Source organism: Periplaneta americana, chromosome 13 (assembly GCF_040183065.1).
Source record: "Periplaneta americana isolate PAMFEO1 chromosome 13, P.americana_PAMFEO1_priV1, whole genome shotgun sequence".
Lineage (NCBI taxonomy): Eukaryota > Metazoa > Arthropoda > Insecta > Blattodea > Blattidae > Periplaneta > Periplaneta americana.
In genome coordinates this window covers 137,067,827-137,212,005 of record NC_091129.1, presented here as the reverse complement: position 1 = coordinate 137,212,005, position 144,179 = coordinate 137,067,827, and the positions used below count along the sequence as shown (strand labels likewise).

At 34.7% G+C, this 144,179-nt stretch overlaps 2 protein-coding genes across 2 annotated transcripts; both read left to right on the top strand.

Moving 5' to 3' along the window:
* Window positions 1-28,383: 28,383 nt before the first annotated feature.
* Window positions 28,384-84,025, top strand: grnd (grindelwald). The gene is made up of 4 exons (XM_069844329.1): window positions 28,384-28,722; window positions 71,539-71,595; window positions 72,724-72,863; window positions 77,707-84,025. The coding sequence occupies exons 1-4, from the start codon at window positions 28,464-28,466 to the stop codon at window positions 77,983-77,985; spliced, it is 735 nt and encodes a 244-aa protein (XP_069700430.1). The 5' UTR covers window positions 28,384-28,463; the 3' UTR covers window positions 77,986-84,025.
* A 7,769-nt stretch (window positions 84,026-91,794) lies between these two features.
* On the top strand, window positions 91,795-97,486 carry LOC138712474 (uncharacterized protein CG3556-like). The gene is made up of 3 exons (XM_069844328.1): window positions 91,795-92,097; window positions 92,796-92,950; window positions 97,190-97,486. The coding sequence occupies exons 1-3, from the start codon at window positions 91,799-91,801 to the stop codon at window positions 97,282-97,284; spliced, it is 549 nt and encodes a 182-aa protein (XP_069700429.1). The 5' UTR covers window positions 91,795-91,798; the 3' UTR covers window positions 97,285-97,486.
* The last annotated feature ends 46,693 nt before the right edge of the window (window positions 97,487-144,179 follow it).

The following is a 144,179-nucleotide window of genomic DNA, read 5'->3' as shown; positions in this document are numbered from 1 at the left end:
CCAAATCAGGCACCGGAGACGAATAAACCAATGATTTTAAATGGCCCCACAAGTAGAAATCGAGACTTGCAACGCTATCCTCCAGAATCTCCTCCTGTACTTCTGGAGTTGTAGATCTTGGTCATCCCCTTCCCAAACCAGGAGAGTTAAATTTTCCATACTCGCACAGACGGTAATGGAGACGTACAAATGTCTTCCGATCTGGACATTGTCGCTGTGGGTACCTCTCCTGGTACAAACGACGAGCCAGCGCAGCATTGCCGTCCGCCTTACCGTACATGAAGTGTATCTCTGCCAGCTCTTGATTTGAATACATTTCGCACAGTCTAACGCCTACACAACATTGAATGTAACCTTCGCCTCGGAATGAACTGTCAGAGTGCCCTCTTAATGTCTCTTTTGACGGCAACGACCTGCGGAAAGAAAAACGTTCCGGTGAATTTCAATGTTGTGAAGGCCATAACTCGGAAATAAAGCATTTCCGGACATATGTTGTAATGAACTATTTTGATTGTCTACATGTGGGAAATACATACCTGAAATTATGCCCCGTATTTTTTAAACAACCTGTATGTATATATATTTTTTCTTCATGAAGACAAGTAAAATACACTATTCTTTAAGGATGGTAGGTACGATATTCTAACTTTACTGATCTGGCAACCTTAGGTGCGCTGCAGTCAATATCTTCTCTCCGTTCTCACATCTACACTGTGTTCACTGAATGTTGACTTGGGCCGCTTGTGGACTCTTGTGGACACACTTTCTTTACTATATTTCTTTCACGTTTATTTTTTCCAATTTTTGCTACGACAATTTTTATTTTCATTTTCTTGTGGCACACCAGCAGATCTCTCACTGCAAACCGGTTCTGTACTATAACGGGCACGTCTATACATTTCTGTTTTAATTTATTTCGATGCCCGTTGCAGTTTACTTGGGTAGAAGTTAGAGCAGATATTGAACTGCAGCAGTGGGAATTTTTACGACTTTGCAAAAGAAATTGACTTACAAGTATATTGAGTATATTGAGTATCGTACAGTCAGTGAACACAAATTTGTGCAATTGATAAAGTCAAGTCTACTATACAGTAGAACCCCGATTATCCGTCACCCTATTAACCGATCGGCGGATTATCAGACTGTCTTCCTCACGTTTTTTTTTTTTTTTTTTTTTTTGCTGCGGAGAAAATACGAAGCTCTGTACACAGTATATAATGCTTCTGTCATTGTCGGCAACCATAAACAGTTACTTATGGGAAGGTGTGTTTTCCCAACTTGTGAAATAGTCACAATCAGCTTTCAGAAAAATGTCCCCAAGAACTTGCACACAACTGCAAACCCGTGCACCATTCAATATTGTCCTTCTGTTCGAGTGGCCGTACTCTATATCTTGTATGCAAAATATCTTCCACGAATGTCAAAAGAAAAATAAAAAAATGTACAAATAACTGAGCGGCTTTGGAAGAGAGGAACTGTGGTACATGTCGCATCAGAATTGGCGTTACAACTGTGAGCGATTTAATAGAAAGCAAGGATAAAGAGCTACATATTAAATAACTTAAATAGTGATACAGCAAACAATAAAATCTCCTATATGTAACCTGATCAGAAGGTAACGATTATGAATCAATATCTCTGGCCCACTCTTACTTATCCCTTACAGTGTGCTCCACTCTACCAAATCAAAACCAAATTTCTTAATGATTTAGATAAAGTTACCAGAGGAGCATGCAAAGAGCGTATTGGTCTTCCTCATGACTGCCCAGACGGAATGCTTTACTCCCCTAAAAAATATCGTGGTCTTTCGTTAATGAAAGCATCTTGGGAAGCTTACGTGCAACACATAAATATCTGTAATACTCTTCTTCGTGTTGATGACTCCCATCTCCACAATGTTAGGGACCTTGTAAGTGAAAAAGTTTCTGCTCTGTCAAAATTGAATATCACAGCTATTGATGCTATCAACTGGTCAGGTCGTAAAATTCGTAAACACTTAAGAAATGACGCATTCCAAACTTGGACAAACCATACCTTGCGTGGTAAAGGGGTTATTGTTTATAGTGATCTCCCCAAGGCTAACTCATAGGTAAGCAATCGAAAGGGCCTATCTTCCTCAGAATGGACCAATGCTTTAAAAATGTCAAGCAATATTTCGGCGGTTCGCGCAATACCGGGCAGAACTCTAAGCACAACCCGCTGCCGTCATCCAGACTGTAGCGAGCTTGAAACACTTGGACACGTGCTTGGACAATGCCCCAAAGGCGAGCTGCTGATCAATGCTAGACATCATCGTGTACGACATGCTTTGGCGATATCGTTAAAAACTTTAAATTGGGAAATTCATGAGGAAGTACATTGTGTATCATCAGATGGTTCTTTTAGACGGGCAGACATTATTGCTATCAACGGACGCTTAAAACGGGCTCTTGTTCTTGACCCTACTATCCGTTTCGAAAGAAACCTAAATCAGGCCACCGAGGTTGATATTGAGAAGAAGTCCATATATGAACCTTGTCTGCCGTATCTTTCTCAAAAGTACAACGTCCCTCTTAAACAATGGTCCGTCATTGGTTTGCTGTTTGGCAGTAGAGGTTCAATCACAAAATTCACGTGGAATTATCTTAAGGAACTTCACATTCCTTTCGATTCTGTAATGTCTATTCTTATAAATATTATCAAGGATTCTCTTCAAATATTACATCATCATCTCTATTTCAATTAATCAACTTATATTTGCCTTCAACAATTAACTTTCTTTTTTCTTTAATGTATCACATCACATTATTATACATGTTTATTGTATTCAGGACCCTTGTGGTCACTCAAAATTCTTTGAGCTGATGTCTATAATTTAGAAATTTATTATATTTCTTTGTTTAGAAAATGTGAGAATTCACAGTCTCCTATGTACGGCTGCCATAGGAAGAATAAATGTGTTTTCTCTACCTACTGAAAATTTTTATATTTTGCACATAGGAGTTATTGCAGGAACAACGACGATATACTAAATACTTTTGCATGGAAAATTGTTTCATAATATTAACTTTTTGGCACAAGTTATGTCCTCATATTAGAAGTCATACGTTTTAGTTGGCACGGTAATATTTTACGGCACTCATACAGTAAAGTGGCATATTGTGTACGATTTTGACTATCTATAAAGATTGTTTATAATGCTGTTATACAATATATATATATATATATATATATATATATATATATATATATATATATATAGCTTTAAAATGCCGAATTTTTTTAAATGAAAAGGTAAAGCTAGTAAAGCTTTATGTGCATTTGTGCAAAATTAATTATTATAAGTAGTCCAATTTATATTTGAAATCAATATCTTACTTATGATAATCGTACAAAAATTCCTTTTTGTGTATAATCCGAGAAATAAAAAAATAATTTTCTTATTTGTGTGCACAGTAAATTATGTACATCGTACGAATAATATTAAAAAAATAAAATATAAGCCCAAACGGTAATAGCCTAATATTTGTAATATGTTAAAAGAACTGAATAACAATTAAGAAAAAAAAAACAGTAACAGCCTGTCTGCCGTTATTCACAACATGTTACTGTAAAATAAATGAATCGTTATTAAATGCATAAAACGTATAGCGTAATGAGAAAGTATGTGTCGTCTTCGTAACACTCATTTTTACTTATGAGTTACAGTAGTTATTTTGAAGGGAGGCATTTCATAAATGTTTTCTTTAAATAATTATTTAAGATTTACTTTTTTACTGGCGTCTCCGAACAAATAAATAACCATAAATACGTATAATTGTATCGTATTGCAGGAACCAATTGTACATCTACTATGTATACTGCTAATGCTACCTGATGGATGTAGTGAAAATGTGTAAGGCAATGGGCTCTCCAATAAAACCTGGTTGTACCTGCAGTATATTGTCGAAGCGTGAGACAAGTCATTTAGATCCCTACAACAAAGCTGCTACGCGGGATGCGTGCGGTAGGGGCATTCTTGAGCTATGACATCACCTTGCAGTGAGCACCTGTACAACTAGTTCGCGAGGCCACCGCTATTAACCGTTCCAAAAACATTTCAACAAAGCTATTACCCTAGGTGCATCCATGTATTCAACGTTGTAACTTACGGCTGGGACAAGACGGAAATATATGTGAAGGAGAAATAGTCGAGGATGTTCGAGGAATAACGATTGCTACATGGTCTGTAATTAAGATATGCTTAGTGTTTAAGGAACATTTGAATTAATAATGAATAATTGATAGATTTTATTATAACCGTGCTCCACAATGTACAAAACGACAGATATCATCAAAATTTAGCGTTTGATATACTAAAAAGTAGCGTGTTGTTGTCTGCTGTAATGTAATATATGTGGCAATGTGTGAATACTCTGTCCCACGTGTCTAAACATTGCATAGTGCATAGTTAGCTAACTGTTAAGATATAATTTTAGTTCAATCAAACGTTTTACATAATAGAGTATTATGGTGTTCAAGTTTATACTTATGTCAATGTAATCATGATTGAGTAATATTGGAAATTTAATATAATATTCCTGTAATCCTGTTTATAAAGTGTACGCTTCATAACTGGACCTTATGGCAATGAACCAGGCATCACATGAATGTTACACAGAAATCACAGATTTCTTCCTTATTGAGAGAAGATCACTATACAAAATGTGTATACTAATAATAACTTCATAAGTACTGTAAAATAATTGAAGATAGAGTTTTATGAGAAGCATTAAAATAAACTTAACTTGTCATAGGTGTTACCATTTCTACAATTTCCACAATAAGTGAATGTGGAAATACAAGAAAGTAGTAGGTTTGACATCATGAAAAGGTGCTGCTCTAATCAGAGGAAAATGAGACTGGATATTTAGGGTTCCTTCATTTTGTCAGCAATTTGGGAATGAATGAATGAATGAATGAATGAATGAATGAATGAATGAATGAATGAATGAATGAATGAATGAATATGTGATGATTAATGAATATAAATAAAGAAATAAATAAATGAAAAAAATTAAAAATAAATACATAAAAGTTAAAAAATACATAAAATCTAATAAAAATATATACAGTAAAATATATACAGAATGTTAAAAAATACATAAATAAATAAAATACATAAGTAAATTAAAATGAATAAATAAATAATACATAATGAATAAAAATACATAATTAAATAAAAAATAGACAAACAAATAAGAATGAATAAATACGTCAATAAATGCATATATAAATAAAACAAATGCATAAATAAATTAACAAATAAATACATAGTGTTTTAATGACATGAATAAAATAATATAATAATGGTGATGATTATGATTATGAAAATAATATGATTGTTGTTGTTGTTTAGTCAAATGTTCGAAGACAGGTCTAAACCTCACAAGTGTTACCAAGGAGGAACCACTTATGATGAAAATATTATGATTATAGGATGATAATATTAGTGTTATGTTGACGAAAATTAACTTGATTTCGCATTTGCGTATATTCTCTAAATAATAAATTCGATAACGAAGATCCCATACAACAAAATAAAATTAAAAGAAATAAATTTGTAAGTCAATATAAACCTATAAACTTTTTCTCACCGTAACCCTAGTCGGATCAAACAAACAACGCGTATTTAACTTGCATGTATATACAGAAAATTTAAGAGAGTTTGCTACAAACTCTGGGGAATGATAGAAGGTGCCAAAAGAAATATATATTTTTTAATGGACTTGTAATCACGGCGCTTCTGTCTGACCCTCCCTACATGTTCATCGAGGAGCTGTATCTGAATGAATGTTATCCTAAAAGATAGATTTGAAAGGTAGGTCCTATTGCTTGGTTTCCACGCTCCCCAAACCTCGGAATTTTTTTTCGCTAGAAGCCTGTGAAATGTCTAACGTACGATATGTCACGAATATAATTTTATCCAGAATCTTTGTCACATTTGGTGCAATCGGAATGAAACCAAGCATTTTAACGAGATGGGAAGTCAATCATGCGACGTTCCAATGTATGCAATGAGTTATATATTTAAATATAAGCCCTAAATAACAATAAATAAGAAATTAAGTGTGTTGCCGTAAAAAAATTACCACCCAGTTCCACTCATTTAAATAAATAAGACAATGGTTAATGACCAGGAGTGAAATGACACTTCTAAGAACAAACAGCGTTGTACTATAGCTCCGTCGGTTTTGGGTTTATTAGCAAAACTTGTGCCTTTTGACACCTCATATACTTCTCAAAGTTTGCAACAAAATCCCCAACACTCTGAATAAAGGCTTGCTCCCACTTAACGTAATCGAATCGAACAGAATTTCTCTTTACAATGTATTTAAATGGAAGATAGCAGAAAGCAGCGCGTCGAATCGAATAGAATTTATGAGCTAGAATATTTATTCCACTGCCGGAACAGAATTTCTTGTTTCGGGTATGATCGTATGTTTTCGTGAAGCCTTCGTGAAAAAACAAATGACCCATATCCATTTTTCGTGGTTTAATTTTGTTTATTGAAAGTTATTACTGAAATAGTACATAATTACATAGAAAATTACAATTCAATAATATGAACAAAGAAAAATTGATAAGTCTCATTCAGAATTATCCGCTATTGTATGACAAAAGACAAAATTACTGCTGTAATAATTATACCCGTGATAATGCGTGAAGCGAAATAAGTAAATTACAGTAATGGAAGCATCGGGTAAAAATTAAAATCCAAAGAAGACAAAAGAACGGAATTTTGTTTCATCTCTCAGAAGACAGTGAAATAAAGTGGAAAATTGTCTGTATTTATATCTAGTTCAAAAAATCCCAGGAATCCAGTATTCCTTTTTCTTGTTTTGAATATTTGCTTATTCTTTTTCCGCCTCTTTATACGAGTATAATCGTGCTAAAGCTATTATGACAACCATTTTAAATTGTAACACTAAACGGTTCGATTCGATTCCACTAGATATGAACGAGAGCGGACTTTTCGTTTCGATTCGGTTCGATTCTGCTAAGTGGGAGCGGGCCTTTAGAGTTCCTGGTTTTAAAGCTATGGTTTATTTCGTGCCCCAAAATCGAACCAGGGACCCTTAGCTCAGCACGTCAACGCTCTACCGACTGAACTAAAAAAGAAAACAACACTATTCAACGTACAACACACGGACAAACAACTTCGTCTCATTGAGTGTTCGAAAAGAAAATTATATTATTTATTATAAAAATAAGTAACTAGCTATGTATGACGAAGCTGTAGGCTATCACTTTTATTGTTAGTTCATCTCTGCTGTAACATTACTTTTCCAGTTCTGTTCAAAGAATGTAAACAAAAATACATTTGAAGGAGGTAAGTGGTTCAGCAGAGATTTCTAACATATGATAGAGGTTCTTGCCTTAGGCGGGATGCCAACCTAGGAAATAGTAAGAAGGTCACCTCAGTCTGAGCAATAAAACTGGTTTCTGAAGTAACCTGTCTTAGTCACATGGTGTTTCACAGTTACTGGTCTGCGCAACTGTGACTTCTCTTCCTTGAAGGTATAAAATACATTTCGTGAATAACAAGAGATCGAAGCATTCATCAAATGATCAGACGTGAAACCGCTAAAAAAAAATCCTTAATTTTCTTATTTCCTTATTTTTTCAAATTAATATAGACGTATTTTTTTTTTATTAAGTGGCGAATTGCTCGTCTTCTTTTCCCCGGACTTCAGAATTCTACCATAGGCTATTGTTCTTCTATTTTAAATTATAACTATTTATTTGTCTTCATCTATTCCACTTCTCAGTAATATTAACTTTGTCCTCTTTTTAAATCTTGCTGTGTATACAATACACATTACATTTTCTAGTTTAAAACATGTAAAACGTGCTGGATTCGTAATACTGCAAGAAATCTTTTTCTTTATTTCCACGAAAATAAAGATTTTCAGTGTTCATGATAGAGGAAAAAGTGGTTTCTGTCCACTTGTCTGTATGCAGTGATTCTTCCTATATTTTTAGGTTTTTTTTTTTCACGAGTCAAGTGACCCCAAAAAATAAGAAGGAAATAACACGAAATGGCGATTTACTCAAAAAATCTCTAACGATTTTCTTCTTTAATATTTTTGCCACATAAAATGAAATAACTAACAAGTAAATTAACATAAGCATAGATCAATGTCTCCAAAATCGACTGTTAAATTATTGTCTACAAAATTATTTATTCCACCAAAATGAAACATTTGTTCGATAAAACTTTAGTGTTTAAAGTTTTCTGCTTGAATTACTTGCATTTCGAGAAATGAATACATCCTGTCCTCCGAGATAGAATGAGAAACAGAAGCGGCATAAGTACCAAGTGGATAAGAAGGAATGATGTAAGATGTGACATATGTGCCACAGATTGTGAATATTTGTCCGTATGGTTGTGAAACTTGGACTCTCACTTTGAGAGAGGAACAGAGATTAAGAATGTTGAGAATAAGGTTCTTAGGAAAATACTGGGGCTAAGAGGGATGAAGTTACAGGAGAATGGAGAAAGTTACACAACACAGAACTGCACGCATTGTATTCTTCACCTGACATAATTAGTAACATTAAATACAGACGTTTGAAATGGGCAGGGCATGTAGCACGTATGGGCGAATCCAGAAATGCATATAGAGTGTTAGTTGGGAGACCGGAGGGGAAAAAGATCTTTGGGAAGGCCGAGACGTAGATGGGAGGATAATATTAAAATGGATTTGAGGGAGGTGGGATATGATGATAGAGAGTGGATTAATCTTGCACAGGATAGGGACCAATGAAGGGCTTATGTGAGGGCGGCAATGAATCTCCGGGTTCCTTAAAAGCCATTTGTAAGTAAGTATATGATCTGTAAACTAAAATTATTACTTCGGAATATGTATGGTAAGACTTTCCTGTGTTAAATTTCAACGTACCTCGTTTACATGTTTCGACCTATTTATGGGTCATCTTCAGAACTCACCCTCACAGGAAACAGAACAAGTGGCGCCAAGACCAACAACGGCCAGTTCTGAAGATGACCCATAAATAGGTCGAAACGTAAACGAGGTACGTTGAAATTTAACACGGGAAAGTCTTACCATACATATTCGGAAGTGATACAATGTTAAAAGTTGTGTAATCAAGATGTATAAAATTCTTACTGTAGGTGTACTCTCGCTTAAACTAAAAAGTCGGAACTATGACAATTTTACAGCGGAATTTCCTGGACCAAATTAAACCCACTTCATCACGCGATAGAGCAACATGCTGTTTCTTGGGAGATTAGTGTCTCTATATTCTTTATCGGTTATCTTGTATTTTTCTTTCAGTTTGTTCAGGAAAATAACTGAAAAAAGTGTTACTTGTCTTATAAGCTGTCTCTTAAGCTCTCCCTTATCAAATATTCCCGGTAATGTTGAGTAGCTCTGGTATTATATTGCACAGTAAAATGATCATTAGAACTCCATTCCATGCTGATGCCAGTTGATGCGATGGCTGTTTCCGTTGCCATTTTCGACACGCAAATTTAAACTTACATAAAACGTGATGCAGAAAAAATATTATGTAAGTAGAAAAATGTTTGTCTCTTCAACAACTCTTGTCATATTTATTTTTATCATGCAAACATACGCAGGATTCGCCACTTCGGCAAGAAAGAAAAAGTTCTTATCTTAAAACTTGGGACATGACAAGCAATGTTGTAATTTCTGTAAACAAAAGAGACAATTTCATACGGCGTTTGAAAACATAATCTCTTCACTAAAGAGACGTTCCCAATAGAAGAAAAAATTGATGTATCTGGCAGTTAAGACCGTACAAGGTACAATAGAATAGTTAGGTGCAAATGAGCGAATAACTTTTAATGTCAGATATTCATCCATCCATCCATCCATCCATCCATCTATCCATCCGTCAATCCGTCCGTCTGTCCATCCATCCATCCATCCGTCCGTCCGTCCGTCCGTCCATCCATCCATCCATCCATCCATCCATCCGTCCGTCAATCCGTCCGTCTGTCCGTCCGTCTGTCCATCCATCCATCCATCCATCCATCCATCCATCCATCCGTCCGTCCGTCCGTCCATCCATCCATCCATCCGTTAATCCGTCCGTCTGTCCATCCATCCATCCATCCATCCATCCATCCATCCATCCATCCATCCATCCATCCATCCATCTATCCATCCAAAGTATTATTACAAAATCTGACTAATGGGGAAAAAGACCTGAATATTACATAATATGATTTTAAATTGTCACAGAGAATGAGTTCTGACGAAGGCTTTTTAGATTTTGCAATTGAGGGGCTGGATGCAAGAAGGGCATTTTAGAGGATGTGCCCTTTTTGAGTAAAACGCTTTATTGTGTTCCCTGATCTGTTATACATAAGAGCACCAAGTTGTAATTCAATACTGTGATCATAGAGGTCAGGAGTAACCAAAATGTAAAGGCGTGCATAGGTAATATCATTACAGTTTGAATTTTCAACATCAATTTTCTCAAAACTTGCATTTGAGAGAAGTGCCTTTCTTGCACCCAACCCCTCAGTTGTGATATGTAATTTCTCCAGATTTTCTGAACTGCCTATTAATTACTTAAGCATATAACGCCAATAGTGATAGTGATACGGTATTTGGCCAGATAAGGCTGAGACTTCGCCATGGTATTACCTGATATCCGCCTTACGATTGAGTAAAATGTCGGGAAAATCAAAATTAGATAATCAGCCCAAGAGGGCTCCCGATTAGTAAGCAAACGCGCCTAGCGTCTGACCTACGTCATTAGCTTCGGAGACGACTTACAGGTTTCATAATCAGAATAGTTTCGTTCGAGGCATGGGAAGGTAGCTATTTTGTTCGTTATGCTTCGTTACCCCACACAAACAGGATAAAATAATAACGATAATAAAATTACAATAACAGGAGAGAAAGGCGGATAGAAAAAGTATAAAAGGTAGTGTTACAAGGACAGTACAGACTCATGGAATATATATGTAAGCTCCAATCCTGTTGGCTATTTGTCTCACTCCGGAGAATGCCGTCCCACTGAGAAAACTTTTATTATTTAAATAAATTGAAAACAGAACGCAATCTATTAGATCATGCAAGAGAGACATTCCATTGCCAAGCATTTGTTCAAGTTCGACAGGTGGCATTCGTGAATCCGATGCTTATAGGTGGGACATTTTATCTCAGGCCTGACTAGGGTTGCCAACTTTTTTGAAGTAAATATGGGAGACTGAGAAATCGGCAGAATTTCACATAGAAAATTGACAAATTATTCAGTTCAATTATATAAAAAAACGTTATTCTACACTTTGACAGTTAAGCTTAAATTATGAGTATTTCGAGACAGGATTTGCCTCGCGTAATGGTTTCCAATGGTATATATATATATATATACAAATTGAAAAAGTTCTCTGTAATTGAAGTTGATTGCGATTTGCACTTCTCAGTTGATTAAATGTGTCGCGCTTCTGTTTCAAATATCTGTCCACTTATTTATTGTTCATTAGAGAAAACACCATCTCTCTCTCTCTCTCTCTCTCTCTCTCTCTCTCTCTCTCTCTCTCTGTAAGCATTACCCTAGATTATATAAATCCAGATTGCTCGGCGTTATAGGCTTTGACGGTAACAACTTTTGTCAGGTTTACTATGCTGCCATCTAGTTGTTACATAAGGAGTCACGTCATAACTCCCATTTGAATTGCATTAGCGACTGTACTGCCATCTCGTGTTCGTTTACGGCGGACGGATGGCGATTCTGGCGGTTGTTCTCTTCAATGTGCAACCGATTTTAACATAGGAATGAGCAATCTATATGAATCGGTCATTGCAAAAAGGTCATGAGTCAACTTTTTTACGAAAGTGAGTTATGCATTGAACATTATGCTGTAGGGGTAGCCCGACCAGTCTATGTAAGAAGATCATGAATATACTTTCAAACAGTGCTGAAATCGAAGCTTGAAATTTCCACTCCTTGCAGAAAGGTCATGAGTCTTTGACTCGTGACCTTTTTGCAATGACTGACTTTAAATCTGTAGTCTATATTCAAAATCTTCATTCACGGGAATTAATAGTGTTTCCTGTATCCTTTTCATTTCAACTTTCATACTCGTAGTTGAAGGTAAGATTTTATTGTGGAAAGATGTGAGAATCCGATTCTTGAAGTTTTACCAGCTAAAATACGCAGTTCCCATCTTGCAATCTGTCAAGCGAATTGCAATAGCAGCATTGATGGTTCAAAAAATTGTATGCCAATATTAATAAAATTTCTAAACTTAATCTAAAAGGGAATAATGTTTGTGGATTGACCTTTCATTTTATGACATTTTTTCCGCTGCCAAATATTCCTGCATAGAACATTTTTCATTTGAGACAGTTATGTGTTTGGCATACATAATCAAAAAACTAATCTCTCACGTTTTTATATATCATGAAGAAGAAGCACACAAAGGCGAAAATGACGTAAGTTCATTTCTGTTTCATTAGATCCAGAAGCATATTCCACAGAATGTAACTGAGCTGCATCTATTGTCTGACAGGTGCGCCGGTCAAAATAAAAACAACACAATGTTTATCCACTGTTACAACAAAGTGATTCCAAATTATATAACGTTACTCTTTCCAATAAGAGGTCACAGCTTCCTACCAAACGACAGGGAATCTGGGACTGTAAAGAAACTGATAGAAAGTTATCTTAGGGTCTATCTACCCAAGGAATTGTTATGGTTAAAAAGGTGTCGTGTAAGTCTAAGTAGAAACCAATGATGCTGTGCCTGTACTGGACTTTAAGCGATGTTGGTCTATTTATTACAAGAAGACTTTTCTCTCTGAATTAAGTATGGGAAAAATTCCCAAGGTACACAAAATATCTTTTTCTCCTTCTAAGAGGATGGCGTTTTAATATAACTCAAGCTGCCCTGGTCAAATAAAAACTTAACAGTTCATCGATGGTGCCGGCAAAGAGAAATTCAATCTCCTTCACAGTTACAACAAGAATCCTGTACTTCCTAGAGAGTTGGCTTATCTTTCAAAACAGATGCCTATCAATGAAAAAAATGGGAACATTCTTAAGGTGCAGAAGTACACACATTCCTGCTGAGTATACAGAGTTTCACGGTCAACTTCAGGAAGGACGAAAGACAAGGAGGAAAAGAAGTTGAAAATGATCAGGAGGACTAAAAGCAAACAAACAAAAAACTACTTTCTCAATCTATCTTCTATCCAAAGTGTGTAGATTTTCATTAGAGTTCATTCTTGTTCTAAATAAAATGTAGCTATACAGAGTGATTCACGAGGATTTACCGTCCTTTACGGAGCTTATTTTCGAAGACATTCTAAGCAAAAAATATCATATAAACATGGGTCTAATTCCCAATATTTACAGAGTTACGTTTCGTTATTGGAACGCATTGCTGTGAAGGCGTGATCTTGGTCAGCGTGCAGTCAGCAGCCAGCGCGAGCGCTACGGAAATCAAAGATAGCCGTATGCAGTTACGTAGCGCGACGAGTTCCGTTCACAAGCGTGCGGCCAAGTGTACTCAAGCGGACGGCGACATTTTTAAAAATTTGTTGTAAACTCTCCAAGACTTCTTCAGTAAAAAATCTTGGCATTCACATGGATAATAATCTCAACTGGGACATGCAAATCACAGAAACCTGCAGAAAAGTATATTCTATTATTCATGTGCTAAAAAGGATAAATGTTCATCTTCCCTCTTGCTTAAAAAAGTCACTTGTGCAGACACTTGTATTTCCCTATTTTGACTATGCTGACATTTTACTGACTGACCTTTCCAGCGACAACAAAACGAAACTTCAACGTGCTCATAATTTGTGTGTACGTTTTGTAAGCAATGTTCGTAAATATGATCACATTACCCCATCCCTGGAAGCAATAGGTTGGCTTAAACTAGATAAGAAAAGAAATTTACATTCACTTCTCCTTCTCTTCGAAATCTTGAACTCTTCAATTCCTTCGTCCTGTCGTCTCGCTTCACTTACCTTTCTTCCCACCATAATCTGAACACACGCTCTCGCCATGAAACAATACTAACAATACCATCCCATCGCACCTCCTCATACTCATCCTCTTTCACAATAGCCCTGCCAAGACTCTGGAATTCGTTACCTGCTAGCATCAGGGACTGTCGAAATAAAATTGAATTCAAATGCAAACTTACTAGGCACTTGGTCAGTAATTGAGACTCGTTCAGACATGGTTTCTTGTAAATAGTTCTCTTAATCTATCACAAAATATTTCAATATCCGGTAATTTCATCACTATAGAATTTTGTTATTGTAGATTTAATTTGTAATTTAGTAAATTCAAAAATATTCTTTGTTCTTAATTTCTATGATAAAATGTCTAGCTTTCATTAATCAGGTATTCTTGTCGTAGTTTAATTTTTATTGTAATTGTAATTGTAAATTTAATATTAATTGTAATCTTATTGTTCATGTTATAGTTGTAATCCCCTGGTAGAGGGGCAGAGAAGGCCTGGCGGCCTTATCTCTACCAGGTTAAATAAATAAATACTAATACTAAATACTAATACTGTAAATTAGGATGCAAAATTGAACTGCAAATAATTAAGTCGGTGGAAATGGTGTGATTTGTAATAACTGTTGTGATAAGTACGTAAGAATAATGTAATTTTCTAGTTAAAAATAGAAAAAGAGGTCCGTACGAAGCAACTAAGATCTTAACAGCACATTTTTAACTTCATAAAACTTATATTATTTCAATGTACCGAAGTACATATGATATTTCCATGCAAATATTCTGCGTCATCATACGATGAAAGAGTAATGGAACGGAGAAAAATTCTCTCCGGCGCTGGGACTTGAACCCGGGTTTTCAGCTCTACGTGCTGATGCTTTATCCACTAAGCCACACCGGATACAAACCCGGCGTCGAACAGAATTGTCTCTGATTGAGTTCCAACTCTTGGGTTCCCTCTACTGGCCGCCCTCTGCACTACGTCATAGATGAACATAGGACCGAAGTCCACACATGTGCTGAGGTGCACTCGTTATGAGTGACTAGTTGTATCCGGTGTAGCTTAGTGGATAAAGCATCAGCACGTAGAGCTGAAAACCCGGGTTCAAGTCCCGGCGCCGGAGAGAATTTTTCTCCGTTCCATTGCTCTTTCATCGTATGATGACGCAGAATATCTGCATGGAAATATCATATGTACTTCGGTACATTGAAATAATATATGATATGCGTAAATCACGAAGTGATTTAAGACGGCGCTTATTCCGTCGGATCCCGGCCAACTAGTCACTCACAACGAGTGCACCTCAGCACATGTGTGGACTTCGGTCCTATGTTCATAGACATCTATGACGTAGTACAGAGGGCGGCCACTAGAGGGAACCCAAGAGTTGGAACTCAATCAGAGACAATTCTGTTCGACGCCGGGGTTGCCCGGTGTGGCTTAGTGGATAAAGCATCAGCACGTAGAGCTGAAAACCCGGGTTCAAGTCCCGGCGCCCGAGAGAATTTTTCTCCGTTCCATTACTCTTTCTTCATAAAACTTGCCAATTAAATAACTGCCACTTCTGAATGGTTCATTCTCTATTTGTATTTTTCTTTTACCTTCAAACTAAAGAAAAAACGTATTTTACAAACAACTTTGAATTAGTGTAACTCTGAAAATATTGAGAATAGGAACTATGATTATATTACATTTTTTTGTTCAAAATGTCTTCAGAAATAACTCCGTAAAGGACGGCAAGTCCTTATGAATCACCATGTATAATATGAAAATATTACGCATAAGTTTTCTCATTCATTGTATATTGGTGCATTAAACAATTTATGTAATTAGAACATTATTTGCTAAAAATATATTTTATTAATTGGTAAAATGTGAACGTTCATTGCAAAAAGGTCATGAGTCATTGATTTTGAAAATGTGGTTTATGCCAAACAAAAAATTTTTGATTAAAAATATATCATGTAATATTTTCCTCGATAACGCTTTAATCATTGACAGTCGTATGAGAATTAGAAATTATGTAGTTTATGCTGTAGGTAGTTTTTTCTTTCTCCTGTAAAATTTCAGTTTCTTGACTCATGACCTTTTTGAAATGACCGATTCATATGTGATCTGGGGCATTACTATCTAGTAAGTTCAGAACAAAACCAGTTTTTGTTAAATTTCCAATATTAATTTTTTTCATTTTAACCTGTCCTGCACTAAAACCAATTTCTGCCAAGCATTTACCTTCTATAGAGACTGCACATTTTAATGCATCTCTGAAACAACAAAATTCATCATGTAAATCCTCTTCATTCGCGCCAAAATGAAATGTTTAAAATAAAGCTTCTACATTATGAAAAAATAAGGGAGAAAAATACTCGAATAGAAGAATAATACGGGAGCCGAGAGACTATTGAAAATTACTGTCAAATAATGGAGATCCCGGAAAATACGGGAGGGTTGGGAACCCTCACCTGACAGACATCCTATGAATACCAAACAATCCACAGGGTCTGACGTCCCACACCCTTCCTAAAGATATAGTAACATTATTTATAAGACTATATTTTAGCTGTGAAAGGAATGTGGCACTACAGCTTCTAAGTTTGTTACTATAACAACAGATATGCGACTCAAATATTCCAATACATTCACGCAATAATGAAGAGGATGGAATACTACCGGCTATGACTGGCTTTCCATCCCTCTATCGAACTATTTCAAGTTTTAAGATTAGAGTCTGATTAGATTTTTTAATCTTCACAACAAGAGCCATTCTGTTGGTGAATGTGTGCAGCATGCGTTGATGTTGTGAAACTAATTACTAAGCTTTCATATTGTGACGATCAGCGGTATAAAAGTGAAATGCTAACAACCTACCAGGGCCAAGGCTGCTTTGCAGGAAGCGCTCTGACTGTCGTCTCGCTTGTTTTCCTGACTGTACAGTGGAACGGGACTGAGGAAGGTACGAGTTGAAAAACCGCTTAACTCTGTCTGTGATCTTGCTTATCTTCTTGACACTAGAGAATGTGGAATTTTCAAGTAATCAATACCATTAATCTTAATATAACTATGATCGTAAAGTTGAAGCAGATTAATCAGAATTTTTTGGTGTTGAATCGTTTCTGAATTTAACTAGAAGTTAGACAACAGTAGTTAATAATTTTATTATGATGTTAGTCAATCGGAATCTTAAAAAAACTTGCTGTTAACATTATACTTATTTAGTTCAACATTAAAGAGAGAATACTGTGAAGCTGCTAAATGTTAATCCGTTTTCTGCATCCATCATACCCGAAAAACGGTTTGGGTCGTGCCGTCTATTTGTGTGCTGTGATTTCTCTTAATTATTGAACGAATTTCTTTCGTATTCAGTGCCTACGAGTTAATTTACTAAGGAATGATACATAATTTTAGCAAAAAGAAATGAATATCTATTTGAAATGAAAGACAAAACTAACAGTTATCCATTTCAACAAGGGGATATGATTTTATTTCTGATATTTTGTAGTACGCAGAATAAACTGATAAATAAGACGGTAAACTTAGTAGGTACCACTAAAAAGATATCTTGCTAAGAGTAATTATGTGTAGAATTATTTATATTTCTTGTTGTGAATTATGTCAAAGTTTTTATCCTCCAGGAAAGAATCATATAACAGAGGATAATGGAGAAGAGGACCTCAAAGATCAAATATTATCCAGGTACGAAACCAGTTATTATGTGTGAACCATTGAAGCAAAGTCCAATATATATACTATTTAAAAAATACACGGCAAAATTTTAGGGTTGAATTCCACACATATAGAGGATCAAAAAAGTTATGTAAACATGGGTCCGAAAATTCATAATTTTGTACAGCACTGTAATGGAGTTCCTGTACGATTTGCCACTGAACAAACGAATAAGAATTTTATTTCAACAAGATGGGGCCACGGCACATTATGCTCTACTCTCTACTCTCGGCTCCACAAGTAAAGAACCCTGGCCTCACACCACTTCTGCACAGATGACAGTGATTGACAGGCCAGTTAGGGGAAGCTGTTGCCACGTTTGCTCTTGGCTGGACTCTTTAAATGTATTTTCTTTTGCAACTGGTTGGATTCTTTCAAAAATGGAAAATTCACAACATAGCATTCTCAGCGGTCTCCTGGCGGTATCTTTGTCCACAGTTTCACTAATTGGGGGAGCGTGTCAGTCAGATTTATGGCTTCCTGAACCCAACCCTGCAACGAAGGTTCTTTACTTGTGAAACCAACAGTAACAGTTCCCCAGAAACTACATGAGATGTTTGGTGTGCACAGGGTTGGACGAAGTGGACCTCAGTCATGGCCTCCACGGTCACCAGACCTCACACCCCTTGATTTCTTTCTATGGGTATTTGTGAAATAGCACGTTTTCAGACAGAGCCTACATCTATAGATGACTTGAAACAAAGGATCACTCATGTTATCCAGCACATTCCACCTGCAACACTTTTAAGCGTGACAGAAGAATGTCAGGATCGAGTGAGGAACTCTCTTCAAGTAAATGGAGCACATTTTGAACATCTGCGGTAGTGAACATACTGTATATAATTGTATTTCCAATTAGAGTGATGTTTCCTATTTGTCAACTGACTTCTGTGCCACACGGTACAGTAGTGGCAAAAAAAACCGGACCGACCCTTGTAGCTGATTTCAGAACCTTGTTCACTCCAGAGCACGATAGACTGGTAACTGAGACTTTCGTGGTTCGAATCCTGCCTGTGAAGGAAACTTTTTTTTGTTCCTTATTCAAATTTATTCGCAATACTTTTCGATTGCTGGTAAAATTCATGTTCTGAGAATAATAAGTTAATTAAGTAATAAAATATCGCTGGTTTTTAAACATGCCGCATTCTATTATCTCGTTTTTATCCGGCTATTGGATATTATACTGCACTAGAAGGAGAAACGAGCACACTACGGCTTCTAAGTGCAATGGCCGTAGCTCTTTTTCAGCTGATAAGGTCTTGTAAAGTTTCTACAATCGAGTTTTAGAGTTTAGTGTTAAAGGTGCGTTATGTATGTTATTTTATGATGAAACGAAACAGGTTTTAAAATGTATTTATTAAGACTTACATTGTACATTTATCTAAAAGTATTTAATCAAATATATACCTACTTCCAGTATTCATAATGGATCTCGGTGATAAGATTCCCTTGTTGTATACACTAGATTGCGCTGTACTATTTACCAGAAACAGAAAGAAGTGCAATAGAAATAAAGACAGAGATAGTGAATTATATTTTTTATCTAAAAGAGAAGATCATGGAGTATAGAGTTCAGCCTTGAATAAAATTGGAATTGAAGCCAGATGAATATTTAAGAATGTAATCCGCATGACTCCCAGTGTCTTTTCACTATTTGCTTAATATGAACAGTCCTCAAATTTGTAAATAGGATATGACTGTCAGACGTCTTATTTACTATATCTGCAGAACAACAGAAACAGTACGACATCTAGTTTTCTGCTCATAATACCAAAGCCGAGGATATGAATGTTGATTCCGAAGCTTTGCCGCGACAATTGTGAGGCTTAATAAGATAAAATGAAGGCACGAGTATATTGCATCGTAAACATAATGTAAATTTATAATATGCTACATCAAATAGTTCTTTTGTAGACTGGGATACAGCACTATAAACATATCACTTTGATACGCTCACAATAGTTTGGCTTGGTTTTTCGAGGATTGACTCTGGACCGATCCTTTCACTTAGGATTACAATGGACCATTCAGTGTTACCAACTCCAAAAAAAAATAATTCCGGCTAGTTGCTACTAAAAATTCCGCCAGATATAGCACCAAAACAGCCAGATTTTAAAATCAAATTGCATAATCGTCATCTCCATTGAGAATAATGTCATCCCTGTCCAATTTGGTGGCACTGTTCTGTAATGGTGCCGATTTTATTTAGAATTGATGTGAAAACTTCCATAATCACAACACTCCACATGTTCTCTGATCTGCCTTAATTACTAAGATCATATTAATTATTAACATATTGCTACATGAACTTTTAACGAAGGTCAGCTGGCTATATGAACATTCGACCTCTGTGTGGACCGATCACAGTTCAATTGCCAGTGGAATTACAATTCCTTCAAAACTCTTAAAATATTTTTCAGGTGCAGGAACTGATATATTTTTTTAGAATTCTACGTTTTGTGATAAACGTTGCTGGAGTTAGTCACTAGATTAAGTAGAAAATAATATAACATTTTAAACTTTTAGGTTTAGCATATGAAGTCTGCGCAGTCGGTAGAGTGCTGGCCTTCTGTGCCCGAGGTTGCGGGTTCGATCATGACCCAGGTTGATGGCATTTGTGTGCTTAAATACGACAGGTTCATATCCGTAGATTTACTGGCATGTAATGGAACTCCTGTGGGACAAAATTTCGGCACACCGGCGACGCAGTTGCGAGCATTGATAAATAAACCTTTGTTTAGCATATGAAAGTACTAACACAATAAGTCAGAAAATATAAGCACAGAAAATTATACTCTATATTAAATATTTAATTTACTTTAACAATATATTTAATATGTTTAATTTATTTTGACTTTGTAGTTCGAAATGAAATTCATTACACTTCATGTATATGGGTATTTTCTTCTGTACCGTTTCACCTAAATTTAAAGGAAAGAGTTGGGAGAAATCTCCACTCACCGGCAAGAAATAAAGTAACATAGGCCTACTATTTAACTCCAAAAATGGAACATAGCACCTAAGAAAAAATTCAGATACCGCCCAACATTGAAACAAAACAGCTAAAAATCCCCTGACGGCTAGATTAAATTTCTTTCGGCTATCTGTGCTAAAAAAAAAGCTAGAATTAGCCTGAAAACGGCTATGTGTCCCGAATGCGGTGATTGTCCTAGTTCGACAGTTGGCCTGGGTGGAATTTGTGAATCCGATGCTGACAGGTGGATCATCACGCCTCAGCTCATGACTCCATCGGAAACCCGTACCACTGCAAAGAATTCATCCCAACCTGTTTTTAACTATTGCAGATGACAGATGAAATGAAGGGAGAGTGGAGAGTGTTGGTGGAATGATGGAAACGGGAATATCCTGAGAAAAAATACTTTGCTTTTTTTTTTGTCCATCACACATTCCATCACGATCAAGCCAGGGATAGAACCCGGCCGTCTGGATGGCAGGCCAGCGCGCTTATATCACAGATGCAGCTCACAGTAAGACCGAAAGATAAAAGAATAGAAAAGGTTAATCATAAATGATGTAATTTCTATGCGTGTATTAACGTACAAAAATTATTTGTCCGTATTCGTTTATTGGTCGCCTGCAAGGACGTATGCAAGGGGGGTGGAGTTATAGGATTTGAACTCCTCCCCTTGAACTTAAAAAAATGACATATTTAGGTTTGAGTTTTTTAACCATAATATCCATAATCTCTTCTCCAATTTTTTACTGTAAGAGTAACAAAATCTACATCGCCATAAGGCATAGTCCTCCTACTTTTCCTTCAATATATTCACAATACCAGTTTCAATCTTCATCCTTGGTGAGTTCCATGTTTCATTATTGAGTTTAATAATTAAATTTATTTCTATATATTTCGTTGTTTCCATGTATTTTCCTGTTATATAAAGTAAAATTCTTACCTACCATATACAAATAACTGTTGCCTAAATATATATTATTATTGTATAAGTGTAATAATGATACAAGCATTTTTTATTATACAAAATTAAACAGAAGTTAAAATTTGTTAAAAATTGGATGGCTGTGAAAAAATCACGTTTCAAAGGATTCATAAGGATGGATATTCATGAATATGTTCTATTAGAACATAGTGTAATATTAATAAATATACCATAAAATAATAATAATAATAATAATAATAATAATAATAATAATAAGTTACACAACATTTAAAATACCGATATTGTAAATTGTAAACAATTTTAATAATAATTCCCCTTGACAAAATTCTGAGTACGCCACAGATCGCCTGATTTTTGTTTGAATATGTTGAAAACAATTGTTTTAAACACTGTTCAAGTTCTTTAAATGTAAAGCAATTTAAGTTTAAAACGTGTTTATTGGAAAGAGTCCAATTCAGTGTAAACACACTTTAAGCAGACTTGCCCATCCTCACACTTCCGTGATTTAATCTGTGGAGACGCCGCACTTCCGCAACCGCCCGACGTTTTACCTGCAATTTTCGGATTCTCTCATTAGGGAGAAAACGAAGCAATTCCATCCTGTGCAAGTCTGGATGTGGAACCGGAAGTCATCATTAAAATTTTGTCGCCCTTATTCACAGAATCATACTCATTAATGATACATTCAACCTAACAGTTTCGTTGCAAAGGATATAATTTAAACATCACAACAACAACAACAACAACGTCATGAAAAAGTCTATGAAGAGACTAATTTTATTATCGATAATCCTCCGTATATAAAAATACAGTACGCTAACGTTATTTACAGCTGAGTTACAGAGTGTAAAAATAGTCAGTAGTTTATCGGAATTAGCTAGGCCTATATGTAATAATTTCTGGCTTATTATGATATTCTAAAAGTATTTTTCTCCGTCTCATGAAAACTGACATTACAAATAGTCTACTTAAAGAAACTTAATTTATTTTTCGACCTTCCAAATGTTGTTATGAGCAATCTCATCTGTGCTATCTTATTTCTTGCTCCCAACGAGTCCAAATGTTGTTGCCATATAGCAATATTCAAAATGATGTATTGCCTTAAATGTTGTTTTCATTTTTTAAATTTATTTTTGTTCCTACCTTCATTTGGGTTCGAAGTTGAATTTAAAGCGATTTATAATATTTGTAATAATGTAATTAGTATATTCCGAAAATAAATTTGTCTGTATTTTCCAAATAATTAAATAGGCCTACATCTGCAATTTTATATTTTACTGTCAATACTACTGTCTCGCTTCCTATGGCTTGATATCTTATGAAGAATTTTCAGTCGAAATGTTCACATTGGAACCTACGCATGTAAAAATATGAACATTTAACATCAAATTACATTTTCGTTGCTTTTGCAGTTGAACCTTTGGTCCGTGGTGTAGAGACGCTAAAGATCTACTGACCTAAATTGATACACGCCTACTGTCCCGTACCGGCGATCCTAGATGTATCAATTTCCTTCGTCAACGCATTGGAATAGCGATTCAGCAAGGGAATCCAGCCTCCATCCTGGGATCATTTCCTAATTCTATTTGGATGGATGAGATCTTTCTCATTTAATATAAATTATGTAAAGTGTTTAGTAAAAAAGAAAAAATTACCTAAGATACATACCTAAAAAAAAATATTGTGAACAACATAATAGATATGGTCCTAGTGTTGATTACTTTATGTAAAATTGTATACAGTTCCTGCATATAAATTCATTGTGTAATTTTCCATATACATTTGACTATTTAACGAAATTACATAGAAGATTCTATATTTGTAAATAAAGTAAGGAAATTTGTATTACTATTTAAGCTTATTATTATTATTATTATTATTATTATTATTATTATTATTATTATTATTATTATTATTATTATTATTATTATTAGGGCTAAGATTTTGATGACCTATAAATCATGATACAATGTCCTAAAAACAATGTATTTATGACCTAAAAATCTTTCAAAAATGCCCTTATAAATGCCCTAAAAATTGATCTTACATAACTGGCTTAGTAGGAAAAGAGGTTTCGTACTACTTAATATTTAGACTAGTAATTAAATTAAATTCTAGTACCAACATTTAAGCTTATTTAATTTTACATAATTTTTTCTAAGTGGTACACTTTAATCAATTATTTTACCTGATGTAGTTTCCACGTAGTCCACCACAAGGCCACTCTTATCCGGAACTAGCAGGTATAGAGGAGTCTATATTGATTGGAGTGTACTACGTTAAAAATGGCAATATTTGCGTAGAAAAACGATTAAAATATTATACAAAATAACGGTTGGTTAAGGCGCCTGCCTGCCGATCCGGAGTTGCGCTCAGGTGCGGGTTCGATTCCCGCTTGGGTTGATTATCTGGTTGGGTTTTTTTCCGAGTTTTTTTTCCCAACTGTGAGACAAATGTCAGATAATCTATGGCGAATCCTCAACCTCATCTCGCCAAATATATCGTTATCACCAATTCCATCGACGCTAAATAACCTCGTAGTTGATACAGCGTCGTTAAATAATCAAGTAAAAATAATGGAGAGTTATGGCCAAAATTAAATGAAAATGCCCCAAAAATGTCCGAAAAAAACAAAAGATGCTCTTATGAGTTGAAACAGCCAAAAAATGCAAAAAAAAATGCCCTAATAAATATATCTTAAAACACTCAGTTTATCACATAACATATAAATACTGAAGCAGCAATGTTTCTGGCTTACTAGAAAAAAGATACAATTTTATCAAAATCCTAGTCCTAATTATTATTATTATTATTATTATTATTATTATTATTATTATTATTATTATTACTAAATAATATACTTAATGTATTTAGTCTGGGAACAGTTGCTGGAGGTCTAATTCTTATTATCACGAACAAGAAGAAAAATAAGGTGCATTTTGTATCTTTGTGTAACTTACGCAGCTTTTTTGGCAACCCTTAAATTATTTATACAGCAATGGAGTGAACAAGCAATGACAGTTGCTAGTCGTCTAAGTCGTCATATTTCAGGCGACAAGGTGTGTAAATAATGATTCACAGTCACAGCCACTTGTTTGCGAAGTCGAAGGTCTGGCATGCTCTGTGTCATGTTCAAATTAACACTTCAATAGACATTCAGCTCTACAAGTGCCATTACAATCAGACACTGCAACAGTCAAATAGCTTAGGAGTTTGGGTTGGACTTTAGTTTAGAAGAAATCGCTATACACAGACAGGCTAAATCCTGAAATGCTAAAAGGGGCACTTCTATGAAAATGTAGAATTGGATTTTTGGTATCGCAATACTGTACTTTTTCTTTATATTGGAAAAAAAAAAGTAGTTTGGATCGAAAGTATACAAGAGAATTATTAAGAGCTTTAACTATCATGGCTGAAAATAAGATTATGTAGGTAAGACAAAGGAAGTAATTAAATATAACAATACACGGCACAAGTGGAATAAGAAGAGGAGTACGACAAGAATGTCCTTTGTCACCTACCCTGTTCAACATCTACTTCTGGGCTAGGCACCGGGAGCGAATCCAAACTCAAAACGGGGACGCTTAATATTCATCCTTCACTACATCAACGCTGCGCGGTGTTTGGCGCTGAAGAAAGGGGTTGAAGAGAAGTTATATGACTCCCCGTGAGAGAGTAGAATTCGCTCTTGGTGCCCAGTCCTGATCTACTTGGAGGATTTAGTGAAGAACTGTTTTCAGAACATGGGAGGGGTGATAGTGGGAAGAAGAAAAATCAAGAACATAAGATTTGCTAATGATATGGCGTCGTTAGCAGAAGAGGAGATGATACTAAGGGATATGCTACTTGGGGCTATATAACAGCTTTGAACAGTAGGGGTTGAAGATAATTACAACCAAGACGAAGACAATGGTTATCTAAAAAAAATAAATAAGGTAAACGACAGAATTCCAAATGATGCAGTAGAACAAGGGGACAGCTCCAAATACTTGGAGTGTACTAGACTAGACGGCATTTCGGAAGGCGGTCAGCTACTAGTTGCGCCGTAGCATTTCTGGTATGTGACGTCACAAACTTATACAGTAGAACCAATCAGAATCAGTGTATAACAAGTACTTCCAGAGTTCGTTTGTTCACGTGTGAGTGTTTCAATACATTGAATAAGTAAAACTAACATTTACTGTGAATGTGTAAAATAAATAAATAAATGGAAGAAGAGACTGTAAAAAGACAAGTATTGCACAGACAGGCGTGGAAAATAGTGTTTAAGGTATATAATTATTTTAAAAACGTTGACGAGCAGAACGCTGCCATCTTGATGTTGACTGCAACGTTGCCAACGCGCAAGAAACGACTGCAGAAGCATGTGGTGGGGGATTGAGAAACGTGCAAAGAATATTGTTAGTGAATGAAAGAGGGTTTGTTTGGTGCCATGCTTACAGTAATCAAAGGCTAAGGTCATTATTGTCTTCTGATAATTTAAATTCTCTCTGTGCTATTTGTATTGAACGTGCGCGTGAAGTACGATGTGGCAATGTTGTACGCTGCCTTGCTCTCTCTATCTGTCTCTCTCGACGCAAACGCTAGCAGACTACCGCCTTCCGAATTGCCGTCGACTCTAGAAGCAGTAACGAACTGCTGCCAGGAAGTCAAAAGGAGGATAGCAATGGCAAAGGAAGTTTTTAATAGAAAATGGAGCATTTTCTGCGGACCTCTGGAAAAAGAACTAAGGAAGAGACTAGTGAAGTCCTTCGTGGGATCTGATACTGACTGATACTGTTTCATTCATAGTGTTCTGCCCAAGGGAAGGTCTTTCACTGCAAACCCAGCATTCTCCAGTCTTTCCTATTTTCTGTCTTCCTCTTTCTCTGCACATATCTTAATTTCGTCTATCAACTGTTACTGTATAGGGTAGAAATAGGACATTACGACGAAGTGAAGAAATGTGGGTATGGTGAAGAATGGAACGTCTGGAATGGACAGACAGAATAAGAAATGAAGCTGTGTTGAAAATAGTGGATGAAGAAAGGGCATTCCTCGAACACTGGCTGGCGACGCACAGAGAGGGCTGGTCTATACTTGTTTTTTTGAAAGATGGGACATGACAGGAGCGTTGCGATCGGAAAAAAACTGAATGTCACATAGCGTGGTAGGCCTGTTGCTATAGTAACAACGGGTGAATTGCCAAACGTACCTTTCCCACGTGGCAAGTGCTTAATAGCTCTTTTGGCGACATTTATTGTGCACACAATGTTAGCATTGGTACGTTTCATGTTTGATTCTTTGTCGATTTTTGTATTGTTCGCGTCAATTGTCAATGAATGTTTTAACGTCAACCATCTTAACGTCAATTGCTAGCTTCCATCAGCTGGGAGCATGGTAGTCCATATCGGCAACATAGCACTGTAGTTCCAAGCTTGGCCGCTTAACTGTCATGTCCCATCTTTCAAAAAAACAAGTATAGGGAAAAGTGGGATTGCCTCCTCGGAACCTGGGTATGCAGCGAACCTTACTGTAGTCAGCCGGTGTGGGTTTGGGAATGCGTCTAGCTTGAGGGTTAGCGCAATAGATCATCACAGGTCGTAGTATTGGATCATAGTGCTCCCCTCCCGAAAATTCCATTCATATTCCATTATTATTATTATTATTATTATTATTATTATTATTATTATTATTATTATTATTAATTACTTACTTACTTATTTACTTACTTATTTACTTACTTACTTACTTACTTACTTACTGGCTTTTAAGGAACCCGGAGGTTCATTGCCACCCTCACATAAGCCCGCCATTGGTCCCTATCCTGAGCAAGATTAATCCATTCTCTATCATCATATCCCACCTCCCTCAAATCCATTTTAATATTATCTTCCCATCTACGTCTTGGCCTCCCTAAAGGTATTTTTCCCTCCGGCCTCCCAACTAATACTCTATATGCATTTCTGGACTCGCCCATACGTGCTACATGCCCTGCCCATCTCAAACGTCTGGATTTAATGTTCCTAATTATGTCAGGTGAAGAATACAATGCGTGCAGTTCTGTGTTGTGTAACTTTCTCCATTCTCCTGTAACTTCATCCCTCTTAGCCCCAAATATTTTCCTAAGTACCTTATTCTCAAACACCCTTAACTTATGCTCATCTCTCAAAGTGAGAGTCCAAGTTTCACAACCATACAAAACAACCGGTAATATAACTGTTTTATAAATTCTAACTTCCAGATTTTTTGACAGCAGACTGGATGATAAAAGCTTCTCAGCCGAATAATAACAGGCATTTCCCATATTTATTCTGTGTTTAATTTCCTCCCGAGTATCATTTATATTTCTTACTGTTGCTCCAAGATATTTGAACTTTCCACCTCTTCAAACGATAAATTTCCAATTTTTATATTTCCATTTCGTACAATATTCTCGTCATGAGACATAATCATATACTTTGTCTTTTCGGAATTTACTTCCAAACCTATCTCTTTACTTGCTTCCAGTAAAATTCCTGTGTTTTCCCTAATCTCCCATTCCGAGGCTTATTTGAAGGATTCGTAACAAGCTGTTTTTACGGTGATGGGTTATTATTATTATTATTCACACAAAGCCCTTACGATTGCAAACAAATTTTCACTCTGCTGTTGAGCAAGGCAACTTAGCTCGCATTATAGACCACCACGTGTTTCACCTATCTAGAACTGACACTTTCCGCCAAGGATCAAATTCTACTGCTTGAGCCCGTCTTGCTGGCATCGCGCGCCAGCAGGTGGACGGGCCGCACACAGGTAGCAGCTCGCTCGCGCTCGGATTGGATTGTCAGTATCATGAGAGACTCATGACGGAGCGGAACGACGACGGACAGATGACGGCGCTTACGCGTGGCGGGTTGTGTGCTCTCGGTCTGCTGGGGGTGGCGTTGGTGGTGGTGGTGGTGGAGGCGGACCTGCACACCGAGGGCATTCTTTGTGGACAGAAAAGATGTCAGGCCAACGAATACTGCAACAACCACTACAACATGTGCGAATCGTGCAGCGATGTGTGCGAGAAGACATCTCATAACTACCAGCAAGATACGTGCGATAAACAGTGCCAAGGTGTGTAGTGTGGCAGTTAGATCCTAGCCAATACTTCAGGATAGATTTGGATGACTTACAGTTATTGGACTTTCGATTACTTTCTTATTATTCATCTGTTTCGATTGAAATATTTTGTTTCTTTCTTTGGGACTTCACATATGAGGCGCTCAGCACAAAAATAGCCCAACCTACAAAATTACATTTCCAATTTACTTCTTTGTAATAGTGCGCGAAATGCGATACACAAACGAAACTTGTGCTGAAATCTCATTGAAAAATTGGCAACGATTATTAGGAGCTCTTTAAAGCCTGAACTCAATATGCAAATTCTGTGGGTTGGGCCATTTGTGCGCTGAGCACATCTAAATTTGTTCTTAAAGGCATACCGTGAGTATTTCACTTATGTGCATTTAAGCCTTCATATATTTCATCAAATTAAATAGTTTATTTTTATGAAAAGTTGTGCCTGCGTGTTAATTTTTGGGTTTTATTCCCAAGAATATATTAAAATCATGAACAAGAACCCATGTGGTCTATTACCTGTTGATCAGTGTCATTTTAAATTCAGTGATGCCAACTGAACAAACGAGAAGTTAAGAAATACGATATCCTATATTTCGTAAAAAGATGGCGTCTAATGTATAGTAGTACAGTATTTAGCTAAATAATTACTGAAGAAAAAAGAGGAACAGCGAAACAAAGAATTATGTTTATTTCCCCCGTTACTCTTTGGGATAAATTCTAGAACACGGATTCCTTCCTTTCCCTCTTACTTCAAAATTTAAACTTTGTGCACACAAAATAAATTATTGGCACTGAAAAGTACCTTTTCGTAAGCATGATGATGCGCATTCGACAAACACAGACAAATCTGCTCTTTTTTAGCATTTTAAGATTTAATTTATAACATCATGTTACATAACAAGCAAAATTCGATCCGAATTCAACAAATTCGCTCTGTGTGTTTTTCATTTCCAATAAAGACATATATTATTAAGTTACATCATTATTGCTATTAATAATATTATTATATTACCATTATGTTCATTATTATTTTGCATGACATCTGTCCGTACGTCAGCCTGTATGTCTTCTAAACTATTGGACGGATTTTGTATATGTTCAATGCACGTGTCAATTTACTACCTAATAATATAAAAGAAATGCAATCATTTTACTAAACTTAATGTGATTTAATTAAAAACGCGTTGTTTTTTGTTAATGAACAGAGTATAACGAGTTTATTATTACTTACTTACTGGCTTTTAAGGAACCCGGAGGTTCATTGCCGCCCTCACATAAGCCCGCCATTGGTCATATTGTATTGTATTGTATTTATTAACATTCCATGGTATTCATACATGCTTATAGCTAGAATATGGAACAAGTCAAAAAACTTAATATTATTATAAAATCTTAATTTATAGTCACAGTCTAGACGAAATATATATAGACGAGATTTACAATATAGTCTACTAGTACAACACAAAGTTTTAGTATCAATTTCATGAAGTGTTATTGAATGTCATGAATTCACCTACAGAATAGAAGGCGTGAGAAATTAGGTACTTCTTTAATTTGGCCCTAAATAATTTTATGTTTTGAGTTTAATTTTTTATATCGATAGGGAGGCTATTAAAATTTTTTACTGCCATACAACGCACTCCTTTTTGATAGCACGATAGACTTGCCGATGGAGTATGAAAGTCATTTTTTTGACGTGTATTTATGCTATGAACTGTTGAATTAGTTACAAAGTTTTCACGATTACATACGAGGAAGATTATTAATGAAAAGATATACTGACAAGCCATGGGCATTATTTGTAGTTTTTTTTAAATAGCCCTACACGATTCCCTAGATTTGGCACCTACTATTATTCTAATTACTCTTTTTTTGTAATAGAAATATATTGTTACTAGCTGTGGAATTTCCCCAGAATATTATTCCAAAACTCATTACCGAGTGGAAGTATGCAAAGTATATTGTTTTTAAGACATTGATATTTACTATCTTTTGCATAGATCTAATAGCAAAACAAGCTGAATTTAGTTTGGGGGTAATTTCTTTAATATGATTTTTCCAATTTAACACATTATCGATTTTTAAGCCAATAAATTTGGTTGTTGTTGTTGTTTCTAATAGGGATCTATTATTAATTATTGTGCTAGAAATTTGCGACGTTGAATTTGGACAGAATTTAAATTGAATTATGTTAGTTTTGTTACAATTTAACACTAATTTATTGACTGAGAACCAGTCACATATTTTAAAGAGAATTTCCTCTGTTGAGGATTGGAATGTGTTGGAGTTATTGGCTGTAATTACTATACTTGTGTCATCTGAAAATAATATGGAATGACCTACATCTTTTATTAGGGGGGCAAGATCATTTATAAAGACTAGATAAATTAGGGGACCTAATATTGATCCTTGAGGAATTCCATTATTAATAGTTCCCCATGTCGATGCATATTTCATAGTTGTATTGATTTCAACTTTCTGTTTCCTATCTATGAGATATGAGTGAAACCATTGGTGGTGGTCCTATCCTGTGCATGATTAATCCAGTCCCTACCAACATATCCCACCTCCCTCAAATCCATTTTAATATTATCCTCCCATCTACGTCTCGGCCTCCCCAAAGGTCTTTTTCCCTCCGGCCTCCCAACCAACACTATATTCATTTCTGGATTCGCCCATACGTGCTACATGCCCTGCCCATCTCAAACGTCTGGATTTAATGCTCCTAATTATGTCGGGTGAAGAATACAATGCTGCAGTTCTGTGTTGTGTAACTTTCTCCATTCTCCTGTAACTTCATCCCTCTTAGCCCCAAATATTTTCCTAAGCATCTTATTCTCAAACACCCTTAACCTATGTAACTCTCTCAAAATGAGAGTCCAAGTTTCATAACCATAAAGAACAACCGGTAATATAACTTTTTTTTATAAATTCTAACTTTCAGATTTTTTGACAGCAGACTGGATGATATAAGCTTCACAACCGAATAATAACAGGCATTTCTCATATTTATTCTGCGTTTAATTTCCTCTCGAGTATCATTTATATTTGTTACTGTTGCTCCCAGGTATTTGAATTTTTCCATCGCTTCAAAAGATAAATTTCCAATTTTTATATTTCCATTTCGTACAATATTCTCGTCACGAGACATAATCATATACTTTGCCTTTTCGGGATTTACTTCCAAACCTATCTCTTTACTTGCTTCAAGTAAAATTCCCGTGTTTTCCCTAATAGTTTGTGGATTTTCTCCTAACATATTCACGTCATCCGCATAGACAAGTAGCTGAAGTAACCCGTTCAATTCCAAACCCTCTCTGTTATCCTGGACTTCCCTATTATATTGAACCTCTTATATAAGAAGAAGTGGCATAGTCCATATATAAAAAAGGCGAATACATTTTAAATGCAACAAACCATAAAATAGCCTATTTCCTGTAAAGATTTTAGGAACTAAAATACATCCTTTGCAAAATTAATAACCTTAGCTATGAAGGAAAAAGCATAAAATACTTTTTTTATATAAAAAACTCTCTCTCTCTCTTTAAGTCACTAATGCATTCTCAGCATCTGTATAAATTTCTAGCCACAAGTGTCTTTAAAAGTCAGGAAGGAGCACTTAGCAGAGTGTTTGCCAGTAATGAAAGTAACCCAAAAGTAATTAATTTAAGCAACTGGTAACGAAAAGTAATGTATTAAAAAAACTTAAATGATCGAGGGTAACAAATTACGCATATCGTTCTGCTTCACTTATTTAATCTTTATTTAATTTTGCCTGAAGTGGGCCTGAAACAGCTGCAGTTGCAGAAAAATGTTATTGGAAGAAAAAACTGAGGAATTAAATGAATTGAAATGAAAATCAGAGAACTTATGAAACAAGTCTGATGATAGATCGTAGACGAGAAAAATAATTAGTGTTTTTTCATCGTGCTTATGAGTAATTATTAAGTTTTGGAAGGACTAACTAGAAAGTAACTATTTTTGTTTCACATTTTCGGTAGACACCCTGACTTAGTTTCATACTATTTCTAAGAATATTACTTTAAAATAATTATAAAGGCTATTTAGTATGTGTGAGCGAAGTTTCATAACAAAATATTTCAAAATATCTGGTAAATATTTGTAAAGTGTATTCTTTCTCTAAATACTGTTGGTTACGTAACGATTGAGTAGGCCCTACTCGAACCAGAATTTTATAAACCACAATACCGTTTACATTTCTGTGAAATTCAGTGCCGATTATGATATACAACAAAATATTTAACAGTGGTTACATAAATTAATAGTTATTTCTTATAAATCTGTGCAGAATTCATTGTTTAATCTACTACAGTAAGCGTTCAATTTAAAAATGCCCTATATTGTATTTTTAGAGAGATTATAAAAATACTTCCATGTCAATGCGGAAAACGAAAACTTATCTTCTTATCTGCTTGTAAAGTAAAGGCAGAATTCATTGTTTATTCTACTACAGTAGCGTTCAATTTAAAAATGCCATATATTGTATTTTTAGAGAGATTATAAAAATACTTCTATGTCAATGCGGAAAACGAAAACTTATCTTCTTATCTGCTTGTAAAGTATAGGCAGAATTCATTGTTTATTCTACTACAGTAAGCGTTCAATTTAAAAATGCCCTATATTGTATTTTAGAGATATTATAAAAATACTTCCATGTTAATGCGGAAAACGAAAACTTATCTTCTTATCTGCTTGTAAAGTAAAGGCAGAATTCATTGTTTATTCTACTACAGTAGCGTTCAATTTAAAAATGCCCTATATTGTATTTTTAGAGAGATTATAAAAATACTTCTATGTCAATGCGGAAAACGAAAACTTATCTTCTTATCTGCTTGTAAAGTATAGGCAGAATTCATTGTTTATTCTACTACAGTAAGCGTTCAATTTAAAAATGCCCTATATTGTATTTTAGAGATATTATAAAAATACTTCCATGTCAATGCGGAAAACGAAAACTTAACTTCTTATCTGCTTGTAAAGTATAGGCCTATGATTTCATTTGCATATTAATTTTAAATTACAGAAATAGGAAATAATAAATAAGCAGTAATATAATTCGATACCTGGTAAAGAATTAATGTTAAGGAAAAGAGTGTTTATAATGTTTTTATCAATCTGACAATATTTTCTTTCGAATTTTACAGGTTATAATGCTTTAAATCGTATTCCAAAGCGTATAAATAGTATACTACATAGTATTAGTATTTATTTATTTAACCTGGTAGAGATAAGGCCGTCAGGCCTTCTCTGACCCTCTACCAGGGGATTACAACTATAATATGAACAATAAAATTACAATTAACATTAAATTTACAATTACAATTACAATAAAAATTAAAGTACGACAAGATTACCTGATTAATGAAAGCTAGACATTTTATCATAGAAGTTAAGAACAAAGAATATTTTTGTATTTACTGAATTACAAATTAAATCTACAATAACAAAAATCTATAGTAATGAAATTACCTGATATTGAAATATTTTGTGATAGATTAAGAGAACTATTTACAAGAAACCATGTCTGAACGAGTCTCAATTACTGACCAAGTGCCTAGTAAGTTTGCGTTTGAATTCAGTTTTATTTCGACAGTCCCTGATGCTAGCAGGTAACGAATTCCAGAGTCTTGGCAGGGCTATTGTGAAAGAGGATGAGTATGAGGAGGTGCGATGGGATGGTATTGTTAATATTGTTTCATGGCGAGAGCGTGTGTTCAGATTGTGGTGGGAAGAAAGGTAAATGAAGCGAGACGACAGGTACGAAGGAACAGAAGAGTTCAAGATTTCGAAGAGAAAGAGAAGTGAATGTAAATTTCTTTTCTTATCTAGTTTGAGCCAACCTATTGTTTCCAGGGATGGGGTAATATGATCATATTTACGAACACTGCTTACAAAACGTACACACAAATTATGAGCACGTTGAAGTTTCGTTTTGTTGTCGCTGGAAAGGTCAGTCAGTAAAATGTCAGCATAGTCAAAATAGAGAAATACAAGCGTCTGCACAAGGGACTTTTTTAAGCAAGAGGGAAGATGAACATTTATCCTTTTTAGCACATGGATAATAGAATATACTTTTCTGCAGGTTTCTGTGATTTGCATGTCCCAGTTGAGATTATTATCCATGTGAATGCCAAGACTTTTTACTGAAGAACTGAAAGGGATATGCACTGTACTTACTTTAACGGGGGAAATGTCGAGGTGCTTTACAGCGTCGGTTTGCCGTTTGTTTCCTAATATAATTGCTTGTGTCTTTCCAGGATTGATATTAAGATTACTTCAAGTAATAAATAAGTAATAATAAAGAAATTGAAATATGAAGACGACGATATATTTTCAAATACCTATAACATAAATTTCTTTAAAGAGAGCATTATCAAATCTGTTGAAAACGTTTATGAACATAACCGATGTTAATAAATCGAGATATTATCCACATGATTTTCATAATAAAGAGTGAGTGATGTAAAAATCGGAGAAGTTCCCATGTCGTCCTTTGATTGTATAAAACAAAAGATTAATATACTAATAGGCTATTAAGTCTAGATTTGGACCAAACTTTTTAACAACAAAATATGAATGTTATAGTCAGTATATTATAACGATTTCTTAACTTATGGAATTTGAAGATTATCATGGAAGCAATTACCGTTCTACGTAAGTATGAGTCACTCCTGACGGAGAAAGTTGGACGTTGGCAATAACGATTTTTTCCGGAATGTGTTGACATTGAACGTTTCTGTGTTGTGCAAATGAAACAAGTTAGTCGCGTTCAACTTACTATTTCCCCCCGCAACGCATTGCCTGCTTGTAAGGACGATACATCTCTCTCTTTCTTCCACCTTCACCCTTATAGAACTAGACTTGACTCAGCGCGGATTCGCGAAAATGAACCTTAAGAATTACACTTGACCTAAGCGCAGGGAGGGATTAGTTCCCTGGTTTTCAAAGTTCAAATAAACACATGTTCATAAATCTCGACAAAACTTCATACATAATCCAAATTACGTGTATCATTCAGAACACTGGCATAGTATATTGTATTATCTTTATTATACAGAATTAACCCTAAGCAATGTCATTAATTTTAGGGAGTTATTCTTTGAGATATTTCAAAGAAAAAAGTTTAATACAATTTTGGTTGTTTTTTTATTTCTTTCCGAGAAAAAGAAATTGTTTTATATGAAACATTTCATAGCTTGTTTTCGGAAAGTCATTGATTTAAGTTCCAATATGCTCAGTCAATATAAGAGAGCAGTGTATTATGATAATAAATTATTGAAAGAATTTTAGTTTTAACCTTTAGATGTGCAGAAATTTGATCCAAACAAATGTAACTTTTCGTTCTAAAAGGAGTTTTACAATGTTACATTTGTTCGGATCAAATTTCTGCATATTTAAAGGACAAAACTAAAATTCTTTCAATCGTTTATTATCATAATACACTGCTTTCTTAAATTGACTGAGCATATTGGGAATTAAATCAATGGCTTTCCCAAAACACATAAATGTTTCATATAAACCATTTTTTTTTTCCGAAAAGGAAGCAAAAACGAGCAAAATTGTATTGAACTTTTTTGTTTGAAATGTCTCAAAGAATACCCCCTCGAAATTAATATTACTTACGGATCACATTGTATACGTATATTTTATACTGTAAATAGAACAATATTATTTTCTATGTTAAATGAAACTGTTTGCGAACCATCTTATTTTCTCACTAAACGAAGAGTAAGGATAAAGTATTGTTATGTTGCAAAATATATCAATTTCGACATTTTCACGGAAATGCACCTTTGTAGCATGTCGTTTGTGTACAACGATTTCTCTTGAACTATCAGGTGGAGTTTTTTCATATTCAGTATCTACGGATAGCGATTACTAAAAATCAATTGTAATGTTTTCCCCCCTCCCACCATGATTTTGTTTTTTACAAAAAATAACGTAACAAGTGAAATTTAAAAATAGTAGATATCCAGGAAATATGAGAGAAATTAATTACTTTAACATTTACATAATCGAAAATACATTTAAAAAATAATAGTTTTTAAGGTAGGCCTATTTATAGGAATGACTTCCCACATTAACCTATTCTTAGCCGTTAAGAAAATAGAATACTTTAATTTATGTACAAATGTATAATATATAGAATGATGTATCCAATTGTAAACGTCATAAAACAAACATGTTAGGATTTAAAATTAATTACACGAATTATTTTGTAAAATTAACTCATCCCTAGCCATTACGGAAACAGAGAATAATAAATAAAAAATAGTACCTTATATTTCCATGAAAACTTCACTTTTCTATTCAATTGATAAACGCAATCTAAGAGATAATTTATTGCTATAAATAATTTAAAAGCCAGTGACAACGTAGAACCATTCAGGGTTGCTCTTTCTTGAAGCATTAGCCGTCACTAGTTGTAAAGAACTCTTGCTATGCTAGGGAGAATATCTATAATAAAATATAGTTTTACACTTTTCTCTTAAACAGTCTGTTTTCAGAGTACCTTTTGCTACTTGACAAGTAAATAGTAAACTTAAAATATTACAGTAAACCACAATTGTCTTCTATCTCTTTTAAACAACAATTTTCATAATTAGTCAAACAATATCACAAGTGGTTACAATATTATACGAAAAGCTAGTTTGTAAAATTAATTACATGCACACACATTCATAAATGTAGTCAAATATTTAACTGTTTAGGATTGTAAAAATGCCTTTTGTGTGGAATCCAGAAAACGAAAGTTTGTCTTCTTATTTGGATGCATAGTTGTAGAAGTATAAACGAAACTATCAATCGAAAAACAATAAAATAACGAAATTATTGCAAAAATATGAACATAGTCCGTGTAACGAGAAATTAGGGCAGTAGAGTGAGATATTAGAAATAGTAATACATTATTTGCCGGAATATTACATTCATCTCCTACATACCGTTACCTAAGTGTAAGGGTAGTACAGTATTATTTCCGTTGTTAACTGCAGTAGTGAATATATATATATATATATATATATATATATATATATATATATATATATATATACCATTAAAAATGGTGAATTACAAACTGCTGTATGTGCATTGTAATTTTTAAAGTAAGGTGCTTACAATAGTTCAAAAGAATTATTCATAATCCTATGAATGTTAAAATTATGAATATAACAAATTGTTGGCTCATGCTATTCTGAAATACAATTAAAACTTTCCGAAATACAATTGATGAATCTGAAATACAAATGACGGGTTCTAAAATACAATTGACGAATCTGAAATACAAATTATGCTTTCTGAAATACAACTGACAAATCTGAAACACAAATAATGCTTTCTGAAATACAATTAATTGATTAATCTGAAAAGAAATGACGCTTTCTGAAATTAAATTCACCAGTTCTGAAATACATGTGGAAAAGATGTAGACTATATTAAAGTCCTCTATCAAGCTCATCATTTTTGCACCGTTGACGTGAGACATCCTGTATGTAATGTGTATGACGTCGGTGAACCAGTGCGTTCTGTCCCAGATATTAACTGTTTCAAGTGAAATCCTGGCCTGGACATGAGTCAGTCGCTATTTTGACATGACAATAAAATAAGTAAATATGACAATCGGTAGCCTCGCCAGCATTGTGTAACGTCGTCCGACTCATCGTCTAACAGGTAGACTTATCTCTTATCATTACTAATAGCCTTATGTTTACCCACAGGTGTCATTAACAGAGTCCCTTAAAATAGGTGAGTAGCCATTTCTACGCAACTGTTACTTTATCTGTTTTACATCACAGTATAAAAATTTTAAAACAGGTATATGATTCCGGCCAGACTAGAATTTCAGTCTATCTGTTGTATCTCTATTGTCCAGAGTCCCTCTTTCTGCATCTGAATTGGAATGCTAATTTTGGAACTTTATAATTGCACAATCATTACAAGTTTTGTTCCCATTTTCTCCCTGTCACAATTCAATCGCATAAAGTCATAAAGCGGCGCATGTCTTTGTGCTTTTCCGTCGCTTGGCATGCATCTTCATGTCCACGATCAAAAGTCTTCTCCCTATTGTTAGTTGTAACAGACAGAGGAAACCACTCCCCGTCAACAAATATCTAAGCACATGCTTCATTTCAAAGAACTGAAAACGATATGTCTAATTCACATACAACCATAGTTGCTACAGTTCGATATTCCAAGCATAATCTGTAATAATAATAATAATAATAATAATAATAATAATAATAATACCAAAATTATAAAAAACAATAATCTCAAAATCCGACTTACTTACTTACTTACTTACTTACTTACTTACTTACTTACTTACTTACTTACTGGCTTTTAAGGAACCCGGAGGTTCATTGCCGCCCCCACATAAGCCCGCCATTGGTCCCTATCCTGAGCAAGATTAATCCAGTCTCTATCATCATATCCCACCTCCCTCAAATCCATTTTAATATTATCCTCCCATCTACGTCTCGGCCTCCCTAAAGGTCTTTTTCCCTCCGGTCTCCCAACTAACACTCTATATGCATTTCTGGATTCGCCCATACGTGTTACATGATCTGCCCATCTCAAACGTCTGGATTTCAAGTTCCTAATTATATCAGGTGAAGAATACAATGCGTGCAGTTCTGTGTTGTGTAACTTTCTCCATTCTCCTGTAACTTCATCCCGCTTAGCCCCAAATATTTTCCTAAGCACCTTATTCTCAAACACCCTTAACCTATGTTCCTCTCTCAGAGTGAGAGTCCAAGTTTCACAGCCATATAGAAGAACCGGTAATATAACTGTTTTATAAATTCTAACTTTCAGATTTTTGGACAGCAGACTGGATGATAAGAGCTTCTCAACCGAATAATAACACGCATTTCCCATATTTATTCTGCGTTTAATTTCCTCCCGAGTGTCATTTATATTTGTTACTGTTGCTCCAAGATATTTGAATTTTTCCACCTCTTCGAAGGATAAATCTCCAATTTTTATATTTCCATTTCGTACAATATTCTGGTCACGAGACATAATCATATACTTTGTCTTTTCGGGAATTACTTCCAAACCGATCGCTTTACTTGCTTCAAGTAAAATTTTCGTGTTTTCCCTAATCGTTTGTGGATTTTCTCCTAACATATTCACGTCATCCGCATAGACAAGAAGCTGGCGTAACCCGTTCAATTCCAAAGCCTGCCTGTTATCCTAAACTTTCCTAATGGCATATTCTAAAGCGAAGTTAAAAAGTAAAGGTGATAGTGCATCTCCCTGCTTTAGCCCGCAGTGAATTGGAAAAACATCAGATAGAAACTGACCTATACGGACCTCAAAATCCGACATGGGAAAAAATTTTGGCGAACCCTTTGCAAAATTTCATGAACTCCCACGGTGTTCGCGAATTATAGTGTCAGAAACCATGTCTTATAACATCATTTCATCGGTGGTACAACACTGTGAGCCCTAACAGCGGGTTTAGGAATTTCAGTTGTAGAGTTTCTGGAATAATATATTTTACTTTAATGTTACAAATATTTTTTGTATGAGTACATTACCATATTTACGGAGTTAGTCGCAGACCATTTTATTCGTCAATTTGTTGACAGCTTCTCTAACATAGACTCTGTGAATCTTATGATGGTCGCAGATGTTGTGAGGTAGGTATTCTTCATTTGCTACTGTCTTCCCGTTACTCTCATTTCACGACCATGAATTACATGCTCTGAGCAGCTACAATTTAAGTAGTTCGAATTATGCAGTTAAATGGTACTTCGATAGGATTACGTATATTGTAATGGCAATAAGATCAAATAAACATGAAATGAATTTCAGATCGGACATTATATAATTCAATCTTATGAGATGATCAGCTATATAGCTACGTAGGTACTTATGTAGGGAAAGATGTTTCGTTGTATGCGTATCCTAGAGAGTTTGACTGGTATAGCTACTGACTGAGCTAATTACGAATATTTTATCATACAAATCCGGTTTCCTTCATCAATTACGAAATAAAAAATGTCACTTTAGTATACTATATTAATTAAATTGTGATTACCAACAGCAAGTCTTTAAATCAAACCGAATCTTACTAGTCGTTCGTTAAAGATGACACTGAAATTAGTAACTTCCATTATGTAAAACAATTGATATGATGACTACGATAACGATTGCAATAATAATAATAATAATAATAATAATAATAATAACAACAAAAATACCAAGGCACAAAAATCATTCATATCCGAAACTTGTAGATTTATTCGCATTGTGTTGAATAATATATCAAATATCCTGGAATAAATTTTAATATAGGCTACATTATCTCGAATCCTGAATTTCACTTCCAAGAAATAATAGCTGATAAATTTTGATTTACAATTTCGGAGAAAATACTTCTATGGCGTAGAGGATAAAGTTCTCACGAGTTACATCCGTTGTTCTACCATTCTTTAGTCGACATAATGGCTATTGTATTATCAGACGGCACAACAAGGTAAATACATAATACTGGGTGTGACATAATTGATTATACATTTACAGTTTTATATATTGCGTGAAGAACATAGTATTAATCACAGAATTTAAGATTTCTGTCTCTATCAGAAACTGAGGAAAGAGAGAAAAACGTATATTTCATGTGTGATCAACCAAATAGAAAAAAATGTTGAATTTTTATTCTGTGTGTGTAAGTGAAGATTAGTATAATATAATTTTGATGCGAAAAGATTGTAGAAAATATCTCAATATATGTATTTTATTTTTTGAAAACATTCTCGGCGTAGCAAGAAAGGGCATTGCAAAGTAATTGTCTAATTTATATAACGTATTTATACAGTAACACTGCTTAAAGTATCTATTTCAGTATTTGAATAACATGATTTAATAAAAGACTGGCCTCGGTTCAATAATTTTGTGAATTTGTCTCGTGAGTTACCACTGACAAACTGATAGGAATTTTCTTCTTTGATCAATTTCAAGATTTTTTTTATGGTTTGTATGGATTAGAGGATCCTCTACTGTGGTTGAGTGGTCAGACTTCCGGCCTGTCCGCAGGAGGTCCAGGTTCGAATCCCGGTCAGATCTGGGATTCTTCATTGAAAAATCCATAGTGACACTTATGGCGGACAAGTTCGCAGTTGGGGTTTTTCCCGGGGGTTCCCCTGTATCACCATATTAGACATCTACATCATTCCGCCAACATTTCTTCATTCCGTCATAATTCCATAGCATTTTCTTAACGCCGGATGGCGACGCACGGAGGGGGCTGGCCTAGGGACAATTGGGTTTGCCTGCTCGTAACCTGGGTACGCAGCGAACCTTAGTGTAGTCAGCCGGTGTGGGTTTGGGAATGCGCCTAGCTTGAGGGTTAGCGGAATAGATCGTAAAAGATCGCAGTGCTGGATCATAGTGCCCTCTCGCAAAAATTCAATTCCGTTCCATTCCATTCATGGATTACAGGTTCAGGTTTGATCAAGCTCACGCGCTCTTACGCTATTGTTATATGCTCATTGTGCTAACTCTAATTTTGGCACGGACGGAAGGTGAATTATTTTGTGCGAGATCGTGCGTATTTGCTTGGTTTCCGCACAAAACCAATCCGCGGTAAGTCTAAAATTCCACATTCAGTATTCCCAACGTAACATACATAACAATTTCCCTCTTCTTACCGCTTAAGTGACATATTGATTTTACTGATTTAGGCTTTTAACATATTATTTTTAGAGACGTTCACTATAGTAATAATTATAAATTGGAAACTTACCACTGCAATTTCACCTAAATTGCACTGTTAATTATTGTTTTTAAATATTTGCAAAAATTAAGTAAACTCTACAACTCCACTAAAGTTACTGCATTCGTGATGCAAGTAACGTTAAGGAAGCCGTGAAAAAATCAACAATATTCCAGATGCCGATGTTATTACTGCAATATGTTTGTTATATAAATAATATTGTTAAAATGTTAAAATGAAAAATAAATCATTACATAACCTTACCGTTTGTTTTAAGTTCGCATTTATAGACTGGGGAAAAAAAAAGACAGACGTATATCACGGCCTGCTGGAGTATAGTAAACACAGAAAACATTTTAAAGCAACAATGTTGAAGGTAGATATTTTTGTTTTACAAATTTGCCGTCATTGAACAGAAACCAAGATGGAGATTTCATTGCAACTAATTAGAAATTCCTCTTTCAGGTATGTAATAAACGATCTTCGCACAAAATAATGTACGATACACGAGCGGTATGTTTTCTTTCAATTCTCGGAAATTAAAAAAGCTCAACTACGTTTCGCTTTTTCAAACTTTTCCTCGAACATGAAAACTTCAACACACCGCTCTTGTAACGCATATTGCCTAGCTCGCACTCTTTCATTCAAAGATTAGGGGTCCCAACTATAGTTATTTCCCTTCTGAAAGCAGCAGTCCTTTGGATTTTATCGTCATCGACCGAATTCAATAGCCAACATGATGATTTCGTGTATATTCGTATTTAATTATTACCTTTTTACAATCCATCAAGCCATGTAATTGATATAGCTATTCGTCTCCAGTTTTTAGCCTTTATTTGTATATTAAATACTGTACAATTTTTTACAATAGAACATTTAGTATACCAAATAGAATAGAATCTCTATATCTGAACATATAGACATCCACCGCTGTGGAATAATGATTAGCATACCTGAACGTGGAACGAGCGGGCGCGGGTTCAAATCCTGGTTAGGACAAGTTACCTGGTTGTAGATGCTGGGCAACTTTCGGAGTTGGACCCTGGAGGCCTGTACTCATTTCCCCGGCAATATCACTTTCATATCATTCAGACGCTAGATAACCATAGCAGTTGATAAGCTTCGAAAAATAACCAACTAAAAAACATATAGACAGTTACTACACCTTTTAAGCCGGATCTGTTACGGCTACTATGTTGTAACAAAACACCTACCTGCCGTCCTCTTGAAAAGGTCGGGTATGCAAGGTGAAACAACTAGTTGTGGTATGTGGGGTTGGATTCCAGGAAGACACTGAGTGAACGCGGCTAGCGTGACGGGGAAATATTCGATCCTATGGAAGACAAATGAATGGCGACTCAAGTGTCTTAACGATTTATATCAAGCATGTGTGTCCAACAAGAATTTAAGCTTGTTCAGAACTACGGCATATTGTATTGTTATAAAACAGCGGTTCACAAACTTTTTTTCTTTCGTGCCCCTTAACTAGATTTTCACTGAAAATTACCCCTAACTACCCACACATTTTTTACTACATCATTTACATTAGATGTAATAAAATGATTCTGTGTATATATATATATATATATATATATATATAGAGTATGTTTTTTTTTAGTTTAAAATGATATAAACAAACTAGGCAAGAAACAATACTTATTTAACAATCTTCTGAAAGTAGTAATATAAAGAAAACTATTAACTCTGATCGTTATTCCATTAAGATGTGTTTTATAATGTTTTACTATCAAACAATCTTTTTACAATATTTTGTAGTAACAAAATAAAAAGATTATAGCTATGAAACATTTAAAAACATTTTAAGATTTATTTTTACTTGTACAATTAGATATTGGAATAGCGCGAAGCAACCAAGTGTAATGCCCGCCATTACCAATTTTATTATCTTTATATATTCCAGGTTGACAATGTCTCCTGTAAAATAATGGATTTCGAAAAATTAACAGGAATATACGTTTTCAGCATCACTGATATCAGAAAAGTGGCTTTTGGCATTTCTTCTTTCTACTGTCTTCTGTCGGTCTCTCTCTCTCTCTCTCTCTCTCTCTCTCTCTCTCTCCCTCTCTCTCTATTAATGTGTAATGATTTCTTTTAAACTGTTGGACGGATTTTTTTAAAAAATTCAGTATTAACTAGTCTATTCATTTTAGAATTGTGTGCATGGCTTATAATCATTTTTGTTCACAAACCTAAGCCTTTCTTATAAAATTGACAAAATAGATTACAATGAATTTCCTTTAGATTTTCCTGACACAATTATACCCATAATAGAAAACTTACTGTTAAAAAATGTAGAGCTTAAAGAGATCTGCACAAATAATTGAAAAATTTTAGTAATGAGGAATAGAGAGGGATATGTGGTATAGAGTTGCGTTTGCAGAAGACTTTAGTCGTCAGAAATGGAAAAGATGATGTGGTATATGTGCTTCAAGAATATTCAGCCGTGAGGAATAGAGAGGGTTATGTGGTATAAGTATTTATAGAAGTTGTGAGGAATAGAAAGGATGATGTGGTTTACAGTACGTGTTTGTAAAAGATTTTAGTCGTGAATGTGTTTGCAGAAGATTTTAGTCGTGAAAATAGAGAGAATGATGTAGCATAATGTTTGCAATAGATTTCAGTCGTCAGAAATAAGGTACACAGCATGTCTGCGGAAGATTTTAGTCGTAAGTTATAGAGGATATGTGGTATACAGTATGTATTTGCAGAAGATATTAATTTTAACCGTGAGAAATAGAGATGTGGTATACAGTATGTGTTTGCAGAAGATTTTAATCGTGAGAAATAGAGATGATATACGGTATGTATTTGCAGAAGATTTTAATCGTGAGAAATAGAGATGTGGTATACGGTATGTGTTTGCAGAAGATTTTAATCGTGAGAAATAGAGATGGTATACGGTATGTGTTTGCAGAAGATTTTAATCGTGAGAAATAGAGATGATATACAGTATGTATTTGCAGAAGATTTTAATCGTGAGAAATAGAGATGTGGTATACGGTATGTGTTTGCAGAAGATTTTAATCGTGAGAAATAGAGATGGTATACGGTGTGTATGTGTTTGCAGAAGATTTTAATCGTGAGAAATAGAGATGTGGTATACGGTATGTGTTTGCAGAAGATTTTAATCGTGAGAAATAGAGATGGTATACGGTATGTGTTTGCAGAAGATTTTAATCGTGAGAAATAGAGATGATATACAGTATGTATTTGCAGAAGATTTTAATCGTGAGAAATAGAGATGTGGTATACGGTATGTGTTTGCAGAAGATTTTAATCGTGAGAAATAGAGATGGTATACGGTGTGTATGTGTTTGCAGAAGATTTTAATCGTGAGAAATAGAGATGTGGTATACGGTATGTGTTTGCAGAAGATTTTAATAGTGAGAAATAGAGATGATATACGGTATGTGTTTGCAGAAAATTTTAATCGTGAGGAATAGAGATGTGGTATACAGTATGTGTTTGCAGAAGATTTTAATCGTGAGGAATAGAGATGATATACGGTATGTATTTGCAGAAGATTTTAATCGTGAGAAATAGAGATGTGGTATACGGTATGTGTTTGCAAAAGATTTTATTCGTGAGAAATAGAGAAGGTATACGGTATGTGTTTGCAGAAAATTTTAATCGTGAGGAATAGAGATGTGGTATACAGTATGTGTTTGCAGAAGATTTTAATCGTGAGGAATAGAGAATATGTGATATACTGTATATGTTTGCAGAAGATTGTAGTCGTGAAGAATAAAGAGGATGAGGTAGTAGTATGTGTTTATATATATATATATATATATATATATATATATATATATATATATATATATATATAATATGTAATATAAAATTTTAGTCGTGAGGAAAAGAGAGGGACATGTGGTATATAGGCTTAGTAAGTGTTTGCGGAAGATTTTGGTCATGAGAAACAGAGAGGGAGATGTTATAGCCTATATTTGTTTGCGGAAGACCCAGCTAGGGTTGCCAACCCTCCCGTATTTCCCGGGATCTCCCGTATTTAGTCTCCCGACTCCGGTATTTTTCTTCCCCTCGGGCATTTTTTCCCCTTATTTTTGCATAATATAAAATCTAATTTTTAATTTTTCCGTTATTAAAGGTGACTTATACGAAGGATTCTGTTTTTCCAGAGATGCACTGAAATATGCAATCTCTGTAGAAGGTAATACTTGTCAGAAATAGTTTCAGGGCTCAATAGTTAAAAATCAAACAATGCTAGATTTATAAATTTAGAAATAAAAACTAGTGAGTTGTGTTGTAAGCATACCAGGCAGAAAGCTCATGCAGAGAGTATTTTCTTTTATGGACAGTAAGTGAACAGATGTCGAAACAGGAGCACGATACATCTAATCAAATCAGAACTGCAAATCACAGTTAACTGAAACTACTCATTTAGGGAATTTTTACAATGTGTTTGAAAGCATTAAGCGAAGCAAAACATCTGAAAATATTCTTAATTTAAGCCTAACTGTCAAAATGTAGAATAAAGTTGTTTTTAGTACCGCTAACTAAATTTAATAATTTGTCAATTTTCTATGTGAAATATTGTAGATCGCTGTCTCCTGTATTTTCTTCAAAAACAGTTGGCAATCCTAGACCCAGCAATATCATGAAGCCCGTCACCTACTGCAGTGTCCTATGCTGATTTTTATAGTTTATATAGGACGCACAATGGATCATTTGTGTGTTGATGTTTTAATGGAAGACTATGCCCCTACCGAGAAAGAAAGTAATTTATAGAAGATTTTAGTCGTGAGGAATAGAGAGGAAGTTGTGGTTTATATGACTACAAATTTTGTGCTCTATCGTATAATTTATTTTCTTGTTATATTCCAGATAACGAATGTTGGCAGACTGTAGCCTACATATTCTTTTTCCGACTAAAAATAAAATCTCACTAAAGTACCAAGAACAAATCCAGATGCAACCACAAATGACAATTGGCTCTCTCTGTCCTCTAAAACAGTTGTATGGAGGGTTCCTTGCTGTTAGTATGATCCTCTTATTTATGTTCAGTGGGATGTAAGTTTTACTTCGTAGTCGAAATGTTTTTCATGCACCTGTACAAAGACATTACAAAAGGGAGCGACAGGTAATACATGGGTTGGGATAGTTCGAAAGAGAGTAGTCCATCGCCTACAATTGAAGTCTCTGTTCACAGTGACTTCATGGATGAATAATTCATCCTTGGTGGCTTCAGCAAACTCATTGTTTAGGACCGAAATGGATTTTTGAGTTGGCAGCCTCTTGCCTGTAATTTTGTATGTTGTAAATCCTTGGAGTAAAGTTAGAGCAGGCAGACGACTAAGAAAATGGGAAAGGTTTTAAATAAAAGGTATCGGTAAGAAGTAGGCTGAGACAGGCAATTTAACATAGTACTGTATCTTTACTTATGTACCATTCATTTTAATTGCTGAGAGTTGAAACCCGGCCGAAGGCAATCGGTTTTTGAAGGGCGTTAAAATTCTTAGCAACAAAATAAAAACTCAATAAACAAATAGCTTTGAAACTAGTCTAGAAGTGAAACAGGGGAAGGTTTGAACCCATTCCTATTTAATTTAGTATGGAATACATTACAATACAATGTAAGGTAAACACAGAGGGAACAAATTTCATAATCAACACAAATCTTGACATGCGTTGACGATGTTATAATTTCTCGGTCCGGCAATGAAGGATGCCTATAAAGAAATTAAAAATACAACCAAGACAAGAGATTTAGAGGCGAATGTAAATAGAATTAAAGTAATGGTACAATTACGTTGAGAGTAGACCTTCTGGAAATATAAACAGGGCCGGACACATTCAACGAATGGGAAATTAACATAACCCAAAGAAAAATTTATGCAACACAATTGGCGGAAACAGATGTGTAGGTAACCAAGAAGTTAGGCGGGTTGATTCTGTCAACGGGAACACAAAGAAGATTCTTGGCATAAGGAACTGAAAAAAGATAGCGCAAGATAAACAAGAACGGAGATTCTTGATGAAGGAGTCAGCTCCCAACATGGGCTGTCTCACCATAGAAGAAAGAGAAGAAGAAGAAGAAGAAGATGAAGAAGAATATGAAGAAGAAGATGAAGAAGAAGAAGATGAAGAAGAATATGAAGAAGAAGATGAAGAAGAAGAAGAAGATGAAGAAGAAGAAGATGAAGAAGAAGAAGAAGAAGATGATGATGATGATGATGATGAAGAAGAAGATGAAGAAGAAGAAGATGAAGATGAAGAAGAAGATGAAGAAGAAGAAGAAGAAGAAGATGAAGACGATGAAGAAGAAGATGAAGAAGAAGAAGATGATGATGAAGAAGAAGAAGATGAAGAAGAAGAAGATGATGAAGAAGAAGAAGAAGATGAAGAAGAAGATGAAGAAGAAGATGAAGAAGAAGAAGAAGATCCCTTAGCATGGCTTTCTCCGGAATAATGCAATAAAAGATAAAAGCTGTAGATTATAATATGCCGTGTGTTTACGGCTTTTAAACGAATTGTCTTTTTTTGTAGAGGACTTCAGACAAAATTCGATATTACTGTTGAAACTGCAATTGTTGTTACAACGTTGCTGCATTACTGTTGTTATTGTCCATATTGATACTGTTACCACAGTCTAGTAGCCTATATACAGTCACGAAGCTTGAGTTATGAGGGTGCTAGGAACAATAGACTGTGCCGGTACTATTTCGCATTGTCTCTAATGAGGCGATATTAGCGATCCTAGTGTTTAGCAACTATCTATGGATGCATATTTACTACGTATTGAACTTCGTGACTATACATATATACTAGATTGTGCTGCTACCGTCATTATTGTTATTACTGTTATTATTGCTGCTGTTATTGTTGTCGTTATTGTTACTTCTTATGTTATTGTTGATTATTAAGATTAATTTTAAATTTTAGACAGTCGAAGGTGCGCACCATGTTCATACAATGTATACAGAGTGAACCGTAAGAAAAATTATTAATTTCAGAGGGTTATTCTTTGAGATATTAAAAAAAAATTAATACAATTATTACGTTTGTTTTTGCTTCCTTTTTTTAGATAAAATTGATTATGAAACATTTCATAGCGTGTTCTGGGAAAGCCATTGATTTAATTCCCAATATACTCAGTCAATTTAAGAGAACAGTGTATCATGATAATAAATGATTGAAAGAATTTTAGTTTTGTCCTGTATATGTGCAGAAATGTGGTCTGAACAAATGTAACTTTTCGTTACCAGAAGGAATTTGATTTGATTTGATTTGATTTGATTTATTGATATAGTTCACAGGTACAAAACTTAATAATATAACAAAAGATCTATAAACAAATGTAGTTCTACATATTAAATATACAATTTCCTAGACTCATTATTTTATTGCAAATCTCAATAATTTATTGGTTCAAACTTGCACTTACATCTGGTACCAGAAGGAATTTAAAAATGTTACATTTGTTCGAATCAAATTTCTGCACGATGTATGACTTGAGGCTTTCCCGGCGTTTGATACAGAATAACTATTCTCGGGTTCTCAGCCAGGTGAGTTGGAGATTAGCTTCCAAGCTTTCGACGGCTAGCTCTGCCATCTTCTTCAGGGACGAAGAGATTTCGTCCCTGAAGAAGATGGCAGAGATAGCCGTCGAAAGCTTGGAAGCTAATCTCCAACTCACCTGGCTGAGAACCCGAGAAGAGTTATTCTAAATTTCTGCACATTTAAACGACAAAACTAACATTCTTTCAATCATTTATTATCGTAACACACTGCTTTCTTAAATTGACTGGACATATTGGGAATTAAATCAATGGCTTTCCCAGAACATATAAATCTTTCGTATAAAACCATTTTTTTTCTCGAAAACGAAGCAAAAACGCGCAAAATTGTATTAAACTTTTTTGTTTGAAATATCTCAAAGAATAACCCCCCGAAATTAATGACATCACTTACGGTTGATCCTGTATACGTATAGCTTTCCTGATTACTAACATTACCGATTTAATTTTAAAATGAGTCATGATCAATTTCCGAGTTTATAACCATTTTATCATAATCTTATTCGACAATAATTTCTGATTACAATATATCCTAACTAAGTAATGCGATAAAATGGTACATTTGTAGCAGACGTGAAATTACCACTACGGAATCACGATGACATTTTAATCGATAAAGGCAGGACGATAAATAATTAAAATACCTTGCCAGTACTTGTTTCCAGGAAGGTCGCCGTTTCGCGCGCGCGGGCATGACTTACAGCCATGATTCAATTACTTCAGAGGTCGGGAGTTCCAGAAATTTCACGGCCTGTTACTGGTATGAAATCGGCTGGTCATAGTGACTATTGTTTTCAGCTCCGATAGTTTCGAGAACTTGCTTTATAATGATTAAAAGGAAGAAAGACTAACAATACAATTTTAAGAAGAGATTTCGTACGGATATAATAATAATAATAATAATAATAATAATAATAATAATAATAATAATAATAATAATAATAATCCTTACTTACAAATGGCTTTTAAGGAACCCGGAGGTTCATTGCCGCCCTCACATAAGCCCGCCATTGGTCCCTATCCTGAGCAAGATTAATCCAGTCTCTACCATCATATCCCATCTCCCTCAAATCTATTTTAATATTATCTTCCCATCTAGGTCTCGGCCTCCCCAAAGGTCTTTTCCCTCCGGCTTTCCAACTAACACTCTATATGCATTTCTGGAATCGCCCATATGTGCTACAAGCCCTACCCATCCCAAACTTCTGGATTTAATATTTCTAATTATGTCAGGTGAAGAATACAATGTATGCAGTTATACGTTGTGTAGCAATAATAATAATAATAATAATAATAATAATAATAATAATAATAATAATACTGTAAAAATAATGATAATTACTTATTTATATACAGATTTCTAATGTTTAAACATCTTTCTGTGCCTAAAGTCTTATTCTTGTTCTCCACTTTTCTCTATCCATCCAATCCATGTCGTTGAGTCTACACTCTCTCATCCCTGTTCTGATCTCTTGTAATCATGAATTTTGAGGTCTTCCTTTCCTTCTTCTCCCAGGTGGATACAATAATAATAATAATAATAATAATAATAATAATAACAATAATAATAATCATCATGATAATATTAATAATAATAACAATAATAATAATCATGATAATAATATTAATAATAATAATAACAATAATAGTAATAATCATGATAATATTATTAATAATAATAATAATAATAATAATAATAATAATAATAACGTTGAATCCTCTAAAATTGTAACTGGTATCGCTGGTTTACATAATATGAAGGTCTGTACAAGCAAGACGAAAGCCATGACTTTCAGTGAACCCTCATAATAAGAGTTAAAATTGTAATAAAAATGAAATATTTTAACAAGTGAGAAGATTTAAATGCAGTAGCCTATATGAAAACATTATTCTGGGACAAGAAAGGAAGAGACAAGAAGATGCCGTAACTAAATGTAACAGAATTTAATGGAATTAAAAACATAAATTAACTCCATTAATTCTGTTAGTTAATAACATAAATTCCATGTATTGAGGGTCCCTATCACCGTAGCATGGCGCGTCCTCAGGTTGCGGATAGAGGAGATGGCCTCCAGTTATGAATGTTAGCTGCGAATATATTGAATAAACAGTCGTGGACAGCCGATAAGGGGTGGTCCTCCAGCTTGGGGGTTGGGCAAAGGGCTAACAACCCATCACCGTAAAAAACAGCTTATTACGAATCCATACAATAAACCTTTAGGGAGGCCGAGAAGTAGATGGGAGAATAATATTAAAATGGATTTGAGGGAGGTGAGATATGATGATAGAGACTGGATTAATCTTGCACGGGATAGGGACCGATAGCGGACTTATGTGAGGGCGGCAATGAACCTCCGGGATCCTTAAAAGCCATTTGTAAGTAAGTAATAACATAAATTAAAAAAATGAAAAAATAAGTGACAATATACTCCTAAAATTTCACAATATAGTAAGTTAACTTTAATGTATGGAAGTGCATCTTGGGTGTTAGAAAAATCCGAAGGACGTAGGAAGTAGAAACAAAAGGTGACCATTGTTAGGAGTAACAAAAGATATCACATTCCAAACGAAGTAATCCGTCTACAATTGGAAACATAAGAACAGCTGTCATTAAAATATATAGACGAATAAGAAAAGGTACAGAGAATGACAGAGGAACGTCTCCTTAAGTTACTGATTTAGGTATCACTTAACTGGAAGGAAAAATGTAGGAAGAGACGTGTAGGAAAGAATTTCGAAATAGGGAATATAAGTACTAAACCTTGAAAGGAAACAGGAGATAAGTACTGAAATAATATGAAGTTCTGAACTCGATTTGTGCAGAGGAAATTCTGCATTTGGATCCCTATTATTTTATCACTTAAGAAATATCTACAATAAATAGTTTCTCTATGTGGTAAAATATAAATAATTTCTTACCTGCTTCTTATGTTACTACATAGCACACTTTGGTAAATTGATTTATCCAGTTCCTAACGCGCAGCCTTTTTCAATTTGCTGATTCTCTATTTTATATTCATCTGATTATATGAGTACATTAGACCTCCTAAACGCCGTGCTTCTCTTATTTCAGTAATCAAATTTAACTTGCTTTCACTAAAATGCGCTATGCACAGTTCCCGCTTTATCTCTAGTACGTAACCACAGTAAATTACTACATAGTCCGGTGCTTATCTCTGACACACTTGCAGTTCTCCTTCCGTGTCCCAGGTTCTGTAAACCTTCGAACAGTTACGTCCTCAGTAATCCAAGGTTCTATTATCACTCCGCAAGAAGGAAACGCATTCTGTTTCCCTGCACTTAATAGCGTGAATGCAGTTCGTTATTTCAGACACGAGATACAGAATATTTATTTATTGTTGTAGTAGCTAATGTATATGTCGGAATGTATAGTCCCGTCGCTCTAATTTCCGGCAGCCAATCGCGTTGCAGGTCGGCTACATTTAAACGTGTGCGTCTTGTGATTCGCTGATGAAGACGTTATTCATTTCTTATGGCTCGATAAATACTTAATATAATCGCCCGCTATTTTCGCTCTTTCGTTGGCGTTCAACTTGCCGCTCAATTATTTGCTGAATTACATTGCGTTTTATTTATTATCATAGGAGCTACGACATGATAATGTTTAACGGTGTGGCAAATAGATTCCTCGTATGGTAGCTCGGCAACGAAAGAACAAAAATTGCGAACGATACTACCTACCTAGACTTTATAGAGTCTTCACTTCCTAAGACGTAAGCAAAGAGGAGGAGTCAGGCCGGGAATAACAGCGTCGCGACTATAGTTTAATTTGTTTTTAGTACACAACATAAATGCGAATGAACGTAGGCTAATTTTATTATAGTTTAAAATCACTCGTTCTTAGTTTACATTTATATCTGCAACAAAACACCACGAAGTTTTCGAATTCTTTAGGTTTAGTATTCGATTCTGCATATTTAGGAAATAAAATAAAATGTAACTGTGTAAAATTCTGGAAGTACCCGCATTCCTGTATACCGCTGAACATAAAAAAACTACAGAAATAAAATCGAATTAAAAATGTATGTATAAGCTCAGAATACATATATACCAGATTGCTCATCCCTATGTTAAAATCGGTAGCACTTTGAAGATAACAGCCTCCAGGATCGCCACCTGTCCGCCGTAAACAAACACGAGATGGCAGTACAGTCGCTAATGCAATTCAAATGGGAGTTATAACGTGACTCCTTATGTAACAATTAGATGGCAGCATAGTAAACCTGACAAAAGTTGTTACCGTCAAAGCCTATAAGGCCGAGCAATCTGGGTATATATGATCTAGGGGTATAAGTAAATTATGTTGTCTGGAAATATTGTAGGATACAAGCATCTACATAGAGAATACAAATTAAGTTATTTGTAAATAAATATGTATTTAAATTATGAAATAATAGCAGAGTCCGTAAAGACTTAAAAGGACATGTTGAAAAAATGACGAAGGACCGTATTTCGGAAAAAAAAAAAAAGTAATTAATTACAGATCTTCAATGAAGAAAAATATTAGAAAGTCAAGGAAAATATTCGAAATAATTTTTTAAGTCCTCGACTTCGTAAGACCAGAATATTCCTAAAATTCTTCTTTATTGCGCATTATTATTAATATTATTAATATTATTATTATTATTATTATTATTTTATTGTTTATTTTATTGGGTTATTTTACGACGCTGTATCAACATCTAGGTTATTTACCGTCTGAATGAAATGCAGGTGATAATGCCGGTGAAATGAGTCCGGGGTCCAGCACCGAAAGTTACCCAGCATTTTTATTATTATATGCAATGGTTTTGATTACCTTTTTCACACAAATTTTGATATTCCACTACGATATAACACAAACTCTTCCTCACTCGTTAGTCTTGTGATTTGAAGAAACGTCCAGAATACAGTAAGGTGATTTTTTTTTTTTCGATTTTGTTGAAACAATTCGATCTTTCGTTTTTAACATAAAAAACTGTATATGGTTCAGAGAACCTCACCACAAATTTCCATATGGATATATCACTTCAATCAGCTGTTTCGGCCGACATTGAATTAAAAGATCGCACGCTTTAGATGGCCGTTTAAATTTTAAACTCAGTTTTCTCAATTTTCATTTTTTATTGCTTTAATAAAAATGCTACTCCTCAAAATGTTGTACTATGTGCACGATTTTTGTAGGTCTGCTCAAAGGCGTACTTAAAACTTACTATCAGGATTTTCTGTAAACCTCAAGGGGAAATATTTTTTTTCTACTAGACTTCACAAGACTCTGTTTTCATATTTGACTGTATAAAATAATATTTTCTTAGTTCTTGAAAAATACGTAATTAAAAAAAAAGAGTAAATATCAAGTTATGTTTCAGAGAGTTTGAAAGATATGGGGAGCAAATTTTAGCCAAAAATTCTGAAATTTGTGGGAATAATGGTTTTTCAATGTGCAATTTAAATTTAAAGAAATATAATAATTCATATAATTTTAGACCAAATGAAATTGAATTTTGTACAGAAGCTATCTATGTACGGCATGATACGTGTACAAATTTTCATCACAGATCTAGCTGAAACGGTTAAGAAAATTCAAATTACATCTCAGTGCACCTTTAAAATAAAGCATTACCATTGTCAGCAATAGTAAAGAATTCACTTTTTCAAGACAAAATCAAAATAGGTGTTATTATATCAGCCTTTTTAAGTGAACAACTCCAAGACTGATGCAGGTTTAAATGTAAAATGATATACAACATTGTCGAGCGTACTGTACCCGATGAGTCACCGACCGGTCTCTCTCCTACATGCGGCCAGCACGTACGAAGGTGAAAGACGGAAGAAGACACGACAGCGACCGGATTTCCCCAAATGACACTGCAGCGCATGCCTTGCATTTGGGATCCCAATGGCTCCAGTGCCGAAGGAGAGCCTTATAAATGATGATAATATCAATAGTAAATAGCAAAGTGTTGGGAATCAAAACAAGTTGCGTCCTCTGTCGTAAAAGCAAAAGGTGCGCAGCAAAGTTTCGAAACGTGAAAATAAAACAACTGGAACTAAATATCGGAAGTTATTACATATCTATGCACTGGATTAGGACATCGTATTTTTTGTTGTCAAGGATAATTACGATAATGATTAGTATTATGATATTACATGATTTTATTTTTCATCTCTCCCTGATCATATCAGAGACTGTCAGACAATATCAAAATCTAAATTTACATTAAAGAATCACATTCTAATGGCCGGTTTTTCCAAGTATTGTTAGAAAATTTAACGACTGTTAAACTCTAAACAGTTTTTTAATTAATAAAATTGTATGTTTTCAACACCAGTTTGGTTTAACAGATTTTTAACAGTTTGTTAATTTTAAATGTAGGATTTCGGGCAGTTAACTCGTTTAACAGTTAGTTAAATATGGCCGATGTCTCCACAGCTGTTCGAACAGAAGTTGCGAAATTAATATTTTGTGTCTCTCTGTAGGGAATGTTTAGCATATGACTGGTAATGTAACATTTAAAAAATACTTTGGACTGTTTAAATGTCAGTGTTATTTTATTTCTTTCGTATTTCGTATCCATAATAGCAATGAAGAAATATAACCTTACTTTGTAATTATTATTCAGCACGTCACCCACAACTTTCATTTGTCAACTGTTTAACAGGTTGTCATTTTATGCAAGTTTCATGACTCACTCTATAATATAGAATTTAAAGATTAATTTTAGCCAATCAAAAATTGTCTTACATGTATAGAATCATTACCAACTGCTGTTGAGTAGTTAAAATAGTGCTAACAGACGTTATAGTTAAGTTAAGTGTTGGTTATCTTAAACAAATTTATGTTGAACAAATGAAAAATACATTAACAAAGCGTTAAAAATAAACAGACTGTTAATTTAACATTCGTTAAGCAAAATTAAACATTACTTGGACAAACTGGCCATAATTCTTGCAATTGCTTGTTAAATGTTATGTTTTATTTAACGACGCTCGCAACTGCCGAGGTTATATCAGCGTCGCCGGATGTGCCGGAATTTTGTCCCGCAGGAGTTCTTTTACATGCCAGTAAATCTACTGACATGAGCCTGTCGCATTTAAGCACACTTAAATGTCATCGACCTGGCCCGGGATCGAACCCGTAACCTTAGGCATAGAAGGCAGCGCTATACCAACTCGCCAACCAGGTCGACAATTGTGTTTGTTAAACACCTATCAGTTGCGCAACTTCGGCTTAAACCATAGCATATAAATATTAATTCCAAGAACTAGAATATGATTTTTAAAATTTAAATTTAAATTTTGATATATTGTCCGACAGACTTTGATACGGTCAGGGAGAGATGAAAAATAAAATGGTGTAATAATATCATAATACAAATCATTATCGTAATTATCCTTGGCAACACAAATACGATGTCTTAATCCAGTGAATAGATATGTAATGACTTCCGGTATTCAGTTCCAATTGTTTTATTTTCACGTTACGAAACTTTATTGCGCACCTGTTGCTTTTACGACAGAGGACGCAACTTGTTTTGATTCATAATACTTCGCTGTTTACTATTGATATTATCATCATTCATAAGACTCTCCATCAATATGTATATTATTATTATTATTATTATTATTATTATTATTATTATTATTATTATTATTATTATTATTTATTATCGTCATCATTGCTGTTACTGTTATTTTAACTATCTATAGCCTATATTTGTTCTTGTATTAGCTTAATGAATGCTTTATAGAGTTCTTTGATCCTGTTGACCCTCTACAGGGCTTTAATTTATTTTTGTATTTGTATGTGCTATCTGGTAAGGTAGAAGAGAAGGCCTTTTGTCCTTAATCCTGTTAGATTAAATAAATAAATAAATAAATAAAATAATATGTTTGCTTGTCACACTGAAACTTGCAAATCAAGCTTTCAAGTATAACTCCCTGTAAAGTTGATTTGAATAATTTCGAGGGAAAAATTGTTCCGGGTTCGATGCCCGGTCCCGGAACAATTTTTCCCTCGAAATTATTCAGACTGAAATCTATCTTTCTCCTCCATACCGATTGGTGATATAGCCACAGTACATGATAAGGTCACAGGACAAATCTTGCATCCTCTGCTGTACTTTTGAAATTTTTGTAGAGATTATTTTTGGTTGGTCATCATAATAATATTATAATATATAATATTATAATACATCAATATAAAAATATATATATGTACAATATACATATATATATACATTTTATGCTACGCGGCTAGAATATACGTTTTCCAAGCCAGAGATCTGGGTTCAAATTCTCGATAAATCAGATAGAATAAACAATATCTATGGAGGTTTTTGCAAATTATCGGTAACCAAGTTGTCTCTACTTATGACTAAGATATAATGATCGACAGTAGTCCTATACGAGTATACCTAAATCACTGAATAAAAGACGACTGTTTTCGTAAAACACTAATATTTTCCAAAAATACAATACAAATGGAGTATAAATTCATCGTAGGCCAAATTTGTGTTAAAAACAGATGAAGTACACATTACCGTGGATCACTATAGCTGCTCCAAGTATATTAGACTAATTTCTCCACAACAATAATCATCAGCAGCACATAATTATGTGCAACATATACCTAGGCCTACCTTTCACTGTCAACGCTGAAGGCGCCAAAAGTCTATACTTTCTTCACATTACCTGTAGAGTGAACGTTTAAGGTCAGTGATCAGAAATCAATAACGATACCGGTAGCGATGATGATAAAGATGTTAATAATAACTCGACTCACGTTCTAAGTACTGAAAAGTAGCAGACACGGGACTGAAATAATTAAAGTTCTTTCTACAATTCAGATTCGTCGGCCTGGTTGGCGCAGTTGGTATAACACTGGCCTTCTATGTCCGAGGTTGCGGGTTCGATCCCGGGCCAGGTCGATGGCATTTAAGTGTGTTTAAATGCGACAGGCTATGTCAGTAGATTTACTGGCATGTAAAAGAACTCCTGCGGGACAAAATTCCGGCACACCGGCGACGCTGATATAACCTCGGCAGTTGCGAGCGTCGTTAAATAAAACATAACCATAACCGTAATTCAGATTCTGTTGTATTTGTTTTTTTACACTGGCTATGTTATAATACTTCGCCAAAATGAAACATTTTCGCTTATTAGTGTTGTTAGTACCGTAAAACGGGGGGACTTGATATGTTTTGTAGGTTGATGTTTCGGAACGAAACAAAACGTATCAAGTCCCTCCAGTGTATCAAGTCACCCCGTTTTATACGCTGGGGGACTTGATACGTTTTGTAGGTTGATGTTTCGAAATATCAACCTACGAAACGTATCAAGTGCCCCCCCCAGCGTATCAAGTCACTCCGTTTTACGGTATATCCTTAAACTCCAGACGGAAATAGTGAAGAAAAGGAGAAAATAGAGTAATTGTTTATTAAATAAAATTTCTTACCAGAAAAGCGTTGGAGTTTAAAATGTATTACAAGGACAAAGAGCAGTACAATTCCTGTCTATTTCAAACACTGTTTCCATGTAGTACAAAATTTCGTTCCACCATCACCATACTCAGAGGAAGTACATTATTATATTGGAGGGACTGTACAAGCAGAAGGTAGTTTCCAGGTAACAAAACATTAGAATGCACTCGACTCTTCGTAGCGTGAAGAGGTGGGTGGTAGGCGGTCATGGAGAGTCAACTGTTTTCGGCCTTACTCTCTTTGCACTGAAGATTCCGCGTAGGGTTTTTTTTTTTTACCGACAGTTCAAATGCCGGGATTCATGTACAATACTGTACTTTGTACATAAAGAACTCGGCTTATAAAACGACAGTTTACTTTGCACAAATAATGACCATGAACCGTTACAGTAACCCAGAAGAACTAACAAGAGCTGTGGAAACCGGCAGAGTACACAAAATCAGATGCACCAATTCTAGGATCGTGAGGAATGTTTAAAGTCTCTTACATGAAAAACTAATTCATTGTGAGATTTATAAGCGGACTCACAAGTAGTTTCTAATGCCATTTGGTTCGGTTTTATTATTAAATAAATCGAATTTAGTGGTACCGATAATATAATTAATAAATAGAGCCAATAAATGGACACAAATAAAAGAAATCTACTAAAAGGAGTATGTACACATACAATATTCAAATCTTAGAAGGTTTTAAACGCTCCGGTGCTGAATTACGACACAGAAATTTAGAATCTCACTAAGAAATGTATTTTTTTATTATTATTATTATTATTATTATTATTATTATTATTATTATTATTATTATTATTATTATTATTATTATTATTCTGTCAGGTATATAAAGTTAACCATTTTTAAAATAAACCAGACACAAACTCAAAGCATTATAATTTCGATAATCACTGCCAACTATCCTACTGAAGGTAATTTCTTTTGACAGCGAAGCAGGCTTACCATTCTCCACGATTCATTCATTCATTCATTCATTCATTCATTCATTCATTATATTCCATAGATCTTACATGAGCAATGAAGTTTTAAGATGTGGAACAAGTCAAAATTTTACAATATTACAATTACAATTTTTACAAATTTTTACAATTTTTACAGTGTTACAATTTTGTAACTTTCTACAATTTTTTACAATTTTCTGCAATTTTTACAATTTTCTGCAATTTTTTACATTTTGGCGAGATGTAGTGAGATAAGGTGAGGTCCGAGGATTCGCCAAAAGATTACCAGGCATTTGCCTTTTGGTTGGGGAAAACCACGATCTGTCCACTGACCATCTACTAAATCTTATTCCTTCATATCCCTTAAAATACCACCTGCGTTGTTTCTGCTCCATCTTTTTCTTTTTTTGGAACCCAATTATATGCGATTTTCGGTAATCTGTCCTGAGAAATTTTCATAACTAGTCCATATCATTTTAACTGTCTTTTTAACCATCTGAAATGTTTAGTCAACTTCCATATCAGAAATTAATTTACTTTGATCTTCGCCTAGTTACATTTTATCAACGAAATTCAATGAAGTATTACAAACATCACAGAAACAATCTTATAGAATAATGACATGTAGGCCTACATCTATTGAGAATGAAGTTACCACGAACTCCAGGTACTTCAAATAAACAAATTATAAACCAAGAGCTAGCTGGTCGAGAAAACTTCATATAGGCGTATATCAATTTAAAGTAACCTAGAGAGCCACCGGCGTAGCTCACAAGCAAACATTCTGATGAGGGCAGATAAAAAAAGTTAATTTTTTTCTTTCACCATGTTAATACTGTCAAAAAAATGATTATACAAATTTTGGCCACTCGAACACAATTACGAGGACCGTGAAAAGTAAGTTCGCCAGGGCCCGTTTAACAGAAAGAAAACACAATTTCATTGCAAAAATTTATTGGAATAGATACAGCAAATTGTTGAGCTATTTTTCAACATATTTTCCTACGGGAATTGAGATATTTGTCATATCATGGGATCGACAGAGAGATGCAGACGGCTGTCAAACGCTGGTTCCGATCCCAGGCGGCTGACGTCTACGACACAAGGATACAAAAATTGATCCTACGGTATAACGAATGTCTTAATTCCACTGAGAGATATGTTGACAAATAGCGGAACAATTGCTGTATCTGTTTCAATAAATCTTTCTATGCAATTTTGCTATTTTTCTGTTAACGGCTCCAGGGAAAATCACTTTCTGGACGGCCTCGTAATTGCGGTCGAGTGGCCAAAATTTGTATAAGCACTTCTTTTGGCATTATTAACATGGTGGAAGAAAAAAATCAACTATTTTATCTGCCCCCATCAGAATGTTTGCTTGTCAGTCAGCTAAGGTTCTTACCTGTTGTTCCGGAGTTTCACTCGGGCACGGGTTCGATTCCCGCTTTGGCTGATTACCTAGTTGTGTTTTACCGAGGTTTTTTCCAAACGTAAGGCAAATGTCAGGTAATCTAAGGCGAATCCTCGGTCTCATCTCGCCAAATATCATCTTGCTATCACCAATCCCATCGACGCTAAATAACCTAGTAGTTGATACAGCGTCATTAAATAACCAAGTAAAAAGAAATAAAAAAACTAGCCTAGGCTTTGTGAAGCGAAATCGAACGTGTCTGGAGCCTCATGATGTTGGTCGCTAGTGTCCTGTATACAACTTTCTAAGGCCCAATTGTATAAAACTTCCTGACTAAAGATCAACTTTGATCGAAGATCGAAAAGTGAACCGAGTTCAGACACTTCTTCTATTGTATAAAACTTTTCTGCGATCAAATTACCTTGGTTCAAATGCAATCTAAGTTCACGTGAAAAGGATTTGGCAACATCGCATAAACAGGTGAAATACGTGATGCGCGGACAGGATTGTTCAGTGTTGCCAATCTAGCGACTTTAACTCTTTTTCAACAACAATTTCTTTTAACTTTTATATTGCTTAAATAGGGATTTAGTGACCTTTTTAGCACCCCATAGTGACATAGACTAAATTTGTCTTTCTTTGTTGATAATGAGAAATCTAGCGACTTTACAACTACTTTTTGGAGACTTTCCGTACACTCTGTTGGAGACACTGGTTTTTTGTGCAATGTAAATAATGGCGGACAATAAGAAGAAGGTTGACTGTTCTCCGAGTTGTTACCATGTTATGGTGTTTGATACTGCTAAACATAATAAAGCTTTATAAAACGACAATTTTCGTTTAGTAATACAGTTAATTGAAAATTTATGAATGTACCTATCATATCCATTAATAATTAATGGTTGTTATAAACATAATATAATTACAGGTTATGTTATTTGATACTGCTGAACACGATAGAGCCTTATAAAATATAAGATTGTTTGTGCATTACGGCAAAAAATTGAAAGAAATATATATAAATGTGCCTATCATATCTATTAATATTAATAATAATGGATATTTTATTTGCACAATCTGTCACTCGCATATTTCAAACAGAAAAGAAATAACTGAACTTGGATCATCTAACTTAATCGGAGAAATTTCTTCAGTCAAAGCTGACTTTAGTTTGAGACAAATTAATCTCAGATTAGACTTTATACAACACAAAATTCCAAGTTCAGCTGAAACAAGGATCAATTTAACCTCTGATCTAAGATTAAATGGTTTATACAATCGGGCCTAAATAGCCTATGACTCCACAAGGAATAAGAGAAAAATCACAGTATTATTTCCCGACAGAGATAAATAATTACAACCGTTGCGACATCTGCCATGTTGAATCTATTTTCCATCTTCTTCCTCTTGCCATCATTGCATCGTTAGCGTACTGCATTTCTTTTACTGAGCTGTGTTTCATCAGTTAACTTTTCAAGGATATTCAACATCATGTTTATTATTATTTCTGAGAAGTCTGTTGCAGATTTTATTCATTCTGCTGAAACTAAAATATTAAACGTATAACAATAAAATTACCTTTGTCATGAAGGTGACTCATTCCTTCATACGTCATACACGTTTGCAAAAAAATATTTTACTGTATTTCATAACATTGCCAGTGATATTTCCTTACGTTTTCTTGTACTACCATTCAAACGATTCTAAACGATATAAATCACTTATTGTACAGCGAAACAACAAGCTAAAATCGTTTTCTTCTTTGCATGCAGTAGACAATCTTTCAGTAACTTATGTGATTTAATTTATGAATAATATTGTACTGTATAAATAAGATAATTTTATTAATTCCTTACAAATGTACATAAAATGGTTATTACTATACATCATAATTTAATCACTTCTAATAACATTTTGTTACTGACAAGAATATTAAAATATATTAGCAGAATATATCTGACGAATTTTTCTATTGGAGATTTAATTATGCTCATGTGCCAATTGGCCAATGGAATGTAAGAATTCGTTAAATTTCAACCAATCAAAACCATCTACCACTGCAATATTGTCAATTGTATATTGTCACTCTTATCACAGTCTAGTATATACAATCACGAAGCTTGAGTTGTTGAGGGTGCTAGGAACAATAGACTGTGCCGGTATTATTTCGCATTGTCTGTGATGAGGCGATAGTAGCGATCCTAGTGGTTAGCTCTATCTATGGATGCACATTTCCTACGTATTGAGCTTCGTGTCTGCATATACTAGACTGTGCTCTTATCTTGTCTTCTCTCTGATGATTCGTAATTGCTTCCTCTTGATAGGTTACAAAAGTACAGTATTCAGAAAGCAATGCAAATACAGTAGTAATGTTTCCATACAAATCACTGAAGAACGTCATAATCAAACTATCAATAAAATCAGAAATAATCAGTAACATCAATTTCCTCTGCATCAAGCACACCCAATAAATTTACTTTCACGAAATGTAACTTTCATATTGCACATTCCATTAAGTATCGATATTTTAAAGCTTTATTAAGTTTATAATAAAAATGAATACTTCATATTCCGCTGTTTCTGTTATAAATATGTACTAAGAGCAATTAACGCAGATGGTTCCAGTTGTATTTTTAAATATTTTTTATTCTTTCATTAATAATGCAATAGACCGTTATAGCGATTGAAATATATAAGTAAATCAAGTATCTTATTTAATAATAGTATGAATTATTATCTTCATTTTATTATTATTTATTTGCCATTATTTTCGCAAAGTAGTTCTAAATATCGCACAATATTTTTTCATTTCCTCTTGAATTTATCAACGAAATGGAAATCTTTTATGATATTACCCATTACACTAATTAATTTTATAGAAAAGGCAAGTCTTTATTTTTTCGTATAGTCTACGTTTACATTCATTTATAATAAACTGCTAACATTATTGTCTTAAGGCATAATTATACAAATAATAGTCTAACTAATGTCTCTAACAAACGTTTTTGTGAACAGATGTATACCACAAAGGGAGTATGTATGACCTAGTCCACTAATGTTACATTTGCTGACTTCATGACCCATTTACTCAAGAACTACTGCATGCAAATTAATGAAACGTTTGCAGTTCATTTAGCTATAACGTCCTTCTTATTCTATACCTCTAGAATGGTAAAAATAGTTTGTATATTTGAAGTTAAATCCACAAAAATTGAACAAAAATATTAAAAAATATACAACTGGAAAAAAATTCTATCCTATCTCTCAGCATATGCAGTAGGATTAAGTTCATAAAGCATATGAAGTTTTCAGAGCCATACTGGGCCAAGCGCCATTTATTAAAAGCTTAGAAAGCAAGGGTTAACATTAAGTGAATGCCATAGTTTAATGATGATTGACATATTTAGTTTTAATGAATATATTTTATATTACTTGCTATAATATTTAATTGAATTATGGTATTTACTTAATTTTAGCCCTTGTTTTCTACGTTTTTAATATATGGCGCTTGGCCCACTATGGCTCTGAATACCATAGTTTAATGAAGATTGACATATCATTTAATTTTAATGTGCATACTTTATATTATTTGCTATATGTTTCATTGAATTAATTTTAATCCTTGTTTTCTCCATTTTTAATATATGGCGCTTGGCCCACTGTGGCTCTGAATACCATAGTTTAATGAAGATTGACATATCATTTAGTTTTAATAAGCATACTTTATATTATTTGCTATATGTTTCATTGAATTAATTTTAACCCTTGTTTTCTCCATTTTTAATATATGGTGCTTGGCCCACTATAGCTCTAAACCCTACATTATATAACTGACCTGCAAAAGTTTCATTAAGTTACATACAGTAGTTTTTGAGTAAATGAATCATGAAGTTAGCAAATTTAACATTAGTGGTCATTCATACTCCCCTTAATTTGTTACACGTTCTTATGAAAAATAAATCATAGAAAATATCATTAACAGTCGAATTGGACTAAGAACGTTCTTATTTTTTAATGAAGAGTCGTTAATTCTTAGCAAATAGGACTATGGTAAACCCTATATGTACAATATTCCCAAATTGACTCTTAGATAATGAATATAAACAAAATAGTCCAATGATTTAACATTAGGGCAAATCTCTGTACACAAACAGACAGAAGGCAAGAGAAAAGAAAAACTTTTTCGTAATTAGGGATGCTGTCTGCGTAAATTACGAAATCGATACTTTGCAGCAGCACAGTACAGCACTTTCTTTCTTATGATTCGTATAATAAAGACTTATTAATTTCAAATAAAACACGAGTTGCACAGTTAATCAGTATAAATCTGACGAAAACAGGATCACTAAAGATCCTTGAGATGGCAAACGAGATATAATTACAGGATTAAAGGAATCCTCAGACATTAACGATATTTCGTGTTGTAGCTACAACTGTTAAAAATAACATAATACAACCTTGACGCTTTGTTTTGATAAATTTGCAGAAATATTCCAGCCTGAGGATAAATGATTGCACAGTTAAGTAATTCATTTCGTGTTGTACGTGACGCAATTTAATGAGATAAACAAAAGTAGTGCACTTTGCTCGCTCTTGCTTGTTGTAACTTCAGGTGTTTGCTAACAGAGGGTGACCTTATCGCGGCACATGTTTGCTTGTTACTGTAAGTCATGACGTAAAGCGGGCCGCGACGTCTCCATTGTTCTGCTGTTGAGTACAGATCTGCACAGGATTTCTGCATCACCCCACAATGTGTGCATCATGTCGTACTCTAAAGGTCAGGGACACCAACTAGGTTTCCCTCCCGCAACATCCTAACTGGCGCTCTGAGCGTGTCTGGTTACTACGAGCGGAAGTTGAAAAAAGTAATATCAGAACAGAATTACACGGAAGAAATTTTCAAACCAACTGAATATGTCGATGATTTTTCTATAATGGAAATAAACTAGTGCTGTTGATCGATCAAAATATTTAATCGATTAACTATTTGAATTTAACCGATTAATTGATAGATTAATCGAGTTTTGATCGAGTTGAAAAAATGTTTTAATATACTGTAATAAACAATTATTGTTAAATTTCACTTGTGTTCGGTGATAAGCATAAGTATTAGATGTTGTATATCTGTATATATTGTATCGTTATATTACAAAACAACTATTTTAATTACTTACTAATATATTTATTATGAGGCTCATAATTTATTGTGTTAATTTCTCCGGGAATTTTTGAGATAAACATAAATAACAAAAAGTATGAAGACTCATCTAGTTAATACTGCTTCATCCATGATTTTAAACAAGTGAGTGCATTCACATGCTCCGAATTAAGTGCCGCTCTACGTTTAGTAACAATGATCCTGCCTAACTAAAGAAGAAGAAACTTTTTTTTTCTGTCACGCACTTCTCCATGATCGTTCAATTTAAATCCAAACGTTTCACCGAGTTTACTCTCAAATTCTCATATGACATAATGGAGTTTACACTTTTCACAAACCACAGAAAACTGATTTTTTATTTTTCTTTATCAAACTAAACACACAACCTTCATATACAAACTCAGTACAGAAACTGCAACTGCAAAAGTATAGCGGTCGAAACAGAAGACTGGCCCCTATTGTAATCGAATTACCAGATTTTAGAAAGAGAAGAAGGTAGTTACGCTCTCACTTGCACACAGTGTAGACATTGGCAATTTTATAAGGGATGAGGGGGACGAATCCGAGAAAAGTATGTATTTCATATCTTAGGAAGGGTTTCGCATTGTGTTTCAACTTTCAATAGAGGTAGACTAGGTCACTGTCCTCATATTTCCATCTCTTTCTGAAGTGTTTGTGCAAAGATTTTCTCTAAGTTACCTGGTTTACAGTTAGAAAATAACAGTACTATTGTGCTTTTAATTAAGCAATTTCCGAGAGAGGAATATTGTCGGAATTTTTAGTGTGAGTTTGTATTAACAAAATAATAATTAATATCAACTAGAACCGATTAATTTTAATCGACTCGATTATTCGATTAAATATTTTTGATCGATTAATCTTACAACAGAAATTGATCGATTAATCGATTAGATTAATCAATTAAATCCCACAACACTAGAAATGATTATGTTAATGACGGCGACATTATGGTGATGATAGTGATCTCAAAATGAACATTTGCAGCGTACGAAAATCATCTTTCTCTAGAACGTGCACAAAGGGAAAGGAAAAATGAAGCACATGAAGATAAATAAATGAAAAATAAAAGAAGACATGAAAGAAAGATAAAGCAATATATTAATAAGAACAAGATGGAGATTTTACACACCTCCTAGACTTCTGGCCTTCCGAACAGTGAATGATTATTATTTTTATCTGAAAAGTAATGTACAATTCAATCAGTCTCTAGCACAAGTTGCTTCGCTCAGTATCCGTTTTACAGTAGGATCTAAAAATTCAGGTATGGTAGCATTGTATCTTCTGAGTTATTTTTAGCATTTATTAATATTAATATTACAGTATATATATTTTTTTCTTTTTACGGGTATATCATACTCGTGGTTTAAGTACTAAATTAGGGTTAAGATATAAATTAGATTTACTTTAATTAATTATGTTATATTAAGTGATTCATTTAATTTAGGATGCTCCTGGTTAATATTATTATGTATTGCTATTATTACTTTATTATTAATATTATGACTATTTTATTATTATTGTAATTATTGAGTGTAATTAGTTACCACTGCCACCGGGTATTTACCCATTTGCAGTGTGAATAAATACATATATACATACATACAAATTTGTCTTCAAGAAGCTAAGTGTTCTCATGTTTAATTCACTGTAACTTTAATTCCCTTTTACAGGAAATTTAAGTATGAAAACAGGCTTATCCCATAGCTTAACAGTATTAACAAACCCAAAGGTTAATACCCAACGATGAAACAAATGACTAGATGGTACAGACGGTTTAAAATTGCATAATGTAAAATTAGGAGTATAAAAGAATGAACTATACCTGTTTTCTTTCTAAAGCTGTGACATAACATTAGCGCTGCGATCGGGAAAACAACTGAATGTCACATAGCTTGGGAGGCCTGTTGCTATGGCAACAACGGTTTAGTTGCCATAGTTCCAGTTCCTACATGGTAGTGCTCAATAGTTCTTTTGGCGCCATTTGTTGTGCACACAATGTCAGCATTAATACGCTTCGTGTTTCACTCTCTGTCGATTTTTGTATTGTATTTTCACCTTCGCGATAATTGTAAATGAATATTTTAACGTCAGCCATTTAACGTCAGCCATTTAACGTCACATCAGCTGAGCTCGGCCGCTTAACTGTCATGTCCCATATTAAAAAAAAAAAACAGGTTTAGAGAGAAATGGACAACAGAATGGCGACAGTTTATAGAACTGAACTTTCTCAAACACAAAGGTTAAAACACGCGAAGAGAATGAAAGAGTAGGCCATATATTTTCGAAAAAAAAAAAAAAAAACTTTGAAATTACAGACACAGAGGTATAAAAAGACGACGGTGTATGTAAAGAAGCCCAATTTTTCTAGCTGATAATGAATTAACAAATCATAGTCATTACTTCCAATACTATTGAATTTAATTACTTTAGACACTAGTCTTCCTCTGAAATGAGCCTTACATTATTGCTATGCTCTTCTATTGAAGTTGTTCACATGTTGAATGCCTTTAATTAAACAGATAATTTAAATATCTGTTATTAAATTGCGTACTTGTTTCACCGATCTCAGGGAGTTCATATCGAGTTTCACCAAAATTAGCCCATTGGTTCAACAGTTAAGACTGGATACAATAAAATATAGCTTATGGCATTTGCACCAACGTAGTATTCATTGCATTACTTACAAAAATATATAAAGGAATATACAGGAGATATAAATAAAGGTCGAGTTGGTAGATAAGGAAACAAATGGAGAGCAGTTCGTGTTGATGATTGACAATAATATTAGTACGACGGAACTTCAGGACCCGATGTTCAGTCTGTAGTTCTGCAGAATTTCTTAATACGGAGATGCAATAATACGATATTTAATACATTTTGCTTTCTAATACGAAAGGGTACGTAAAAACAATGTAACAATCGTATTGCAAAGCGAAAGCTGAAATTATCATAATGTTATCACTCGAGCCTGCTATAGGGGCAACTACTCTGGCATTGCTGCCTCTGCGGCTTGCATACACCCAGGCGGTATGTTTTGTGCCTGCTGAAGTTCAGTTTAAGCATAGAAGTTCGTCTCTCCACCAAACTAACGCCGACACAAAACTGAGTGACTCATAGCTCGCAATAATTATTCAGTTCTTATTGCGAATGACATTACGGTTGTTTAAAAAAAGAAGTTTGATATGCACGCAATAAAATTATGAAATTCCTTTTTCTGAATTATACGCAGAAAGCGTTATGTATTATGTGAGCCGTTCAGAGCAGAAGTGGTGTAAGTCAAAATTGGGTACTGAGGTTTAAAGTAAAATTTCTGTAAAATACAGTGCAAAGTAGCAATTAATATTCAACTTATTTAAACTATTAGTAGTCAGTGATAGTACGAAGAAAATATTAATTGCTACTTTGCGCTGTATTTACAGAATTTTTACTTTAAACCTCATTACCCAATTTTGACTTACACCACTTCTGCTCTGAACGGCTCATGTAAAATCGCAAAATTATTAACACGTTTGATTCAGTTAATTGTACGATTTGTAAATATTTATGTAATTATTTTTTTCCTCAGATATACATTGTTCTTAATCGCCCACTCTACTGTAGTTATAAGACTAATTTAATGAAGCCCGTAAGTGAGAGTTACAAATGTACACCACAGGAAAATTTTCTTACTGCGGAAGCCAAAATAGTTTACAAAATTGATATTCACTGATAAATAATTATCGGTATTTTTCCGGAGGACAATTTTCTACAGTCTTGTATTCGAATCTGCGATATATCGATATATGTTGTGAATACGTGGAAACATGCAATACAACACTTGTCATAATAGTAAGTTAGTTTGGCAACTCGTCACAAGATAATTTTCTAACTTGGATTTGAAAGATTTTATGGTTCGGCAGCCCTTGACGTCAAGCGGCAAAGAGTTGTATAGGCCTATTGTTTAATATCGGTATTTTCACTTGTATTTGTGATTTTTTTAAGCCGGTGTTCGGGGGGGGGGGAGAAGCAAAGCTTCGCAATCAGATGGTAGGGACTGCTTGTATATTTTGTGACCTGGTAGAGTGTAAGAGAAGGCCCTATGGCCTTAACTCTGCCAGTATAAATAAAGAATTATTATTATTATTATTAGTATTATTATTATTATTATTATTATTATTATTATTATTATTATTATTAGGGATGGCTCCGTCACTGCTTCATCCTCTGAACATGCACTACCTCTCCCCCCCCCCAACACTCGAAGATATATGCCGAGAGGTTACAGCAACGATGTGTGCAAATGAGAGGGCGAGTATTTCCTCCTCTTCCAAAAAGTTACATAATCCAACTGGCAATAGCGGTAGTAGTAATAGTGGCAGTAGTAACAGTAAAAATTGAAAAGGTAATGGGGGTATCGTCGTTTTAGTTACGATAGTCACTAAAATTATTGCTTGATTAATACAGTAGAGAATTACTCTTAACCATGTGTGCTCACTTGTTACAGATTACCTTCATGAGAAAAGGTATATGCCGAGAACGTCGGAGACCGAGGATTTAAGAAGTGAGTAAACTGGAGTTCAGTTTGCAACTAATAATCCACAAATAAATATTTTGCGCTGTCATTTTAGCTCTTTGTATTGTATAAATCTTCTGATACCTCTGATTAAGGTTCTATCTAATGTGTACATCTTTTATAAGGCAGTACATTTCACTTGACGATATGTCAGAGGAAGAACAATTGTTTGCATACAGACTGGATATATTTCATATACAATGGTGTTTCCCACTAGCATCCAATCAGAAAATTCCATTGAAACGTTTAGCGCTTCTGGTGATTGGGCAACAAAACAACGGCCTGCACAGTCTTGCTACAGGAAACTCCTCTCTCAGTTTCACGCCCCTGACATACACTAGCTATATATATATAGAGAGAGAGAGAGAGAGAGCATTCGATAAGTAATGACAACAATGCTGTAAATCAGTGCTCCTGGCGGTGACCATTGAAAACATGTATTACGTAATAGAGCAGCGATTGTTTCATAAATTTGCAATATTGAAAGTCTCGAAGTAGCCATATTTTGTAAATACAGTGGCTGTTTCTGATTTGTAGTAAACCATACAGCTCTAAAGGTACGAACAAAGGTGCTTCATAAAATTCCAAGTTACAAGAGAAAAACATGCAACTCAGTGCTTTAGGATATCACAAGAACACCGTGGGGGAGAAGTCCTACCATACTGAACTATTGCAAGTTGGGTGGAAGCGAGGTTTAGATTGATCCGTGAGAGAGATATCCAGAAATGCTGCTGCAGATGGAGTTCGTCATCTTCCAAGAATTTGGCAACGTATTGTTGACATAGCAGGAGACTATATTTGAAGCATGTAATGTCAAAAGTAACCTAAATAAATTTAATGTGAAACAGTAACTCAATAACCCTCAGGAATAAGGGTATATGGATCATGGTTTCCCTTATCCCGGGGGGGGGGGGTATTCAACTATGTTGCAATTACTTTTCGAATGCCCTAGTATGTTTCTCTATTTACGAAAATCGGCATGTCAAAATATGAATAAATTAAGGCCACTTCAGTTGACTCATCAAAATATGTGTTTATGACAAGATAAGCTAATCTTATAACAGTGAGGGACTCTTCACTAAAGTCTTCATTCGTAATGTTGTGGTTTATTTTCAGGTGTAGTGGCACGCCTGACAGTGCTCGTGACTGTCACACTGGTAGTGTCGGTACTGGCCCTCGTCGCGCTGGTGGTCATATTGGTTCTTTTCTTCTGGTACAGGAAACAGCATAACAAGCAGTCTCCTATCTTCCTGAAGGTAATAGCTCACAGCAATGGTAAAGAGGATAATACTATACATCACCAGGTTCTTCAGCTATATTATTTAACGAGACACAACTTCAATAATCTCAACGCCAGAATTATTAAAATATTTCAATTGCAAAATAAACTTTAATTATAGGAACTATACGTTAATGAAAAGTAAATTAATATTAACAGCCCTCATGGAATTAATTATGAAAAGTAAAGACTGGGATTCTGGGATCCTATGGTTAAACACTATGTATCTTGCCTAGATCACATTCTACACGTTTATCTCATTGCAGGAAGATGTTTGTGTACAATCGGAACTACCTATCGAACAACGACACCTTCGGCTCTTTTCACTGCGCATGCACGGTCTTTTACAAGGTATGTGACAAGGTTAATGGGTTAATTGAGGGGATATCTAAGTGACGTGAAACCGAGAATCTTAAATCTTTGAAATCTTTACATATATTCTTCGACCTCACGTCACTAACAGTTAGATATCCTTTCAACTAACCCACTAACCCTGTCACATACCTTGTAAAAAAACCGCGCATGCGCAGTGAAGAGAGTGGGGGGTGAGATTTATCTACTCGTGTGTCGCTGTTCGATAGATACTTCCGGTTGGACACAAAAATCTTCCTGCAATGAGACAAACGTCATTCTACTTGCTATAACGCGTGATGAAAATTTAATTTAGAAAAAATGTTGAAATTTATATATAAACTAAAATTATGGACTTCCTTGGACATGTGTAAATCAGAAGTAAAATGTTTTAACAAGTGAATTATTTTAATTATTTAGATTGTGAAATGTTAAGCTTTGAAAAAGACACGTCGATGAAAAATCATAATCTGTGAATTATGTACTTAATTTTTTTTTATTACGAACAGACATTAACAAGATTATTGTTTGTAGGGTCTATATCGAAATCAGTAGAACTGCTAATCACCAAATACGAACGTTATATACTTCTGGAGCATAAACGAAATTGAGATTTTCTGGATAAATTGAGAATATAAGTACTTTTTTTTTTAATTTATTCAAAATTATTAACTGGATTAAAAATATCATGTTGTGAAAATAAAGAATGACAGAATTCCAAAGGAGAAATAAAATTTAAAACGGCGCAAGAAACAATAGATCCAGACTGTAACATGCAACAGTGACTAATACATGGAGATAACATGATAACTTATTACCAACTAAAAGTTAAACAGCTTTGATGGAAAAGTCTCAGAAAATAATTCGACTGAAATGTCGGTAAACTCAAATTTTATTTCAGTGGTTAATGAGTAAGAAATATTTTTCTCTGGATATGTGTAATATATTTCTGTTGGACTTAGAGTATACATTATACACAAATAATATCCCTTCTTCAGTTTTTATGACAAAATCCAATGTGATTCTTAACAATATTCTTAACATCTGTTATGACATCACATGTTTGCAAGAACATTTCCGATATGAATCACATTTGTATTAGTTATACTCGTAGTATTCAATGAAGTACACAAAATCCTTAAGTATATCACATTAAAATAATGTAATAAACCTGAAAACCATATATAATTGTGTAAGTAACATGCAAAAAGGTAAAAATGTCCACTTACAAATCTCTGAGTGCATGGAAGGCAGGGAGGTAAAGTTCACATGTTTTCTTGACCTCGGCACTAGGAGGTGCTGCCCAGCACGACACTCCCTAAGTAACAGAGTAAAAGATTTCCTGTACCATCGCCATTGCATTACAGAAAGAATTTATTTACAATAAGTGTCGCTTTTACACCGTATTATATTATCTATCAACAAGTGATTAGTCTACGCTTGTGGTTGTTTGAATAACGTTAACTAATGTAATAGTGAATTACAATACAAGGTTGGGAAGTGCTTTTTACAAAATCGAGGGAAAATTTGTAATGCGCTTCACAAATGTGTATTGTACAACATTTTTTGCACGATCATATTTTTAAAATTGCAAATACAATATATTTTGCATTGAAAATGTAGAATAATATTATTCCAAAGCCTTCGCAAAGCTATACTGTAATGGTAACAATAAGTGCACTGTAATGAATCTATTTCAGTATAGTTTATGTTATGAAGAATCGTTTCCGTAGCAACATGTTTCTGTGTAGGAATTCTAGCTTTCAAGGCCTAACAACAATAACTGTAAATGCAACAAAAACACGATCGTGCAAAAAGTATGTTACAATGTTAGAGTTTAAGATTCATGAGAACATTTGAACAGCTTAATAAAAATACAAAATTTTACCAAAAGTTACTTTAAAAAATCTGCAGGTCTAATAGAATTCGGAAAAAAAAACTCCAGCAAGTATAGCACAAGCTTCGAAAAATATTTGAAAGGTCTATTTCTAAGATTTGTATCAAAACCAGTGGAAGCGTATGCTAGTGTGAGGTTTCTTACATATTGTAGCATGCTACAGAGATAAAAGCATGTGCTGAGAAGATGACTTTGAAAGTGGATGTCTATAAGGTGATACTGTAATTATAACATCGGTATTCACAGCAGTCCTAGTTCAAGAAACTGATATAATTCGTCCAGAAAAATGTTGTATCATGTAGAATATTTCAAGTCCAGCGTAAGTGTAATTTAACAGTCCAAAATATACAGAGTGGAATGAGCCCTTAAGCACTTACAAGGTTAATAAAGAATGTGGTTATTATTAAAACAGCATAATTAAAATATTCTTGATGACTATCATTTCCTGGATATGTCGTAAAAATATGTTAATGTAGTTCTCAACATCGCACTGACCACTGACATACATAGACGGTAGGCACTTTTGCCTACTGATAAGGAGCTGCGAGCGGGCGTGGATTAGATTCCCACTTGGGTTGATTAACTGGTTGTATTTTTCAAATGTAAGGCGAATATCAGATAATCCCATGGTGAATCCTCAGCCCCTTATCTCTTCAAATACCGCTTCGCTATCACCAATTCCATCGACGCTAAATAACCTAGTGGTTGATCAGCGTCGTTGAATAATCGACTAAAAATACCACAGGGAAATTATCTACTCTCCCTACATTTCAACACGGTTGATAGATCGTAATCATTACGTAACTAGAGTATTACCACATTCTAGTATATACAGTCACGAAGCTTAATACGTGGTAAATATGCATCCATAGATAGTTGCTAACCACTAGGATCGCTAATATCACCTCATTACAGACAATGCGAAATAGTACCGGCACAATCTATTGTTCCTAGCACCCTCACAACTCAAGCTTCGTGACTGTATATACTAGACTGTGGTATAACCTTTATCTCAACGCCACAGACATGCGACATGAAGCGTTCTTCTCGCTTTATCTTCATTTCATTGGAATCACAACATTCCACAATACCATATAAAATACAGCATAGAAGTAAGTAACTTAATCTTCACCTGGAACATCGGAATTGGCTCAAAGAATTTTTTCTCAAAAACCATGAAGAAAGGAACAAAATACCAACGTTTTATTCGTTTTCCTTTAGCAACCTCTCACTGTAAATGAATGCATAACGTCTCATTCTACTCTATATTATTGGAATTAACCTGAGAATCAACCTTTATTATAAATTTGGTATCAAGAATAGAATTGGATCAATTTTGGTCAACGCATTTGCATTTTTACCTTCTTTTCGGGTGTTAATAATTCTGTGGCCGGGAGGAAAAAGGTCTTAAGTAAAAATGTTATACCTTTCAGGAGAGCAGTAGAAAGATTGAAATTGGTGTCAATTAGATAGTTCTTTTAATTAAGAGGTTTTTCCTGGAGATTATTTGTTTATATTTCTTCTAAAATAGGTAATGTTGTTCATTTAGCAATTTTCTTTATTATTTCCAAAAATAGCCGCACTTAAGACTAGAACCCAAACTGAGTAGAAGGGACTATGTAAACATAAAAACTTTTTCATGTTGAAATAAATGAGAAATGTAAATTATTAAGAATGCAAAATGGGTCTTAAACAATTATAGGACTCTTTACCCTGGTGCTTAAAGTTTTAAAAGGAAAGGGCATCAGTATGTGATAAAATGGCTAAAATATAAGTTAGACCTTTTTAATAGGGAAGCATGGAAAGTAAATATTTGATGGTTTGTATGGAATAAAGTATTAAATATTCTTAAGTCCTTTATTCTGTGTGTGCTCGATTAAAAAAGTACTTGGGACATTTGGTAACGCTCTATAAATCCAGTCAGGAGTCTTATTTGACTTTAACTGTTTTACCAGATTGTAGAGAATTGTTTCCGCTTTCAGAATATATAAAAATCTCATTTTCACAAAAAATTGACTTAAGACCTTTTTCATCCTGGCCACAGAATTAATGTTCTTCATTTTTTTAAAAACGTTATTTTTTTAATTTACAAAATTTAACAAGCAGTTCCGGTGAACCGGTGCGATCCGACTGGATGCCACCACTGTGGAAAGGTAACAGAAATGCATCATTCAAGACGTTGATTTGGTGAAAAAATAAAGAAAACTGAAACGTTTCTGAAAATGAGTGTGTTGCTGGGCCTTCTTTGATTGTATCAATATGCTCTTCAATTTTGATACATTCCCATATGAGAATGAAAGTTGAATTAAAGACTTAAGGTGGTATTCATAGACATTTCGCAGCACGCGCTACGAGCGTACTAAGCTAGCCCCGGCTATCCACTGATTACTAGTACAGAATTCAAATCATATCCTATCGCTAACACTGGTTTATGAATACGAAAAACGCTGATCATCCACCGAAAACCCGCGCTAAAAATGTCTATGAATACGGCCCTTAATTTCTCTTCGAATAAAAACCTAATAACCCCAAATTTCTTATATAATGATAACAGATATCGCCATTATTTCAGTCGAACGGAATTGAAAATGGAAAAGTGGGCTACAAGACGGAGCCGCTCAAACTGGACGTGACTGCAGTAGCACCGCCCCCGAGCACCACCACAGCGCCGCCTCCAGTGACGCCAGCGACCACGTCCACCCCCTTGAGCACACGCCCGCGCTATCCAAAGGAAGATCCGACATTGGAGTACTGCGCATACGACAATCCCGGACTCACACCATCGCCTGTATTCGATAACAAGCCGCCAGAAAACACGCCTGTTAACAGGCGGCAAGAAAGCTCATTCTGAACACAAAGTACCGTACCTGAGGTAGTGTTAAACTTCTAGAACTGAGACTTCGGGCACTGGAGTCATCACGTTCTACGGATTTTCGGATATTAGAACTCTTAACTTAGAGGAATACTGAAATCCGGAACTGTATAAAAATAGTGAACTTCCTGAGAAGAAGTGGAGCACGAAGAGAAACGTCTGGTTTTTGGGATTTTCTGGAAGCAGAGATTCCTGAAATCGGGAACATTCCGTCCATAACGAATTTAGGAAACGAGAAATTTATTTTTATTAATTCTCAATTTAGTGCATCTTGAGCATTAAGGATTCCTGAAACTTGAATCACTTTATTTATAAACGATCCTTGAAATCTGGAGTTGCTGAGAGGGTGACCTTGAATTTAAAGCATATGATTTCTATAACTTTGCAACATGGCTGAAACTCGAGTTTTTTTACGCACATAACACTCATAAACTCAGGGACTAACGCATAATAAACAATTTCTGCACACTAAACTTTCCACATATAAGGAAAATTATCTGATTTTAAAGAAACACAAGACGCGAACTTTTCAATATTAGAGGATTTTCGGAGCGTTAGATTATTTGTATATATAGATATAGTGAACTTTACAATATTAAAATAAAAATAAATTTTGGAATATAAAACTCAACCCTGAAACCTAGAAATTCTCGAGTTTATGACGATTTTAAAAATATAATACGTCAACTCTTCCTTTCCAGTCAATATGTAAATCATTAACTCTTAAATCTCATAAGAACAAGATGATCTTAATTTGAGTCATAATTTTATTGGAAGGGATTGCGTGGCAAAGATATTTCTGTTTACAAGAAGTGATTTCTGTTGTGAAAAAGACATTTCCGTCCAACACGTAACTGAACAGTATTGGAAATGGTGATAGGACTGATAGGTATTTGCTCACATAATTCAGTGCAATCCAGTTGTTACGTGTATTCTGTCAACATGACGATTTATGTCCTGTGATTGTTACGGTTATTTATCTGGATGTGACTCCAGTAACAATAACAAAATTGGTAACTACCTACAAATTCAAATGTCTGTTAATTTAGGCATGTAATCTGTACCAAAGCAGGATATTTTCGTGTTATCCAGTTATTATAGTCACTTAATATGGCCTAATATAAAGCCAAAATTAGTAAGATAGTAGGTATCAAAGTCCTAATATAATAGCAATGGCAATAACCATCTAAACTGGAAGGGAATTACGTGGTAATGCAGTGTGTCAGATTTAGAATCTCACCTTCAGGTAGTACTTTTACTGACCTCAGCTGTGCTACCGGCTTCCATCGCGCGAAATTATCTCTTGGACAGTCATGCATCATTAATACTGATTATTATTAATAAAAACTAGAAATGAAATACATAGCGTTACACTAAGTGATATATTGTCTATATCTATAGGCTATTGAACAATGAGTCCTTATGTATTATTATAATGTGTTAACAAATTTGGGTTGAGAATTTTCTAAGATTATGTCAGGAAAGATTTCCAAATGTGTTAACGTCCGAAAGTCATCCAACAAGCCCTGACCTTGTAATAAATTCCATTCAACAGGAAGTACTACAGTTAAAACATCACTTTGTGTTCTTCCGCAGGAAACGGGTATATCTTACAGTTCTGTACGAAATGCTACAAAGCTATTACCGTTAAACTCTCACAATAAATTTAAATGGTACAAGAATTCGTAACACAGGTGTGGCAGTACATGTCACTTAGTGATAAGATTATAAAACAGGAGCTCTGTAAATCAAAATATTTAACGACACATGATGTACCCTTACTAAATAATTTCATCCAATTTTTAAGGATATTAAAATGTTCAGTCAAATCATGTTCTCTAGAATGGACATATTACTTACTTATTGGCTTTTAAGGAACCCGGAGGTTCATTGCCGCCCTCACATAAGCCCGCCATTGGTCCATATCCTGAGCAAGATTAATCCAGTCCCTATCATCATATCTCACCTCCCTCAAATCCATTTTAATATTATCTTCCCATCTACATCTCGGCCTCCCTAAAGGTCTTTTTCCCTCCGGCCTCCCAACTAACACTCTATATGCATTTCTGGATTCGTCCATACGTGCTACATGCCCTGCCCATCTCAAACGTCTGGATTAATGTTCCTGATTATGTCAGGTGAAGAATACAATGCGTGCAGTTCTGTGTTGTGTAACTTTCTCCATTCTCCTGTAACTTCATCCCTCTTAGCCCCAGATATTTTCCTAAGCACCTTATTCTCAAACACCCTTAACCTATATTCCTCTCTCAAAGTGAGAGTCCAAGTTTCACAACCATAAAGAACAACCGGTAATATAACTGTTTTATAAATTCTAACTTTCAGATTTTTTGACAGCAGACTGGATGATAAAAGTTTCTCAACAGAATAATAACAGGCATTTCCCATATTTATTCTGTGTCTAATTTCTTCCCTAGTATCATTTATATTTGTTACTGTTGCTCCCAGATATTTGAATTTCTCCACCTCTTCAAAAGATAAATTTCCAATTTTTATACTTCCATTTCGTACAATATTCTCGTCACGAGACATAATCATATACTTTGTCTTTTCGGGATTTACTTCCAAACCTATCTGTTTACTTGCTTCCAGTAAAATTTCCGTGTTTTCCCTAATCGTTTGTGGATTTTCTCCTAACATATTCACGTCATCCGCATAGACAAGCAGCTGATGTAACCCGTTCAATTCCAAACCCTCTCTGTTATCTTGGACTTTCCTAATGGCATACTCTAGAGCAAAGTTAAAAATGAAATAAGCAAATAATAAGTAAATAATAATACTGAATAAGCAGTCGCGGACAGCCGATGAGGGTTGGTCCTCCAGCTTGGGGGTTGGGCGAAGGGGTAACAACCCATCACCGTAAAAAACAGCTTGTTACGAATCCTTCAAATAAGCCTTGGACATATTACTTATATATTTTAGAATGTAGAGCTTTATAAAACTTAATTTTTCATTTTGCGTAACACAGTCCTGTGTTTAAAAAAAAAAGTTACTTCGACATTTTCACAAAGTAACATTGCAATGCTCCCTCATAGCGAAAAAAATCATGGTTTTAGCGTGCTGTAGGCCTACATTTGGCTAAGTTTTAGGCAAAAATCGAATAGAATGCTGACTTAGTGAAAATAGTTTTTTTAGGGATGGGAGAGGGTCGAATAAATAACGCACCCATGTTTTCGAAGGTATCTATGTACGTCAATATAATTTCACTATTTAATGTACTATCACCAACCTCACAGATGCTTGTAGTTGACCTTGATACAGAGTCATTAAATAACCAATTTAAAAGCACTATCTACTGAAATGAGTTTCATACTAAATTTCTTCGTGTGAAATTTTAAGACTTTAAAGAATGTATAGTCTTAGAAATTATTGATGTAGCATATATGTACAGTCTTAGCAATAATTGATAATGCACAGATATTTTTGAAGTCCCAGAAAGGAGACACTGCTCTTGGTCAGAGGACAAGTGACCGAGTTCACAAGAAAACCACTAGTTGAGGTAATAACATTCGTTCTGTTTTTTGTATGTCGTCCCTAAGTAGCTAGAACAAGTGCCAAGGAAAAGATTTAAGGGGAGAGGATCGTATTTTTTTTTAACTTTTTCCTATTTGGTGTAAAATATTAATTTTTTGTATGTAGAGAGCTCATAGCTGTAGGAACACAACCAAAAATAAACATTTTGAAAAAAAAATTATTTGGGGGCCCAGATTTGAAAAAAATATATCCAATGCAGGATTTTACTAAAACCGATATATCTAAACCATTTTTAAAGGTAGATTCATCCAGTTTTTTGCAATGTACCTGCAAAAGCATGCTCTACAAACTGTCTGTAACAGAATTTTGATATTAGTCCCTACGTTTGTAAAATAAACAATTAAAATTTAATAACACTTTTCTGAATTCCTTTCTTGCAAACAAACGGACGTATTTTTTAAATGAACTCAATTAATAAAATTCTGTTACAGAGAAAAGTTTCCTAATAGTCTAAAGAATGTGTGTTCTAAATTTCATGCATGATCTTTAATAGTTCAGAAGTTATATCCATTTTTGTCTGGCAATGTAGCAAAAAAATGAAGTTACTGTAAACCGATAAAAGGGGGCGAGTGATTTAAAAATCCATAGCGCAGGAAGTTTAAAAATGACGTCTCAGTATCCGATAAGGGCACAAATACCCACAAAATGTTATGCAATACATTCCACACATATCAAAGAGTTTTTTTTTTTTTAATTCAATTTACCGGAAACAATAAAAGGGAGCAAGTGATTTAAAAATCCATAACGCAGGAAGTTTAAAAATGACGTCTCAATATCCGATAAGGGCACAAATACCCACAAAATGTTATGCAATGCATTCCACACATATCAAAGAGTATTTTTTTTTTTTTTGAAAATTCAATTTACCGGAAACAATAAAAGGGAGCGAGTGATTTAAAAATCCATAACGCAGGAAGTTTAACAATGGCATTTCAACATCTGATAAGGGCACAAATACCCACAAAATATTATGCTATGCATTCCACACATATCACAGAGTGCTTTAATGATTTTTTTTTTTTAATTTACTCATTTTTCACCAAAAAATACCATCCTCTCCCCTTAACGTAAATAAATAGTGCGACAAAAAATTTTCACCACCAAGAGTCACACCATCAACATTGTTTCTAAGACTGTACATAAATTTCAAATCAATGTAAAGTTAACCGTCAAACAGAGCATGAGGTACCTGCAGTATATGCAATTGCACGGGTTCCAGTCAGCACAAACTTTTGGAGGCACCACCACTTCATTTGTCACTATTAGTTAGTTCCTCCTACTAACATTCACACTATTCTTTGGTTCCACTACTGTGTCATCTAATTAAAAAAAAAAATTCAATTTTAAATCAGTTATTTAATGATGCTGTATCAACTTCTTGGTTGTCTATCATCAGTGGAAATGGTGACAGTGTGATGGTATTTGACAAGATAAATCTGAGGATCCATGTGATTACGTCACATTCGCCTTACAGTTGGAGATAACCTCAGAAAAAACAAAACTAGATAATTAGCCCTATGTGTGTTTCGAAAGCACGTCCAATTGCATTTTCAAAGCAGTAGCACAGCTCACTAATTTCTGAACAAAGCCGGTGCCAGTGACAAAAATATGTGTTAATTCACATTGCTAATATTTTATATTGGGACTTTGATTCCTGGGTGAGTATTGGGTACATTTCATGAAACGTAAACATAAATTTCCTGTTAAAATTACAGCACATTTTATGAAAAGGATATTGGGTAATATTTTTAAAAGCTCGATTTTACTTTGTCTATTTACATGTGTATTAGGGCAAGTTAATTTAGAACACCCATTTTAGTTTCTCTTTTCGATAACGTAACGTCACTGTTTCTTTCCTTTATTAATGCTTTTCAGTCCTTGTTCACATGTGTGTAATTACAAAACTGAAGGCATAAATTCACTAAAAACTGGATGGACTTATTAACAATTATTTTATAGAATGAAACAAGAAAGATAGTGATGTTTATTTTGACTTCAATGTTAATCTTGGACACTGATGTAGATATGTAGATACATACTTGGGAAAAGCATAAATATTCATAAACATGGTTGAGATATAATTTACATAGTAAAGGAAACAAGAACAAGATTGTTATTATACTCGTACATATTTTAATATCTTGTTATAGAATAATTGCCATGAAGGCTCGATTGAAAATTCATCATACGATACTACCATGTAAGAGGGCTGTTGAATTATATTTTCTATTCTATTCGTGATAATAGTGCATTTTTATTAGTGTTATGTAAATTTTGTTGTTAGTGGAGTCATTGTATTTGTGTTGTATTGTGTTGAGTTGCGTTTCAATTTTTCCCAGGAACCTGGGCTAAGACTGTTTACATTCCACAAGAGTCTAGAGACTTGCCACACACATTCCATGTGCACATGTTGTTTTTTTTATTATTATTACTGCTATGTTTGTAATAAAGATTTTATGAAACATGATCAGAGTGTTTCTTTCTTCAATTCCTCTGCAGTTTACATTCCCCTAACAAATGATGGAAATAAAATTCCTTGTAAAACAAATATATAAATTTTCATAAAAGTACGGAACATTCTCCTAACATGGTCCTACAAATATATTCATATTCGCACATATTAGCCCATCTGCAGAAGAAAATGGAATTTCCCTTCGTATTCTAGTAAAAACCATCAAATCGTAAGTATCTTAGGCCTTAACATACATAAAAGTTATTTTCACTATTTCTTAACAACCGGTATAGAGCCTACCAATGTTCTTCATTACCTTGATTTGAGATACTTATAATTATTTGGACATCATTCATGACATGTGTCTTAGCCATTCTATTCCCCTTAATAATCAACAAGATTTTTCACTTCTTCACTATAAGCTACGAAGTATAAAGAGAAAGTAGTGTGATGGTGCAAAAATGTAGCCTATTTCACGAAAATATAGTATATGTTTCAGCATTCCTGGTACCTACCGAAAAAGACATTTTGGTCAACAGTTTCTTCCAAACTACCAGTATTGGTCAGATTTTGTTCATAATCAACATCTAAGAATCAATTTAGCTAGAAAAGATGCACATGAAATACAACTATTAGTAAAAATTAATAGGTCTTTATTCTATATCAAACACATAACCTACAATGGTAATTCCCTTCAAGAAATACATATTAGATTATTTTCTTCGTGACTTTTCCTAATATTTAGAATAAGTTTATAAATAAAACAGTCTATTTTGAATCGAACAAAATATTATTTCCTAAGAGAAATTAATTATAATATAGAATTAATCCTACTTTTCCTTGCGAATTTAGTTTTTACCTTCTCTGACTAGATGACAGCATGGGCAGTGACGTCCGTTCTTAAAGGTAATGAGATCACTCGTTGTAAACTCTCTTTGTTTCTTAAAACATAACTTATTTTTAGTCGTAAATCTCCTATGCTTCTGAGAAATTCATCCCTGGGCCCACGAGTAACAAGGTCTTTCAAAGTTCAAACGAGGAGGAAGGAATATGCTTAGAGTTGCATTATAAGTCACTAAAATATTTAACATTAATATAAATTTTAAATATGGATTTCTGAAGACAGCAAAATAATACAGTATTAGAAATAATTACAATATACTAATGTTTTTACTGTTAACTAATGCTGAGTTCTTGATAATAAACCCATTAATTCTCTTGCTCTCCAACATTTTTCACACACAGTGAATTTAGAGGAAAGGCCTGGACATTGCTGAAGATGATTCTGATCCATTTCGTCCTGAAGACTGCATAATGGACAAAGTGATGAAGGAATAAATTCTAATTTTGTTCAAATGTTTTGACAAACTGTCATGCTCTGTGAGTAATCAAAAGGATAAAACTGCACTTTTCCTTCGATATTCAGAAATATATTTTGTTGTACACTGAAACATTCCCGTATTTTATTGCTTGAAATTTCATGGAAATGGAATGATATTTTGAATTTGATCTTGTAATTATTGGGAATGGTAAAGTTGACATGGAGTTTTGTAAGATTTTACTTCGCTTCTTAGCAAATAATAATAATAATAATAATAATAATAATAATAATAATAATAATAATAATAATATGCAAAAATTTTGGTCTTGTGCTTTCAATTAACAATTGCTACACAGACTGCCATGTAAACAGCCATAAATGAAGTTGTTTATCATTAGAAAGGAAATAAAATAAGCTTTCAGAAAATAAATAGATTGCATTACTTTTTAAACACCTGTCACATTAAAACATGATATAACTTAATCCAAAGGAAAAAATAACCGAGTGCCGGAAAAATTAATAGCAACTCGGTTATTTTTTCCGGCACTGTATGTGTATACCATACACTGTACCTAAAATCGACTTCGAAAACTATTTTTACACACTCATTAAACATGAAACTGTTGAAGTCCAAAATGTTTCTCAAACAGTGAAATGTAATTTAGAGAAGTCCACTTTCCATCTGACAAGGAATATGAGTAACTGTTTGAAATAAAATTATGATGACGCATAAGCTAGACTTCAAGAGAAAATAGTCATGTGGACAATTATCAATGGACGGAGGTAGCATAGTTGACAATGTCCAATTTGTTTAATGTCATGCTTTATTGTAAATTAGGTTATGTTTCCGTCACTGAAACAATATCCTCCTGTTTCACACAAATGTAAGTTATGTATTTAGGAGTACTTTCACAATTCATTTGTAACTCGTATCTTTAAATAACTTAACAACAAAAAAGTCAATTCTCACATTTCTCACCACATTCCTTGTGTTCTGAATTAATATTATGATCTTAATGTTCAACACATGCAGTCATACTTTCTGTATTACAGTATGTTTTGCTGTAAATGAACGATGTAAAACACAGAACTTCTATAATTGTGAACTGGGTAATATCATATAATTATATAATCCACATTATTTAATATGAATGGAATATGTTGTTGATGTTATCCAATGCTGGACTTTGGCAACGAAGCCATTAGCGCTCTTGCTCTCCAATATTTCTCTATGATGGATCCAACAAGTAGAACTTCACAGGTTTGTTGCCACTAGATTAATTAGCATAAGTGTAACCGTTTTTTAAGTGGGCACCAATTTTTTGCTTGTAATGGTGGTTACATCACCCACTCACTGCTAAAAAAAGGATAAATGTTCATCTCCCCTCTTGCTTAAAAAAGTCCCTTGTGCAGACGCTTGTATTTCCCTATTTTGACTATGCTGACATTTTACTGACTGACCTCTCCAGCGACAACAAAACGAAACTTCAACGTGCTCATAATTTAGTGTGTAAGTTTTGTAAGCAATGTTCGCAAATATGATCATATTCCCCATCCCTGGAAGCAATAGGTTGGCTTAAGCTAGATAAGAAAAGAAATTTACATTCACTTCTCTTTCTCTTCGAAATCTTGAACTCTTCTATTCCTTCGTACCTGTCGTCTCGCTTCACTTACCTTTCTTCCCACCATAATCTGAACACACGCTCTCCTCATGAAACAATACTAACAATACCATCCCATCGCACCTCCTCATACTCATCCTTTTTCACAATAGCCCTGCCAAAACTCTGGAATTCGCTACCTGCTAGCATCAGGGACTGTCGAAATAAAATTGAATTCAAACTTACTAGGCACTTGGTCAGTAATTGATTTCTTGTAAATAGTTTCCTTAATCTATCACAAAATATTTCATTATCCAGTAATTTCATCACTATACAATTTTGTTATTCTACATTTAATTTGTAATTCAGTAAATATAAAATATTCTTTGTTTTTCTATGATAAATTATCTAGTTTTAATTAGTCAGGTAATCTTTTCGTACTTTGATTTTTATTGTAATTGTAATTGTAAATTTAATACTAATTGTAATTTTATTCTTCATATTATAGTTGGAATATCCTGGTAGAGGGGCAGAGAAGGCCTGACGGTCATATCTCTACCAGGTTAAATAAATAAATACTACTACTACTACTCACGTAAACCCCCAGTATGACTGGAGGGCCACAGCTGTCATTGGTTAATGGGTCCATCGGATCTGGCTGGGAGGGGTTTCAGTCCACCGACCTTTCTCACAAGCACCACTTATGGAACATTTCTATGCCGTGACAGGCCAGCGTAAAAGATGAAATAGCATTTCCTCTATTTCTGATGGTGTGGTTATATCGGTCCCCAGAGTCTCATTTGTAAAAGCAGGTTGCACCACGAGCAGGTTGAGGATGGGTTTCGGATAGAAGAGGTTATGGAATGCACTTCACTATCCCTTGCAGCCCTGAATGGAACATTCATTTGTTGAATTAAAGGTTTTTTCAACATTTTTGTATTACCTTCACATTTGAAACAAGCAATTTTACAATGTATTATAATAAAATTCTTATGAATGTTGGTCAGCCACAGATGAATAATAAATATGGTACTAGCAAAAATTACAAATAAAACAAAGATTTAAGAAATGAAACTGATGCTACCTATTTCTCAGTATCATTAATGTAGTGAGGTACTCTCTACAAATTAGCAGTTATGCAACCAGATGACATTCATTACTACATCTCGCCAAAAAATTGGAATTTTGTGAAATTTTGACTTGCTTCACACCTTAAAGCTTCAATGCTAATGTAAAATCTACGGAATAATATAAATGAAATAAAAATGAAAAATTACGGTACCGTATATAATGTTGATTATGAAGACAGCAATGTGGGTAGGTAAATATTTCCAAGCTAGCCAGTCATAATGGGGGTGAAGTCAAAATAGAGCAAAAGATTTCATTTTAATGTGTCAGTAATGGTGAATAATAATTATTATCTTCTGTTTTATTTTCTATTTCTAACATTTTTAACATGTCTTCATCTAAGAAAAGTAACACACGTTTTAAATAACATAATCAATCTTCTTAATGTATCCAGCTGTTTGCTGACAACATAAAGTCCATTACTGTATAGTCCACTATAGTCTATTCAGTTGTTGTTTTTCACGAGAAATGAGGGGTATTTCGATCGGTGTTCATTATAGATGCCTGTTGCTAGTAGCCAGAGGTGGGGTTTAGTCCATATATATATATATTATACTGCAGGGCTGTGTCTTCTGCAACTGGTACTGATGATTTTAATTTACTTCTTTTGTGGTTTATGGATGGACAGTATAGAAGAATGTGTTCCAGATCTTCATCATGATTATTACACCACAGACAAGTAGGATTAACAGAAATGTGAAATCGGTGTAGGTACAATTGAGTGACAATGTGACCTGTTCTGGCTCTTGTTAAAAATGTTTGAACATGTCTGGGAAAGTTGTTGTACATTTCCAGGTCATTTGGTTTCTTTTGTACAGACTGTAAAATTTTTCCTTTGTCAGAAGAGAGCCAATTGTTGATCCATAGGTTTGTAAAATGAGACTTTACTGAAGCAAAAGCATTGGATAGAGATATCACTTGAAGAGGTCTTGGTTGCAAATATGTTGCCTGTTTTGCAATATTATCGACTTTCTCGTTTCCAGGTATACCATAATGACTAGGTATCCATTTTTTTTTAAATAATATAAGACAGTGCAACACCTTATTCCAAATGGTGCTGTTTGGTGACAAAGTCTTCTTCCAGCTGAGAGAATAATCTTCAGTTCTTACAAATACAGTATATTCTGTTTTAGATGCTGTTAGGTCTAGCGTAATACCAAGCTTAAAAGTAGAATTAATTGAACAACTCCAGAGTATATTGCATGTAATATCTGTTATTAGTCGAGTGTCCAGAACACATTATGAGGAATCTGTTGTCACAGTTATTGAAGATGAGAAAATATTGCCCTTATCAGGATCATTCCTGGATCTTTTGACTTTATCATCTCCTAGTTTTAAACTGTGACTGTTTTCAATTATGAAGTATCTTCACTTTAACTGTTATAAGGTAACAGGAGTAAGCAGAACCCATAAATTTAATAGTTCAACTTCGACATTTAATAACCTGCTGAATTTAAATTAAAATTTGAACAGATGACCATCAATACCATACTTAACTATGATGAAAAGAAAGAAAAAGTATGTTATTAAGTTGAGAGATCCACGAACACAAAACATGTTTGTTGGCTCATAGGTTACACTTACCCCCAGTGCCAGAGCTAGTGAACTGTAACCTAATACCTTTTAGCAGCAAAGATCAGAATATGTCTTGGGACAAGTGAATATGAAAGAACATTACATTCTGTATAAGATGAAAATTGTATATTTTGGACATTTAATATAATGCAAATATTTAAATGGCAAAATGACACACAAACTAAATAAAAAGTATTCTCTATGCTCCTATGAACTTTTGCTTAAAACAAATTGAAAGCATCAAAAGACACAAAGAATGAGAATTTTATATTTTAGGCGCAAAAATGTTTCCACTCAAGAACATATGTGAAGTAGCTTCTAGTAACACTTTACAAACTTGTCTTTTTGCGTTTAATAGCATGGGTTACACTTGCCCCAGATTTACACTTACCCCAGTTCACTTATATTTTTAGCACTTGCTTAACATGTTTTCCATGACTCATTCAAGTTCCCGTAGACAAATAGAGGCAATTTCCTAAGATATAATATGTTTGAGACCTTCAAAACTAAAAGCAAAGAAGGGTTTTTACAGAAGGAACATTAGGTGTCACTGGCTGCTGCTTAGAAAATTCCCCTAAAAATCCATTAGGCAGCTTACACTTTTTATCTGTAATGATCTGTCTCCTGAAGAAAACTTTCAGTAAATTAGTGAAACTATTCGAGCATTAGAATGATTACAGAGATGATTAATATAGACAAAGAAACGGTAAGACAAATCTTGAATGAATGAATGAAAATAAGGATCCAAAAAAACCTTACTGAGGATCAAAATACCAATCAGAAAATTATTTGCTCTGACAATGCAATGACTCACGGAATAACCGGATGTGTTTGAAAATGTCATAACATGTAACGAAACATGGATTTTAAAATACAATCTGCTAACAAAGAGACAATCATTGAACTAGAAGATACCCACTTCACCGAGAATGAAAAAGCTGGAATGAGTAAGTCAGAATTGAAGGAAACTAGGCTATAGTTTCTTCAACATTAGAGGCGTAATCATGATTGAATAGGTCTTGATGATCAAACAGTTAATCAAAAGTACTGCTTGGTTTGATCAAGCTCGGAAAATGAAAGAGGAAGCAGAGGCCGGAATTGTAGGAGAAGAAATAATGAATTCTACAATAAAACAATTCACCAGCTCGCAAAGCAATTTTTAATTATTGAAGTGTAGGCCTACATTCCAGTGTCCTCTGTTCACCAGATTTAGACACTATGTGGCTTTTATCTGTTCCACAAAGTGAAAAATTTCGTTCAAAGGAACTTATTTATGTTGAATTGGTTATTTTACGATGCTTTATCAACTGCTGTGGTTATTTAGCGTCTGAATGAAATTAAAGTGATAATTCCAGCGAAATAAGTCCAGGGTCCAACGCCGAAAGTTACCCAGCATTTACTCATAATGAGTTGAAGGAAAATTCCGGTCAAAACCTCAACCAGGTAACTTGTCCCAAACAGGATTTGAACCTGGGCCCACTCATTTCACGGTCCACAGCGATGGACTCAAAGAAACTCTTTTCAGTTTGCCAATGAGATGAGATGAAATCGAAAATAGCAAAACAATGGCAAATTCGTATGAAAACTGTACAGATAGAGCAGGAGAATATGTTGAAGAGAATGCAAATTAATTTGCTAGATTTTGAAAACAAACTTAACATTTTACACTGTTATTAGTAGCCGCACCTCATATACTTATCACAGATTTTGTGTTGCAGAGAGAGTCTCGTAGTACTAGAATTTTTATTATTATTATTATTATTATTATTATTATTATTATTATTATTATTATTATTTTTTTTTTTTTTTTTTAACAAAAGCAAGTTTTTTTTTTGTTACAATTTAACAGAAATATTTTCTCATGGGGAACTGATATAATCAGGTGACTGCATCAAAAAATTAATTGCAATAAGCAGATGCAATTTGGTTTGTTTATTAAGATATTTGTATATTTTTTTAAGATATATTATTTCCGGTTTCATTATCTCTATTCTTGCCTTATGTAAAGTAAGAAAGTATTTTATCTGACTACGCAGTACGAAATACTAGCAAAATTTCCTTCACATATATCACACAGGAAAGAACATGACGCTTACTCATTAGCATAGAAAAATGATTATAGTTGGTGTTTCACAGAAAGTATAAATACAGTCGCCAGAACCAATGAAGCAGATACTTGCTGACAAAATGGCGAAGTTTACGTCGTATAACACAATTCTGAATATAATTTGTTTAATCATTTTGGCCATTTCAGTTACAGTACACGGCCAACACCATCAAGACACGTGTCCAGGGTTCAATTCTAATCATACTGTAGGAAGAGACTATGTTGTAGTCTCATACACAGTATGGGTCGGGACAGATGTGACAAGTGAATACAGTATTTTAGTGATCATACACCAAAACTCCAGTTTATATCGAGTTATGGAGTTTGCAAGTGTTCTTGACCCTCTGCAATACCAGTAAGTATTCTCCAGAGAAATTCTTACTAGTTAATTAGTTATTATAAAAGTGTACCAGTATCATTTGTAATTTAATTTTAGTCTTTAATTTTAATAAAGATAATTTGTTCATAATAAAATTAATCAAGACACTGTAGAAGCAGAAGTGTGTGTATTTAGGTACCGTACAATTCTGTCACTATTTCTTCAACAATCAAACCTGGAATTCATGTCTTTATACTGTACTTGGAATTTATATAATAAATATGATCTCGTTTACTATATTTCAAGAAGATTTAATTAATCTATGAAAGCTCAGATGAGATTTCAGTCAGTTCGACTTTGTATGTTTAAATATTAGATACCGTACCATAAAATGGGGTGAATAGGATCAGTGGGGGAATAGGATCAAAACTTCATTCTTGGTTATAAAGTTTTGTTATAAACTCCAATTGAGTGGGAAGACAGTCATTGCTTACTAGAACAATAATGACTGTCTTCCCACTCAATTGAAGTTTATAACAAAACTTTATAACCAAGAATGAAGTTTTGATTCTATTCCCCCCACTGATCCTATTTAGCCGATTTTACGGTAAACTCTTTTGAAACCTACATAGAAAAATAATTTACCATTGTTAATGTTCCTAAAAAAAGTGCTACTGAGATGTTAAAAAAATGACTAATTCGAAAATATATTTCAAAACTATGACACATTCTAGATTTACAGCAAACTGTACTGCATATGGACACTACATCACTAGTATAGGAGGTTATGCAGAGAACTTAGCAGCTCATGAGTCTTGGCTAATTTACAAGACACCTACACCACCTTTTGTTTTCAATCCACCTTCAAAGGAGGAACTTACACCCACAGGTCAGTTAATTTAGATTTTGAATTATACGTATCTTTAACACCAAGAGCATTAGAGTATTCACATCTCTATAGTCTTTCCACCAGTTTCTTAGCAGTGTGTCTATACAATACACTCATCTAGTAAATGTAGATTTTTTATCTTAAGCTTATTTTGTCTTGCATGGAGACCAATAACATAACAAATAGGTTAAACAGTGGAGAATATCATGAAAAATGATTAACCCTTTCAACCTTTCGTGTAGGTTGTCTAGCTATTTCAAATATCTAATACAAATTTAAATTTTTATCTATGATAGGCTACACCTAATTACAATATTTAACTAACAATGACCTTTGTAAAGTCTTTGGTTGGGTGTTCGTAGTTTTTTTATGTTTATTAAGTATGTCTATATTGAAATCAAAGCTTATGTCATATACAAACTGGCATATAGCATAAAAAATATAGCTCTCAACTGGTTCCTGTGTAATGCTAATTCTGCCACTATGAGTGGTATTCCATACCACAGAATCGCAGCAGGACACATAAATGACATTGACATTTGTGGCATTTAAAGGACTTCCTGCTGCTTATGAAATGCTTCGTACAGTGTTTATGGATAATGGATGCCATTTCCTAACATCTACAGTATGTTTCAAATACATAGTTGTCATTCTTAGTACTATTACAAGGCAGGGTGCGAATTAAGATTTCTAAGGTGAGGGAGATAGAATTGTAGATAGAGAAACCATACATAAAATTATTATTATCCTCATTTGATACGGCTCAACGCTTGGTCACAAAAGTTGCTTGTCTTGCATCTTGATCATAATAATAATTATATCCATGAGCGGGATTAAGATAAGATGTGTAATTCCTAAGTTACTTATTGTTGTCAGCTTGTCGGTGATGATAATACATCAATATTATTTTGTTTGCTTACTTTATACTGTACAAAGTAGGGGAGACTGTTGTACCTTTAGCATAGTGCACCTTTGAACATTTTTTGTTTTTTAATTTTTGCTGCTACCTAGAGCACTCAAAATGAAGAAGATTGTAGAGAAAGCCGCTAAGTAGCTCTGGTCGTAGTTTCAGTTTGATTTATTGCAAAGTGTGAGTTCCGTACAAAAAAGAAGTTTTCTTAGTACCAAAACTAAATATTTCGTTCATTGATGTATGTTTTCTAACGCAAAACCAGATTGTATTTGTTAATATCTTTCAAGTACGGTGTGTTCCCTATCATCTGGTGAGTAATAACATATTTTAATTTTCATGATTTATTTGACTCTCTAGTTTTCGGAGCCATATTTGTTTAAACGTGCACCCTCTTGTACCTTTGAACACAAAACATCTTGTACCATGGAACATGTTCCAAATTACACGATACTATCGGTTTTTGTTTTTCTTTTATTTTAAGGTCATGTCACGATGTAAGTCTGGAATTAAAGAGGTCCCCAATTGATCCGGATGCCTTGAAGAAAGCTGTTGTAGCAATTATTGCTTCTCCAGGAAATAAAATCTAAATCAGAGAAGACTGCTCTGGTTTATGATGGCAAATACATTTTAAATATGATTGTCAGTTTTTACAGCTATATTCCCTCCTATATTCCATGTGTTCCAACTTACAAGAGTGTATGTTCCAAGGTATATGATCCTGCCTTTGAACACATTACATATCCCTTCATTTTATTTTTTCCATCCTTAATAGATCTGTAAAACAGGAAAATACATACAGGAAGTTGTAAAGGAATCTTCAATAATTATTTCAAGCATTTTTTCATCTACAAAATTTAATTTCCCAAAATTAAAAAAAAATAAAATGTGAAAAGTGTTTAAAGGTACAACAGTCTCCCCTATAAATATACTAGTATTAAAACAACTATATTTTGTGAGGGGTGATAGAAGTTATCCCTGGCAGGGATGTTAATATGACTTTATGAGAGGAGGATAACTTTGCAATGGGGGGGGGGAGGGAGAATCCCCCTTTTCCCCGTTAACTCGCACCCTATTAAAAGGTATTACATATAATACTGGTACTGGTACTGCCTTCTCTGTACTTGAATTCATACAACAAACATTTTCGAAAGTAAATGAAAAAAACTTAATACATTTTATATATTTTTTTATATATATTTTGATGTACCGAAGTACATATGATATTTCCATGCAGATATTCTGCGTCATCATATGATGAAAGAGTGATGGAACGGAGAAAAATTCTCTCCGGCGCCGGGATATGAACCCGGGTTTTCAGCTCTACGTGCTGATGCTTTATCCACTAAGCCACGCCGTATACAACCCCGATGCCGGTTAGAATCGTCTCAGATTAAGCTCCATATCTTGGGTTCCCTCTAGTGGCCGCCCTCTGCACTACGTCATAGATGTCTATGAACGCAGGACTGAAGTCCATACATGTGTTGAGGTGCACTCGAATGAATGACTGGTTGGCCGGGATCCGACGGTATAGGCGCCGTCTTAAATCACAAAGTGATTTATTACGCATATCATATATATTTTGATGTACCGAAGTACATATGATATTTCCATGCAGATATTCTGCGTCATCATATGATGAAAGAGTGATGGAACGGAGAAAAATTCTCTCCGGCGCCGGGATTTGAACCCGGGTTTTCAGCTCTACGTGCTGATGCTTTATCCACTAAGCCACGCCGGATACAACCCCGACGCCGGTTAGAATCGCCTCAGATTAAGCTCCATCTCTTGGGTTCCCTCTAGTGGCCGCCCTCTGCACTACGTCATAGATGTCTATGAACGCAGGACCGAAGTCCATACATGTGTTGAGGTGCACTCGAATGAGTGACTGGTTGGCCGGGATCCGACGGTATAGGCGCCGTCTTAAATCACAAAGTGATTTATTACGCATATCATATATATTTTGATGTACCAAAGTACATATGATATTTCCATGCAGATGTTCTGCGTCATCATATGATGAAAGAGTGATGGAACGGAGAAAAATTCTCTCCTATACCGTCGGATCCCGGCCAACCAGTCACTCATTCGAGTGCACCTCAACACATGTATGGACTTCGGTCCTGCGTTCATAGACATCTATGACGTAGTGCAGAGGGCGGCCACTAGAGGGAACCCAAGAGATGGAGCTTAATCTGAGGCGATTCTAACCGGCGTCGGGGTTGTATCTGGCGTGGCTTAGTGGATAAAGCATCAGCACGTAGAGCTGAAAACCCGGGTTCAAATCCCGGCGCCGGAGAGAATTTTTCTCCGTCCCATCACTCTTTCATTAATACATTTTACATACACACTGTATCCTTCTCACGTATTATTATAATAAGTAGATCGCGGAACTTCATGCAATTACATGTTCTTATTGATTTGGCATATTGAAAAAGTAAAATTGGATCTTTGCCGATCATGGTTTTTTACTTTCGAATGAAACCATGTTTATTTTACATAAATGCATATTTAGACGGTTTTCCCTTTCATATGCAAATACTTTCTTATTTTGCATTTTAAATAGATATATTAACATCTTTCCTTATTTTTCCCGATTTATTATTTAATTTCAAAAATTTTCTCTGATAAAAATAACAATAACTTCAAAGTTATATAAAAATTATGTGAAAAAAGAACCTCCGGAATGTGCTCTCTTATGTGGCTACTAACTTCTCCATGATAGAGAGCAGCGTCACCATGCTGGAAAAGTGGGTGCTCCCCTAACAGAATCCTTTACAGTTGTGCAAAAGGTAAAAGACTCACTGGAAGCAGTTCCTGGATCATAAGAGCAAAATTTGAGCATATGTCAGAGAATAATCCTAGCTATAAATAAATGCTCCAAATTGCTGATATTCTCAGTGGAAAATGTGAAACAGTCACTGAAATTGGGATCGTTTCGCATCATGTGATGTAGAGAGATCATTCTCTCATTTTAGCTAATTCTGACAGATAAGAGAAGTTTCACTGTAGGGAACTTGGAGAAATCATTGGTTGTTTACTGCTATAATAATTACGTGAAATGCTTTATTATAAGACTAGGGAAATTAGTGAAAAATATGTATAAATTCGAAGTAATTTTCATTGTATTCTATTTCTTATTTAAATTGTAATAGCTATAACATATAAAATTAAGAACTACAAATTTATTCATTGTATAAATTCCTCAGCATAGGAATCCAATTAGCTATTGTTTTACTCCATAATTTTATTTTACGAGAAATATTCATTAACATGCCAGCTAAGATTATATCAAACCAAACAATTACAACTTTATTTTCTTTTTGCAGGAGTGGACACCACATATGTTGATAATGGTGAACATTACTTATTTTGGCTTCGTAATACTGACTTCCTAATTCCAACTACTACAGATGGACAATAGTAGACATGAACTTCAAACATTTCTCATAGAAGATGCATAAACCTAGTAATAGTAGACATAAGCTTCAAACATTTCTCATAGAAGATGCATAAACCTAGTAATAGTAACACAAGTTTTAATTTGCAGACTTACTCTGTTCAATTACTTCATTTCAGTGGAATGTGTTTCCTAAAATTATATTAATAAAAGCATATTAAAATAATCGGTGTAATCTTCTTTACAACAAATACTAAACAACATTATTTCGACTTATTACATTGCAGCAAACAAATTTATGAAATAAAGAAATAAATTTGAACCAAGCAGGATGTCTATGCAGGATAATTCTAAAACAATAATTCGCGAGTTAACATTTCTACACAGATACACATCATTTATAGCGTGGCCCACTGAAGTGGTGTGCAACTTGAAAATGGGTCACATTCCTGCCAGCTGTCCGTAATATGCAAAATCCGAATCACTCAAGTGAAGTAGATAGGCATATGTCTCTCTCTCTCTCTCCACTCCTCCCCATCTCTCTCTGTCTGTAGTATTTTTGTCCGAGGGAGAATAAAAAAGTGACCTTAATAAATGTTTTATTAATTGAATATGTACAATAAGACTACAAACACTTTATCATTTTTCAACATAGTCCCAACTACGTTCAATGCAAGTGTTCCTGTTATACTATGTTAAAAGTGATGAAGTGTTTGTAGTCTTACTGTACAGTAGTGGCAAAGAAAACCGGACCGACGGAATAATCAAAGTCCCTGAAATGAGTCACTGCACATGCCACGCCCGCATTCACAAGATAGCGAGTAATCTATTGAAATTGTTGTAGTTTCGACTGCTGACGTAGCCCATTTCGAAAGCCATTAGAAAATAAGCTGGTAAAATTCATGTTCTGGGAGTAATAAGTTAATTAAGTAGTAAAATATCGCTGCAATCGAAAAGTATTGGGAATAAATTTGAATAGGGAACAAAAAATGTCCCTTCCCAGACAGGATTCGAACCACGAAAGTCTTAGTTACCAGTCTATCGTGCTGTCACTGTGAACAAGGCTCTAAAATCAGCTACAAGGGTCGGTCTGGCTTTTTTGCTACTACTGTACATATTTAATTAATAAAACAATTATTAAGGTTACTTTTTGACTCTCCCTCGTACTTCCATTATTTCATTCTTGCATATGTCAAATCAAAACATCATATAAAGACGATATTTACCATTAATTATTACTTAACAGCAGATACAATCTTTGAAGCTTTATACACTGACAGGCAAAACACCTAAATATATTATCCCAGTTAAACATTTTGCCATTGTTTCCACACAATGTTTCTTCGGAATATGAAGTATATACAATGCTTTCACGTGTTAATTTACACTTTATATTCCGAAGTGATATAGTGTTAAAAGTTGTGTAATCAAGATGTACAATTTTTCTGTTGTTGGCCTAAGTAATTTTTTCTTCCCCTCGTTGAGGAGTTCACAGAAGGGCGATTTTGACTCCCCTTTCTCTCAATATTCATACCAAACAGTTTTGTGCAATAAATGGTTCCTTCCATTCAGCTGAACGTCTTAAGGTTCCAGTGGAGTCCCACTAGTATCCGGAAGAGTACTACGTACACCTCACACTGATCCCATCTGTACAACAGTCACATTAAACCACATCATTTTGGGTAAATACTATTGAAATGATAGTGAATATTGAAATGGAGAGTGATGGTGAAATGATGGAAAGAAACGAGGCACCTCCGAGAAAATCTATCAGCTTTTTCAGCTACAAATACGACTCCAGTATCTGAATCTGGGTCTGCAGTCGTCATAAGCTGGTGCTATGACAACTGACTACCGAGGCGAAATTTTAATGTTCTTTGGGATTGCTTATGCTTTCCAGTTATCTTAAACTTGAATTGTGACTAACATGCTTTTAAGTCCACGGGAAGTAGTAACATTAATTTCTTTTGGTAAAGTATTAGCGAAGTATGCACAATGTCAGTTGGGTGCTAGTATCAAAGTTTTCACTGCCTAGAGAATATTTAAAAGTAGCAGCACACTTAATATTCCGGAACAGGCTTCAAAACAGAAATGTCGGTCAGGTACTATTAGTGCTTGCAAAATGAATGTTTGACAGGATCGCCATATGATTGATGCTGTGCACGAAACCACCTTGAAAAGGCAATGGAAGGTATATGTTCAACTGGAACATTGTATGGGATATATTACGGATATTCTGCGAATGTTTTTTTTTTTAAACCCTTCAATTTCTATACTTTTTTCCCCCAAGAAACCATATAAAAGAGATCAGTGACACTTTTTACCAAAGTTGGTAGATATATGAGGTATCTATATAAAATACATATATCAGATTATTATATTGTTCGAGAAACGTAAGTGACAGTTTTATTCATTTTCTGAAAAAGTAATATTTTAGACTTGTCCGGTTTTTTGCTATCAACCCTTCAATTAGCATTTGTTATTTTAAAAGAGAGTAATTTTAAATAGCTTTAAAAACTTTTATAAAGGAAAAAATACCTAAATATAATATTTTATCTAAAAACTGGGCAAAATGCATCTGGATGAACTAAGGAACTGGACACCGAACAGAGTAAAACAGAACTGTTCCGGCGAAAACCGGACGGTCGTTAAATGTGTGTTTATGAGAGCACATGCACATACAGCACATGCATGTGTTATAACTCTACAACTTATATTCGCAGATCCGAAATCTATAGTTATTCAGGATCATATGCACGAGGATACAAAATCACTGGAGGCATTTTGAGCAAATTGCAGCTTTTGTTGGTACAGTAATAAATACATTTTACATGATCTTTAAGTGACCACACTGAAAAATTTGGAGAGAAAAGTGATTATAAAAAAACAGCTTGCTGATGAATACATGAACTCTTTTCTCTATCTAATAATTGAGAAAATTTGCATGAATTAAAACACCACTGCTATCGTACATAGCAACAGCGACAGCGCCTCAAACGCCAACGAAGTAAACGATCAGCTCATGCAGGGACTCTACATATGACTGCATTGTGGCGGCATCTACCGCAATTTATTTGAACTTTAAAGTGAGATTTTTCCATTTTCCTAATAGATGGCAGCAGGAACAAGCAATGGAGTGTACGTTTCGCCCAATATGCTGATGACACATATTCCCTGCAGATATATTCATAATAATTTACTAGGTTACTTAAACAAGACAGAAAACTTGCTTGTAAACTGTAAAATAAAAATCAATGTCTCTAAGAGTTCCGTAATAATTTTCACTAAAAGAAGACCGCAAAAACCATTTTAACTAAAACTTTTTGATGTAGTAATTCCAAATAAAAAATAAACAACTTATTTGGTAATACTTTTGGACCATTGACTTTCTTTTAAGCCTCACATAAATAAAATTGCTGCCAAAGGATATGCTATGTTTCAACGTTCGTATTCTTCATTTCAGTCACCATAGCTGAGTTTGTGGACTAAGAAAACTTTCTATATAACAATAAACAGAGCTAGCCTCCTATATGTATATCCAACTTGGTCATCTGTGACGGGGTCTCTGCTGATTGTGGGAAGACTGGGTGGTGTACAGAGAACAGTTCTGCGGAATTACATAAAATCCAATAAAATTTTACATGAAGCTTTGGACACAGCATCAATTAAAGAGTTTTTGGAAAATTGAAAGCAAAAATGTATACATACATTGAAAAATCATTAAAACTCTCTGCTACAAAACTTTAATCATCAGCTTAAACATTAAAACCAAAGTTATACCAGCCGTGTCTTTTATACAGTACAAATTCATCATGAATTAACATCAAGGACTGAATAACTAGACTGAATTTCAAAGAGATTATAAATTAAAGTAAAAGTCGAAAGCAAGACAGCTTTATCTCCGCTCATGTAGACTTTCAGTGCATCAAGATGCTGGTTGGTTGGTGTAAATAAAACTTTCGAGAGGATGGAGAGCACAAGATTAGAAGACGAGAGGTGAAAAGCGTTGAAGGACCAAAACATTAGGACATTTAATTCTAATTTAACTAAAGCCTCGAGTAAGTATATCTCTAATAAAAATTAAAATTTTACACAAAATCAATGTAACCTCAAAACAAAACTTTTTAACTGCCAGTACTTAAATCAAAAGCAGTCACTCATATTCATTGTATAATGCGGATGTTGTCGCAAATTTTAGAAATAATAAATCAAGATTACCAAATCAATTTTCCATTAATTAATAATATCCTTTAGTGCGAAAAAATAAAATTATAAATCTTTAAGATAAAATAATGAAAATCACACAAAGGCTAACATATAAAATAATTTCAAAGCAAATATACAAACATCATTATCATCATCACCATCATCCTTCCAGGTATTAGGCCAAGTGATCTATTTCTGTCTCACTACAGTGCTTCAAAGATCTACCTAAATTTCTCTTCCTTCGAGGTAGTAATAAATTCTTTCAGACTTGACTGAAAGCATTAAAATAAAATATATTAAACAAGTACACGACAAAACCATCTTTAAATATAAATAAACAAATAGGCCTACTCATAACTAAGAGGGTGGGGAGACATACCCTATCTACATTTTGACAAAGTAAAGTATCTTTAAGTCCCGCGCAGTGGCGTCGTGGCCTAAGGCATCCTGCCTAGGACTTTCGTTACGGAATGAGCACTGGTTCGAGTCCTCATGGGGGGAGAAATTTTCTCATGAAATTTCGGCCAATGTATGGAACTGGTGCCCACCCAGCATCGTGATGCACTTGGGGAGCTACGATAAGTAGCGAAATTCGGTTGCGAAAGCCAGCTATAACGGCTGGGAGGATCATCGTGCTAACCACATGATACCTCCATTCTGGTTGGATAATCGTCCATCTTTGCTTCGACATGTGGGCGTGAGGCCAGCAGCCGGCTGGTCGGTGTAGATCCTTCACGGGCTGTAGCGCCACGGATTATTATTATTATTATTATTATTATTATTATTATTATTATTATTATTATATGATTAATTAGTTATGTGAATTTGTGCAGAATTAATAATACATTTATCGTGCTCGATTTATGAAGATAAATATATTACTTTTTAGAATCGTTAAAATGGTCTTCTTAAATGCGCAATGCAGAAAACGAAAATTTATCTTTCTACTTGGTTTCATAGTAAACGATTTAATGTATTATATGCTTTGAAAGATAGTTCAAAAAGATAAACTGTAAACAGGAATATCATTAGTTCCTAGACTTCACTTTCACAGTATACGTTAACTTCGTGACACAATAATATATCAGATTCTTTAAAATTGTGTATTATCACTACATAATGTATTTCACATGTAACAAACTACAACCCTAATATACCAAAGGTAAAATAGGGTTTCAATATTTGGATAACAATAATAATAATCCCTTAGTACGTAAGTTTCTTGTGTTTTCTATGCTCACTCAAGTGACAACCTTCATCACGTTTAGAATCAGTACGGACAAGATATTCAAAATCTTTAAGAATTGTGATTTATTTTAATGTCCTCTTCGAAATGTTACACATTACAAAAGAACGAAGCATACGTTACAATAATTGTGCAAGATTCTTGGAATCTCTTCGAGGAATTCATGATGTTTTCCGAGAACAGCGCCTGCCTCTCCACGCTAGATTGGCCCGCTATACAACTGTGCTAGAGTAGTTGCCGAATATGCACGGCGACGAATTTATCCAACTCGAGTCATGAGGACGATATCTTTGTTGAATAATACTCATGATTAGTATTATTCAAAGAATGTTGGTGCACATCTTTTAACTGAAACTGTTACGACAAATAAATATAAATGAGAGTAAAGTTAGAAAATGTTTCAGATATGTAATAATAAGAACTGAACTAAATATTAAGGTTCCTTAAAAAAAATGAATACCAGGTTCAGACACAGTCTACTATATACAGTCACGAAGCTTGAGTTTTGAGGGTGCTAGAAACAATAGACTGTGACGGTACTATTTTGCATTGCCGTAATGAGGCGATATTAGCGATCCTAGTGGTGAGCAATTACCTAATGTTTGCATATTTACTACGTATTGAGCTTCGCGACTGTATATACTAGGCTGTGGTTCAGACCTGTCTTCGGACAGTTGACTAAACAACAATTCGTTTGTTAAATTTATTTAATTTTATCTTTAAGAAACGCACAGATCTAAATTGCAATCAACACTTATTTTTTTATTTTTAATATCAAAACAATGTTGTATGTTGTTTCCCTGTTTATGTTAATTTGAAGTGTACAGTATGTTAATATTTTATATTAACTCACATGCTGTTCTGTTATAATTACAATATTAATTGTTTAAATCGTTAAAATCAAAGCACAAGTGACTAAATAGACACTATTACACAATAAAGAAAAAAAAGTTTCATAACACAAAGTTATTTCCTATGAATTTTCTGTCTCTATTGTTTTTGTCATAACCACCATAAACTTCTTCGAGAGCTTGTAGACTTGGCACCCATCTTCAGGCAGAACGCCAGTGCTTGAGCCAAGATTTGAATAATCTTGACTTATTCAACATGCCTTTGTCTCTTGATAGGTTCTATGACCTTCTTTATTTTACCTATTTGCCATGCTTTAATTTAAGGGTCTTGTTCTTTTTGTTCCGGTTGGATATATATAAAGAAATATGACGTATCTCCTTTTCTTAACAGAAACCAGGTTTAGCCTATTATGCGTTATTGTAATATGTGCTATAGAATCTGTTTGTCCCAGTACTACCTCCATATTCTTCAGCAAACTCAGTCGGTTAAGGCGCTTGCCTGCCGGTCTGAAGTTGTGATCGGGCGCGGGTTCGATCCCCGCTTGGGCTGATTACCTGGTTGGGGGTTTTCCCGAGGTTTTTCTCAACCGTATGGTTAATGCCAGGTAATCTATAGCGAATCCTCGGCCTCATCTCGCCAAATACCATCTCGCTATCACCAATCTCATAGACGCTAAATAACCTAGTAGTTGATACAGCGTCGTTAAATAACCAACTAAAAAATAAAAAAAAAACTTATAGGTTAGTTATTTAAAATACAATATTAGTTTTCTGATAAAAGTTCTGTTAATTTGTATGTAGAATCTTGGCTAAGGCGTCGCCATTATTATTATTATTATTATTATTATTATTATTATTATTATTATTATTGTCATGTTATGTTTTTCCGAATATAGGCTAAGTTTGCTATTTATATGATTAAAATTGCAATCAATCTTTTAAATCTATATTGAGAAAGGTAATTTGTAATAATTATCTTCGCAAAATTGCACCACGTCCTCCAACTACAATATTTGGCAACGTTGTTTTCTTCCGTCAGGAATCATCTCCACCAAACCACTGTATACTGACCGCCAGTTAGAAAAAGAGATTATATGCACACACAATCACATGATTTCATGAGTCAATCAGCTTTATTTATTATATGAAGTTTTAGTCAAAACCCTAATTAAGAGCTTTAGTTATTGTCATATGAACTGTTGTTGCTAGGTGCTGCATTAATTACGCACAATGCATATCGTGCTCTGGCTTGTCTATGAAGAATACCAAATCTGACTTCCCACAAAGGGAATGTTGTTACTGTTATTACAAAATCACAATTACAACTACTAACGGAAATAGCATTTAAATCAGGTAGAACACAATCTATCCGTTTTAGACTTCAAGAGAATTCATCCTCCTGCACTGTGTAATAATTCATCTCTGAATTTATGATTTACACCTATAATTATTTTAAAAGAGCATCTTTGCTTTCTTTCTCGAAATATGTGCGTACCAGAGCTGTTGTTTTTCCTCTCATTAAAAAGTTGAATAATCGATATTCTACTCGCATACAGAACTAAATACTTTAACGCTAAAGTATTTATTTCTCAATCGAACATAAGAAATTTGTGTTTGTTATTTTTAACTGTTCCATATAGGGTACTGTAATATCACACTTTTACTCTCATCAGTCACATTAGGCAATTTCATCACCTAGCAACATTTTTGTTTGTGTGTCTTTTCATGCTTCAATTACAGTACTCTTCATATTGTTACACAGTCTTGGAGGCTTGTTTAATACAACAATAGGGGCCTATACTGTTATTTTCTTTAAGACTGTATGATGCATTAAAACACAAGTAATTTAAAAATGTTGATGATACTTTCCTATAATAGTCTAGTGTTAGTAGTTAAAAATATCTGGTGGCTTTTTTCTTCAAATGGCTTTTTCAATTTAGAGAATAATACTTTCGTACTATAATCATTGTCTACATTCTCACATTATAAGCTCTTTTTCGGAGATCATTTCAGATTTTCTAAAAATCCCATAATGGCAAACAGAATAAATAGTAGCCTACTACTTAATATTGCTTTTCTTAACTAAAAGTGCATACATACATTAGCTAATGAACTCCTCGATGTAAGTTTTAGGATAGCGAGCAGCCATATTTCATTTCTTGCTTTATGTTAACTTCATTTTTTATCTTTCTCGATCAAAACTTATTTTTATGTTTATGTATTGAACTTGAATTATTTTAATAATATAAGTTGTAAATAAATAATGAATAAACAAAGAAATAAATAACGTTGTTGATAATGCCATAAGATAATTTCGAGGATGAAAAATACACAACACATCCAACCACCCCACACAACACAAACAAGCTGCATTCCGAACAATGGTACACAGACTACTCAACATACCAATGAACCAATAGGATTACAACGAAGAACTAAACACAATCAAATACATAGCACAAGAAAACGGATACAACCCCAACATAATAGACAACATAATACGTAAGACAAAACAAAACCACGAAAAACAGAAGAATACAACAGAAACACAAGAACACAAAAAATATGTCACACTAACATACGAAACCAAAACACACACAAAATTGCAACCTCATTCAAGAAATTAAACTACAACATCGCATACAGAACAAATAACACTCTACAAAAACATCTCAACACATAAACAACACAAACAAACAAATACAACCACACAGGCGTATACAAACTCAAATGTAACACCTGCAACAACTTCTACATAGGACAGACAGGCAGATCATTCAAACACTTTACAAAGAACACATCACAGCCATAACAAAATTAAAAACACCTCCACATATGCAGAACACATCACAAATGCCAACCACACCTACAGAGACATCAATACAGACATGGAAATACTGCACATCCAACCAAAAAGCCAGAAACTCAACACACTAGATCAATATGAAATAAATAGACACACGAAAACACACCCCAACTATATTCTCAACACACAACTCAATTTCAAAACACATACACTCTTTGACTCTACACTACGAACGCACCCACACAGGAAACAAGAGGCGCCAAGACCAACAACGACCAGTTCCGAAGATGACCGAAAATAGGTCTAACATGTTAACAAGGTACGTTAAAAATTTAATACGAGAAAGTTCTTATCATACATATTCCGAAGTGATACAGTGTTAAAAGTTGTGTAATCAAGATGTAAAGTAAAGTGATTAAAAATATAAACATAAATTGTACAGTCAGTCAGTGTTCTCCGTAAATCAGAATTACGTGATTTATTTACTCTTCATCTAATTCTACGGAAAAGGAAGCGACAAACTAGAAGCTCCAGTCCGCAGCTACGATTCCATAAAATGATTAATGCAGCTCACGATAGAAATGCGAATTTTCTCTGACTAGCACCACATGGCAGCGGCGCGGCGGCAAGCTGCTAGCATATCCAGAGTCTACAATTACTTTAGAATTTCCGCGGAGAGTTGACGACGAGAAAAGTGGAGAAATTCGAAACTTGGGACGACGCAGACGAGCGGAGGAATTGTCCTCGAGAGACGCAGAACTCGAGACAGAATGGGCGATTTGCAAGGAGCTTTGTGAAGCCTATTGAATCGTAATGAAATTTTTGTGCCATGTCTCCGTATTGACCTGCCCTATTGAAAATGAACAGAACACGCAAGGCTGAGTGCAAGGACGACATCTAGGATGCACTCTAAGAGTCTAAGATGTCTGGGGGCACGGAGGTCAAGTTGTGAGAGTAAGCATGTATATAATAAATGGCACATTGAAGAAAGAAGAACTTCAGATGTTAGACAATAAGCTTACGGAACGTCCTCACATATATTATATATGGGCTATTCCATATGAAATCGATCAGTAAAAAACCTCACATTTTTTAATACTCTAATTTTTTCCCTATTTATACAAGGTGCTCAGGAGAGTGCATTTTCAAAAATATACTATCGAAAGTCAAACGGTTTTCGTATTATTGAGCGACAAATTTAGCGTATTTTATAAAAACAAGCCTCTTTCAGCGCTCAGAACTCTGGAACCATTTACTGCAGAACATTGAAAGGGGGCTCATTTTGAAGCTGACATTTAGTAGGTTATGATAAGAAGTAATATTTATTTTTATTGTATACAGAGAGACAGATAATCTGATTTTACTTACTTTTAGGCTTTTTGCCCATTTGTAAAAATGTAAAAAATATTGAGAAAGAAACCTTGCATTATTAAGAGGGATTCGGCATTGTTTGCTTAGTGGCTCGGCAATAAGTTTCGAGGGTATTAAATAAATTATTTTCACACGCCTAGACTTGAACGGCGCAGTACCCCACGCACTGGCCGAGAGCTGAAGATAAGCGAGCATTGGGCGCCATTTTACTCCTGTGTTTATGAAAACTTGTGATAAAGCTAGCCCAGCCATGACTGCTAGACGACACATCACGTGTTTGTCTCCTGGCCTTGCTTGTCTCGAATACTTACAGTCAGCTGGTTAGTTCACGCGCGTACTATTTATTTTCTTTATTTGATATTTTCAATACTTTCTTATCAACGGTGCACCAGTAAAAAATATGTGTTTATTTGTACTTTCAATGCGGAATCTAACCATATATTTTAAAAATATTTTTTCGTGGCCAAAGGCGTCTTAATGAAGAAAAATCTAAATTTCTCCATTTCCATAAAAAGTAAGAAAAACTATTTATATGTCAATATAAACTTTAATTTCTCAGCATCAAAATAAACCATGATTTTGATCATTGGGTGAAAGGGTTTCGGAGCCACAACAGTTTAAAGTTGCTAATTTTATGAGAATACAATAAATTTAAATATTTTTAATTTAAACACTATGAAGTTCTGATGCCTCAAACTTTGCACAAAGCATTGTATCACAGTTGTCAACGGACAGAAAAAGTTTCATTGTATTTAAAAATTGCAAGGTCAATTTTCTCCATATTTCGATCGATTTGAGATGGAATAGCCCATATGTATATATATACATAGTGACCTCTAAGTGAAACAATTACAAAACACACAACATCAACTACGAAAACCATCTTGAACTTACGACAATTCTCAGCCATGATAACTCTAAATATTTTATTATCTTCATTATAAAATTTAAATTTTAACATTGACTAATTTAATCACTGTATATCAATTGTAATATAGTCATCAACGTCAAACAACATTCATTCAAATGCCAACGGCCTCTCTAAGCGAAATAATTACAAAACACAAGAATATCAACTACGCATACTATCTTGTAACTTACGACAACTTTCAGCCATGATTATTTTAAATATTTTATTATCATCATTGTAAATTTTAAAGTTAACATCATTGACAAATTTTAAACATTGTATATTAATTGTAACATGAGCTATATGTATAAAATAAAATATTCGTCCAGTCTAAGTTCAAATTCAAAGATTATCTCAATATTCATCCTGTATCATGATATATCTGCATAAAGCTCATGAATTTCATGTATCACATATGTTGTTCTCCATTTTCCTTGTTATTTGCATAATATGTTATTATAGGTCCAGATAATATGTTTTGTTATATCTGAAGATGCCCTAAACGGCGAAAACGTTCATATATTGTCATTAAATAGCAAATAAACATTTGCAAGTTTATATGCCTTAAGATTGAAATTCACTAAATACTTATTAATACTACACTGATTAAGTTTTTCTTCATTGTTTTTATACATTGTCCACACCTGTGGAGTAACGGCTAGCGCGTCTGGCAGCGAAACCTGGTAGCCCGGATTCGAATCCCTGTCGGGGCAAGTTATCTGGTTGAGGTTTTTTCCGGGGTTTTCCCTCAATCCAATATGAGCAAATGCTGGGTAACTCTAGGTGCTGAACCCCGGACTCATTTCACCGGCATTATCACCTTCATCTCATTCAGACGCTAAATAACCTGAGATTGTGATAAAGCGTCGTAAAATAACCTACGAAAATAAAAATAAATTTTTATACATTAGTGTCTTATGGCAATGTTAAATCCCTTTCTCCTCTACTCAAATAAATAAATGGTATATACATACATAATTAGAGAGAGAGAGAGAGAGAGTGTGTGTGTGTGTGAGTGTGAGAGAGAGAGAGAGAGTGTGTGTGTGTGTGTGTGTGTGTGTGTGTATGCACACGGATATAATGAAATCTTGTGTGGATCAATGTTTTATTACTATTTATTTTCTTCATCTTGATAATAACTTTTTACCTATGGTTTCGAAGATTGAGAAAAAGAAAAGTAACTTCTGAAATTAACAACACCCTCTCGTACAAACTCTGTGTAACTTATCCTGAAACTCTTCGCTTGAGCTTCTGCATTTACAACCAACTCCACACATCATAACACTGATATTGACATTACTTCCGAATCATTTTATTACACATTTCAACCAAAAAAAAATCCTACTTAAGCTAATAACAAACGTATGTGAATATTATACTTTCATAATCTTAAGACATTTAATTAAGTTTTCGAGAATGTAAAGCATGAGAATCGAAAGGGATTTCTTGACTTTCTTCCCCTTGAGAAGAAAAGAAGAATATTGTCCTCGAGATCAACTGTCACCCTCCGCTATGTGAGCCGCAAGCGGTAGTATTGTTGAGTTCAAGAAACTGGAATTCCCCGCTGTTGCATATCATAACTTCAACCTTCCATTTTGTCCCCCTTATGACGCTCCATATTCCTTCGCATAGCTTTCCTCATTCGACGTAAAAAATGAATTCCATACAAAAAATTGATCGTTATTATTATCATCACTATAATCATAATGATAATCTATAACATATTTTAGTTTTAATGTAGGCCTGTGTGTTTTATTTTCTTGTAATGCATTTTACTTTGGGGGACTTTTTGTATGAGTCCGTTTGCACTCATACAACTCGAGCGGAACAGATGATAAAGTTCTATTTTGTTCTGTTTCGTACAATGTCAGTGTCTGGTTGCAATCATCTACAATCATACTTTATCTACAGTCTAGTACATATAGTCACGAAGGTCAATATGTAGTAAATATGCATCCATAGGTAGTTGCTAACTACTAAGATCGCTACTATCGCCTCATTACAGACATGGGTGCGTCTGAAGGAACGAAGAGCAATACATTCACTGTCTCTTCTGTTTAGTATCATGCACAGGGGAGAGTCGGGTAGTATCGGACATCGGGTAGTATCGGACAGTGCGTTTCTTTCATCTACCACCATATGGTAGTACCTGAATGACATGGTTACGTTTCTCTATGCGACATCACAGAAACGTAACCATGTCAATCAGGTACTATCATCGTGTGGTAGATGAAAGAAACTCACTGTTCAATATTACCCGATGTCCGATACTACCCGACTCTTCTCTACTTCTACTCCGAATTATCTGTTATCGCGCTTTCAATTTCTTACAACTCTTCGAAACCGACATCAAGCACTTCTTTCTATCCCTCATCATAGAACGTCTTTATACTCATCTTCCTATACTGTAGAAATACCTCGCCTTTGGAATTCGTTACCTAATGACATCAGGGACTGCCGGACTTCATCACAATTTAAAATTAAATTGGAAAATTTTGTCTTAGTTAATGTTTTTTAGGTATTGCTAGAAGCATTGATTTGTGTTTTTTTTCTTTTTCTTTTTTTTTTAATCTAGATTAAAATTGCAAGTTCTTGTTTATGTTAGTTAATTAGTTAGGATACAATTAATTATGGTACTTAATCACTCATTTAAAGTTTGTGTGACTGCAACCTGTGTATATTTGTGTGTGGCTTTACTTTGTTTATAGTGTTTTCTCTCTCTCTCTCTCTCTCTCTCTCTCTCTCTCTCTCTTCATTTCTTGTGTAGCTTTACTTTGTAAGTGCATTTTTTTTCTGTTTATTTCTATTATTATACTTGTATTCCTGGTGTTGTGAAAGAAAAGTCCTGATGGCCTTCACTACACCAGAATAAATAAATAAATAAATAAATAAATAAATAAATAAATAAATAAATAAATAAATAAATAAATAAATAAATAAATAAATGTAAAATAGTACCGGCACAGTCTATTGTTCCTAGCACACTCACAACTCAAGCTTCGTGACTGTATGTATACTAGACTGTGCGTTCTCCTACATTCATATGCCTCACTCAGAATAAGAATTTAGAAGAGAGAAATTGTAATTTATTTGGAATAACAAGGAATATACATCGATACATCGTTCTCAGTTTTTTTGTAATTATCATGGTGGCCGTTTGATCCGAGGTTCGCGGTTTAAACCCGGCCGAAGACGATGGATTTTAAGGAGTGATAGAATCCTTTGTACGGCTTCCTTCAAAATAGAGGGATATTGGTCGGTCCCGTGTCGTAGATTAACGGTAAGTCAAGAAAATTCTATACCTGATAGAAGACTCCAGACAATATTCATCGGCCCAGGTTGAATTTAGACGTTGAATAAACTTTGAATGAAATCTATAGTTGAAAGCGCAATTAAATAAGAAAACTCAGTAAACATAGGCCTAACCCTTCTGATTGAGAATTTTTGTGTCTTTCACTAAATCCCGGGTTAATCTTCCGTGATAGTGTTTTTTTTACACATTTTCTACCTAAGTAGAAGTATCTGCACGTCTCTCTTCAATAATAATAATAATAATAATAATAATAATAATAATAATAATAATAATGATGATGATTCGATACGCATAGAAATTTTTCTGAGTGACAACATACTAATTTATTTTAAAGAATTAAGATTCGCAAAAATATGTAGAACTCCATACATATGTTTCATAACGATGAGATTGATTAGCGCCCCAGAGAAGTTACAGGAAGATTGCAGCAACATTTTTCAAGTCAGCATCATGATCGTCATCAGTAGCAGGAGCCATCAGAGTCATTATAATCATCATCGTCGTCGTCATCACCATTGATGAGTAGACTTCGGATTTTAGACAAAAACCTATTTTAATCCTTAAAAGGTAAGTTCATAAAAACTTGCAAGTACACGTTTCATATAAATCTATGCCTAAAATTGGTATTTTATTAGCACCTAAAAATGCCTATTTTGACCTATTAAGTAGGGGAGAGTCGGGTAGTATCGGACATCGGGTAATATCGGACAGTGAGTTTCTTTCATCTACCACACGATGATAGTACCTGATTGACATGGTTACGTTTCTGTGATGTCGCATAGAGAAACGTAACCATGTCATTCAGGTACTACCATATGGTGGTAGATGAAAGAAACGCACTGTCCGATACTACCCGATGTCCAATACTACCCGACTCTCCCCTATGTTTTATTTGTAATAGGTCAAAGCGGCCATTCTTATTTCGAAAATTTGTATTTTAAATTCCAAATGTGTTACTGGTTCTGTTGGAAATAAAGTACGGCATAAACTGGAGCAAGTTCTGCAGAGAAATGTAGGACTGAAGGACCTGCGTACTGCTTCAGATATCCTAGCAGGGAAGAACACGGATTTACAATGTGTCAAAATTTAAATACGCTCCTGTTACTTCAGTGGATGTGGAGCGTTCAATTTCAGCATACAAATTTGTGTTGAGTGACAGACGGCATTGCTTTTTAGTTGAAAATTTAGAAAAAGTATTAGTAATTTATTGAGAAGCTAATTATGGACATTAACGAACAAGGCTTGGTAAAACTTCATTATATTTGGCTTGTTTGTGTACTGAATTTATGTCTAAAACTTATTTTTTACATTTAATAGTTTAGTTTATGTATAACTAGTTAGATATTTGTTGTTCTTGTACTTTTAGTAGTAGTGGTGGTAACGGTATACAAGCATTTAAAATAATTATGAAATTCTAGAAGTGAATTTCTGATGATTTGGAACATGTTTTTAATTCATTTTATTTTTACTATCTGACCTTCCAAAGCTTGCCTATAGACACAGAATAACACACAATTTACAATATTGATTGTACATGAAAGAAATATATAGATACAAATTTAAGATAAAAATACAGATTTCCAATCACAAATATATAATTAAATAATTATGTAGAGTGTTTACCATATAGGTGATTTTTTAAGATGACAACTGAGTATTTAATTATGTTTTGGACAATTTCGTCTTGAATATCTTTGCCTAATTTATATTTCCCTTTCCACGTCACACAAAATTTAGGGACTGTTCCTCGGGACCCCAATAGCAGACCTGTCACTGTGATACTCTGGACATCGTATTTGTTAGAAAACATTTTTTGTTAGAGCCTATTTTCAGTTCTTTAGAGACTATTTTCTATACTTTTAAGCCTATTTTTACGCACCTAAAATTACATTTTAACGACCTAAAAATCCGTACCCTATTGATGAGCACTCCTGTCTGATCCATCGCCACTGATCACTAATGTTAATATTTTGAACCAACATTAAACATTGACAAGTGATGGGATTCTACAGGGACATCATTTTATTTTTACTTCAATTTTTATTGTACCTGGGTTTTTGAATGTACTTCACTCCTACCTCTTCTACTAATGAAGTTCAACCGTCCTCCACACAGATCCAACACCGCATACCTATGCAGTCATAGTAGTCTTACGGTCATAGTAAACAGTACGTTCCAAAAATATGTTCGCGTTTTCCAGTGAGCTTTCAATATTACATCATTTTCGCACAGGTACTGTCCATTTGCCTACGTCGCATTCCGATTTTTCCCACCTGCTTCTACTCGCCTCTCTGTAAAGGCTAGTGGCTGGGCTGTCTTAGCTCTTTTCTGAGAACATCAATTTCTGTTAGGAATTGGACGTCTACGTAATATTATACCCATACAACTATTTAAAATAACTTAAATAAAAGGGCCTCGTTAAGTAATTAACTGTCACGTGATTTCCCCCCTTTCTACGATCCTACGACATAACCACTTGGACGGACAATAGATAGCATGTCTGAGTAATTTTATCTTTTCGGATCGAGCAGAAGTGAAGATTGAATTTACAGTACGTAAGGTAATCTTTTACAGAGTAGGTACAGAATTATTTCAACATGAGTTACTAGTACAAAAGACGAAACTGGTAATTAGAATTACACACATTAGAACTGAAGCCTGTATCGAAATGAACGGCCACCATTTTCAAAAATGTGTTTAAATGTCCATATTATGATCATTTTTCAATTTAACTTCATTCTCTATAATATACGCTAATGTGCTGTAGACAGTATAATATACACTGCATAATGAATACGTCCGCATGGACAGCTCAGTTCGTGAGTAAAAACACTCATTGTTAATACTGTACTGTATTTTGATTAAACAAAAACGTAATGAAAATTATCAAACTTAAATGCGTGATATTTCCTAGTTTACGTAAATGGATGAACTACTTTTCTTCCCTCCTATACCTAGTAAAGTGATTTGTTTGTATATTACGTCAGTATCATCGAACTCGAGTCGTGGAAGGGGATAGCAAACGGCGTTGATCCAAAGGTAGGCCTTTAGCCAGCGAATAGGGATTATAAAGAATGGACACAGAGCGAATTTTCCTGTGTTTTGTTTTTCTGTGCGCAGCGTTTAGTTTCACTTTCAAGCGCTAGAGGTTAGTGTAATCGAGCATACGCTAAGATAATAATTGAGAATAGAATCGAGACACAGGATCCAAACATCGCCTACCTTATTGCATAATCCAGTAACACTTTGCTTCAAATAAATTCAAATTAACAGCTTTTCCTTATTTCTCAGTGACAAATTAGTTGTAATAGTAATATTTTATATTTCAGATATAATAAATTATATTATAAAATAATATAATACATTATAAAATTAAGTATCAAATTCGTTTAATATTTGTATATAATATAATATAGGTATATGGTTTTACTTCTCGTAAGAGTTTTGTTTTTCCATTTTCAGCGCTATCAAATCATTACATATTTTAATTGTTGTTGGGGTCAACGTCTCAACTCTCATTATAAAGGAACTCTAGAGTCTAGACATTACAGTTAATGACGGATTTATTATTTTATGGATCCAATTTATTTTATTTGAGTACATAATGTACCTAGATGTATTATTATATGTGTTATATTTCCGCTGTGTCGACTGCTAGCTGGTGTGATGTCAGCGCCAACTCTAGGGAGAAAGCAGAATCTCACGCTTTAGCTGGCTTGAAGGTCATTGAAATCAGTCCGGCTACGTCAAAGGTACCGACGCGAAGTGTCCATTCTTTATAATCCCTATTCGCTGGTATAGCCAGGTTAATATTAGAAATGTTAGTAAAAATAAAATGATGTCCCTGTATTTTGCAAATATGAGAAGATACTACTGAATAGAATTTTTTTACAAATACGTATATGCTTTATTTCTATTAGAATTTATGAGAGGAAATTTAAGAAGAAATTCTGTTCAAACAAATTTTGCTGCTTGAAAAGTCACTTTCTCAAGCCTGCAACTCACACAAACTGGCCTCGAGAATAATTCGGGAAAAAGAGAGGGGGCAGGAAGCCCGGGCATCGTGACCATCTAGATAAGGCAGATTGAGACAGAGGGACATGATGAAACAATTCCGAGCCCAACTGCTCGCTGGCCGTTAGCGGTAACTCGACGCCAACCGTCGCAACTTATGTTACAAAATTTTTTGCATAAAATTGTATCAGTCCGCTGGACAACAATTCCTCGCATTGTTCCAAGCAGCTACCTGGACACTGTCCCATGCAGAGCAGCGCTGCGAGTAACAGGGGCTCAAGCGACTAAGATGAATGGACGCTTTCGCCGAATCGCTCGCGCCTGTAGCGGAAGTGTAAGAATGTGCCTGCCCGGAAATCGGCCGCTAGCGCACGAGGGAGTCTCTCGTACAGCAGAGCACTCATTGGCTCGTGGCTTTTATCTGCACCGCTCTTCTTAAGTTTTCTTTATAGGCCTATCATATTAACTTATCTATTACTTCTTTAGAGACTAATTATTTGCATATTTAATTATTTATCTATTAATTCACTAGTCGACAAATTGAAACATTTTTCGTGTATCTTGTGTGTAAATGGGTGGATTTCCATAATTTTGAGATGCTGAATTCAATGGAAAAATCAGTTTCTTTCTAACACGTCACATTTCCATGATACACATCACTAACACTATGTTTGTATACTTTGGCTGATGAATTGTATATGCTTTTAAAATGATTACTAGTCTCTGTAGCTCTAATGATGAATTGTATATAGGCCTACTGTAAATTGAATGGTAGACTGTATAGCTCAATTGATGAATTGTATATGCTGTAAATTGTATAGTAGTCTGTATAGCTCAACTAATGAATTGTATATGCTGTAAATTGTATAGTAGTCTGTATAGCGCAACTGATGAATTGTATATGCTGTAAATTGTATAGTAGTCTGTATAGCTCAACTGATGAATTGTATATGCTGTAAATTGTATAGTAGTCTGTATAGCTCAACTGATGAATTGTATATGCTGTAAATTGTATAGTAGTCTGTATAGCTCAATTGATGAATTGTATATGCTGTAAATTGTATAGTAGTCTGTATAGCTCAACTGATGAATTGTATATGCTGTAAATTGTATAGTAGTCTGTATAGCTCAATTGATGAATTGTATATGCTGTAAATTGTATAGTAGTCTGTATAGCTCAATTGATGAATTGTTTATGATTATAAATTGAATTAATCTACTTGATATTAATTGCACAAATTTGAATAGATTAATGAAAGTATGCTTGTAAATTAAATTAATCTGCTTACTTTGTACTGTATATATTTGTATAGTTTTGGCCGATGAATAATTGTGTATGCTTTAAATTGAATAGTAATCCGTATAGTTCTATTGATAAATTGTTTGTGTTTGTAATTTGAAGTAGTTTGCATGATATGTATTATCAATTTCTGTATATTACAACTGGTTGAATTATTTATGCCTTAAATTTCATTAACTTACTTGTTTTGTATTATACATATAGCTCAACTGATGAATGATCGTTTGCGTTTGTAAATTTAATAATCTGATTGGCTATGTATTGTAGTATACTTTTAGCAGAGCCATCGATGTAGCTCAGTCGGCAGACTCGCTGGGCTGCTGATCCGGAGCTGCGTTCGGGCTTGGGTTGGATCCCCCTTTGGTCTTTGGTTTCTTCCGAGATTTTTCCCAGCCGTGGGACTGAAGCTGGATGGTCTATGGCGAGTCCTTGGCATCAACCCTTTTGATTTGATTGCCCCTCTTTGATTTGATTACCTGGTTGGATTTTTCCGAGGTTTTCCCCAACCAAAAGGCAAATGCCGGGTAATATTTTGGCGAATCCTCGGACCTCACCTCATCTCACTACATCTCGCCAAAATATTGTAAAAAATTGTAAAAATTGTAGAAAATTACTAAATTGTAAAACTGTAAAAATTTGTAAAAATTGTAATTGTAATATTGTAAAATTTTGACTTGTTCCACATCTTAAAGCTTCATTGCTCATCTATGGGATAAAATGAATGAATGAATAAATGAGAAAGTAATACGATATTGGTAAATATGGACCATTTTAAATTCAAGCATAACATAACACTTAGAATCCCACTGAAGTTTTCTTGACAACATAAAAAAAAAACTCTTATAAACCAGCAAAATCACGTTTCAGCAGTCACTAGACTACAAGACTGACGTCGCTAGCTGAGTCGCCTCTACCAGTACTGCCACTACACTTCTCGCACAACTAAATGTCTCTGCCATATAGTGACTCTTTTGAAAATTTGTTCCACCGTATAAAATATCCAAATACAGAGTTTATCCATCATAATTCTGATTTATTATACACTATCATTGAAAAAATGACAACATAAACAATGTAAAGATATTACAATATCCATATAAAATCTAAAATATCTCAAAACCCTTACGTGATACAGCAATTCCGAACGCCGTTTCGGGTTCTACAACCAAAGAAATGATATGATTTGATTTATCATACACTAGATGCAAAATGGCTGTTAACCGGTGTTATCTAATCTTTAACTTGTTTACATAGGGTAAATTAGGGCCTGTTGGACAGTCGGGCATGTTGGACACTTTGTACTTTAACGTGTTACCTCGCCACTTGTGGGCACCACATTCTGCTAGAAGTCAATGACGGAAGTAGCCACGAGTGGGGCTAGTTCAGTCATTGACTTCTAGCAGAATGTGGTGGACACAAGTGGCGAGGTAACACGTTAAAGTACAAAGTGACCAACATGCCCGACTGTCCAACAGACCCTAATTTACCCTATTAATTACTTAACTATTTGCATACTTCAACGAATATCCTGAGAATTCATTATAACATGAATCATCACACCTCAATACACAAATAATAAAACCTTAAACAAAGCAATTGTTACAGAATAAAATCAGAAAATTCCATCAACAAAATATTTATTAATAATGACTACTGTAGTTAAAAATAGTGTTATTACAACCTATTATTTTTTATTTAAGTCGTAATTATGAAACAATTTAAAAGTGCATTATTAAAATAACTATAAATCCGTTTTCTTATTTATTATTTATCACTTATTTCATCGTGTAGGTCTCGCAACCACGGATTACCGACGGAAGGAATGCGAATCAAACACTGCGATAAGGATGAGCGGGCGAGAGGAAAGGTCACGAGATAACTTGAATGATATTCGAGAGTACAGTCGGAAGAGAAATGACATCGATAGAATCAGTCTTGCGTTGTGATAGTTACATTACGACTTTAGTTCGTTCCATTGCATGTGAATACGTGTCTTGTATCGCACGTTATTATTATTTCATTCGTAAACACATGTTGCACGTTTAATTAGCTTCGAATTTTTCTCTTGCTACGTTCTTTATTTCCACAGTGATGTCCTCATTTGTTCATCTTCTTGGAAGAGACAGTACTTCCAACGGCTCGCACCTCTTCCCCCTCGGCGCGCCTACATACACACGTCAAAATAGACAGCAACGCCACCATTGGTTTTCTGTAATCGTTTCTTGCGCGAGCTATATCTATTTCGCCTATTTCTCATATCTTTCATCTATGTATCTGTTTGAATATTAATTATCTGTTCACTTAAGTTATATTGCATGGGCTGTAACACAAAAACATGGCTATAATATTGTGTACTCATTTGTACTTTGTTGGTTCCCAAAATGTTAATACGAGCATATAACTTATAATACTTCCTTTACCCTTGATATAACTTAATAAGAAAATTAATTTTACGCCAAGAAAACAAGATCTTTCGTTGCTTACTGCATGGTACTACCATAATAAGTGTACAGTACTTGGGCGAAGTTCAACCAGTTAACTTGTGACAACCGGGGTTAGAACCTGGGCCCACTACTTTCACGATCAGGCATGCTAACCGTTACTCCACAGCAATGTACTAACTGTTCATCCTGCTCATCTGCTCAGTTCATTTGCCTATGCAGTTTTTAATTTTCTCGTTTATTTTTTACATTTCAAGTTCTTCCCCAATGTCTTTGTTTCTTTGCTTATCAATTATTTTATATCTAGGTAAGGAATCTCATTTCGCTCGTCTGTAATCTTGCTTTATCTGTCTCCTCATAATTCATGTTTCACTTACATATAGTTGGCACTAACAAATTTTATACAACATTTTAAATTTGTCTCGGATAAATCGCAATATAGCGAACGCCAGTAGGGGAAGTTATCCCCACCCACATGAAATGTGCAGTCGACACAACACTCGCCTATCACGTACTGTGTCTGTTGAGCTAGTAGGGGAAAAGTGGAAGGGGTCGTGGGCGGAGCTTCTACGTTCGCTATATTGCGATTTTCCCTTTGTCTCTTTCCTTACTTTATTGTTTGAAGTTCTTCTGTTGGTGGCATTTACGTATGAGATGTAAAATGACTCTGTTCATAACTGCGATGGCATAAGGGAAAAGTTACTGGCCAGTTGTTGTCCATGTCAAAATTCAGTTCTGCTAATATCTTATCAGCCCTTGTCAACACCACCTTCAACTATTTGATGTACGAATTTTGGTAACATCAGCATTTCGTAATGTCACAACCGATAAGTGAAAAACCTGTATCCAGCAATGTGGGAACTGGAGAAGGTTGATACGTTGTTCATAAATTTATCATCTAGATTCGGATTCTAACATGATTCCAGAAATATCCTAATAATATTTATTTGGAAGTTCCGGAAAACAACAAGCATAACGGTTCACAGAAATACTATGTCCAATCGATTTCTTGTCAATTATGCATATGAAATATTTCGTTTGAGTAAATTTGCAAGAATATCAAATTTCTTAGTTCGGTTTTCTTTCAAAATGTCATTTCGTGTGGCTTTTCTCTATGCTAATCCCATGCAAGTAGGCCTATGTGAATTAGACTTTTACTGTGATTCAATAAAATAATTTCGGTTAATTCTACTGTATGTTGGATCCAGTTGTTTGAAGTATTCAGGCCCAACAAAGTATGTGAGCCTTCAGGTCTTGTCATATTATTCACGAAGGTTAATCAATTATCATTAAGTAAGGTTCCTTGTTTTGCCAAAGGTTTTTTATGTTTAAACTTACGCACAAATTATATTTACAATGTTGAAGTGCAAACTGATTACTTTACTATTTTTTACTTCTCTATATAGTCTCCTAGAAGATTTATATACGTACTTCATGGTAGCAAAAGCTTGAAGATTCCCTCCCTCCCTGATGCCAATCCCGGACAACATCCTGTACAGTTGCAGCATCCAGAAATCGTCTTCCATCAACACGTTTTTCTTCAGTTGTCCAAAGAAATTAAAATCGGATGGGGCTAAATCCGGAATGTAAGGAGGATGCTCCATGATGTTCTAGTGAAATAACTACAAAAGTTCCTGTGTTCGCTGTTCAATATGAAGTCTGGCATTGTCATGAAGGTTAACACCTCTGGATAGAAGGCAAAGACTTTTCTTGCGAATTGCCGCCTTTAATAGTCGTTAAGGCTGCAGTGTACCATTCAGCTGTGATTTTTGGTTCGCTCTCGAAGCGAAGTCCTGGTAGGTTGGATCGTGAGTAATATGTACACACGGGGAAAAATTATTTATCCCTAGCATGCAAGGAAATATTACCAAGAAAACTTTATTTAATGCTACCTTACTTAAACTTGGTGTTGCTGCTGTGCCCTCGAAAATTCGATAGCGTTTTTAAAGATATTTTGCAGGAAAAAGAAAAGGCATTGTCACTTTTAATTCTCGGTTTTTAAAGCTACATTCGGTATAATTTCAGTCATTACAAGAAAAACTGAAAATCAAGAGAATTAAAAGTGGCAATGATTTCTTCTTTCTCCTGCAAAATATTTTTAAAAACACACAGCGGATGTTGGAGGCGCAGCGACGGATATTAATTCTCAAGGCCCAAAGTCTTTTCTGAACACAATCCAAGAGTTCAAATAGTTAAGAATGTCTGTCTTAAAATGCTCAATGTTTGGACAGAACGAGACAAAAAACGCAATTTTTGACAGCTTATAATGATAACAATGACGATTATGATTACGACAATTTTGTTTATAACCAATATTTCAGTCTCTTAATGTCAGGATTATATTTACTAGTAAAACAGTAGGAAAATGAACGATTTACGTGCAGGGCTACACCAGTTTCTTCCAAAACTAGAGAATATTTCGTGTGATGGTTATTCAACTGTCGATTTGAAGTTTAACGGCCCAAGAGGTGTCGCGAGGACTCGCGAGTTCATAGAGTCGTGTACGCCTGTTTAGCACTAAATATTATCGCACTACTTCCGGTTTCTGCTCAGATGACATCTTGGGCAGCGCCATATTGTTCAATTTACTATGTAAGTGCCGGAGGTAGAATGTAAAAAAAGGAGAGCATACAAATTTCCTTGACCTGGCGTGCACAACAGAAAACCTGTTCCAATTTGAAATTTCGGAATGAGGAACTGTAGACAGGTCGAGAGGTCACTTCTTCCCCCCCGCTCAATTGACCATTGCCCGCGCTGGGAGGGTTGTTACATCCCCTTTAATAATAATAAAAATATCGCATAAAAGAAATGAAACCCATCACCTTTGAAATAAGAACACTTTACATGCGCGTTTTTTGCAGCTCGGGTCGAGTTCATTCAAACCCCATTAGAGCGGCCTGCGTTTCCTTATGGCCGTGTCCTGTCGCGCATTGTGGCAACCCTTGCGCCGAGCCAGGGGTTGACGAATGACCATCGTGTGACCCTCCTCGCGTGCCCCGACAGGTATAACAAGCGTTTGATAGAGACGTGAGCGAGTGAGTGACTGACCAGTGTCCGGTCCGGCTAATCCCCTCATAATCGCCCCGGCACTTGTCCATGCCGAAGCGTGCTGCATTGTGAAACAATAACCGGAATCGTGATATAGCAATTACATGTCAGAGTTCGGGGACGGCAATAATAAAGTGATATTCTCCAAGCGCGGGATTAACCGGAGGTGGAGTGAAAAATCAACACACGGTACAACTTGCAGAAGAAAGACGGCACTGTGATTTACGATATCCGTTCCTTTGTTTGTATTTGCGGAATGTAATAGTGAACAGTTACAGATCTGAGAGTATCTGCAAGAAGAGCGTAGGGACGTAAGACTAAACATTGCGTGACTTTTATTTTATTTAATACCGGAGTACTTGAATGAAAGTGATTTGTCGTCTTACTTTCAATACAGTTCATTTCCTGTACACAATTATGATTTAACGTGAAACGTTTTTGCTTGAGTGTTAATGAATAAAATTTTACGAAAATTTCAACATCTGACGTCCGTTTTTTAGCAACATCACTAAGTTACGTCACACTATCCTGAAGCATGGCTAACGAGAAAGACAGGCTTCGGCATGAATCGGAGTCACGTGGTTATCATAGTCTAGTCATGGCCATCTTGACAATCGTCTAATATAAATACATGTTCAAAGTTCTAAAAAACAAAGGAATTTCTATATTAAAATCATGTTAAAGGGAAATTTATATATAAACGTTTTCAATGTTGGCCATATTATGACTGAGAATATGACGTCGTGCCATAGCCTGTCTTTCTCGTTAGCCGGCACTTACATAGTAAATTGAACAATTAAGATGAAACACAATAACTCCATTATAAATACTTGTATAAATATAAAAATAATAATTAATAGTACAAATAATAAATTGTATTGAATTTATTTCACCTTCGATCATATTCACAACCCTTATAAATACAAAAAATTCGTTAAAAATCTTAATATTACAATAACACCAACCAAGAGCATAAACCTTTCACGCAATTACAGGGATCCTGTGAATCCCCTGTCACTTTAAAACATCATGACTAAGGCTCGGAAGTTGATGACCTAAAAATCATAGAAAAATGTCCTATAAAATGACCTTAAATTTCTGAAAATATAGCATTAAAGTTAAAAAAGACCAAGATTTTAATAATAATAATAATAATAATAATAATAATAATAATAATGTTATTATTATTATTATAAAAGACCAAGATTTTAATAATAATAATAAGAATATTATTATTATTATTATTATTATTATTATTATTATTATTATTATTATTATTATTACCATTATTTTATATTATTTTATTTTTTTGTTATTTTTATTCAATGTCACCGAAATCACGCGAATGCACATTTAAATATTTGGAGAAACTGAAATTCCCAAACATACCTCTTATTCAGCATTGTAGTGAAGAGCCATCGCCATTTGTAGGATACCGGGTTTGAAGGATCTCCGTTGCTTTACTTTCGGAATTTTTACATCGTCACTTATAAGTTACAATATGCTGACTGCGGGAACTGTGGCTGCAGTATTTGTTATGTTGCGTTGAATTGGGGAAATCACGTAACACACGTGATCAGGAGTGAAGGCTGGTGCAACCATAAGGTAAATTTCTGCATGACGCAATCGAATTGAGTAAATACTCTGCAGTAGGTTCCCGAATATAGACTACGACTACACCGTAAAAAAAATCCATTCCAAAGCAGAAAAGGACAAAAATGCAATAAAAACTAGAACATTTCTTTAAAAATTACCAATAGATAGCTAATAAAAGACCGAAAAATGCAAAATAAAAGCAGGCTATATACGTTCGTGTTCAAGTGAAACGAGTTTGTATTGCATCCTGTATTGTCTCAGGAAAAATATATTTCATCAATTTTCGAGCCCTAATCATTACACAGTTTCGGATGTGTGAGCAGAAATCTTTCGGTCAGGACTATAACTGAGTTACAACGTAAAGTGTTTCTTGTCGTTGAGGCATAAACGTAAGAAAACTTCCCTCTCTGGTGATTTTCCTCATATTCTCCATACAAATTCATGAGCCCTAATAATCTATGCCTCAGTACGGAGGGACTTGGTCTTATGTCCACCTTCTATTAAGACAATAGGCTACATATACTAAGCATTCGGGCTAGGATTTTGATGAAATTGCATCTTTTTTCTAGTAAGCCAGAAACACAGCTACTTTAGTATTTATACGTTATGTGATAAACTGAGTGTTTTAAAACATATTTCTTAGGACATTTTTTTTGCATTCTTGTCTGTTTCAACTCATAAGAGCATCTTTTATTTTCTTCGGTCATTTTTTTAGGCATTTTCATTTAATTTTGGTCAAAAATCCTCATTATTAATGTAAAATAATGTTTATTTCCTTTGATATTTTCTTTACATATTTTGTCCATTAATATCCATTATTTTGTATAATATTTTAATCGTTTTACTACACAAATATTGCCATTTTAATGTACTACACCCTCACATAATGAATCAGTCCAACCCTTCAATATAGGCTCCTCTATACCTGCTAATTCGGGATAAGAGTGGTAGACTACATGGAAACTAAAAGTAAAGTAAATCCATGGTGCTACAGCCTATGAAGGGCCAAGAGTGACTAGCCGACTACTGACCTCACGTCCACATGCCGACGCAGAGGTGAACGATCATACATGGAAACTACATCAGGTAAAATAATTAATTAAAGTGTACTACTTAGAAAAATTATGTAAAATTTAATTCAATTACTAGTCTAAATGGGCGGCCCGGTAGCTCAGTTGGTAGAGCAGCTGGCTACGGACTGGAAGGTCCGGGGTTCGATCCCAGGTGGTGACAGGATTTTTTCTCGTTACCAAACTTTCAGAACGGCCCCGAGGTTCACTCAGCCTCCTATAAAATTGAGTACTGGGTCCTTCCCGGGGGTAAAAGGCGGTCAGAGCGTGGTGCCGACCACACCACCTCATTCTAGTGCCGAGGTCATGGAAAGCATGGGGCTCTACCTCTATGCCCCCCAAGTGCCTTCATGGCATGTTACGGGGATACCTTTACCTTTACTAGTCTAAATATTAAGTAGTACAAAACTTAATTTCCTACTAAGCCAATTATGTAAGATCAATTAGAGCATTTTAAGGGCATTTTTCAACGATTTTTAGGTCATAAATGCATTGTTTTAGGGAATTTTTTTCGTGATTTATAGATCATCAAAATCCTAGCCCTATAAGCATAATACTTAGACATGCTGTTGCAGTCGTTTTCCTGTCACTTTAACCCAAATACTAGGAAGCCATTGTTCACTTTAAAAATAGTAAGTTAGCTCTACATTCAATACGAATGTGAAGAATGACGATGGAACAGAGAAACTTCACCTCTGCTGATTCTCAAACTTATGACAGAAGTATGAAGGGATGAAACACTAGGGCGCTAATACAATCACGTAAGCGCAGTCACAAAGAAGCGTTTAAAAGGCCATCGACAGGAAACGAGTCGTTCCACGTCTTGGCTGAGAAAGGCCATTCAGGGAACGGAAGTATTCATAAAAGTTGTCGATTTGGGACAAATTCAAGCTGACAGCCGCTGGTGCAGCTCTTTTGTTGTTTACGTTCCCACCCAAGAAGAAAGCTAGAGTCGGTTTATATGTGTAACAAATCTACAATCGATCAGTACATGCTGCATTTGCACAGAGTTCGTATCTTATGAGTTGACAATATTGTCGTAACTACTTTACGTTTATATCTTTTGGTATTTAAAATTCCAAATTACACATTCGTTTAATATTTTAGAGAACTTCATCATCATCATCATCATCATCGTCATCATCACCATCATCATCACCACTATTTCACAAGTTATAAAAAAAAAATTTGTTTCGAATTCAGCATTTCATTTTTAACGTGGACGCCAAGGAGGTCTATGTCTTTTATCGAGAAATTTATAAGCATTTTTAAAACTTGTCTTGCTTCATGTTACCATTCAGTTTGTTCACAACTAAAGGAGATTCATATCCACCTCTTTACTTTTATTTTATTCATTACAGTAACAGTAGTAAGTATATTACTTTGTCGAGGATTTTCATTTCAATTGCTATAGAACTTCTTTTGGCATGAAGCACGTATGGGCGAATCCAGAAATGCATATAGAGTGTTAGTTGGGAGGCCGGAGGGAAAAATATCTTTGAGGAGGCCGAGACGTAGATGGGAAGATAATATTAAAATGGATTTGAGGATTTGAGGGAGGTGGGATATGATGGTAGAGATTGGATTAATCTTGCACAGAATAGGGACCAATGACGGGCTTATGTGAGGGCGGCAATGAACCTCCGGGTTCCTTAAAAGCCAGTAAGTAAGTAAGTATAGAACTTCGTTTATTTAAATTATAACTAACAATGAACTATATGGAGAAAAAAAAAAAAAAAACTTGAAAATGGTGTTCGCTCCCTAATGGTTTGTAGCAAAATGGATAGCCGCGAAGTACAGTCCTAGCTTTGCATTTGGAATCTCTAGCTCAGTTATTAGGCTCCCTCAGTTTCCCCAAAAGACTTGTGCTAAATTTTCAGAAATAATTTATTACCATAACCTTCCAAATAACTTATCGATTTTGTGTTATTGCTCCACAAACGGAATAACCACTGAAGTAAAATAATAATAATAATAATAATAATAATAATAATAATAATAATACTTACTTACTGTCTTTTAAGGAAGCCGGAAGTTCATTGCCGCCCTCACATAAGCCCGCCATAGGTCCCTATCCTGAGCAAGACCAATCCAGTCTCTATCATCATATCCCACCTCCCTCAAATCCATTTTAATATTATCCTCCCATCTACGTCTCGGCCTCCCCAAAGATCTTTTTCCCTCCGGCTTCCCAATTAACACTCTATATGGATTTCTGGATTCGATCATACGTGCTACATGCCCTGCCCATCTCAAACGTCTGGATTTAATGTTCCTAATAATAATAATAATAATAATAATAATAATAATAATAATAATAGTAATAGTAATAATAATAATAATAATAATAATAATAATAAATAACCCGTCGCCCTAAAATTCTTTAAGGGCCCAGACCGACCAGCCGGCTGCTGGTCTCACGTCATATTCCGAAGCAGAGGTGAACGATCATCCAACCAGAATGGAAGAATCATGTGGTAAGCACGATGTTCTCCCTCCTCCCCAGGGATTACAGCTGGCTTTCGTAATCGGATTTTGCTACCTATCGTAGCTCCCTAAGTACATCATTATGCTGGGTGGGCACCGGTCCTATAAACTGGCCGAAGAGTCTTGAGAAAATGTCTTCCCTAATGAGGACTTGAACCGTAACGCGAGTCCTAGGCAGAATGTCTTACCACGGCGCGGACACTCAAGGCAAAAGTGCCGTTAAGTATGAGAAAATGTATCAAGTGTCTAATCTCTCTAATTTACAATGCTTCGTTTCACAAATATATATGAAAGGTTTTCGAAACAACATTTGTATATTTTTGGAGCGATAGTTCACGTAGCTTCACACTGCGGTCGTTTTGCCGTGGGTGGATTAAAGCATTGTTCTCTTTAAACTTAAACGATAGAAGCTGTGTGTCGGACTTCACGGCAGTCAGAAGTGGTGGCGAGAAAAAGAACGAACTAGTGCGTATAAGACAAAATAAGATAGTAATGTTTATCGGCACACTAACAGCAGTGTGATAATCTAACAAATTAGTCGTGCGAAATGAAACCACATTAGCTTCACATAATTCAGCCGCTTGGCACTTACAAGAACAATCGGGATTCGATACGGAGACCAAAGACGTGGGAAGAAGGGGTAATTTAGTTATACCAGGAACCAATCAAATTCTTCGAAGCATTTCCGTTCCATATTTCTTCTTATCGCAGGTCGGGAAGAAACCGTGCCGTGCAACAACACCTGACGGCTTCCAATGCCAGAAAACTACATTCACTTCTTTTGACATAGGAGAAAAAAAAAACAAAAGAATACTCGAATAATTCAAGGGAAAAAACTGTTCGGGGCCAAAGGCCACGGGATCGATACCCGGCCCCGGGACAATTTTTCACTTGAATTTATTCAAGTCTGCTTCATAGGGAGCTATTCCTGAAAGCCAGATTTGCATAAAAGAATACTCACTTGAATCTCTCATGATTGACGGAGTGACACCATATACAGAAATTAAAATATTATTTACATTGTCACAGTACTCGATTTTCCCAGTTTCATTATCCAGGCCTCAAAGAAGATTGGTCTTTAACCTATACGTACTTACAAATGGCTTTTAAGGAACCCGAAGGTTCATTGCCGCCCCCACATAAGCCCGCCATCGTTCCCTATCCTGTGCAAGATTAATCCAGTCTCTATCATCATATCCCACCTCCCTCATATCCATTTTAATATTATCCCCCCATCTACGTCTCGGCCTCCCTAAAGGTCTTTTTCCCTCCGGTCTCCCAACTAACACTCTAAATGCATTTCTGGATTCGCCCATACGTGCTACATGCCCTGCCCATCTCAAACGTCTGGATTATGTCAGGTGAAGAAGACAATGCGTGCAGTTCTGCGTTGTGTAACTTTCTCCGTTCTCCTGTAACTTCATCCCGCTTAGCCCCATATATTTTCCTAAGCACCTTATTCTCAAACACCCTTAACCTATTTTCCTCTCTCAGAGTGAGAGTCCAAGTTTCACAACCATACAGAACAACCGGTAATATAACTGTTTTAGGTCTTTAAACTATACCAAATAGAAAACGATCAAGGTGAAGGTACGCCTTATAATAATAATAATAATAATAATAATAATAATAATAATAATAATAATAATAATAATATTATTTGTTATGGGGGCCCACAAGATAGCGGGAGGTTAAGACTCCTCTATCTTTTCTAGACAAACTGCATTAGTACCAGATAAGTTGTTGGTCATACGTGCTTGCGTTCTTTATCCCCAAGGAAATGCTCCTGCTATGTACTCATTTCTATCTGAAGCTTGGCTTGCTTGCCTTAGCCACGGTGTTACCGCACACTCCAGAGAAAACTGTACTTTCACTTATTTGTAAAATTATTCGGATTTATTAAGAGTGACTGAAGTCATAACTTCAAAATACCGTTATGACAGCTATGTAAATGCTTATTACTGTAATGGACATCGCGTTTATCTGACCTGACAAAAATTCAAATTGGTTGGTGATCGTGAAAGTGGCGATAATTATGATGATTTTTATTTTTTGTTCGTTTATTTTACTTGGCTATTTAACGACGCTGTATCAACTACGGGGTTATTTAGCGTCGATGGGGTTGGTGATAGCGAGATGATGACGAGGATTCGCCATAGATTACCTGACATTTGCCTTATGGTTGGGGAAAGCCTCGGAAAAAACCCAACCAGCGGGAATCGAACCCGCGCCCGAACGCAACTCCGGATCGGCAGGCAAGCGCCTTAGCCGACTGAGCTACGCCGGTGGCTAATGATGATGATGATGATTGTTGTGGTTATGGTACACTAATAATAGCCATAACGATTCATTCATTTAGTTTGATTTAGTGTTCTTCCCAAGGGCAGGTCTTTCTCTGCAAACCCAGCTTCCTCCAATCTTTCCTATTTTCTGCCTCACTCTTTGTTTCCTCATATGATCCATTTATCTTAATATCGTCTATTAGCTGATATCTTCTGCCCCGAACTCTTCTCCCGTTCACCATTCCTTCCAGCGCATCCTTCAGTAGGCAGTTTCTTCTCAGCCAGTGATCCAACCAATTCCTTTTCCTCTTTCTTCCTCATCAGATTCAGCATCATTCCTTCTTCATCCACTCTTTCCAACACGGTTTCATTTCTTATTCTGTCTGTCCACTTCACACGTTCAATTCTTCTCCATATCCACATTTCAAATGCTTTTATTCGCTTGTCTTTATTTCGTCCTAATGTTCAGGTTTTTGCCGCATACAATAACGATAATAACAGTAATAATAACAACAATTAATTATATCAATAACAGGAATGAGTCGAGTTTCCAAATGTAACCTATTCATGCAATGTCATTTTGCACATTAAATACTGCACTATCTGTTAATTAGTAATTTAGTGGAAAACTACAGTAGCGCTAACTGGATTCGTTATCTGCAAGGAACAATTACTATGAGAGAAAATCTGAAATGTTCAATCGATATTATAATAATAATAATAATAATAATAATAATAATAATAATAATAATAATAATAATAATAATAAATATAATGATAATGATAATGATGATAATAATAATGATAATGATAATAATAATAATAATAATAATAATAATGATCCTCTGATTGAGATTCTAGCTGATATGTACATATATTGGTGTCCACACCTGTGGAGTAACGGTCAGCGCGTCTGGCCGCGAAACCAGGTGGCCCGGGTTCGAATCCCGGTCGGGGCAAGTTACCTGGTTGAGGTTTTTTCCGGGGTTTTCCCTCAACCCAATACGAGCAAATGCTGGGTAACTTTCGGTGCTGGACCCCGGACTCATTTCACCGGCATTATCACCTTAATTTCATTCAGACGCTAAATAACCTGAGATGTTGATACAGCGTCGTAAAACAACCCAATAAAATACAATAAAATGTACATATATTATCAGATAGTAGGCCTATACCTCACTTTTCGATATGTGTCAGAGGAAGAACAATTGTTTGTATGCATCTGAAGTTTGACTAGTGTAATAGAATAGCTAGTCGGCGATGTATGCAAAGAGGGGAAAGGAACTGGCCACCCTACCCCATTACATCCTGGTCTAGTTGCCTCATAAGTGGTGTCTTCTTGGTATCACTCGTGAGGTTCAGACCTGTCTTCGGACAGTTGGCTAAATAATAATAATAATAATAATAATAATAATAATAATAATAAATGTTGTATTATTTAAAAATGGTCATATCATCCGGAAAATGATGTAAAATAAAATTCACTTCCGGCATCCGTTGCTAAAGAAGTTTTATATGACACTGTGAATAAGGAAGAGATAATGACGAACGGATGATGAAGATGGCAGAAAATGAGACAGAATCACTAATATTTACTAAGCTATCTTCATTAAGAAAATGTACGAAGAACTGTTTACTTTCTGTGTTTTTCAGTACTTCCATCTTAGAGATGGGCACCAAGAAGCATTTCAAAGCTCGCTAATGTTTTCGACACATTTCTCAGGGTCTTCGAATAGCGTTTTTATTTTAGATAAAAGTAAATAACAATGCTAATACAGTACATTCCAAACTTCCGAGAATAGGAACACTGCAAATGATCGAAGTTCGGTCCTCATGAAGAGCCATCCTGATAGAAGAGAAGTAATTTTGCTGAGCCTTCAACACAAGTAGATATGTGCAAATTTCCTAGTATGGCTTAATACTGTGCTTAATCCCACAGATGTTTAAGTCTGGTGTTGTTAAATTCTTGTTAAATAAAGTAAGGAATAACGTCAGATGCACAGCTCAAAATCATACACTACAGAGAACTTTGAATTACCTCTCGATTAACAAATAAGATTCGTGGAAGCAATTCCAAGAGTTCCGCTACACCCAAGCGCGAAAATCTGGCAATGTGGCATAGGGGGTTGTTGTTTGTTTCGAAAAAAAAAAAAAAGGTACAGAGTGGGGTGGGGTAGAATTTTCTAAGGGATGATGTGGTGGTGGGGGAAGGTGAAGGTTATTCTACCTGCTCCACCTGGGGTGAGATGATAGCTCAACCGACGCTTGGAAAGCGACCGGCATTGCAAGGTGGAGATCCTTCAATTCCTAGATATCAGCCGCGTTCACCACACCATCGATGCGGTATAACAGTCCCAACTTCATGAAGACTCTTCGGTTCCCAATCATGCGACAGATGAAAATTTCTTATTTCAGTGATGTACTGAGTCGAAACGGTTCATTTATGTTTGAGTTGAGTACATTCCTTTCCTTATGTTCGAATTAAATATGCAATAATTAAGTATAACGTTCAAAAGTAGAAGAGTCTACAGTACCATACATCTTACAGAGATGCAAATTTATCTTTAAAATCAATTTTCTACATTTATAATTCTTATTGTTAAATTATTCTTTACTATAGCAAAAGTGAAACGTACAATTCTATAACTGCATTAAATCCCAGTTCGATTCATAGCACAAACATAATGGAGATTTACCTCTCTTCTGTAGGGGCTGAGTACGTTTTCCTTCACCAGATGCGGGTTAGATTTCCAGTACGTAAGTGGAAATCTTCCTTCTGATATATTTTGGTGCATGTAATGCCCCTTGTGTGTCTTTGTGGCGTTTTAAGAATAGGGAATAAGCTATGTACAGCAAATAATCAGAATGTTTTGTTACTTTCTTCGCGAAATATTGTTTCAAAATGTTTAGAAGTACGGGGACGAGACGGAACGAAAAACCTACTGTATTTCTTGACAGTTGTCCATGATACGGATGGAGAATTTTTATATAAACTTACTACCAAATGAGAAATAGCAATCGTACTTCTTAACAAAAATAACGGAACCTTACAAATTCACAGTTAACTGTAAGAAAAAGCAAATACTGGGATTGATTACGTAATTAAAATTTGTTAGAGAATTTAAAACGTTAAAATGCGACTTATTATGATTTCCTTTTTATTTTATTGAAAGTTTCCATAATCTACTACAAAGATTGAGTTGTTATCTATCTTTGTCCTCTCTTTACAAGGATCTCAAACCAAAACTAGACTTTCAGAAACAGGGACTCCCTGGTTACATGGTCAGCATGGCATAGAGCTACTGTTTGAGACAACACAGCACAAACACATGAGAAGTAACACGCAACCAGATCCTACAGAAGAGAAATGCTTAATTCTCTGTCGGAAATCGAACCCGTGCCCATGAAAACTGTAGTTGAAACGCTACTTCACGCCACAGCCGATGACCAGAAATTACAAACTGTATCAGTATCCCTCGCATTGTACGATTATTTAGTACAAATGAGTTGTTAAAAATGTAACTACTATTCTGGAATAAATGTAGGTGTTACCAGTTTGTCGTCACCAACACCACCACCACCACCACCACAATAATAATAATAATAATAATAATAATAATTATTATTATTATTATAATAATTCTTTATTTATGATGGCAGAGTTAAGGCCATAGGGTCTTCTCTTACACTCTACCAGGTCACAAAGTATACAAGCAGTTAAAATTTAACAAAACGTTAAAGAACAGAATACTAACATATTACAAAAAATAATAATAATGGCATAATAAAATCGACACTAAACAACATGAAAATAATACCATAATAGAAAAAAGAACGTAAAATACATTGGAATATAGCAAAAGCAACTCATTTAGTACAAATGATTAATATGGAAAACGTAAGGAAGAATATAACAAAATGGAATGTAATAAAATAATAATAAAAAAGAAAAAAAAGAAAATTAAATAAACTTCACAATAAAAGGTTATGATAATAAATACATCAGCTGATAAAGAGAACAAAAAGGGGAAAGGAAGGGAAAGAAATATGTAGCCTATATTTTTACAAAACTATCGCAGAGTAAGGGCTTATAACTGAAAGGAATCTGAATTGATAAAGTGCAATTTCAATTTATTTTTGAAACTAGACAATGTCCGACAGTCTCTGACATCATGCTAACCACACGATACCTCCATTCTGGTTGGATGATCGTCCACCTCTGCTTCGGCATGTGGATGTGAGGCCAGCAGCCGGCTGGTCGGTCTAGGTCCTTCAAGGACTGTAGCTCCACGGATTATTATTATTATTATTATTATTATTATTATTATTATTATTATTATTATTATTATTATTATTATTATTATTATTAAATTTCAAAATATATAATGAACTAAATAATATTCAGTACTAAGTGTGATTATTAAGGCATATAGCATATACTAGTCTAGGTTTTCTAAAAGATTCTCTGTTCATTCTCTCAAAACTGACAGGTAGACCTACCGTATTCTTTTATTTTTTTCTGATATTATAAACTTTGATCCGCTGTAGATCATATATTAATTGTTCGGTGCATCATCTCTTAATCTTACGTATATTTCCTGTCCTTAGCGAATAACGCTAATGTCGATAAACTACTCGTTTTTCGTCCTAAATGGCCCCACCCTCTGTTCACATATATTTGCATTCTTCATTATCCTGTTAAAACCCAAACATTTTAGTACAGTTTTTACGTAATGATTCCTTATCCTGAATTCTTCCTAAACTTAATAGCGACGTTTGTTCTTGCAGTCATACAAATTTCAATAGCAGTAAGCTAATAAAAACTGTTATTTACAGTTTTATGATTTTAATGGAATGTAGGTACCGGTATATTAATAAAGTTATTCAACGTATGACATACATTGCAATAACAATAAAGTGTCACTAACGCATCCAAAATTTTAACCAAAAGCAATATGACCATTCACTGTTTGAGCAGTGAAGGTGGCAACCCTGTTACTACGAATCTAATCTCTTGCCACGACAAACCTCCACTCGTACGTAAGCTGCCATTCCTTACGATTTGGTTGGGAAAGTCTGGATATTGGGACCAACTTGGCAACTGCGCTAGTTGATGAAAATTTAAACCTCAGCCCCGGAATCCATCCCAGTGCATGTGCGGCAGCTGAATATGTCCAAAACAAGTCCTCCACCAAGTTAACATTTTCTGCTTGCAACACTTTGGCGTCGGAAAAAAATAAAAGCAAGACTCCAACATGAAACTCAGTTTTTGAATACTTCTTGAAGGACCACGGTTTTGGTTCTAGTTGATAGGGTTTATGTCTTCTCCACAACAGTCTACTTGCTTAAAATTAAGTTATACAATGTTTCGCGTTTGAAAACAACTGGATAAATTCCGTGCATTTTATATGTTGAATCTTATCATTGGTTAACACTCTTGAGACAATGAAATAATATAATTTGAACGGATTATGTCAGAAAGCATAGCAACGTAAAAGCAGATTACCTTAACTTAATTTGCATGAACAGACTAATTTATTCTTTGGATGAAGGCAAAAAAAAATTGATAAATGTTTTGATACCAGAATCACATTTGATGAGTGATTTTGGCAAATAAGTAAGTGATGATTTCTAAATCAGTATGTGAATTTAAAGAGACAATTATTAAAGCTAACAAACTATAAAGATGCTAAATGAAATTATCTACTGAAGGCAAAAATGGAAACTTGCTGCTACTAAACCCATAGTATTAGATTCAAATAATAATAGATAATATTTTATCCATTACTTAGTAAGTTTTCTTGTATATACAACAAATAAAAATAATATTCCACTTCCGTTTGTGGAACAATAAATTGTATATATTAGCAGTAGCAGTAATAATAATAATAATAATAATAATAATGCCTCTGATTGAGGTTCTGGCTGATATGTACATCTATTATCAATCAGTACATCTCACTTAACGATATGTGTCAGAGGAAGAACAATTGTTTTTTATACATCTGCAGTCTGATTAGTGTAATATGTTACTAGCCAGCAATATATGCAATGAGGGAGAAAGGAACTAGCCACTATACCCCATTATGTTCTGGCTTACTTGCCTCATTAGTGATGCCTTATTGGTGTCACTTATAAGGTTCAAACCTGTCTTCGAACAGTTGACTAAACAACAATATGGATGTAAATCGAATTTAGTTTCTCTTATGAAAGAAGCCAGATGTAATACTTCATAGAACAACTATCATCATCATCATCATCATCATCATCATCATCATCATCATCATCATCATCATCATCATCATCATCATCACCATCGTCTCCCTCCTTTTGTGAATTGTGAATAGTGAGGTTGTGAATATTATATTTTATATCTGGGCATGTAACTTAAAAATTCAATGTCTACACTTTCAACTTTTCATCGGTGTAATCAGCTGTGAGCGCAAGCTTTGCAACCATATACCAGCACTAATGCTGCACTTTTTTTTATAAAACTCCAATTACATGTATTTCCTTGTCTTTGTTTTGAGGAAAGTGTAATTATATTTGTAAAAATGTTTCATTTTAACATATAAGTAAAAAAAAAAGGTAAAATTTACCCTATTATATATTATGAAGACATACAAAAAAACAGGAGGGTAAGACTCTGAACTTTGCAGGCAATCAGTATTAGTAGCAGTAGGGATGTCGGTCTTGCGTGCTTTCCGCCTTTACCTTCTAAGGAAAGCTCTGTTGAAGTTGAATGAATCCCAGGGCTCTAACTCGGCCGGGGGATTAAATAAATGGAATGAATTCATGACCTCATCGAAAATCGAACCCGCGACTTTCCGTCTCGCAACACAACGCCTTAACCGTGACGATAGTTATACAACTATATATTGTATATGTGGTGGAAAAATTCAAATATCTTGGAGCAACAGTAACAAATATAAATGATACTCGGGAGGAAATTAAACGCAGAATAAATATGGGAAATGCGTGTTATTATTCGGTTGAGAAGCTCTTATCAACCAGTCTGCTGTCCAAAAATCTGAAAGTTAGAATTTATAAAACAGTTATATTACCGGTTGTTCTGTATGGTTGTGAAACTTGGACTCTCACTCTGAGAGAGGAACATAGGTTCAGGGTGTTTGAGAATAAGGTGCTAAGGAAAATATTTGGGGCTAAGCGGGATGAAGTTACAGGAGAATGGAGAAAGTTACACAACACAGAACTGCACGCATTGTATTCTTCACCTGACATAATTAGGAACATAAAATCGAGACGTTTGAGATGGGCAGGGCATGTAGCACGTATGGGCGAATCCAGAAATGCATATAGAGTGTTAGTTGGGAGACCGGAGGGAAAAAGACCTTTAGGGAGGCCGAGACGTAGATGGGAGGATAATATTAAAATGGATTTGAGGGAGGTGGGGTATGATGATAGAGACTGGATTAATCTTGCACAGGATAGGGACCGCTGGCGGGCTTATGTGAGGGCGGCAATGAACCTTCGGGTTCCTTAAAAGCCATTTGTAAGTTGTAAGTAAGTAATATGTGTGTCTAATGCCTACCCACTTCACTTGCGTGATTCCGGTTCCGCATATTGCGGATAGATGGCAGGACTGTGATCCATTTTAAATTTGTACACCACTTCGGCGGGCCACGCTGTACATGATGTATATCTGTGAAGAGTTATGTTGTGTACTACGGTGAGTGTATGTGTAAGTGTAAGTTTAGTGTAGGGATTGGGTGAGGATGATGATGGTGAGGGAGGGAGAAGGGGAAATCCGGTGCCGGAACGTAGTCTATTCCTGTCTAATAGCACCAAGGGGGCCGCCAGGCTTAACGTCCCCATCCGACGGACAAATCACTATCAACAGTGACATATGCCTTCCCTTTATATGCACTGCGGAGAGATTTGGGATTTAACCCAGGCATATTGGTGCACAATTTAGTGATTAGAAGTTGTGCGCCGCCATCTCTCCTAGTCCCGAGTAGAAATTTTACATGAAAATCTCTGACCCCGCCGGGAATCGAACCCGGACCGGCTAGTCTGGAGGCAGACGCTAAATCTGCGGACATAATACTGTATATTATATACTGTAATTGATGACAGGCCTACTGACTTATTCTATAACATTTTGATAGATTACTATATTTTATTTTCTGAAAAAAAAATTCCCTGTAACATCGTTATTTTGAATTTAATAACGGCTATTTCTTAAATTTGTATTGCTCAATGGTTGTGTTCATAATTTGTAATTCGTGTTCTGAAATTGCAAACGTTCACATGGTACGTTGTGTGGCTCAACTAAGGGCACGTATTTGAAAATCGGGAACATGTAACTAATGTGATGTAGGCCTACAGTTAAACAAAGTAGTGTACGTATGTTTACGATGAAAAATAGAACTCCACTACCATGAATAATTGAATGGTTAATACGCTTCACATATAAACAGACTTGCAAGTAAGTAAACTTAACTTATCTCGTGTTATCTATAGTTTATACTTTCTCAACGTCAACATAAACAAGAAAAAGGGATTCAAGTAACAGAATTTTTTCATGGCTTTATAGCCTATGCCAAAGAGGATACAGCAATTTCGAATAAATTATGACGAAGAGTTACAATTTTGATGATGAGGGACGCAGACAGAAAGACGGTCATTTTATGAAGCCATTCTTTTCACAACGTATCAAATTAAAAGGATTGAGTTGGAGGATCGGAAAAGCCTATAATTCTGTATCGAGAAATAAGGGTACAATTCCAAAACAAAGTCTCATTTTATTTCCTCTAAAATAATTAATTCAGATTTACGAAATCATCTAATCGGTTTTGTAAAACCTTGGGGAGCATGGGTGTGTTTAAATAATTGTAGGGACTACAGACGTTTCTTACAAGGTGAATAAAAATACATCCAACCGTTGAAGTGAGGTTAGTAAAACTAGTTTCAGCGTGTGCCAATGCAATCTCTCAATATTGTGTTGATTGCGTGTCACGTATTCAGAGGCGGACAGAGAAGCGGATGATACCTGGTTTTGAATCGTGACAGAATTATTAATGCACGTGGTGTGGAGAGAACAGCATTAAGGTATAAAATAACCAACACTATGGACAGTCCTGCAGCGTTCCACAGTTTTTTGCAGATTGTTCTTAAATATTTCTTAGAAAATATAATTATATCCAATATTAACAATACACGCAGAAATCTGTAAGCATGAAGCACTGGTTTAAATAGGACTGTTGACTTTAAATTGTTCTTGTTGTTGTTTAGTCAACTGTCTGAACCTCACAAGTGATGCCAACAAAGCACCACTTATGAGGCAACGAGGCCAGGAGATAGGGAAATCAAACATACTTTGCATTATGGGATATCCTGAAATCAAGATTTGTACATAAGAAAACTAAATTTCGAATCTTTAAAACAATGATTAGAACGTACTCTGTTATGGATGTGAAACTTGGGTAATCTATACTAATAATAAATCTGTAGCCGAAATTTTTCTGGTAATTTTCGATTTCCCAAAAATAATTGGTCCTAACATATATAATTAACCACCCTGAGACCGAAAATCGCTTTTTCGACATTTTTGTTTGTATGTCTGTCTGTCTGTCTGTATGTTTGTTACCTTTTCACGCGATAATGGCTGAACGGATTTCGATGAAAATTGGAATATAAATTAAGTTCGTTGTAACTTAGATTTTAGGCTATATGGCATTCAAAATACATTATTTAAAATGGGAGTTATAAGGGGGCCTGAATTAAATAAATCGAAATATCTCGCTTATTATTGATTTTTATGAAAAGTGTTACATAACAAAAGTTTCTTTAAAATAATTTGCGATAAGTTTTATTCCTTGAAAAATTTTGACAGGATTGATATTTAATGAGATAAATGAGTTTTAAAATTAAAATATCTGCCATCTAAGGCCGTGTAATGAATTAAAAAACAAATGACTTCGTCTATAAGGGGCCTTGGACACAACAATCGAAAGCTATGAAAGATAGCCTACAGAGAATGTTTCTGTGTTTGTATGAAGTAATATCGGAAGCTAAATTAACCGATTTGTATAATTAATTATTATTTCACCTTTCGAAAGTGTAGTTTCTCTAGATGGACATAATGCTATAATGTTATTACAGTAACTTCTGATATAATATAATATAATATAATATAATATAATATAATATAATATAATATAATATAATATAATATAATACAATATAATATAATATAATATAATATAATATAATATAATATAATATAATATAATATAATATAATATAATATAATATAATTTAAGTTATTTGAAGGGTTCACAACCATAGTGGGCCAAGCGCCATTTACTGAATACGTAGAAAACAAGGGTTAAAATTAAGTTATTACCACAATTCAATGGAAACCTATAACAAGTAAAATAAAATATACCCATTAAATCTAAATTATGTCAATGGTCATTAAACTATGGTTGCATGTAATAAAAATTAAGAAACAGGTTAAAGGAATTGTAATTGCACCAAATGAGTGTCTCTGGACCAAAATGATCGCATTTTAATTATTTGGATGCAATTTAAATTAAGTAACATATTAAACGATTTATCCTTCTATCAAACACAAATGTTCCCTGGATCAAATGTCCCATTTTAATTATGTAATTACTTTATATTTATTTCTAACGGGTCCAGCGGAGCGCACGGGTACGGCTAATGAATAATAAGATAGAATCAGCCTTAGGTGCATTTGAAAGAAACATATTGAGGCGGATAGTTGGACCATTTAATGAAAATGGACAATGGAGGATAAGGTATAACCAGGAAGTAATGGAACAATATCGAGATAAGAATGTAGTGACACACATCAAACTCCGAAGATTGGAATGGGCTGGGCATATTAATAGAATGGAGAACCAGAGGATACCTAGGAAAGTAATGGAGGGAAGGATATATGGTAAAAGACCGATAGGCAGACCGAAAGCTAGATGGGCTGATGCAGTGAGAGTGGATGTTAGACAAGTTTTGGGAGTAACGGCATGGAAGAGAACATCACTGGACAGATCTGATTGGAAGAGGAGAATAGAGAAGTTCAAGGCCCGATTTGGGCTGTAGTACCAAATCAGAAGAAGAAGAAGAAGAAGAAGAGGCCAGGAGATAATGGAATAGGGCGGCCAGTTCCTTTCCTCCTCCATTTCATACGTCGCCAATTAGCTACATATGACACTTATCAGACTTCAGATGTAAATAAACAATTGTTCTTCCTCTGACACATATCGTCAAGTGAGCTGTACTGCCTGATAATACAATACATATCAGCCAGAGCCTCTATCAGAGGTATTTAAATTGTTAATACCATAAATTGTTTTTGTAGCATTCCAATGCATGAACGTGTAGATGTGATCCAACGTAACGAAAGGTTGTCTCTCTTGACTGTTACATTATTGTAATCGTACTCATTGCCAGATGAAGCTACTCCAGCTTACTTCGCTCATATGCAATCATTATAACAAAAACAAAATAATTGTATGCCACCTACATAAAAACCTACTTCATTCATTTAGTGTGCTGCCCAAGAGCAATCTTTCACTGCAAATCCAGCTTTCCCCAATCTTTCCTGTTTTCTTCCTTCCTCTTTTTTTTCCTCAGATGATCCATATATCTTAATGTCGTCTATCATCTGATATCTTCTTCTGCCTCGAACTCTTCTCCCGTTCACCATTCCTTCCAGTGCATTCTTCAGTAGGCAGTTTCTTCTCAGCCAGTAACCCAACCAATTCCTTTTTCTCTTCCTGATAAATTTCAGCATCATTCTTTCTTCACCCACTGTTTCCAACATAACTTCATTTCTTATTCTGTCTAGCCACTTCACAAGTTCTATCCTTCTCCATATCCGCATTTCAAATGCTTCTATTCGCTTCTCTTCACTTCGCCGTAATGTCCATGTTTCTGCCCTGTAAAATGCCACGCTCCATACAAATAACTTCACTAATCTTTTCTTCATTTATTTTTCCAGAGATCAGCAGAAACATAAACATTAACGCAACATAATAATTACATACAGTACAGTACAATGCAATCAGAATTTTGAATATCAACAAAATTATGAATTCGGGAGGAAATTAGACGCAGATTAAATATGGGAAATGCGTGTTATTATTCGGTTGAGAAGCTTTTGTTATCTAGTCTGCTGTCAAAAAATCTGAAAGTTGGAATTTATAAAACAGTTATATTACCGTTTGCTCTGTATGGTTGTGAAACTTTGAGAGAGGAACAGAGATTAATGGTATTTGAGAACAAAGTGCTTAGGAAAATATTTGGGGCTAAGAGGGATGAAGTTACAGGAGAATGGAGAAAGTTACACAACGCAGAACTGCACGCATTGCATTCTTCACCTGACATTTAGGAACATTAAATCCAGACGTTTGAGATGGGCAGGGCATGTAGCACGTATGGGCGAATCCAAAAATTCATATAGAGTGTTAGTTGGGAGACCGGAGGGAAAAAGACGTTTGGGGATGCCGAGACCTAGATGGGAGGATAATATTAAAATGGATTTGAGGGAGGTGGTATATGATGACAGAGACTGGATTAATATTGCACAGGACAGGGACCGATGGCGGGCTTATGTGAGGGCGGCAATGAACCTGCGGGTTCCTTAAAAGCCACTTGTAAGTAAGTAAGTATGTAAGTAAGTAACAAAGTTATGAAAGATATTTGAGTCGATTTAAGAATTTGCAGTTCTACACAGGTGAATCCATGGACAGTGGTTTCTATGCGAGAATATGGAGATATTCATGAGGAGAGTGTTTCTCTTTTAATGCTTTTTAAACAAGCTCTAGAAGAAGAAGAATTTTAGGAGTCGGTTGGCACTACAGGAAAGATGGTTAATATGAAACACACACTCGAAGACATCGAAATCGATCTGGGAGACATCAGGACACACATTTACTTTATCTCCAGTAACACGATTTTTTTTTAATGTGAAGTTTTTCAAATATATAAAATTGTCAGTAGATATTGTGACATCATCTGTGTTTTGTATATTTCTTTATGCTGGAAGATTGTGAGAAGAAAATGTGAATGTCTCTTGAAGTGGCCTGAAACTTAATAATTAATGATTTCGCAATAAATATACTGCTTTTTCATGCATTAGATTATATTTGATGCGAGTCAATTTTTTATCTGTTAAGAAAAATTTTGGCGAATAAATATATAATTCTTCATTCCTGTTTGCTTTCCAATATGCAAAATTATTTTTTAAGATAATTTTTGACGCCCTTAATTTACAGAAAGATGGAAATACATTAAATTGCTGAAACATAATTTTTTCCGACTTGATTATATTCAATTGACAACAGGTAATTGTCATTATCTCAATGTAACACGTGCTGTGCTGATCATACTAATTCTACTATTCCTTTAGTTGTGAGATTATATTCATATGTATTAATTCTTTTTTTTAAGTTAATACTTGTATACTAGAATGTATTTTCCTGTTTGTGATTATGTATTCAGTCTCTTTTTTTATTACATATATTTTTTATTATTGTTATTTTAAAGTTAATATTGATTGTGTATATGTATTCAATCTCTCTTTTTTACATAATTATGTTTATTATTATTTTTAAGTTAATATTTGTATACCGGTATTTATTTTTCTGTATGTGATTTGATCCTGGTTGAGTGGAAGAGTAGGCCTGATGGCCTTAACTCTGCCAGGGAAAATAAAACTATTATTATTAACATTTAGTCTATATGAATTCCTTCACCGCAATAGACAGAGAACAGAATCCACCCCCGAGGCATGTCTCATTTAAAAAGAACTCTAGAAGGGACGTGAATCCTCTTCCTGCCGGTGACAAGTGCCTTCAGATTACAGACATCTGCTTGCGCCAAGTCTCGAACTCGGGCAGGTGGAGCAGTTCACCGCACCCCTCCCAAATCCCAGGATGATCGTTACACTCCCGACAAAGAAGTACCCCTTCCCTCGCGGAAGAAGAGC

Bases quoted from the DNA above. Each gene is read 5' to 3' on its own strand.
- grnd (XM_069844329.1), top strand. From the start codon at position 28,464: ATGACGGAGCGGAACGACGACGGACAGATGACGGCGCTTACGCGTGGC. The intron at 71,596-72,723 runs GTGAGTAAACTG...GTTTATTTTCAG, and splicing joins GGAGACCGAGGATTTAAGAA to GTGTAGTGGCACGCCTGACA. The intron at 72,864-77,706 runs GTAATAGCTCAC...CCATTATTTCAG, and splicing joins AGTCTCCTATCTTCCTGAAG to TCGAACGGAATTGAAAATGG.
- LOC138712474 (XM_069844328.1), top strand. From the start codon at position 91,799: ATGAAGCAGATACTTGCTGACAAAATGGCGAAGTTTACGTCGTATAAC. The intron at 92,098-92,795 runs GTAAGTATTCTC...GACACATTCTAG, and splicing joins CTTGACCCTCTGCAATACCA to ATTTACAGCAAACTGTACTG. The intron at 92,951-97,189 runs GTCAGTTAATTT...TTCTTTTTGCAG, and splicing joins GGAGGAACTTACACCCACAG to GAGTGGACACCACATATGTT.